This window comes from Bombina bombina, chromosome 8, assembly GCF_027579735.1.
Source record: "Bombina bombina isolate aBomBom1 chromosome 8, aBomBom1.pri, whole genome shotgun sequence".
In the NCBI taxonomy this organism is placed as follows: Eukaryota; Metazoa; Chordata; class Amphibia; order Anura; family Bombinatoridae; genus Bombina; species Bombina bombina.
Genome location: NC_069506.1, coordinates 28,261,872 through 28,406,050, shown reverse-complemented (window position 1 = coordinate 28,406,050; position 144,179 = coordinate 28,261,872). Strand labels below are relative to the sequence as shown.

Genomic DNA, 144,179 nt, shown 5'->3' with positions numbered 1-144,179 from the left:
AGACACCAATGCCTCGAGATCCTCTGGCAGCAACTTCGTCTTTAATTGCATCAGAGAGCCCATGAAAGAAGGCGGCAACAAGGGCTTCATTGTTCCAACCTACCTCTGCGGCAAACGTACGGAACTCAATAGCATACTGAGCAACAGATCTTGTACCTTGCTGAATGGACATGAGTCGTTTAGCAGCAGAGGAGGAGCGAGCCAGAACATCAAATACCCTTCGAAAGGAGGCCACAAATTCAGGGTAATTTGAAATCACAGGTTTATTAGTCTCCCACAAGGGATTAGCCCAGGCAAGAGCTGTGTCAGAGAGTAAAGAGATGAGATATCCCACCTTAGCTCTGTCAGAGGGAAACGCCTGAGGTAACATCTCAAAGTAAATGCCCACCTGGTTCAAAAACCCTCTGCTCTGGGGACGTGTCTAGGCAGCGGCCATGTTAGGTCGCAATATCTGCAGCTCTGAGTATGATCTCTCTAATCTGCCGATTACAGAGCCCATCCTGCAAGATACTTAGAAATTACCCTCAGACTTACACGACTCATGAATCACTGAGTCGATTTATATAAAATAAGCAGGATTTATTATTATTACCGGATCCAGATCTGGACCGTTGAGACCTCTGGCGGCGGCCTCACCATGAGGATTCAACACCCCCCCCCCCCCAGTATAAGGGGTATAGCAGTCACGCTTGGACTGCTCCTACTTAACCCTTAGAGGGGAACCATTAACTCTAATAAGGTACTAATCCAACAGATAACCTTATTACAGAAACAACGCCATATCCATAGAGTGCAAATGGAGGCTGTTACCAGATGGGAGGCAGAGGTTCACCGTCTCCTGCAGGATCATTTCCGAAAACTAGAGAGAGACCTGTGCAGCATCATGTTTGGTGAGCGGCCTCGGATACAGCAGACATCACCTGATGGCAATATGGGAGATCAGGACCGCGACCTCAGTAAAGCTGGAAGATGGTCAGTCCTTGACTAATAGCGCCCCTGCACTAGCAGACCCTGAGACTCCCAGCGACCTGCTCGGCAGCGTGGAACTCCCGGCTCCGATTCAGTCTATGCCTGCTCCGAGACGGTTTGAGGAAGCTACTGCGGACATGACAGAGCTTGAAGTGCCACATACTGTGAGTCGCCCCCCCCCATGTGCAGCAATACTTAAGAACAGGAGCTTGAGCCACCCACAGGAACTAGATGGTTTTGCTGATAGCGCCGCCTTGGCTTCCCTGGAGGATACTAAAGACGCTCCTCTAGAATCCAGGCTACCGGTGTCTGTCACAGCCAGCTCTCCACATGTATACCAATCATTAGTCATGGAGAATTACATATACGCTCCCTTAAGAGGGACCATCTCACTCACCCAGTTTGAAGATACCGTTGTGGAGCGATCAATGTTCTTGGAGGAAGATGAAGGTGGCACAGCTCTGCCGGATCAGAGATACAAAGGATCCCAGTGTGAATCTGCCACAGTTAAGCACACTAGTAATATTGCTGAATATAAAAAAACAGCCAGATTATGTTGCTATCAACCGCATCAAAGAGGAACTGCTTTCCCTTAAAAATCATGATATGCGGCTAAATACCTCTAAAGCAGGTTTAAAGGTCCTATTCTTGTGCCCATCGGTCCTGTACAGATGTGACAGGTTGCAGCTATGCAATGCTCTAAGGGGACTTAAGCAATAGAGAGCAGGTGTGGGGTAAGACAGTACTTTTACAGTGTCCATACAAACTCTTAAAAACTGCCCGCTAAGATTTACTACGATGAATCTCTACTTGATGAAACTTTTTATGAGGGCCATGCGGTCTGAAGCCTCAAGTTCACTGTCTAATTAGGGATCTAAAGCCTAAAATGTCTGTTACCGACTAGATACCTCTATCACTTTTCCCAGTTACAATCATTGCTGGCATCTCCTACTGCAATCCGGCTGACTCTTTTTATTTTGCCAGAACCCTTCTTAACATATATTAAGGTTACTTTATTTTGGTATAGTTAGATTATGTTTAATATTTGATATGTTATGCTTTTATCCTTTTGTCCACATGTCTTATAGAGTAAGCTGTAGATATCCATATCCTATTGCAGGTGGGTTCATACTACTTCTGTATAATGCTCTACTGATATAAGTCCTAATGATAGTTCCTGACTTAATGCCTTTACTCACTGGTGTTTGACCTCATTCAATAATGCATATCTTACCATAGGCTCATGCCTCTATTACAACTAATCTTACTGAGACACTCCGGCAAGGCTTGACCGTATCCACCTTAATATGTTTGTTCATTGAGCGACATGATTATGCTTACTTAATGTTCCTTCCCTCTTTCAGCAACACTAGCCTAATATCTGTTTAATAAGTCCCCAAAAGCTCCCAGAGGTAAGTGGAAAATTGAGAGGTATTTAATTTAGAAGCCCTACTGTGCTAAGCCCCTAGGGTCCAAGACACTCACAATTTAATTATCTCTCCCAAACTCCCTCATAATAGGATGCTGGCTTCCCCAACTCTGTTAGGACATAGTCTTAAGAGAAAAAACAATATCAGTTGGGCTACTAGGCAGAAATCCCACATAATTTTTAGGTTTTGCCTCTAGCAGCCGAAGAGGTGAGACTATATGATCTGATTAAACTAACTGACCAGGTAGCCCCTACTAATTTTATGCTAACTATATAGCTGGGAGAGTTTCCTCTTTACAGCCACTAAAACTATAGATATTTGAGGACAGATGCTTATGTTAAAATATATACAGTACTAATCTGTCTGAGACAAGGGATATACCAGAAGGCAATTTACACTACAGGAAAAATGCACAGCCAGGACAACCTTAAGCGTACACACTACACTTATATTTCTGCTTTGGCGTGCTCATTATACCTTTGCATATGACTTCATGTGATTATATACATAATATTCTATATATGGCTCTATATCTAGGACCTACCTGCTACAATATGCTGGCTCCAATTATTTTAAATTAGTTAGAAGTATATGCTTACTAAAAGTATGCTGCAGTTAGCGTAAGCCCAAATAGACCCCAGTGTGTAATTTTGTATGTTTATCAGTTTGTGCCAATACGGTTCCAGTTTTAGAGTTTACTACCTATAGTATTTAAATAAAAAAAAAGAGGTTCATGGGGGCGGAGCCGGAAGCTGCCATGAGAGCAGTGTAATGCCAGAGCTCCGTAAATTAAGCCCAGCGCATAGCAGAATATTCCGCTGATATATCTCAAATACCGGTAATGGAGTGCAAATATAGCCGTCTGAACTCCTGCTGATGCGAATGAGACCTTATACTTCACAGTAAGACCGGCTGATTGGCACCTATCACGATTGATTCCGCGCTCCCTAAACAACTGCGCCACAGCCACCACCGGAAGTGGAACAGAAGTGCCGCCGCCATGCAATAACCAGAGTCAGCAGTAGAGATACCACGGAGGATATAAAGAAGCCAAGCTTGGTAAAATATCAACCGCACAACAGCCAAGCCTTATCGGACATTAGTAGAGGTCGGGCAATTGACAGCGACAACGGAGCAAGGTGAGACCATATCAATGGGCAAGTGAATTATAACTATTGTTATATGTGAGATACCCCTCAGATGGACTAGCAAAACCAAGCAGTTGTTCTATTAAGGGGAACTAATACCGGAGCAGTTAAACACAACTGGGGACAAGTTTGACCATAATAAAGTGCTAATACTGTGTATCTGACTCAATTGCTCCTAATTAACAACTGAGTAGCGCAATTTACACAGCTTCATATGTAAGAAAAGGGAAAAAAGACAAGTAATATTCATATAAGCCATTACACTGTATAATCCTCCATGCTCCTGTAAAGATCTCAAAGCGGACAAAATATATTTCCATCAAGCAAACTCCTATTAAAACACTCACTATGACCTCATTTCTGCATACTGCTGACTCAGTAGAAACACCTCAAATTGAAGCTAGCCAAGGAGAACAGTCTCCAAAAACAAATACGCAGCTCAATATGGCGCCACCAACCCCAGAGTCGCAACTCCCTGCATCCTTACTGAGTAACCTACCATCTAAGCAAGATATAGCGGACATAGTCCGCACCTGCATAAGGGAAGAACTGGCAGCAAAGTCACAAGACATCCATACATTGGGGTTCCAGGTGGAATCACTTGAAAGCAACAATGATCAGCTTAAAGAAGAGGTTACTACCCTGACTGAACAAGTTTCAACACAACAAGATGTTATCAACGGCCTCCAGGAAAAGCTGGAGGATTTAGAAAATCGCAGTAGGCGGAAGAATTTGACAATCAGGGGGGTGCCTGAAGATGTCCTGCCACGTGATTTCCCAGTTTATTTACAGGCCTTATTTCAGCATGTAAAAGAAACGTTGCATACAATGGATATACAGTGGGTGAGAGCGCACAGAGCCCTTCGCCCGAAACCCCCTGACAATGCTCCACCTAGAGACATTATCATTAGATTCAAGAACTTTCTGGAAAAAGAAATGATTTTGAACCAATCCCGCAAGAGCCAGCGTATAAGATTTAGGGGAACTGTATTTCAATTTTATCAGGACCTATCTTATGAAACCTGCCAGAGGCGAAAAGAATTCTCGCCATTGACAACAGCACTCAGGAACAAAAAGATCCCCTACAGATGGGGTTTTCCAGCACAAATTTGGGTCCTTAGGAATAATACCAGATTGATATGCAGAACCCCGGAGGACATTCCTGATTTTTGTTCAACCTTGGGACTTGATCCTATAGAATCAACACCAATAACTGGCTCTACCCAACTATCCATTAAAAGACCAGGTGGAGGGACGTCGAATTGGCGCCTTGCCACTTCCAAAAAGTGAAAAGCTGCTGTCACATCACCAGCAAGGCCAAATACTCCTAACCAGGCTAACTCCGCTACCATAACCTAAGTTATGGGACGCCACTTCAAGCATCGGACTCACGACTTTATTGCAAGTTGTTTTTTTTATATCTGTTATATACGGTTTATGGTTTAATTTGTATAGTATAAGCCAGTCTAACTTTACTAGTCTATCTTGAATTTGGGAAATTATTTCCACCAATTTAGATTTATGGTTTTGATATAAGATGCCCCTCTAATTATGTCAATATATGTTACAGGCGATTAACACTAGCACTCTTTTTTTACCTTCAGTATACCAACTCAAAATGTTATTTATAGTCTCATTAGACCATTTTAATCACTAAATCTATTTACCGGAATAGATGATCTCCTAAAAGAAATACTTTTTGGGCTTGCAGCTCACATCTCCAACAGTTACTCTCAATATGTCCTATATTAGGATGAGAGACTTGTATCTTCATTTCCATATAGATATTTTACCATATCTTATTAGTTGTAACTTGTTAATATTTACTGTTTACACTGTTTGCATTGTTGATATTTTATTTTATAGGAAGTGGATTTTGCAACATGATAATTTCGAGACCTTGTACCAGGTACCAAGCTGTATTCCTATTCGCTCCTGCATACCAGTAGGTAGAAATGATGCAATCCAAACATAACCACATGCGACATTTGACCCCGTTGACACAAAACACCAAGGGCTTAAATTCACCAGTCAAATGTTCTAAAGCAATGTTAGATCTTGTAAAGAGACAGGCAGATAGTGTTTCTGCAAGAGACACATTTTCAATATAAAAAGGAACCTAAGTATTATGGGAAAACATACACTTTACACTTTCATAGCTCAGGTCCTAGTAAGAAGGCTAGGGTTAGCATATTAATTAAAAAAGACCTCCCTTTTTCATTAACTCGTGCAGAAAGGGATAGAGAAGGTAGATTTTTAGGACTAACAGGACTTTTGTATGGTCGCCCCATAACTTTAGTGAACGCATATGATCCAAATAGTGACCAGATCCCTTTTTTTCGAAACGTATTCAAAAGAATACTTGACTTAGCTGTAGGCCCTATATATTTTGCTGGCGATCTCATTTTTCCGCTGCAACCCACAAAAGATAGCTCTAATCCCCAAATTTCAGTATCAAAAAAGACTTCCACATATTTATGGAAAAATTTAAGAGATCTCAACTTTTACGACATATGGCGCTTAATACATAGTGCTAAAAGAGACTACACTTTTTTCTCCCACCCTAACAAAGCATATAGCAGGCTTGATTACATATTCACTAATCAGAAAGGCCTCCCTTATATACATAAATGTGAAATTTCACCCACGTCATGGTCTGACCATTCAGCAGTAATAAAATTCTCATGGCCTGAAGTACCGACAGAGCCATTCACATGGAAATTAGATGAAACCCTTTTGAATGATCCAAAACATGCAACTACCCTTCCCACACTCATATCTGAATATTTCACATTTAATACCAACTCTATAGCAGATAATTATAAGATATGGGAAGCACATAAATGCACCCTCCGGGGAGAATTCATAAAAATGAAAGCTCAAGTGCGACAGCACGCCCGGCTACAATATAAGGATCTATCTGAAACCTTCTCGCGATTGGATCATGCATTAAAAATGAATCCGACTGATTCCATAATAGCGCAAGAATATAAATCAGCACGCACAGCTCTAGATACATTTTTAGATATAAAGTACCAAACACTTCGCAAAAAAACGAATAGCTTATTTCACTATGAAAGCAATAGAACAGGTAAACTTCTGGCTCGCGCATTAAAATAGAAGTGATTCAAGTCATTCATTTATGAAATCCAACACCCACATCACAAAACAACGGTAGTTACAACTAAAGAAATCCTACATACTTTTCATGAGTATTATACTAATCTCTATAACATAGCTAAAACTCATCCTTCTGAGGAACACCTCTCAAACCTCACTTCTTATATTACGGCATGTCAGGTTCCTAGAATCACACAAGAACAATTAAAAGACTTAAAAAAAACAATCTCAATACAAGAACTAAAGTTTGCAATCACCTCCTTATCTAATGGAAAAAGCCCAGGCCCGGGTGGCTTATCAGCAAAATATTATAAAACCTTCTCCACGATCCTAACTCCAGTCCTCACTTCTCTTTTTAATGAAATCTCTGAAAGCAACCCATTCCCTCCTTCAATGTTAGAAGCTAGAAAGTTCAAGCTGCAGCAGCACTGAATAAAAAGATTTTTATTTTTGCCAAAAAGTTAATACAACGTTTCGGACCAACTGTCCTTAATCATATACATGTTTTTATTCAGTGCTGCTGCAGCTTGAACTTTCTACTTATTTTTGGGTTTTTTGGTATGGACCCTTGCAGCCTGCACGGATAAATAACCTCAAAAACAGAGTGCTGAACAGTAACTTGCTGTTGGAATCAATGTTAGAAGCTCAGATTTCTATAATTCCCAAACCGGGTAAACCACCAATCACACCGGCAAATTTTAGGCCGATCTCTCTACTCAATGTAGATATCAAACTGTATGTCAAAATTATTGCGACCCGAATCAATACACTCCTCCCTTCTATAGTCCACATAAACCAAGCCGGCTTCATACCCACGCGCGAAACTAGAGACACCACCTCCAAAATATTAACCCTTATGGAATATGCACATAGACAGCAGGTCCCCTCCGCATTCATATCAATGGATGCGGAGGCCTTTGACAGGCTAGATTGGCCCTTTTTGAAGCAAACCTTATATAAATTTGACTTTGATCATGACCTGATAGGGAAGATTTTTGCACTTTATAATACGCCACAAGCTAGAATTAAACTAAATGATTCCATCTCCGAAACATTCCAAATCTCAAATGGGACCAGGCAGGGCTGCCCACTTTCATCGCTACTTTTTGTGCTCTCAATGGAAATATTAGCTTCATATGTGAGAAATAATATAGGTATTACGGGCCATATAATCGGGAAAACCGAATACAAAATAACACTCTATGCGGATGACATATTTGTTACCCTTACAAACCCTGACTTATCTATCCTCACTTTCATGCAGCAATTACAAACATATGGTCATTATTCAAACCTAAGAATAAATGTCACAAAATCAGAATTATTGAGTATTCACTTAACGCCTATAGCTATAAACAATATACACCAACGGTTTAACTTTAGAATTCAAGAAAAGGCAATCAAATATTTAGGAGTCTACTTGTCCCCACTCACACAAGAAATGTTAACATTGAACTATAAAGCTCTTTCAACACTTATTGCTTCATTACTTAGAAACTGAAGTGATACATTTTTATCCTGGCTTGGCAAACTTAATGCAATCAAAATGATAATTTTGCCTAAAATATTGTATCTCCTACAGACTTTGCCGATACCTCTTTCTGACCGAATGACATTTCAGCTTCAGAAAATGTTAAACTCCTTTATATGGTCACATAAACGCCCACGCCCCAAATATACAACATTATAGATTTGCAACCTTCCTAGCTAGAGTAGTGGATTGGTGCAAACACACTGCCAGTAAGGAATGGGTTCAGCTGGAACCCCAGTTAACCAATGACACTACCTTAGGTGGACAATGTTGGCTTCCACCCAATCAAAGAACACTATTACATACGACCCCTACAACCACAAGAGAAACCTATCAAATTTGGGATTTGATTATAAAGAAGCACATGCATATCTCGACAACATATTCGCCCTTAACACCAATGATAGGGAACCTCTCATGCCCACTACAACTCAGGATTCGCGGTCAGGATTCCGCAGGGATTAATGAGGCCTTAACGGCTTATAACTTTTTTCAAGATGGGAAAGTTAAAACACAGTCAGATATTATTTCCAGTTGTGGGTATATATTTCAAAATTGGTTAACATACGCACAACAAAACCACTTTCTAACTACACACCCTTTTAAAGCACATTTGAAACATGTTCCCACTCCTTTTGAAAACGTATGCATAGTACCGCTGCCTAGTAGAGGCATACTTTCTATCGCACATAAACAGATAGTTGCATTTTACTCTAACACCATGCCTACTTATGTCACCAGATGGGAAAGGGAGGTAGAAGAAACACTACCTACACAAACATGGCTAGCTATATTCTCACATATGAGTAAGTCATCCTCTTCTATAGCCACATTAGAAATGAATCTGAAGTTAATGTGCAGATGGTATTATCCCCTTGTATGTCTGCACCAACTTTTTCCTAACACCCCAGCAAGATGCTGGAGAGGCTGCCAAGAAACAGGAACTCAGTTCCACATATGGTGGCAATGCCCTATAGCGAAGAACTATTGGGAATCTATAAAGAAAGAAATTGAACAAACGTTAAACATCTCCTTATCCTATAATATCTGAATCTTCCTCTTTAACCATTTCCCTAAAATTAAATGTAAGTTTAGACTTGCATTGTTGACATTGATGGTTAACTCAGCTAAAAAGCTGATACCTCTCAATTGGAAAAAAAGGGAACTTCCAGCGATCACAACATGGAAAGATACAGTAACACATAACTTACAATTAGAAAAATATCACTACGGACAAACTCACCGACAAGACGATTATTCTTCCATCTTGTTTTTATGGGAAGAATACTTGAACACTGGACTAACTATGCCTAAGGTGATGTAGGAAGACAGACTAGGCCGAGACGGTATTATTGGTAACCCTGATTTGGGTCATAGGGTCTCCTTGATTCTCCTACTCCTTAGATTTCTTAGCCTTCAGTGAGGAATACTAGACATCAAGGTAACCATTCTTTCATATCAGTTGGTACACTGGTACATTAACTAATTGCTTTGCTACTTACATATCTACTTCTGTAGTTATTTTATTATTTATTTATTTATTACCCTGTAGAAAAGAGCACCATAACACGTTTATTTGATTGTTTGATTCTTTGTTTGTGGAGAAATCACAAAATTACAAGTTCAAAGAAGAGCACTTTACTTGACCACAACAAGGAAAAGACTCTGAAAAATTGTCCTCAATTTAAAGAGGCGAGTGCCTTCTACTTCTATATAATTGTGCTCTTTATGTAAAGTGACACTGTGTCTCTGTATCTGAATTTGCAAGGATTGTGGTAATTTGCAATCATACCTATGCTCTGTATTTTCTTTATTTCCTTAATAAAGCTTGTTTTGAAAAATAAAAAAAATAAAAAAGAGGTTCATCATTTGAGGCTGAAGAGTCGTCTCCTTTTGCCTGAGACTACCTCCTGTAGACTGGTATTTTGTATATTACTAGGAGGTCCATGAGTGGCTTCATATCTCAGATAGGTATCCAGATGAAGTAGGCAAGTTATATACATTCCTATATCTATATAATATGTCTGACAATATTGTACTGTATATTCTCTTTTCTATTGTTTATAAGCCATGTTATAATTTGTTTATGTATCCTGTAATGACATAGATTTACATGTATGTCTCAAAAAGAACTTCAATAAAAATGATTAAAAAAAAACAAAAAAAAACCCTCTGCACTGAATAGGATCGCCTCCATATCGCTGAGGTAGAGGTGCAGAACTGGACATGCTCCTGGTAGGCATAGGTGCAGCAGCGGAAACAGGAGCAGCCATAACCTGCAGGACACTTTGGTCCAAATGTGCAGTGCGAGTCAGCAGGGTTTGCAGGGCTAGTGCAAATTGATCCAAGCGGTGATCCTGTTCATCCATCCTGGAAATTATGGCAGGTAAAGGTGGATTATTAGCACCATCAGGATTCATGGCCTTTGCGTAATGTCACGGTGCCAGGAATCAGACTGAGACGAGAAGTGCAAAATTAATCACACCTTTATTAATAGCAACAAATAATAAAAAGTCCACAAGTCAAATAACAAGCCAGGAGTCAAAACCAGAGCTGGTAGTCAGACCAGCCAAGTCAGGAGCCAAAGCGAATAGTCAGACGAGCCGGAATCAGGAACAAGGAAAACAGCAGAGTCAGGAACAAGCCAGGGATCAGGAACCAGGAAGGATGTCAGGCAGCCAGGTAATACACAGGAACTCTCTCAAACAGGTCTGAGACAACGCAAAGGCAAAGCATACTGAACAGAGGCCCTTTAAATAATAAGTGATAACATCACAATTCTGAGACTGCATCCTGTCTCACATGGATGATGCACGCCAGTCTGGCTATAAAAGGAAGTGCAGGAAATGAGCAGCATCCCCCACAATGCACCAACGTCAGGAAGAGAGGTGAGTAAAATGGCTGCCAGCAGCACATGGCAAACACAACAGGGAAAAAACCCTGACACAAATACAGTGACATAAACAACACACACACAGCCACCACACTCACAGACAGCAAATATAGGGGTCGATCACAATCATTTAGAAAAATGTATCTAATAACTTTCAACAGAAAAAAAATATATGGGGGTTTTCGTAGATAATTTTTTTGAAAAGTTTTTATAAATAATTGTGATCAACCCCATAATGACATAAACCAAACACAATGCACATAGTTTACATAAACAGTAGAAGCCACGGTTCACATACATTATATACTACTAGTACTAAAGCCCGTGTACACGGGCCATTGTTTGCAGTACAGCGGTCCCACCCCTGGCTCTCTCCCCCCTCTCTTTTGCTTTCTCTCCCCCTCTCCTTTGCGCTCTCTCTCCCCTCTTTTGCTCTCTCTCTCCCCTCTTTGGCTCTCTCCCCCCTTTATTTTGCTCTCTCTGCCCCCTCTTTTGTTCTCTCCCCCCTTTATTTTGCTCTCTCTGCCCCCTCTTTTGTTCTCTCCCCCCTCTTTGGCTGTCTCCCCACCTCTTTGGCTCTCTCTCCCCCCTCTTTGGCTCTCTCCCCCCCTCTTTGGCGCTCTCTCTCCCCCCTCTTTGGCTCTCTCTCTCCCCCCTCTTTGGCTCTCTCTCCCCCCTTTTTGGCTCTCTCTCCCCCCTCTTTTGCTCTCTCTCCCCCCTCTTTTGCTCTCTCTCCCCCCTCTTTGGCTCTCTCTCCCCCCTCTTTGGCTCTCTCTCCCCCCTCTTTGGCTCTCTCTCCTCTTTCCTCTTTGGCTCTGTTTCCTCTTTTGCGCTCTCCTCTTTGGCTGCTTTCCTCTTTTGCTCTCTCTCTTCCCCCTCTTTGGCTCTCTCCCCCCCCCTTTGGCTCTCTCCCCCCTCTATTTGGCTCCCTCCCCCCCTCTCTTGCTCCCTCTCTGGCTGTGTCTTTCAAACCCTTTGCCTCTTTGGCCATGCCCCCATCGCGGCACCCCGCCCCGGCCACACACAGCCATACAACAAATATAGATACCACACACACACACACACTGCACATACATTATATACTATTACACATTTATTTTACACACCCATACAACAAATATAGATACCACACACACTGCACACACATTATATACTATTACACATTTATTTCACACAGCCATACAACAAATATAGATACCACACACACACACACACACACACTGCACATACATTATATACTATTACACATTTATTTTACACACCCATACAACAAATATAGATACCACACACACACTGCACATACATTATATACTATTACACATTTATTTTACACAGCCATACAACAAATATAGATACCACACACACTGCACATACATTATATACTAATACACATTTATTTCACACACCCATACAACAAATATAGATACCACACACACACACTGCACATACATTATATACTATTACACATTAATACAAAAATAAGGCCAGATTACGAGTTTTGCGTTATGAACGGCTCAGTAATAACTTGCAAGTTATTTCCACCGCTCACCTTTAATAGCGCTGCTATTACAGGTTTGCAAAAACCCGGCGTTAGCGGGCAATATGGCAGTGTTGAGCTCCATACCGCACACAAATACCAGCGCTGCTTTGATCTGGTTTTACGTGCTCGTGCACGATTTCCCCATAGCCATCAATGGCCTACAATAAACTGCCAATGACCCTTAAAAGGGCCTTTTGCAGGGCATTGCCCCAAAGAAATCAGCTCTTTTACCTATAATAAAAAAATACAAACAACCCCCCAACAGTAAAACCCACCACCCACACAATCAACCCCCCCAAAAAAAACTACCTAAAAAACCTAAGCTTCCCATTGCCCTGAAAAGAGCATTTGGATGGGCATTGCCCTTAAAAGGGCATTTAGCGCTTTTACATTGCCCAAAGTCCCTAATATAAAAATAAAACCCACCCAATAAACCCTTAAAAAAAACTAACACTAACCCCCGAAGATCCACTTACAGTTTTTGAAGACCGGACATCCATCCTCAGCGAAGCCGGGAGAAGTCTTCATCCAAGCGGCAAGAAGTCCATTCTTTCGATGGTTCTTGAACAATGAAGGTTCCTTTAAATTACGTCATACAAGAATTCTATCAGCCAATCGGAATTCAAGGGACGCCATCTTGGATGACGTCATTTAAAGGCACCTTCATTGTTCAAGAATCATCGAAAGAAGAGGATGCTCCGCGCCGGATGTCTTGAAGAAGGAGCCGCTCCGCGTCGGAAGGATGAAGATAGACGATGCCGTCTGGATGAAGACTTCTACCACACACACACACACACTGCACATACATTATATACTATTACACATGTATTTCACACACCCATACAACAAATATAGATACCACACACACTGCACATACATTATATACTATTACACATTTAATTCACACACCCATACAACAAATATAGATACCACACACACACTGCACATACATTATATACTATTACACATTTATGAAAGAAATGAATTTATCAGGTAAGTTCTTACATAAATTATGTTTTCGTCCATGTAATTGGCAAGAATCCATGAGCTAGTGACATATGGGATAGAAATACCCAAGATGTGGAAGACCACAGAAGGAGTCACTACAAAGGGAGGGATAAAATAAAAACAGCTAATTCCGTTGAAATAAATTAAATCCACAAAAAAATAAGTCTTTCTAATAAATTTCAAGGAAAAAACTTAAATCATAAGGAGAAGAATCAAACTGAAACAGCTGCCTGAAGAATTTTTCTACTAAAGACTGCTTCAGAAGAAGCAAATACATCAAAATGGTAAAATTTAGTGAATATATGCAAAGAAAACCAAGTTGCTGCTTTGCAAATCTGATCAACTGAAGCTTCATTCTTAAAAGCCCAAGAAATGGCGACTGATCTAGTAGAATGAGCTGCAATTCTCTGAGGTGGAGACTGCCCCGCCTCCAAAGAAGCCTTGTGAATCAAAAGCTTTAACCAAGATGCCAAAGAAATGGCAGAGGCTTTCTGACCTTTCCTAGGACCAGAAAAAAACAACAAATATCTTTAGTAGCTTCAACATAATATTTCAAAGCTCTTACAACATCCGAAGAATGTAAAGATCTTTCAAGAGTATTCTTAGGATTAGGACACAAGGAAGGAACAACAATTTCTCTACTAATGTTGTTAGAATTCACAACCTTAGGAAGAAATTTAAACTAAGTCCATAAAACAGACAATTCAGAAACTCTTCTAGCTGAAGACATAGCCAAAAGGAACAATACTTTCCAAGAAAGTAGTTTAATATCCAAAGAATGCATAGGCTCAAATGGAGGAGCCTGCAAAGCCTTTAAAACCAAATTAAGACCCCAAAAAAGGAGAAATTGATTTAATAACAGACTTAATACGAACCAAAGCCTGAACAAAACAGTGAATGTCAGGAAGATTAGAAATCTTTCTATGAAATAAAACAGAAAGAGCAGAGATTTGTCCCTTCAAAGTACTTGCAGACAAACCTTTATCCAAACCAACCTGAAGAAACTGTAAAATTCTAGGAATTCTAAAAGAATGCCAAGAGAATTTATGAGAAGAACACCATGAAATATAGGTTTTCCAAACCCGATAATAAATCTTCCTAGAAACAGACTTACGAGCCTGTAGCATAGTATTAATCACTGTGTCAGAGAAACCTCTATGACTGAGCACTAAGCGTTCAATTACCTTACATTCAAATTTAGCGATTTGAGATCCTGATGGAAAAACGGCCCTTGAGACAGAAGTTCTGGCCTTATAGGAAGTGGCCAAGGTTGGCAACTGGACATCCGAACAAGATCTGCATACCAAAACCTGTGAGGCCATGCTGGTGCTATCAGAAGCACATGTGATTGTTCCATTATGATCTTGGAGATCACCCTTGGTAGAAGAACCAGAGGCGGAAAAATGTAAGCAGGTTGGTAAAACCAAGGGACTGCTAACGCATCCACCATCTCCGCCTGAGGATCCCTGGACCTGTAAAGGTACCTGGGAAGCTTCTTGTTTAGATGGGAAGCCATCAGATCTATTTCAGGAAGACCCCACATCTGTACTATCTGACAAAATACATCTGGATGGAGAGACCACTCCTCCGGATGTAAAGACTGACGACTGAGATAATCCGCTTCCCAATTGTCTACACCTGGGATATGTATCGCAGAAATTAGACAGGAGTTGGATTCCGCCCAAAACAGTATCCGATATACTTCTTTCATCGCTAAAGGACTGCGAGTACCACCCTTATGATTGACATATGCCACAGTTGTGACATTGTCCGTCTGAAAACAAATGAATGATTCTCTCTTTAATAGAGGCCAAGCCGGAAGAGCCCTGAAAATAGCACAGAGTTCTAAAATATTGACTGGTAACCTCGCCTCTTGAGGATTCCAATCTCCTTGTGCTGTCAGAGACCCCCAAACAGCTCCCCAACCTGTGAGACTTGCATCTGTTGAAATCACAGTCCAGGAAGGACGAACCAAAGAGGCTCGTTGAATAATCCGACGATGGTCTAACCACCAAGTCAGATAGAGTTGAGTGTTGGGATCTAAGGGTATCAATTGTAATATCCGAGTATAATCCCTGCACCATTGATTCAGCATGCAAAGCTGAAGAGGTCTCATATGAAAATGATCAAAGGGGATCGCGTCCGATGCTGCAGTCATGAGACCTAAAACTTCCATGCACATAGCCACTGAAGGGAATGATCGAGACTGAAGGTTTTGACAGGCAGAAACCAATTTCATTCATCTCTTGTCTGTTAAAGACAGAGTCATGGACACTGAATCTATCTGTAAACCTAAAAAGGTGACCCTTGTCTGAGGAATCAAGAAACTCTTTGGTAAAATTATCCTCCAACCATGTCTTTGAAGAAACAACACAAGTTGATTTGTGTGAGATTCTGCTAAAAGAAAAGATTGAGCCAGTACCAAGATATCCTCCAAATAAGGAAACACCGCAATACCCTGTTCTCTGATTACAGATAGAAGGGCACCTAGAACCTTCAAAAATTATTTGAGCTGTCGCTAGGCCAAATGGAAGAGCAACAATTTGGTAATGCTTGCCTAGAAATGAGAATCTCAGAAACCGATAGTGGTCTGGATGAATCGGAATGTGAAGATATGCATCCTGTAAGTTTATTGAGGACATGTAATGACCTTGCTGAACAAAAGGCAGAATAGTCTTTATAGTCACCATCTTGAAAGTTGGGACCCTTACAAATTGATTCAAAAACTTCAGATCCAGAACTGGTCTGAATGAATTTTCCTTCTTCGGGACAATGAATAGATTTGAATAAAAACCTAGACCCTGTTCCAGAAGTGGAACTGGTACAATTACCCCTGAAAGCTCCAGATCTGAAACACACCTCAGAAAGGCATGAGCTTTCACAGGATTTGATGGAATGTGAGAGCGAAAAAAATCTCCTCACAGGAGGTCTTATTCTGAAACCTATTCGATACCCCTGAGAAACAGAATTCTGAATCCAAGGATTCTGAACGGAACCTTACCAAATGTCTTGAAATAATTTCAATCTGCCCTCCACCAGTAGAACTGGATTGAGGGTTGCACCTTCATGCAGTCTTGGGGGCTGGCTTTTGCTTCTTATAAGGCTTGGATTTATTCCAACTCGAAGATGGCTTCCAATTGGAGCCAGAGTCCTTAGAGGAAGGAGTGTTTTTTTTTTTGTTCTCTATTCTAACGAAAGGAACGAAACCGATTAGAAGCTTTGGATTTACCCTTAGACTTTTTATCTTGGGGCAAAAAAACTCCCTTCCCTCCAGTAATAGTGGAAATAATAGAATCCAATTGGGAACCAAATAAATTATTACCCTGGAATGATAGAGATAGCAACCTAGATTTAGATACCATGTCAGCATTCCATGATTTGAGCCATAAAGCTCTTCTAGCTAAAATAGCCAAAGACATAGATTTAACATCAATCTTGATGATATCAAAAATAGCATCACAGATAAAATGATTAGCATGTTGAAGCAAAAGAACAATGCTATGCAAATCAGAATCTTTTTCCCGTTGTGCTAAGCTATCCAACCAAAACGTCATAGAAATGGCAGGTCTGAGAATATAGCCAGAATGTAAATAAGCTTAAGATTCAATTTTCCTATCTAAAGGATCCTTAAAAGAAGTACTATCTTCCATAGGATTAGTAGTGTGTTTCACTTTCTATTTATTTAAATCCAACACAAAAAAAACAAATATGCATAAAAATATAAACACAAAACAAATATATAGAATCTTCTAACTTCAGCGTGTGATAACTCAAAAAAAGAAGCTATGTCCAACAACATGGCATCTAGACAATCAAATAATAGTACCTGAAATCACACATTTTTCTTTTTTTTCCCCCATTGATTATTATCTTAAATTCTCAATCAAAATATAATACAATTTCAAACAACACAAAAAAAAGGGTTAAATTTGTTTCGTTTCCCCCTTTCCCACCTCACAAACAATCCAGTACAACTCTTAGTAGGATTAGTAGTGCGTTTAGAAAGAGTAGAAATAGCCCCATCAACCTTAGGGACTTTTCCCCAAAACTCTAATTTAGCTACTGGCAAAGGATACAACTTTTTAAACCTTGAAGAAGGAACAAAAGAAGAACCAAGTTTAGTCCATTCCTTAACAATCACATCAGAAATAGGAAAAATATCAGGAGTAGACACAGGAGGTTTATAGACAGAATTTAAATGTTTACTGGATTTATTAACAAGAGGACCAGACTCATCAATATCCACAGTTATCAACACTTCTTTTAACAAAGAACGAATATACTCAATCTTAAAAATATAAGATGATTTATCAGTGTCAATGTCTGAAGTAGGATCTTCTGAATCAAAGAGATCCTCATCAGAGGAGGATATATCAGTATGTTGTCGATCATTACAAATTTCATCAGTAGTATGAGAAGTTTTAAAAGACCTTTTATGTTTATTTAAAGGCGGAATAGAAGACATAGTCTTCTGTATCGCATCAGCAATATAATTTGTTATATCAACAGGGATATCATGTACTTTAGATGCTTAAGGAACAACAGGTACTGTACTAGCACTAATAGAAACCTTTTCTGCATGCAAAAGCGTATCATGCCAACTGTTACATACTACAGCTGGAGATTTAATCTCCACTAGCTTACTACAGATACACTTAGCTTTGGTAGAACTGTGTTTAGGCAGCATAGTTCCTACAGCAGCTTCTGAGACAGGATCAGATTGGGACATCTTGTAAAATGTAAAAGAAAAAATAACATTTGTACAAAAATATCTTATATTCCACATATAGCAGTTTTTAATGGGAAAAAATGCAAATGCTAAAATTGACAAAAAAGCAAATAGCATAGCCCTCTGAGCATAAAGAAGGGACGGAGCATATAGGAAGTGAGGTAAAATAAACTATTTTTTTTGGCGCCAAGTATGACGCACAACGCAAAAGGAAGTTGATTTTTTAGCGCCAACAAACATCCGGAAATGAAGCAATTCGCATCATAAACACAATTTCGCACCAAACAACCTGGCGTCAATTAAGATGCAGGAAATGATGAACTTGCGTCATTATAGATGCATATTCACGCCCAAAAAAGAATGACGCAATAAATAACAGCATTTTGCGCCCTCGCAAGCCTAATTGCCCGCAAATTTTTCAAAAGAAAAAACAAGTCAAATTGGAAAAAAGACTATACCCCAGGTAAGTCAAACTTCCTAAAACATGATTCCCATAATGAATCTGCCAGACTGCAAAGGGAAATACACATATACCTGACTCATGGCAAATATAAGTAAAATACATATATATAAAACTTTATATTAATACATAAAGCGCCAAACCATAGCTGTGAGTGTCTTAACTAATGATACATACTTACCTAAAGACACCAATCCACATATAGCAGATAGCCAAACCAGTACTGAAAACTAACAGCAGAAGTAATGCTAAATAAGAGTATATCGTTGATCTGAAAAGGGAGGTAGGAGATGAATCCCTACGACCGATAACAGAGAAGCCTTGAAAAGATTTCCCACGATAGGCGATACTCTCTTCACATCCCTCTGACAAACACTGTACTCTGAGAGGAATTGGGCTTCAGAATGTTTAGAAGCGCTTATCATAGAAAAAATCATTTTGAGGTTTGGGAAACTTTGCCCCTCCTGGTAGGATTGTATATCCCATACGTCACAAGCTCATGGACTCTTGCCAATTACATGAAAGAAAGGTTAGTTTTCAAACTAACAGGAAGTGCAATACTGGTCAGTTAGAATCTCACATGCTAATAAGCAGAACTCTATGATTTTCATTGGTGGACAGTGACAAGCCCCACAAACATAAAAGTAACAGGAACATCCATTGAAACCCAATTAGAATGTATAGTATATTTTAAATGGCCATGCTTTAGATAAAACAAAAGAAAAAATAATGCCCCTTTAAAGGGACAGTAAAGTCATAATTAGACATTCATGATTAAGATAGAGAATACAATTTTAAACACATTTCCAATTTACTTCTATTATTTGATTTGCTTCCTTCTCTTGTTATTCTTTGCTGAAAGGTTTATCTAGGAAAGCTCAGGAGCAGCAAATAACCTAGGTTCTAGCTGCTGATTGGTGGCTGAGTATATACCGATTGTTATTGGCTCACCCATGTGTTCAGTTAGAAACCATTAGTGCATTGCTGCTCCTTCAACAAATTATACCAAGAGATTTAAGCAAATTTGATAATAGAAGTAAACTGGAAAGTTGTTTAAAATTGTATGTTCTACCCAAGTCATGAAAGAAAAAATTTGTGTTTCATGTCCCTTTAAGTGAAACCAACCCCTCATCTGTCTCTCTTCATTGCGCCAACCCCTCATCTGTCTCCTTTTATGATACATTTGTCTCCTTCATAGCCTAACCCACTTAGTTTCTGTTGATTAGCGCGTTGTTTCTAAGGTTATAACACATGAGATATGCCAGGAATGTATTTGTTCTGCAATACTCGTGTGTACAAAGCAGTTAGCAGACACTTTATGTTAAGAGAAAAATTAAAGTCCAAGTCATGAGTAGCTAACTATAAGCACACAATGAAAAAACTTATCAATTTACTATTCATTGAATTTGATTTCTTTCTCTTAGTATATTTTGCTAAAACATAGCTTCTTTCTATGAGAGCATATTTAGATATTAGTTTGCAAGTGTGTGTTAAAGGTAAGGTAAAGTTAAGCAAACTCCTTTACACCATCTTAAACTTAATTGAAAATTAGCACAAGTTTAATTCATGTTTTTTTTTTTTTTTTAAAATATTGAGAAATAACTTAATTTTTTACCGTTTAATTACCCGCCGTTCGGATTGTTTCCTCCCCCCTACATTTTATGCAACTTGATTGACATGCTACCTCTATATCAGCATCCAATAGTCATTTTCCCCCCGGGGTGGTCAGCCCTACCATTTAAACGTCACTACATTACTATGCGCATGCTTTGAACGTGAATAATCCTATTTCCTGAGGGTGCTCGTTCATGAGACGCACATGCTCTGTTTGACTCTGATATCGCAGGCAGTATAGTATTCAATGAAGAATGGTACTTAATTGAATACTATGTATCGAGTATAAATCACGCATGCGCAGAACAAAATTTGATGTGAATGCACTTTTAGACCGCTCTCTGTGTGGAAACAGTGAAACACGGAAGTAGCTGCTGGGAGGAGTCGGATAGGAAATGGCAATTACATTTAAAATTATATATTATATATAAATATTACAGAAATAGTGAAAAAAAAGTTAGCAACTGCTTTATAATAGTTAAGAAGGTTTGAGGGTAATAGCAACCCAAAAAAATTACCTTCACTTTAAGTATATGGTGGCCCACGAGCGTTTTATAGGCAGAATCATAAAAGGTGGGATGGTGTTGCAGGCATGTAGTGGGTGGAGCTGATGTAAAATGGGAGGGACCAGAGTCTGGGTGAAGCAAGGACAGCCAGCAGAAAGCAGACAGACCTCCCTACCCCTGAGAATACCCCAGGATCTGAGATGCTTGGGAGGTCTCCTTAAATTGATGGTAAACTCTCCCCTTTTTAAAATCAGATCCGGAATCTTAGTGATATGTTAGATGGAGTTGTATTTATCCGTTGTAATGAAGATGCGCTATAACTTACTTTTCAATATAGATATGAAATTCTAATGTCCTGCGCTCAACCGCCCACTTCATAAGTCAATTTTTCTGTGAGCTAATATTGTGAATTGTTCTCCAATCAGAGCTCTAGCTACAACAAAAGGTGCCCAAAGGGGAGAGCGCTGATTGGAAAACAATTCAAACCGTTAGGTCACAGAAAAATTGACTTTTAAAGTTGGAGGTGGAGCGCAGGGTATTAGAATTTCATATCTATATTGAAAAGTAAGTAAAAGTTCATCTTCATCACAACTGATGAATTAAACTCCATCTAAAATATTACCAACATTCTGGACCTGATGAGTGAGATATAGTAGACAGCGCCAGAAAAAACAAACAAACTCACTATCCAGATCACCTAACCGGATCTAATGAGAGAAATGACAATGAAAGAAAGAATAGGAGCGCCAACAAGGCTAAAGTTTGTATGCAGGCAATTAAAAAGTATTTAGACAGGCAATTTAAAAAAGGTGATGCATATGCTGCTAATTTAAACAGAATCAATGAATAACATTTATTACAAGATATAATACAAGACAATAAAAACAGTGAGCGATTCGCAAAAAAAAAAAAAAATTTGGAAAAAAATATAAATATAAAAGTAAGGGAGGAAAAAAATGTTGCTAGCAAGTGGAAGGTGTAAAGTCTCCAGATGCTGAGAAGTGGTAATCCTTAGTGATAAGTCTATTGAGTGTGTACCAAAAAATATATATAAACAATAATAGTTCTCAGTTTAAAACAATAATTCGTTGTGACAAACAAATGCAAAAATTATAAATTGAAATAAAAATGAGAAGTGGATATACATTGATGAGGGGTGTAATCCGTGCTTCTATGGTGAATCCTAAATAAATATATCCTTATGTGAAAAAAACCTGAAAAGAAAAATAACAATGTGCAAAATCTCCCAAAATGTATCTAACAATTGGAGAGTTGCTTAACTTTCAGAGAAAACTCGAGCCTTAGGGGTCAATTTATTATAGTGCGAGCGGACATGATACGATGTAGCATAGCATATCCGCTGCACAACGATAAATGCCGACAGCATACACTGTCGGCAGTTATCATTGCACAAGCAGTTCTTGTGAACTGCTGGTGCAATACTGCCCCCTGCAGATTCAAGGCCAATTAGCAGGGGGTGTCAATCAACCCAATCGTATTCGATCGGGTTGATTTCTGTCTGCCGCCTCAGAGCAAGCGGACAGGTTATGGAGGAGCGGTCTTTAGACCGCTGCTTCATAACTTCTGTTTCCAGGCTCGCCGGAAACACGGGGCATCAAGCTCCGTACGGAGCTTGATAAATTGACCCCATTGTCTTAGGGAATTATCAACACGTTTCGACCCTACTTGGGGCCTTTTTCAAGACATACTTTGGCTCTGAGTGAATGGACTTATATGGAAATGGTTTACCCGCCTAAAAAAGAGAACACTTCCGTCTTTTGTATAGCACCATATCCGCATCCGGAATAGCGACGTCATTTCTGGTGGGTATATTTCTTGTGGATCTGTATAGTATCTAGTTCCAAAATGTGGAAACTCAATGTTGCAATTTTGATTATGGACAAAATATGTTTATATTTATAAAAGAAAAGGAGTAGGTTCTCATATTAACATGCAAAATAAGAAAAATATAAAAGGTATAAAATTGTTAAAAAAGGGAAACTTGCAAAATAAATCTGCATTAATGGCTCAATTAGAGACCTGGATAGTAGCTAATATAAAAACAAAAAAATAATACGTATTTCATTTTAATTTTAAAATATATATATAGTTTAAACCACTATTAGTAAAAATTGTATCCTCGAGTTTTCTTTCATTATTTTAGGAGATCTATACATGTATCGTCAAACAGTCTCCAAATAACATTTGAAATTTTGTCTCACGGTGGTGTGTAGGCTATACCTCCGCAAGACACTACTATGTAGCAAAGATGTGTAGGTTAAATAGTCTGTTAATCTAAAGGACAATGTGATGCACAATAGTATCCATAAAGGATATATGGAAAAGATTAGTAAATAATTTAAGTAGTTAATTTAAAATAGGAGCATGTAGGAAGTGAATGTAAATGACAATATTATGGTTACATAAATATCTATTGGGGGGAAATAAAGTATATATTATTATTATTATTATTCTTTATTTATAAAGCGCCAACAGATTCCGCAGCACTGTCCATGGGTAACAAAGGTAAAAGGACAGTACAATATGAGACACCAGACAAAATTTAAGAAACAAATGCAGGGGGAATTGGGAGCCCTGTTCCCGTGGGAACTTACAATCTAAATGGGAAGGAGGGTGAGAAACAGGAGGTGGTATAATTACCAGATTCTTAATATTATCTACATATGTCAGAAATAGAAACTGTTGCCATATATTGTATGTATACATATAATAAATTACCAAATGTATAACTAAATTATTTGTAGTACAATAGTAGAAATAATCCTAATAGTTAGTACGTTGAATACATACATTTGTAAAAATACTCCTTACTTCGGACTTCTATGATGTCTTTGTTTTCATTTTATTGTGTAATGAAAGGGACAATGAGGTCTGTGTTTTCAATGTTTGCATCTTTCAGCTTATATGAGAGCATGGCATCCCTGTCCATATCGACCACCAATTTAATGGTGGTGTTGATGTGTGTTTCTTTGTAACCCCTTTCTAGGAATTTCTTTTTTTAAATGGCTGATTGGAACCCCCAACTCGTATTGTTGGAGCAGTTTTTCCTGATTTGAATAAATTGGCCCTTGGGAATATTAGATATCCATCTTTCGTGGTGACAACTATTTCTCCAACATAGGTGTGTCCGGTCCACGGCGTCATCCTTACTTGTGGGATATTCTCTTCCCCAACAGGAAATGGCAAAGAGCCCAGCAAAGCTGGTCACATGATCCCTCCTAGGCTCCGCCTTCCCCAGTCATTCTCTTTGCCGTTGTACAGGCAACATCTCCACGGAGATGGCTTAGAGTTTTTTAGTGTTTAACTGTAGTTTTTATTATTCAATCAAGAGTTTGTTATTTTAAAATAGTGCTGGTATGTACTATTTACTCTGAAACAGAAAAGAGATGAAGATTTCTGTTTGTAAGAGGAAAATGATTTTAGCAACCGTTACTAAAATCGATGGCTGTTTCCACACAGGACTGTTGAGAGGAATTAACTTCAGTTGGGGGAACAGTGAGCAGACTTTTGCTGCTTGAGGTATGACACATTCTAACAAGACGATGTAATGCTGGAAGCTGTCATTTTCCCTATGGGATCCGGTAAGCCATTTTTATTACAGAAAGAAAAAAAGGGCTTCACAAGGGCTTTTAAGACTGTAGACATTTTCTGGGCTAAATCGATTTATATATAAGCATATTTTATACTCCATAGCCTTGAGGAATTATTTTAATCTTGGGAATTATGTAAAATAACCGGCAGGCACTGTATTGGACACCTTATTCTCTAGGGGCTTTCCCTAATCATAGGCAGAGTCTCATTTTCGCGCCTCTATTGCGCACTTGTTTTTGGGAAGCATGACATGCAGATGCATGTGTGAGGAGCTCTGATACATAGAAAAGACTTTCTGAAGGCGTCATTTGGTATCGTATTCCCCTTTGGGCTTGGTTGGGTCTCAGCAAAGCAGATACCAGGGACTGTAAAGGGGTTAAATACAAAAACGGCTCCGGTTCCGTTATTTTAAGGGTTAAAGCTTCCAAATTTGGTGTGCAATACTTTTAAGGCTTTAAGACACTGTGGTGAAATTTTGGTGAATTTTGAACAATTCCTTCATACTTTTTCACAATTGCAGTAATAAAGTGTGTTCAGTTTAAAATTTAAAGTGACAGTAACGGTTTATTTTAAAACGTTTTTTGTACTTTGTTATCAAGTTTATGCCTGTTTAACATGTCTGAACTACCAGATAGACTGTGTTCTGAATGTGGGGAAGCCAAGGTTCCTTCTCATTTAAATAGATGTGATTTATGTGACACAAAATTTAGAGAAAATGATGCCCAAGATGATTCCTCAAGTGAGGGGAGTAAGCATGGTACTGCATCATCCCCTCCTTCGTCTACACCAGTCTTGCCCACACAGGAGGCCCCTAGTACATCTAGTGCGCCAATACTCCTTACTATGCAACAATTAACGGCTGTAATGGATAATTCTATCAAAAACATTTTAGCCAAAATGCCCACTTATCAGCGAAAGCGCGACTGCTCTGTTTTAGAAAATACTGAAGAGCATGAGGACGCTGATGATATTGGTTCTGAAGTGCCCCTACACCAGTCTGAGGGGGCCAGGGAGGTTTTGTCTGAGGGAGAAATTTCAGATTCAGGGAAAATTTCTCAACAAGCAGAACCTGATGTGATTACATTTAAATTTAAATTGGAACATCTCCGCGCTCTGCTTAAGGAGGTGTTATCTACTCTGGATGATTGTGAGAATTTGGTCATTCCAGAGAAATTATGTAAAATGGACAAGTTCTTAGAGGTCCCGGGGCCCCCCGAAGCTTTTCCTATACCCAAGCGGGTGGCGGACATTGTAAATAAAGAATGGGACAGGCCCGGTATACCTTTCGTCCCTCCCCCCATTTTTAAGAAATTGTTTCCTATGGTCGACCCCAGAAAGGACTTATGGCAGACAGTCCCCAAGGTCGAGGGGGCGGTTTCTACTCTAAACAAACGCACCACTATACCCATAGAAGATAGTTGTGCTTTCAAAGATCCTATGGATAAAAAATTAGAGGGTTTGCTTAAAAAGATGTTTGTTTAGCAAGGTTACCTTCTACAACCAATTTCATGCATTGTTCCTGTCACTACAGCAGCGTGTTTCTGGTTCGATGAACTAGAAAAGGCGCTCAATAATAATTCTTCTTATGAGGAGATTATGGACAGAATTCATGCTCTCAAATTGGCTAATTCTTTCACCCTAGACGCCACTTTGCAATTGGCTAGGTTAGCGGCGAAAAATTCTGGTTTTGCTATTGTGGCGCGCAGAGCGCTTTGGCTAAAATCTTGGTCAGCGGATGCGTCTTCCAAGAACAAATTGCTTAACATTCCTTTCAAGGGGAAAACGCTGTTTGGCCCTGACTTGAAAGAGATTATTTCTGATATCACTGGGGGCAAGGGCCACGCCCTTCCTCAGGATAGGTCTTTCAAGACCAAAAATAAACCTAATTTTCGTCCCTTTCGCAGAAACGGACCAGCCCCAAGTGCTACGTCCTCTAAGCAAGAGGGTAATACTTCTCAAGCCAAGCCAGCCTGGAGGCCAATGCAAGGCTGGAACAAAGGAAAGCAGGCCAAGAAACCTGCCACTGCTACCAAGACAGCATGAGATGTTGGCCCCCGATCCGGGACCGGATCTGGTGGGGGGCAGACTCTCTCTCTTCGCTCAGGCTTGGGCAAGAGATGTTCTGGATCCTTGGGCGCTAGAAATAGTCTCCCAAGGTTATCTTCTGGAATTCAAGGGGCTTCCCCCAAGGGGGAGGTTCCACAGGTCTCAATTGTCTTCAGACCACATAAAAAGACAGGCATTCTTACATTGTGTAGAAGACCTGTTAAAAATGGGAGTGATTCATCCTGTTCCATTAGGAGAACAAGGGATGGGGTTCTACTCCAATCTGTTCGTAGTTCCCAAAAAAGAGGGAACCTTCAGACCAATCTTAGATCTCAAGATCCTAAACAAGTTTCTCAAGGTTCCATCGTTCAAAATGGAAACCATTCGAACAATTCTTCCTTCCATCCAGGAAGGTCAATTCATGACCACGGTGGATTTAAAGGATGCGTATCTACATATTCCTATCCACAAGGAACATCATCGGTTCCTAAGGTTCGCATTCCTGGACAAGCATTACCAGTTTGTGGCACTTCCGTTCGGATTAGCCACTGCTCCAAGAATTTTCACAAAGGTACTAGGGTCCCTTCTAGCGGTGCTAAGACCAAGGGGCATTGCAGTAGTACCTTACTTGGACGACATTCTGATTCAAGCGTCGTCCCTTCCACAAGCAAAGGCCCACACGGACATTGTCCTGGCCTTTCTCAGATCTCACGGGTGGAAAGTGAACGTAGAAAAAAGTTCTCTATCTCCGTCAACAAGGGTTCCCTTCTTGGGAACAATAATAGACTCTTTAGAAATGAGGATTTTTCTGACAGAGGCCAGAAAATCAAAACTTCTAAACTCTTGTCAAATACTTCATTCTGTTCCTCTTCCTTCCATAGCGCAGTGCATGGAAGTAATAGGTTTGATGGTAGCGGCAATGGACATAGTTCCTTTTGCGCGAATTCATCTAAGACCATTACAACTGTGCATGCTCAGTCAGTGGAATGGGGACTATACAGACTTGTCTCCGACGATACAAGTAGATCAGAGGACCAGAGATTCACTCAGTTGGTGGCTGTCCCTGGACAACCTGTCACAGGGGATGAGCTTCCGCAGACCAGAGTGGGTCATTGTCACGACCGACGCCAGTCTAGTGGGCTGGGGCGCGGTCTGGGGACCCCTGAAAGCGCAGGGTCTTTGGTCTCGGGAAGAATCTACTCTCCCGATAAATATTCTGGAACTGAGAGCGATTTTCAATGCTCTCAAGGCTTGGCCTCAGCTAGCAAAGACCAAGTTCATACGGTTTCAATCAGACAACATGACGACTGTTGCGTACATCAACCATCAGGGGGGAACAAGGAGTTCCCTGGCGATGGAAGAAGTGACCAAAATCATTCAATGGGCGGAGACTCACTCCTGCCACTTGTCTGCAATCCACATTCCAGGAGTGGAAAACTGGGAAGCGGATTTTCTGAGTCGTCAGACATTTCATCCGGGGGAGTGGGAACTCCATCCGAAAATTTTTGCCCAAATCACTCAACTGTGGGGCATTCCAGACATGGATCTGATGGCCTCTCGTCAGAACTTCAAGGTTCCTTGCTACTGGTCCAGATCCAGGGATCCCAAGGCGACTCTAGTAGATGCACTAGTAGCACCTTGGACCTTCAAACTAGCTTATGCATTCCCGCCGTTTCCTCTCATCCCCAGGCTGGTAGCCAGGATCAATCAGGAGAGGGCATCGGTGATCTTGATAGCTCCTGCGTGGCCACGCAGGACTTGGTATGCAGACCTGGTGAATATGTCATCGGCTCCACCATGGAAGCTACCTTTGAGACGAGACCTTCTTGTTCAAGGTCCGTTCGAACATCCGAATCTGGTCTCACTCCAACTGACTGCTTGGAGATTGAACGCTTGATCTTATCAAAGCGAGGGTTCTCAGATTCTGTCATTGATACTCTTGTTCAGGCCAGAAAGCCTGTAACTAGAAAAATCTACCACAAAATATGGAAAAAATATATCTATTGGTGTGAATCTAAAGGATTCCCTTGGGACAAGATAAAAATTCCTAAGATTCTATCCTTTCTTCAAGAGGGTTTGGAGAAAGGATTATCTGCAAGTTCTTTGAAAGGACAGATTTCTGCCTTGTCTGTGTTACTTCACAAAAAGCTGGCAGCTGTGCCAGATGTTCAAGCCTTTGTTCAGGCTCTGGTTAGAATCAAGCCTGTTTACAAACCTTTGACTCCTCCTTGGAGTCTCAATTTAGTTCTTTCAGTTCTTCAGGGGGTTCCGTTTGAACCCTTACATTCCGTTGATATTAAGTTATTATCTTGGAAAGTTTTGTTTTTGGTTGCAATTTCTTCTGCTAGAAGAGTTTCAGAATTATCTGCTCTGCAGTGTTCTCCTCCTTATCTGGTGTTCCATGCAGATAAGGTGGTTCTGCGTACTAAACCTGGTTTTCTTCCGAAAGTTGTTTCTAACAAAAACATTAACCAGGAGATAGTCGTGCCTTCTTTGTGTCCGAATCCAGTTTCAATGAAGGAACGTTTGTTGCACAATTTGGATGTTGTTCGTGCTCTAAAATTCTATTTAGATGCTACAAAGGATTTTAGACAAACATCTTCCTTGTTTGTTGTTTATTCTGGTAAAAGGAGAGGTCAAAAAGCAACTTCTACCTCTCTCTCTTTTTGGATTAAAAGCATCATCAGATTGGCTTACGAGACTGCCGGACGGCAGCCTCCTGAAAGAATCACAGCTCATTCCACTAGGGCTGTGGCTTCCACATGGGCCTTCAAGAACGAGGCTTCTGTTGATCAGATATGTAAGGCAGCGACTTGGTCTTCACTGCACACTTTTACAAAATTTTACAAGTTTGATACTTTTGCTTCTTCTGAGGCTATTTTTGGGAGAAAGGTTTTGCAAGCCGTGGTGCCTTCCATCTAGGTGACCTGATTTGCTCCCTCCCTTCATCCGTGTCCTAAAGCTTTGGTATTGGTTCCCACAAGTAAGGATGACGCCGTGGACCGGACACACCTATGTTGGAGAAAACAGAATTTATGTTTACCTGATAAATTACTTTCTCCAACGGTGTGTCGGGCCCACGGCCCGCCCTGGTTTTTTAATCAGGTCTGATAATTTATTTTCTTTAACTACAGTCACCACGGTATCATATGGTTTCTCCTATGCAAATATTCCTCCTTTACGTCGGTCGAATGACTGGGGAAGGCGGAGCCTAGGAGGGATCATGTGACCAGCTTTGCTGGGCTCTTTGCCATTTCCTGTTGGGGAAGAGAATATCCCACAAGTAAGGATGACGCCGTGGACCGGACACACCGTTGGAGAAAGTAATTTATCAGGTAAACATAAATTCTGTTTTTTATATATATATATATATATATATATTACAATCTACTTCTTTGAAGTAGTTTGAAGTTTCAATTTTGCAATCTTTTATACGGATATCTAGGTCTAAAAAAGGATGTGTTAACAACTGAATTCATAGGCGCGAACCTAGTAGCAATCGCTGTCCCAAAGAGTTGTCTATAGAATTTCCCTCCAAAGTTGAAATAATTGTGATGGAGGATGTACTCTATCCCAGTTAGGATAAAGTCCTTTTGATCTTGTGGCATTTCATCGTCTTTATCTAAAAAGTGTTCAACAGAGTCAATGCCCTCAGTATGGGGAATGCAGGTATAGAGGGATGTTACATCACAAGTTATCAGAATATAGTTATCCTCCCACACTATGTCATTAAGTATGTTTAATACCTCTGTTGAATCCCTCAAATATGATGACAATTTCCTTACAGATCTTTGTAGGTTCTTGTCTATATACTCGGACAAGTTACTAGAAAGCGATCCTATGCCTGAAATTATGGGCCTGCCTGGTGGGTTCGTAAGTGATTTGTGAACCTTTGGTAGATAGTAACACACTGGTATTTTAGAATGTTTAATTGACAGATACCTAAATTCCTTATCATTTTGGATTCCAATAGTTTTGGCATCTGACAAAGTCAAGTTGAGTTCCCTTTTATAAATATCTGTGGGATCAGATCTCAGAATTTCAAATGTTTGGGTATCTCCCAAAATTCTATTGGATTCTATAAGGCAGTGCTTTCTAAACTGTGTGTCGTGACACATTAGTGTGTCGGCAGCATTGTGTAGGTGTGTCCCTGCTTCAGCATAAATTTTTTATTTAACATTTTTTTTTTTTGGTTTCTGACTTTCTGCCTTCCTGCTACGCATATGATGCTAATATTCCACCAAATATTCAGAAACTGTAATAATCCCATCAACCTCATACATCCCATTAAAATAGTAAGTAGCTATTGGTGTTATTAAACTTTTTAAAATTCTTGCACATACATACTGTTACTTGTAAATACATTTCGTTATTATATAATTTATGTATGTGTCCGTAACTCTTAAAACAAGTTAGTTTAACCTCCTGTTTGCTAGTACAACTGAAATACTGTGTCGCGAAATGATGTAGGTCTAAAAAGTGTGTCGCCAACATGAAAGATTTGGAAAGCTCTGCTATAAGGTAATCCTCCTTATCTAGAATCACTATACCAACCCTTTGTGTGCAGGTTTAATAATGATATTTTTATTGTTTTCCAATTCCTTAAAGGGACAGTATACACCAATTTTCATATAACTGCATGTAATAGAGACTACTATAAAGAATAATATGCACAGATACTGATCTAAAAATCCAGTATCAAACCTTTTAAAAACTTACTTATAAGCTCCCAGTTTAGCTCTGTTTAAAAAGGTTACTGGAACACCCACTGCAAGTGGGAAATGGCAGACACTCCCCCACTCCCTTTGCATATGAAAAAGACCCTTTACAAAAACAGAAGCAAGCTGGAGTAGGTATACGTCTGTATTCTCCTAAAACTTTGGGGCTTGGTTAGGAGTCTGAAAATCAGAGCAATGTTATTTAAAAATAAGCAAAACTATCCATTATAAAAAAAATAATAACTGTATGGGCTATATAAATGGATCATCTACAAACCATTTTTGCAAAGATGAATCTAGTGTATAATGTCCCTTTAATGGTGTTGAATTGTGCTTTGGTCAAGTTACTTTTTGACCTATGTTTATAAGGTCTTAGTTTTTGGATATCATTACAAATCATAGTTTCAAACATCTCTATGGCAGGACCCTTATGAATAGTGGGGGAAAAAACGATGATTTGGGTCTTAAATTTGTATGTAGATATAGGTCTTTGTTGCCACTAGTCTTAGTATTGGTATTATATTCCATTGGGGACTTCATGACAAACCTTTTTAGTGTTAATTTTCTCACTAATTCTTTCGCATTGAAATAGGTCTGAAATCTATCGAAACTGCATAAGGGTCCATATGATAACCCTAACACTTGGGTCTCATTGGTGCTTAGTGTGGCTTTACTAAGATTAAAGATGCCCTTAGGGAGTTCATGTATGGGTTCGAGTCGTTCTGATGTGGGTTCCTCAATAGTCATCTCATTAGTCGTTGCAGTGTTTTCATTTTTATTTGTATTCATTCTATTTCTGAATCTGGCCCCTGCTCTTCTTCCTCTATGAATTTTTTTTTTTGGGGGGGGTCTATGTTCTCTAGTAGTAAGTTTTTTCTTTTTACTGCTGTCATGTTTTTCAGTTGTATTTTGGTTGTGCCCTCTCCTAAAAAATGGGAGGAAGAAGATGAAAAAGGGCCTAAATGTTTTAGAAGTGCGGATGATGCTCTATAGTCATCTGTATTCTTACTTGGTCTAGAATGTGTGTCGTTGGTGATTTTCAATGCGTTAAACTTGTTCGGGGCTTTTTTGTTTTCATCCCTTCATGTGTCATTATGGTTTGGATTCTCTATTTCGATGATAGTTTTTATTTGGGTTATTTTGCCTGTTATTGGAGTATTGATTGTAGTTGATAATGAGTCTAAATGATTCCCTATTATCATATTGGTTTCTGTAATGTTGATATCTCGGTGTGTATCTAAGTGTATGTGCATGTTAATAATGTCGGACGGATGGCTAAGTGGCATGTGTATATAGTCATGTGAGTGGTATTGATCACTTATCTCATCAATTGGCCTATTTTGAAATTGGTGCGTTCTAGACTGGTTATCATTTCTGATATAATTGTTGATAGTGTGGTCTGTGGGGGGATGGAATGTATGTATTCCTGAATTTCATATGATTTTGGTTTGTTGGAGTATAATTTATATAGATAGAAGTGGGTCTATTCTTATTATGTCTCCCCATATTATGTTGCTTTAAAGGGCCACTGTAAGTAAATATTTTCTATGCCTGTTACTAACTAACTACCCCAAATACGCTTTTTATCAATAGCATTTCATTAACATATCTCTACCGAATATCAGAAATCTTGTCTGCAAATTTAATTGTTTTCCAAACCCACTCCGTGGGTATCCTTTGCTCTGTACCAATCCATTTACAATACCTAGGTTTCAAAATGGCGCTTTAAACACAAAGTTTTTTGAACACTCAGTGCTGAAAATAGTGGGCAGGATAACGTGACATCATCGGCGAATAAAAGATATAACTTTTAGAACGTTATGAAACTTCGTTTTGGAGAAAATATAGGTCAGTAGGTTTTAATTAATGTTTATTAACTTTAATATGTTAGTTGTTTAGCTTAAAAATTATAACAGAAAGTAATCCTTTAACTTTTGTTTGTGAGTCACCGTGTTCCAGGGTGCCTTCTCTGGATCTATATTGTTGTCAGGTTCAATAATTGTTACCGTGTGATCATTTTGTTTAGATATTTCATAAGTAGAGACCTTTGATTTATTTAGGTTCCTATTTAGCTTTTTAGTTTTTTTGGCAATATCATCATCTTTTAGTTTATTGTTTCTGACATGTAGATTGTCATGTTTTTCTTTAAAGTTTTTAGAAACTTTAAATACTAGAATGTTCTGTTCCTCATTCTTTATATCTGTGTCAAGTGCAGCTAAGGATGACTCTCTATATTTAATAAGTCTCATTAGTTCCTGCGAATGGGGAATCCGAAATAAATATATCCTTATGTGAAAAAAAAATGAAAAAGAAGAAAAATATCAATGTTCAAAATCTCCCATAATGTATCTAACATTTGGAGAATTGCTTACAGTTCAGAGAAACTCAAGCCTAAGTCTTAGGGAATTATCAACGCGTTTTAGCCCTACTTTGGGCCTTTTTCAAGACATACTTTGGCTCTGAGTGAATGGACTTATAAATGGTATGTTGACCAATAAGGGTTCTCTTCCGGAAATTGTTTACCCGCCTTAAAAAAGAGCACTTCCGTCTTTTGTAAAGCACCATATCCGCATCCGGAATAGTGATGTCAACATACTATTTATAAATCCATTCACTCAGAGCCAAAGTATGTCTTGAAAAAGGCCCCAAGTAGGGCCGAAACACATTGGTAATGCCCTAAGACTAAGGCTCAAGTTTTCTCTAAACATTACAGGGACAGTCAACACCAGAATTTTTGTTGTTTAAAAAGAAAGATAATCCCTTTATTACCCATTCCCCTGTTTTGCATAACCAACACAGTTATATTAATATACTTTTTACCTATGTGATTACCTTGTATCTAAGCTTCTGCTGACTGCCCCCTTATTTCAGTTCTTTTGACAGACATGCAGTTTAGCCAATCAGTGCTCAGTCCTAGGTCACTTTACGAGCATGAGCTCAATGTTATCTATATGAAACATGTGAACTAATGCCCTCTAGTGGTCAAAATGTATTCAGATTAGAGGCAGTCTTCAAGGTCTAAGAAATTAGCATATGAACCTCCTAGTTTTAGCTTTCAACTAAGAATAACTCTCCAATTGTTAGATACATTTTGGGACATTTTGCACATTGCTATTTTTCTTTTCAGGTTTTTTTTTTCACATAAGGATATATTTATTTAGGATTCACCATAGAAGCACGGATTACACCCCTCATCAAGGTATATCCACTTCTCATTTCTCCAACATAGGTGTGTCCGGTCCACGGCGTCATCCTTACTTGTGGGATATTCTCTTCCCCAACAGGAAATGGCAAAGAGCCCAGCAAAGCTGGTCACATGATCCCTCCTAGGCTCCGCCTTCCCCAGTCATTCTCTTTGCCGTTGTACAGGCAACATCTCCACGGAGATGGCTTAGAGTTTTTTGGTGTTTAAATGTAGTTTTTATTCTTCAATCAAGAGTTTGTTATTTTAAAATAGTGCTGGTATGTACTATTTACTCTGAAACAGGAAAGAGATGAAGATTTCTGTTTGTAAGAGGAAAATGATTTTAGCAACCGTTACTAAAATCGATGGCTGTTTCCACACAGGACTGTTGAGAGGAATTAACTTCAGTTGGGGGAAACAGTGAGCAGACTTTTGCTGCTTGAGGTATGACACATTTCTAACAAGACTCGGTAATGCTGGAAGCTGTCATTTTCCCTATGGGAACCGGTAAGCCATTTTCTTTGTTTAAGTAAAAGAATAAAGGGCTTCATTAGGGCTTAAAAAACTGGTAGACATTTTTCTGGGCTAAAACGATTACTTTACTAAGTATATTTGGCAGATTATTACTTTTAATAGTTGTTAAATCTTGGGGATTGTTTTAATAAAAACGGCAGGCACTGTATTGGACACCTTTTTCACTGGGGGCCTTTTCTAATCATAGACAGAGCCTCATTTTCGCGCCTCTAATGCGCAGTTGTTTTTGGAAAGCATGGCATGCAGATGCATGTGTGAGGAGCTAAGAACCACTGAAAAAGCTTATAGAAGGCATCATTTGGTATCGTATTCCCCTCTGGGCTTGGTTGGGTCTCAGCAAAGCAGATACCTGGGACTGTATAGGGGTTAAATGTAAAAACGGCTCCGGTTCCGTTATTTTAAGGGTTAAAGCTTTCAAATTTGGTGTGCAATACTTTTAAGGCTTTAAGTTACTGTGGTGAAATTTTGGTGAAATTTGAACAATTCCTTCATACTTTTTCACATATTCAGTAATAAAGTGTGTTCAGTTTAAAATTTAAAGGGACAGTAACGGTTTTATTGTAAAACGTTTTTTGTGCTTTGTTAACAAGTTTAAGCCTGTTTAACATGTCTGAACCATCAGATAACGATGTTCTATATGTATGAAAGCCAATGTGTCTCCCCATTTAAATATATGTGATATATTTGTGTCATAATGTCCAAACAAAGTAGGGATAATAATGCCATAGATATGATATTGCCCAAGATGATTCCTCTAATGAGGGGAGTAAGCATGGTACTGCATCATCCCCTTCTGTGTCTACACCAGTTTTGCCCACACAAGAGGCCCCTAGTACATCTAGTGCGCCAATACTTATTACCATACAACAATTAATGGCTGTAATGGATAATTCTATTGCATGCATTTTTTTCCAAAATGCCTACTTATCAGAGAAAGCGTGATTGCTCTGTTTTAAACACTGAGGAGCAAGAGGACGCTGATGATATCTTTTCTGACATACCCTCACACCTATCTGAAGGGGCCAGGAGGGAGGTTTTGTCTGAGGGAGAAATTTCAGATTCAGGGAAAATTTCTCAACAAGCAGAACCTGATATTGTAACTTTTAAATTTAAATTTCAACATCTCCACGCACTACTTAAGGAGGTATTATCTACTCTGGATGATTGTGACAATTTGGTCATTCCAGAGAAATTAGGTAAGATGGACAAGTTCCTAGAGGTTCCGGTGCCCCCCAATGTTTTTCCTATACCCAAGCGGGTGGCGGACATAGTAAATAAGGAGTGGGAAAGGCCCGGCATACCCTTTGTCCTCCCCCTATATTTAAGAAATTAGTTTCCTATAGTCGACCCCAGAAAGGACTTATAGCATACAGTCCCCAAGGTCGAGGGGGCGGTTTCTACTCTAAACAAGCGCACTTCTATTCCTATAGAAGATAGTTGTGCTTTCAAGATCCTATGGATTAAAGGTTAGAGGGTTTGCTTAAAAAGATGTTTGTTCAGCAAGGTTACCTTCTACAACCAATTTCATGCATTGTTCCTGTCACTACAGCTGCGTGTTTCTGGTTCGAAGAACTAGAAAAGTCGCTTAATAAAGAATCTTCGTATGAGGAGGTTTTGGACAGAGTTCAAGCTCTTAAATTGGCTAACTCTTTTTTATTTTAGATGCCGCTTTGCAATTAGCTAGATTAGCGGCGAATAATTCAGGGTTTGCTATCGTGGCGCGCAGAGCGCTTTTGCTTAACATCCCTTTCAAGGGTAAAACACTGTTTGGCCCTGACTTGAAAGAGATTATTTCAGACATCACTGGGGGAAAGGGCCACGCCCTCCCACAGGATAGGTCTTTTAAGGCTAAAAATAAGCCAAATTTTCGTCCCTTTCGCAGAAACGGACCAGCCTCAAATTCTACACCCTCTAAGCAAGAGGGTAATACTTCTCAAACCAAGCCAGCCTGGAGGCCGATGCAAGGCTGGAACAAGGGTAAGCAGGCCAAGTCACCTGCCACTGCTACCAAAACAGCATGAAGTGTTGGCCCCCGATCTGGGAAGGATCTGGTGGGGGGCAGACTTTCTCTCTTTGCTCAGGTTGGGGCAAGAGATGTTCAGGATCCTTGGGCGCTAGAAATAGTTTCTCAAGGTTATCTCCTGGAATTCAGGGAACTACTCCCAAGGGGAAGGTTCCACGGGTCTCAATTATCTTCGAAAAGGCATTCTTACACTGTGTAGAAGACCTGTTAAGCATGGGAGTGATTCATCCTGTTCCATTAGGAGAACAAGGGATGGGTTTTTACTCCAACCTGTTCATAATTCCCAAATAAGAGGGAACATTCAGACCTATTTTAGATCTCAAGATTCTAAACAAGTTTCTAAGGGTTTCATCATTCAAAATGGAAACCATTCGAACGATCCTTTCTACCATCCAGGAAGGTCAATTCATGACCACGGTGGACTTAAAGGATGCGTACCTACGTATTCCTATCCACAAGGAACATTTTCGGTTCCTAAGGTTCGCCTTTCTGGACAAGCATTACCTGTGGCACTTCCGTTCGGATTAGCCACTGCTCCAAGGATTTTCACAAGGGTACTAGGGTCCCTTCTAGCGGTGCTAAGACCAAGGGGCATTGCAGTAGTACCTTACTTGGACGACATCCTGATTCAGGTGTCGTCTCTGTCAAAAGCAAGGGCTCATACGGACATTGTCCTAGCCTTTCTCAGATCTCACAGGTGGAAAGTGAACATAGAAAAAAAGTTCTCTGTCCCCGTCAACAAGAGTTCCCTTCTTGGGAACAATAATAGTTTCCTTAGAAATGAAGGTTTTTCTGACAGAGGCCAGAAAATCAAAACTTCTAAGCTCTTGTCAGGTACTTCATTCTGTTCTTATTCCTTCCATAGCGCAGTCCATGGAAGTAATAGGGTTGATGGTTGCGGCAATGGACATAGTTCCTTTTGCACGAATTCATCTAAGACCATTGCACCTGGGCATGCTCAGACAGTGGAATGGGGATTATACAGTCTTGTCTCCGACGATACAAGTAGATCAAATAACCAGAGATTCACTCCGTTGGTGGCTGACCCTGGACAACCTGTCACAGGGAATGAGCTTCCGCAGACCAGAATAGGTCATTGTCACGACCGACGCCAGTCTGGTGGGCTGGGGCGCGGTCTGGGAACCCCTGAAAACTCAGGGTCTATGGTTTCGGGAAGACTCTCTTCTCCCGATAAACATAATGGAACTGAGAGCGATATTCAATGCTCTCAAGGCTTGGCCTAGACTAGCAAAGGCCAAATTCATAAGGTTTCAATCAGTCATCATGACGAATGTTACATATATCAACCATCAGGGGGTAACAAGGAGTTCCCTGGCGATGGAGGAGCATCCGGGGGAGTGGGAACTCCATCTGGAAATCTTTGCCCAAATAACTCAATTATGGGGCATTCCAGACTTGGTTCTGATGGCCTCTCGTCAGAACTTCATGGTCCCTTGTTACGGGTCCAAATCCAGGGATCCCAAGGCGACTCTATTGGATACAATAGTAGCACCTTGGATCTTCAACCTAGCTTATGTATTCCCACCGTTTCCTCTCATTCCCAGGCTGGTAGCCAGGATCAATCTGGAGAGGGCTTCGGTGACCTTGATAGTTCCTGTGTGGCCACGCAGGACTTGGTATGCAGACCTGGTGAATGTGTCATCGGCTCCACCATGGAAGCTACCTTTGAGACAGGACCTTCTTATTCAGGGTCCATTTGAACATCCGAATCTGGTTTTCCTCCAACTGACTGCTTGGAGTTTGAACGCTTGATTTTATCAAAGCGTGGGTTTTCAGATTCTGTAGTAGATACTCTTATTCAGGCTAGAAAGCCTGTAACTAGAAAAATTTACCATAATATATGGAAAAAATATATCTGTTGGTGTGAATCTAAAGGATTCCCATGGAACAAGATAAAAATTCCTAAGATTCTTCCTTTCTACAAGAAGGTTTGGAGAAAGGATTTTCTGCGAGTTCTCTGAAGGGACAGATCTCTGCTTTATCTGTTTTACTTCACAAAAGGCTGGCAGCTGTGCCAGACGTTTAAGCATTTGTTCAGGCTCTGGTTACAATCAAGCCTGTTTACAGACCTTTGACTCTTCCCTGGAGTCTTAATCTAGTTCTTTCAGTTCTTCAAGGGGTTCCGTTTGAACCCTTACATTCCATAGATATTAAGTTATTATCTTGGAAAGTTTTGTTTTAGGTTGCAATTTCTTCTGCTAGAAGAGTTTCTGAGTTATCTGCTCTGCAGTGTTCTCCGCCCTATCTGGTCCATGCAGATAAGGTGGTTTTTACGTACTGAGCCTGGTTTTCTTCCGAAGGTTGTTTCCAACAAAAATATTAACCAGGAGATAGTTGTACCTTCTTTGTGTCCGAATCCAGTTTCATAGAAGGAACGTTTGTTACACAATTTGGACGTTGTCCGTGCTCTAAAATTCTATTTAGATGCTACAAAGGATTTCAGACAAACATCTTCCTTGTTTGTTGTTTATTCTGGTAAAAGGAGAGGTCAAAAAGCAACTTCTACCTCTCTATCTTTTTGGCTTAAAAGCATCATCAGATTGGCTTATGAGACTGCCGGACGGCAGCCTCCTGAAAGAATCACAGCTCATTCCACTAGGGCCGTGGCTTCCACATGGGCCTTTAAGAACGAGGCTTCTGTTGATCAGATATGTAAGGCAGCGACTTGGTCTTCACTGCACACTTTTACCAAATTTTACAAATTTGATACTTTTGCTTCTTCTGAGGCTATTTTTGGGAGAAAGGTTTTGCAAACCGTGGTGCCTTCCATCTAGGTGACCTGATTTGCTCCCTCCCATCATCCGTGTCCTAAAGCTTTGGTATTGGTTCCCACAAGTAAGGATGACGCCGTGGACCGGACACACCTATGTTGGAGAAAACAGAATTTATGTTTACCTGATAAATTACTTTCTCCAACGGTGTGTCCGGTCCACGGCCCGCCCTGGTTTTTTAATCAGGTCTGATGATTTATTTTCTTTAACTACAGTCACCACGGTATCATATGATTTCTCCTATGCAAATATTCCTCCTTTACGTCGGTCGAATGACTGGGGAAGGCGGAGCCTAGGAGGGATCATGTGACCAGCTTTGCTGGGCTCTTTGCCATTTCCTGTTGGGGAAGAGAATATCCCACAAGTAAGGATGACGCCGTGGACCGGACACACCGTTGGAGAAAGTAATTTATCAGGTAAACATAAATTCTGTTTTTTATTTCAACTTACCATTTTTGCCAAAACGGATTATTGTTTTAAACTGAGAACTATTATTGTTTATATATATATTTTTTGGGACACACTCAATAGACTTATCACTAAACAGTGGCGTCACTAGGGTTGGTGTCACCCGGTACAGTGAGTTATGGTGTCACCCCCCCGAAAGCAGACACACACAAAAATACAGGCACACACACATACAAACACTCAGACACACTTAAAAACACACTCAGATGCACACATAAACACTCAGACACACACACAAACACTCAGGCACACACACAAACACACTCAGACACACACACACATACAAAATATGTAAACTGCACTGCATTAATTATAAAGCTTATGCCTAGAGCTGCTCCCTGGCTCAGCAGAGCATCAAATGAAAGATAAACAGAGCACTCTAAAATAAATCACTGAAGAAAAGGTTTAGACACAAACTATGAAAATTCTGCTCTCTGACTCTGGTCCAAGTCTGTCAGTCCACAGCCCCGGGCCTCGTGCCTCCCGCTTCTTATGGCCGATCACCTCTGCAGTCTGCCCACCCCCAGAACCCCGCCCTCCCTCCCCTCCTACCTCTTCAGTGTGCACTTAGTGTACCGTAACCATACCGGTCTGGTGGGCATCATACGTGGCTCCTTCACTTGAGAGACAGTGTCAGACAGTCATGCGGTCAGGTGCCAGGCATCCCCCTCAGGATTTCTCAGTTTTCGTTTAGAGAGACAGCACAGCAGTGAGTGACTCCACTGCTCCACACGTCACTGAGCACAGATAGGCAGGTTTAGGCTAGCAGCGCAGCTTCGCAAGCCCCACGGCACGCCCACAACATTCATAGTGAAATTGGGCAGGGGAGGAGCAAAGTACAAGCAAGCAAAAGCAGCCGGGAAAACTATTTGTTGAAATTGCAGCGCTGGCTCAAGGGTCAAAAAAATTATGTGTGTACAACTTCCCCAGTCCCACTAATGTTCACAAATGCCGGCCCCTCTAATAAAAAAATCTATGCATCTCTACATTATATTTCTTTGAATTTCAATAAAAAAAAATGTTTGTGGTGTCACCCCCTGGAGGGTGTCACCCAGGTGCGGCCCGCACACCCCCCTAGTGACGCCACTGTCACTAAGGATTACCACTTCTCAGCATTTGGAGACTTTACACCTTCCACTAGCTAGCAACATATTTTCCTCCCTTATTTTTATATTTATTTGTCCTATTTTTTCCCCAGCTAGGGATATTCCTTTACTCTATTGGAGAATCGCTCACTGTTTTTATTGTCTCACATTATATCTTGCAATAAATGTTATTCATTTATTCTGTTTAAATTAGTAGCATATGCATCACCTTTATTTAATTTGCCTGTATAAATACTTTTTAATTGCCTGCATACAAACTTAACCCTTGTTGGCGCTCCTATTCTTTCTTTCATCAGCATTCCAGACCCGTTTTTATAATGTGGAGTGTTTACCATCACTTAAAGCACTATATGGCAGCATTTTTTTTTTAAATAACATTATCCAGATAGTTCTAAGACACATGCACACTTCTCACCCTATTTAGATATGCTCTCACGAATAGGAACTACGTTTCAACAATGTATTCAATGAGAAAAAGGGAAACCTAAAAGTAAATTGGATTTTTTTAGGTTCTATCTAAATCATTAAAGATTCAATTTTGTACTTATCTTAAAATTTGCATAAGTGTCCAGTATAAAGTACCGCAGTGTTTCAGTGGTGCAATTCCCCTTTCTCAAGTGCTACATTTAAATAATAGTTTGCATATTTACATATCTGTTTTTAACAGGGCTTTTATTTTTGTGTTGCAGTTTAGTAACTGAAAACTTCATTGTAAGTAGGTTAGAACACACACTATGCACCACTCTAACAGCACATACACAGTATCTACAGTGATGCACATTCACCAGAATACCAGCCTACAGTGCCAATGACACACACCACATACATTTAAATTGAATAAAAAATAATCCAGGGACATTTTGTAGAACAATCAAGTAAATAGGTCACCAAGGTATTGACCACGCCCACTGATATTTTACAAAGTCCCACCCACTTTGTTTTGTCCCCAAGGTACCCAATATAAATTGCATGCACTTACATAAAATTTGAAATATATTATTTCTCTTTCTATATAATATTTTATATTAGATATATTTTATTGTTTTCGTGTTGCATATACAAAAAGAGAGATGCACTCAACCAGGGAACGAACAATAGCGTAACAGCTTGTTCTATGACTAGTTACTACCCCAGAAGTAGTCTTTTTTGCCTAGCATGTGCCTTTCACAGATTACTTCTCTTTTTTTGTGTATCCTGTTAGTGTGTCCCAAGGCCATCATCAGGGGATTAAAGGGGTAACTAGCATCAGGTTGTGCGCTATTCTAGTGCTCTGGGCCCTCTTTATTTTAACTAGAAAGCATGGGCATAGGAACGGGGGGGGTTTAAAGTGGGAAAATCAGTAGCCATGGGAGGGAATATTATCAGCAAGCTATATTATATATTCCAGTAACTTGCCCTTCATGGGTGTGTCAGTGTATGTCTGTTTCTGTATGCGTTTTTGTGTGTGTGTGTGTGTGTGTGGTGCTCAAACCCTTGCACACATACACACTGACACTGATCACATCACACAAATACCACACAGTGTACAGACATACTGACACACACACGCAGTGATCACTTATCACACACATATACACTGTATATGGTACAGACCTACTGATACACGTACACACAGACACTGATCACATCACACAAACACGACATACAGTGTACAGACATACTGATACACATGCACCTACACACACACAGGCAGTGATCATTTATCACACACCACATACAGTGTACTAACATACTGATACACATGCACCTACACACACACACAGGCAGTGATAATTTATCACACACATAGCACATACAATGTACAGACATACTGATACACATGCACCTACACACACACAGGCAGTGATCATTTATCACACACATATAGCACATACAGTGTACAGACATACTGATACACATGCACCTACACACACACAGGCAGTGATCATTTATCACACACATATAGCACATACAGTGTACAGACATACTGATACACATGCACCTACACACACACACACATACACAGGCAGTGATCATTTATCACACACACACCACATACAGTGTACAGACATACTGATACACATGTACACACACACAGGCAGTGATAATTTATCACACACATATAGCACATACAGTGTACAGACATACTGATACACATGCACAGGCAGTGATCATTTATCACACACATAGCACATACAGTGTACAGACATACTGATACACATGCACCTACACACACAGGCAGTGATCATTTATCACACACAGCACATACAGTGTACAGACATACTGATACACATGCACCTACACACACACACACAGGCAGTGATCATTTATCACACACATATAGCACATACAGTGTACAGACATACTGATACACATGCACCTACACACACACAGGCAGTGATCATTTATCACACACATATAGCACATACAGTGTACAGACATACTGATACACATGCACCTACACACACACAGGCAGTGATCATTTATCACACACATATAGCACATACAGTGTACAGACATACTGATACACATGCACCTACACACACAGGCAGTGATCATTTATCACACATATATAGCACATACAGTGTACAGACATACTGATACATCACTTATCTCACACATACAGTGTACAAAATGTTTGTTTAAAAAAAAGATAGACAATCCCTTTATTACCCATTCCCCAGTTTTGCATAACCTACACACTTATATTAATACTTTTTACCTCTGATTAGCTTTTTCTGAGCCTCTGCAGACTGTCCCCTTATCTCAGTTCTTTTGACAGACTTGCATTTTAGTTAATCAGTGCTGACTCAAACAACTCCACAGGAGTGAGCACAATGTTATCTATATGACACACATGAATAAGCAGTGTCTAACTATGAAAAACTATCAAAATGCACTGAGATGAGGCGGCCTTCAACTGCTTAGAAACCAGTTTGAGCCTACCTAAGGTTTAGTTTTCAACAAAGAATACCAAGAAAACAAATCAAATTTGATGAAAAGTTTAATTTTGACTAGACTGTCCCTTTAAGTAAAAAACTTACCTAAACTGAAGCAATAATCCACCCCTGTGTAAAACTTCTTTGTTTTTTTAATTCAGTGATGTGTGGACAGTACAGCAACATGCATTGTAAAGGATTCCCTATGGAGAAACGTGTACTGTGCATGCACGTAACAGCCATGGGAGTGTGCCAATATTAAAAGCAACAAAGTGTGGTACAACTTTTCATTGGCTGTACGGCTTGTATATCGCTATTGAATGTTTCTCCATACATTATATATAACGTACTGCTAATGTAATTAGGGTCCATATCATTTGTGTCAGTAGATAGGTTAAGGCTAATCACATCCTAATGTTACACGTTCCAAGACTGAGATATTTCCTTGTAATATATAACCTCATCTAATGACATCTATATTTTATTTTCCCTGTACGAATAAGCCTAAATAAGTGATGACCTGATTTACTTACCAAGTCTTAATCTCTATGGTAGCTGCTACTTCTAAGAACATTTTTATCTTTTTCAGTGCTAAATTTAATAAACCATGACGGCAATAACATTTGGATTGTAATAAAAAAAAACAACTTTTTTTTTCACCAAAAAAAGTGTATTTTATTAGTTATTTAAATATACACTTATGAAACATCCAGTATTTTAGCTGTGGCCCTCTGACAAGCAATACAAGGCCAATTGCTCATTAAAAGGTTCTATGCAACTGAGCATCTAGTAGAGAAAAGGCACAAAATACATCCAGCAACCCAGGGCATTCCCAAACCTTATAAGCTTCTAAACAGCGAACAGTGCAACACTGCCCTAAGATTGTGTTGCAACGGTTGTGTACCAACAGCCTCATGCACAGCATTAAATATACTCAACTTTGTTCATTTGGAAACACACGGGGCATTAACACATGAGACCAAAAAATTCAAGTTTTCTAGGGTGAAATTCTGCTCCTAAATTTAAACCCTACCTTAGGGCCTCTGGGAATTCTAGGCTTTACACAATCCGTATATTCTTGGTGATAAAACAGAGTGTCATACTTTAATAGTTACAGCAATCTGACAACCTTGGTATAAGTACAGGTTTTGGTATCAAATGTTTTGTGAGAAAGCAATGGTTAGCTTTATAGCAAACACTTTAGAAAGATACTGGAAAATTACAGTGTGAATCAGCACTAAACTATGGGACAATAGAGAAATGTACTTAGATGGTGCTATCCAAATTAGCCCCTCAGCATGTTTTAGTTCATTGTAACAAGGGCTCAAGTATTTATTTCTATAATAGTTATAGCAGAGTAGGACATTAGTTTTTCTTAGTCTGTTTTATGTATCTGTATTTAACCACGTCAGGGTCTCTATTAATTTAACCATAAGTCAGTGTTTCTGTATTTAACCATAAGTCAGTGTTTCTGTATTTAACCATAAGTCAGTGTTTCTGTATTTAACCATAAGTCAGTGTTTCTGTATTTAACCATAAGTCAGTGTTTCTGTATTTAACCATAAGTCAGTGTTTCTGTATTTAACCATAAGTCAGTGTTTCTGTATTTAACCATAAGTCAGTGTTTCTGTATTTATTTTAACCATAAGTCAGTGTTTCTGTATTTATTTTAACCATAAGTCAGTGTTTCTGTATTTATTTTAACCATAAGTCAGTGTTTCTGTATTTATTTTAACCATAAGTCAGTGTTTCTGTATTTATTTTAACCATAAGTCAGTGTTTCTGTATTTATTTTAACCATAAGTCAGTGTTTCTGTATTTATTTTAACCATAAGTCAGTGTTTCTGTATTTATTTTAACCATAAGTCAGTGTTTCTGTATTTATTTTAACCATAAGTCAGTGTTTCTGTATTTATTTTAACCATAAGTCAGTGTTTCTGTATTTATTTTAACCATAAGTCAGTGTTTCTGTATTTATTTTAACCATAAGTCAGTGTTTCTGTATTTATTTTAACCATAAGTCAGTGTTTCTGTATTTATTTTAAACCATAAGTCAGTGTTTCTGTATTTATTTTAAACCATAAGTCAGTGTTTCTGTATTTATTTTAAACCATAAGTCAGTGTTTCTGTATTTATTTTAAACCATAAGTCAGTGTTTCTGTATTTATTTTAAACCATAAGTCAGTGTTTCTGTATTTATTTTAAACCATAAGTCAGTGTTTCTGTATTTAACCGTCAGTGTTTCTGTATTTAATTTAACCATAAGTCAGTGTTTCTGTATTTAACCATGTTAGTGTTTCTGTATTTAATTTAACCATAAGTCAGTGTTTCTGTATTTATTTTAAACCATAAGTCAGTGTTTCTGTATTTATTTTAAACCATAAGTCAGTGTTTCTGTATTTAACCGTCAGTGTTTCTGTATTTAATTTAACCATAAGTCAGTGTTTCTGTATTTAACCATGTTAGTGTTTCTGTATTTAATTTAACCATAAGTCAGTGTTTCTGTATTTATTTTAAACCATAAGTCAGTGTTTCTGTATTTATTTTAAACCATAAGTCAGTGTTTCTGTATTTAACCGTCAGTGTTTCTGTATTTAATTTAACCATAAGTCAGTGTTTCTGTATTTAACCATGTTAGTGTTTCTGTATTTAATTTAACCATAAGTCAGTGTTTCTGTACCGCTCTACAGAATATGATAACACTTTACAAATTAATGATAATAAAATGGGATCGAAATGGAGCAAATCAGTTCAGAGGACTTAGCACACACCTGTGTTTTTAGTTCCTTGTTGATTTCCAATACTGAATATTAAAACGGGACGGAGAGAAGTACATATATTTTTTATTTTAATCCCTTGAAATGCATCACTACTATTTATAAATGCACAAACTGTTTTTTTTTTTTTTTTTTAATAATGGAAAAAAGGCAGCACAAAGAAACATGGCTTCTCCCCAACAAATTAAATCATGATTGGAAACAAATCCCTCATTTACAGTTATAATGCAGATGCACATTTATAGAGATGATTAAAAACGTTTTCTCAGGACCAATAATGTTCCAGAATAACAACTGTAGAGAGGGGTAATAAAAAATAAAACAATTCAGAGGGACGAGGGTTACATAAAAACCTAAAAAGTTTCCTTTCATGATTCAGACAGAAAATACTTTTTTAAACAACTTTCCAATTTACGTCTTATCAATTTTGCGTTATTCTCTTTTTATCTTTTATTGAAGCCATGGCATTGCACTCGTGGGAGCTAGCTGAACACATTTGTAAGCCAATCAAAATGGGCATACAAGATCAGCCACTACTCAGCAGCTAGATCAAAGCTCCTGGGCCTATCTAGATAACAAATGATACCAGGAAAATTAAGCAAATTATATAATATAAGTAAATTGGAAAGTTGTTTAAAATTGTATGTTCTCTCTCACTGGTATTCAAAGCAGTCCTCAGACCTCCATAACAGGCCACATTGAGGATTTCTGAACTGGAGCACAGGTGAAATAATCAGATGATTAGTAAACATGTATATTTTACCTGAAAACCTGTCCTGTTGGGGAGGCCTCAGGACAAGTATGAAAACCAGTGCACTCTCTGAATCATGAAAGAAATTTTGGGTTACATGTCCCTTTATATTTAAAAGGATGGATAGGGAGAGCTAAACTGCATACATTTCACGACCAGTAACCATATCTGTAGTCAGATTATTGCAGAACTCATCTCCTGGTAAGAGGTACCTTAACGAAAATATGCAAAGTGAATTTAAATTTTACAGTGATAATAAAAATACCAAAGTATCACAAAACAAAAAAATGTGAAATAAATGTGATAATAATGAAAGTATAAGAATGTATATTAAGTTCACATAAGGATATGTAGGTTCTTCCTTAGAATCTTCAATCTTCTGATCTTTCTTGTTTCATTCTCATAGAAAGGAAACAAAATTGTGCCACATAGCGTAACTCTGTCACAATGTCCAAAAAATGCAAGATACTTGTATACAAATGGTTACTCACATGGGTTGGAGCTATAACCAAGCTCAGGTGAATGCCCGTTCTAAGGTTTTATATTTCGAGACAAATGTGTACTGACCTCTCTCGGGACCATATGCCCATTTCCAAAATGGAGGACGACATACCGGATATCCAGTTTAACGGATCCTAAGGATTTAGAAGGACAGTTTGAAATGCACACACCATTTCCTTGATAAAGCTTACTAGCGAAACGTACATCGGATATACTACTTCTCCACTGCGTCTGTTCAAGTATCTGCACGCCTAAAGGAAGAGCAACCTATGCTGGTCACTAAGTGGAAGGTTTTGTGGTTAAGTTTCTGCACTCCTATCCACTGACCTTCAGCACTGTGTTTAGCTCACTAGAGCAATAACTGAGACTTTATTGCCTGATCCTTCTATGTATGGTGTATATGCAGTTCTTGTGACGCTTTTTATATTTATATTTGTGTTTTAATAAATTCTTTTATTCCAATATCCTGTGAAAGCAACTGTTTACCCAACAGTATAAAGTGGGTATGCGCATTCACCTGAGCTTGGTTATAGCTCCAACCCATGTGAGTAACCATTTGTATACACGTATCTTGCATTTTTTGGACATTGTTACAGAGTTACGCTATGTGGCACAATTTAGTTTCCTTTTTATGAGAATGAAACAAGAAAGATCAGAAGATTGAAGATTCTAAGGAAGAACCTACATATCCTTATGTGAACTTTATATACATTCTTATACTTAAATTTTACAGTAATGTTCTATGTGTGGTGCATGAATCACTGCGTCAGCAAAGAAAGATTTGGATCTGAAAATGTCCATTTATGGTAATGACCATGACAACAAAGACTGTGACCATTTATTCCTTCTCACATGGTCTTACAATCACATATGGCTATATCCCTTTATCGGCACAGCCAAACATTTCACAAATGAAAACCCTGAGGCTGAGAGTACAAAGATACAGTTTCAGCTAACAATGTAGTTAATGAATATACAGTGATAACAGGAGACTATATGTACAATGAATATATGATGCAGAAGACAATTTAAATCTAGACACTCACCCCCACCTTGCAAAGTCTTCAATGGGTACCAAGAGGTTGGCTGATGTGTTAAAATGTTGTATAAAACATGAAAAATTCCCTGACCAGATACAATATCACAATGCACGGTCTTTAAATTCAAACTTTAATAACTTACTTTTTTAGGCATTATTTTATATGAACTTGCAGAGACAAATAAAATTTCAGAGTTTTTAAAGGAAAAAAAAAAATAAGATTTCTGAAAAATACCAAGATGGAAACATCTTGAGAATGTCCACACCCATCAAAACTTCAAGTACTTTAGAGATGTAGGTGGCTTAACACCCACCTTACAACAAAAGGAGCTAATGCCAGCAACGTTCAGTGTCAAAAGGTGGTTACAAAGCAGACACAAATACATATGATAAAAATATGTAAACAAGATTTGGTTTTAAGTTGTTGAAAAATCTACATGTTGTGGTCTCCCCTAAATGCTCTGTCCAGTTAAGGTAAACAATTCAAATATTATTAATTAACCGGAGAAAAGAAAATCAAAATTAAGCTAAAATTAAAGTTTTTTTTCTCTCTTCAAAACAGGATTAAAATGGTGTCTCAAAAAAGGCACCTGTTTAGTTAATATGCTCTAAACCTTTCCGTGTTAGAGGGCCAGCTAATTTCTTGTGGAGCTCACAACTCTGCCCTGATTACTAGATTTCAGAAGCAATATTTATACCTTTAAAAAGAAATTAAAAAATTAATAGGGAAATAGTGCATTCTCTATGGAGAAGAGACAAGAATTCTTTATAATTATACAGCCCCATAGCTCAAATGCTTTCTCTCTTCACCAATGTAAAAACAATAGTAGCTTAAGGAAGTCAGCGGTACTGAAAACTGATTTACACAAACAACTTAAGATTTTGAAGCACCTATTTTTGTTTTTGAGAGCAGGACATTCATAGCCGACATTCTGTCACTGGTCTACTGGGACATAGATTCAAACCTCTGCTCTGTTAAATTATTCATAAAGCGAGCAGTTTGTGGGAGGAGTCATGTTGTACACCAAAGCAAAGCATTAACCCCTTTGCTGACATACAAGTTTGCAATGGACTGCTACACAAAGGGGGTGACAAACTTTTTAGCAACCAGGTTGGTTCAAAAGGACCCAGAAAGCCTCACCAGACAGGACAGAGCAATCTCAAAAAGGTGATTCTTCATTCCTTATTGGTAACAAATATCAGTTATGTAGGGACAATAATGTTCTTTGCTAGCAAACTAAGAAGAGCTAATTCTGCATCGCCGTCAGCTCTTTCCAGTGCATGAATGGCATCCTGCAAAGTAAACCCAGCATTTACAATCCATTCTACAGCAGATGCAGGAAACATAGGAGCTGAATGGTTAGAATGAGAGTCCGCTGCAGGTGCAGGGAGGTCACACTGTGGTCTCCCAGCATCAGGATGTATTTCAGGGATTGTCTCATCACACCCAGGGTCTTTCTCAGGTACTACAGAGGGATCGGTAACAGCTTTTGGATTTTTGTCAGAGTTGCTGATGACAGGACAATCCCTGTGTGAGAGAGGAGGTCCCACAGCTTCAGCAGAGTCTAAAGAATAATCTCCACGTGCTTCAGAAGGACAAACAACATCAGAAAACTCTGAAACATCTGATTTACTACAGTCTTCTTTGTAAGGCAAATATTCTGGATGGGCTTGACCTTGGTCAGCGCTTCTAGTGTCACATACGGTTTGGCTAAATAAAAATGAAATTTCCCCCTCACTGACAACATGACCCGAGTCTGAAGCATCTTCAGAACTCTGGCTACATGATTGGTTATTTAAAATTCCATTGTGACAAGGCTCTAACAAATGATCATCCTTGTCCTCAGGATTAGTGTCAGTATTATGAGATTTTCCCATTGGCTGTGTTCTACATGATTCTTGATTACTTATAACCAAAAGCTTATGAAGTTCTTTCAGTGCTGTAGCCAAAGAGAAGCACTGTGGTTCATCCTGCACATAGGTATTGGGTGCATTTGTGCAATTATCCCCAGAAATACTGTCAGTTGATCCAGAGACCCCACTAGATACCTTGTCATTTTTAAACTGTACTCCATCTGCAAATGACATGTGGTCAGTTGCTGCACTTTGGGGAGGCGCACCATGTCCCTGCAATTTGGTACATTCATGGCTTTTACACACATCACAGTGATTAACTTGTAATGATATATCCTCTTCAGACTGTGAGATCGTAGTAGTATCTATTTCCATTGGGGATTCATTGACAGAATGCATGCTATCGCCCAGCCCTTCTTCTGAGCCCTGCCCTAAAATACCAGTATGGGACAAACTAGCAGTGGTTGGAACAACATCAGATTGCAAATTGCACTCAAACTCATTGCCATGATTATGTATGCCAAGTGGAGCCAGTGGTTGTTTAACTTCACAGGTCTTATTACAAGTATCCAACAGCTGCTGTGAGTCTGATAAGCCTTCAAGCCCCGGATCTGATGCCAGTTGATCTAATATCAATATTCTCTCTGTAGATGGATCAGCACCGGATCTTGGAGATGGACCTGATAATACTGTCTCTTTGCAAAGATCAAGGCTTTCAGAGTCAGAATTTTGTTTTTCAATTGGTGTTAAAATCGGAGGAAGATTCCCAGCCTGAATGTCATCCTTTGTGGGAGAAACCTCGCTCTTGACTTTAAAGTCTTCTGCTTTGAACAAGTCAGTTAGTGCCTCTGTACTCTCAGCCACCATAGAAGGGTGCGAATGGATGGTTGTAGGAACAGAGACTGAAGGAGCAAGAGAATTAGAAGCTGTGCCTGAAGTGCGGGCAGGGTTGTGGCGTCCTTCAGTTGGTGGCACCAGCGATGGATCGTTTAGTGAGGTAGTTTCCTTACCTAGAAACAAAGACATTAAAATATATATATTTAAAAAAATACATGTAGGATTGTGATAGTTTCAGGGGAGTGTTTATACACCCTATATAAAAAAAGGACAGTTGAGTCAAAATGAAACTTTCATGATTCAGATAAGACATGCAATTTTAAACAACTTTCCAATTTACTCTTATTAAATTTGCTTTGTTCTCTTTGTATTTTGTTGAAAGCTAAACCTAGGTAGGCTCATATGCTAATTTCTAAGCCCTTGAACGCCACCTCTTATCTCAGTGTATTTTGACCGTTTTCTAACAGCTAGTCAGTTCATGTGTATCATAGAGATAAAAATTGTGCTTACTCCCGTGAAGTTATTTATGAGTCAGCACCGATTGGCTGAAATGCATGTCTTTCAAAATAACTAAAATAAGGGGGCAGTCGGCAGAGGCTTAAATACAAGTTAATCACAGAGGTAAAAAGTGTATTAATATAACTGCGTGGATTATGCACAACTGGGGAATGGGTAATAAAGGGATTATCTATCTTTGTTAAAAAGGAAATAATACAATTGTCTAAATTGTTAGAGGATTTTATTACCAAATTAATTTTCATTGCTAATTATGGGGCAGTTTATATTCCAGTTGGATTTGCTAACTGGTAGTAACTTAAATAATCTCCATAAACATTGGATACTAAATTGGTGTAAAAAGGAGGGATATGTTCAGTCCCACATTTAGCTGAATTAACAACCAAAATCAGATACCAACTTATAGCTGTAACTTTTCTTTCATAAAGTACACTCCAAAAATATCTACCTCTCCTAAAACTGATACTACATAACCCAAGAGGGTAAATACCATTCTGTATTAGGACACAAAATGCTGAAGAAGTTAAAGCGACATGATACAATGTTATTCATTTGCAAGAGCACTAGAGGGCAGCACTATTTCCTGCCATGTAGTGCTCCAGACACCTAAGTAGGTATCTCTATAACAAAGAATAGCATAAGAATGAAGTAAATCTGATAATAGACAACGTGTTTTGGAAACTTGTATTAAAATGCATATGCTCTGTCTGTATCGCAAAAGATACAATTGGGGTTTCATATCCCTTTAATACTAGTCCTGTGCATTCGTCAGCTAACAAAGCGGAAAATGGTGGCCTCTCAGTCTTCAGGCTCTTTTTGGAGCTGGGTTTCTTCTTGTGAAAATGTAACACACTAAGCTCTGTGCAAATACAGATCTTAGTGTTTCACTTTGCTGAGATCAAACTCAAGACATTTTATAAATAAAGACGTTTCCTGCGCTCCAGATTTGATTTTACATTTTGTGACTATTCCCTGTTACAATTAGGGAACAAGAGACGGAGCAACAAGATATTAAAAGCATGCTAGATACTCCGTGTACAAGAAACAAAAATTGCTAGAGATGTCTATATTTTGACCATCTCATTCCTGCCTCACTTCTGTGTCTTCCTAATAATTAAAAAATGATTGTAGCTGGTAACCGACTATTTACCAAAACCCCCCCACAAAAAAAACAACTAAAAAAGCTGCAGAAGAAACAAGGTAGAATTTACTTTATATATATATATTTATTTATAAGTATATTTATTTATTATATTTATTTATTTATTTATAAGTATATTTATTTATAAGTATATTTATTATATTTATTTATAATTATATTTATTATATTTATTTATAATTATATTTATTTATAAGTATATATATATATATATATATATATATATTATATTAAAAAAAAAGCTGCAGAAGAAACAAGGTAGAATTTACTAATATATATATATATATATATATATATATATATATATATATATATATATATATATATATATATATATATATATATATATATATATATATATATTAGTAAATTCTACCTTGTTTCTTCTGCAGCTTTTTTTTTTAATATAATATATATATATATAATATTTATTTATAATTATATTTATTATATATATTATTTTATATATATATATTAAATATAATAAATATACTTATAAATAAATATAATAAATAAATATAATAAATATATATATTTATTATATTTATTTATAATTATATTTATTTATAATTATATTTATTTATAAATATATTTATTATATTTATTTAATATATATATATATATATATATATATATATATATATATATATATATAGATATATATATATATATATATATATAAAACAAACAAAAAAAGCTGCAGAAGAAACAAGGTAGAATTTACTAAAATATATATATATCTAAAAAAATAATTATTTAGGAGGAAAGACAGAAAGCTCTTAGGGTAAAACCCTTCAAGCTAACCCTACAGCGCTCCTGAGGTTTAGAGACACGTATTTATAATTCTTAAATACCCTTATATATGTAATGAAATCCCTTTAAGGCTCCCACTATCAGCCTGTCCCCCAAAAAGTCGGAGCAGTTCCTAAAATCTCCCAAAGAAATATACAAACACAAGATGTATAGGGATGGCGCAGTGGGAGCAAGGTGATAAGAATAGTTGCCTACTTACAGGCTATAAACATGTAAATCAATATAAAAGAACCTATGTTCAAACAGTAAATGCAACAGTAGTATTGTACATAAATATGAATGGTAGAAATGTAATAATATAGGACACAGTTAAGGAAATACACCGGGGTGTAACCTAAAAGTTCATAAGGTAATCAAAGAATCCCTTATAGTGTCCCAAAGTGGCAGGTGTATGCAAGAATTCAGATATCAGCTTCTTCAAATCTTCTATATAACCCCCTAAGGGTGTGCACTTACATTAAAAACCCTCAATCAAATGAGGTAAGGATGATTCAGAAATGCTGGACTAGGATGTCACCTCTAGGATGTACCGTCACTGGTAGCTGAAACTTTCTTTTCGTGCTGTATAGGGTACTAGTGCCCTTCTTGGTATCCTGGTATATGGAAACTTTCGATTCTCAATCACCGTATCATGTAAGAAAGCTCACTCCTGACTTTCTGCCCCTCCTCCTTCTTTTATATTGATTTACATGTTTATAGCCTGTAAGTAGGCAACTATTCTTATCACCTTGCTCCCACTGCGCCATCCCTATACATCTTGTGTTTGTGTATATATATATATATATATATATATATATATATATATAAATAAACAAAAAAACAAACAAAACAACTTTACTTTCGTGTCCCTTCACATTCCTGAAACATACATTTCGGACATGGCTTTCTTATTAAAATGTAATACAAAAGGCCAACTGATAAATACCTGATGTGAGGCCTCTCCTGCTTCAGATAACACACACACATGCATCAAGGCTTCTGCTGGTCTGTGAGGATTAGGAAATATAAAAAACAGCAAACCAATGTTAACACAGCAAGCAACATGCAGTCAGCATGCAGTGCAGAACGCGATCCAAAGTGGGTCTTGGCTGAACGTTAATATTTACATCAAACGTCATCTGGATCAGTGCAAAAAAATGATATAGTGTAACACTGTGCACGAAACCAATGTCAAAAAGATGCTCAGTCTTTAGAACACCTGAGGAATGCCCAGGAGATACGCAATCACGTCCCGAGGAGAGGCGGACTTTAAGTACTATATACAGACTACAAATATGCTGCGTTTAGCAGACAAAAGCACCAAGTGTTGAGCTTTAGTACTATTAATTGGTTCTGTGCCTTTCATATTGTCAAAAAGAATCTAGTGATTGTGTTGTTTTTATGTATCTTATCTGAATAGATTGGATCCCGCTGCTACCATTTGAGTCTGTGTGAGCCCATATGTTAGAGCTCTTTGTTGCTCCAGCGATTCTCGCACCAAGCCTGTTAAGGTGAATGTAAACTTTCATGAATAAGTGCCCAGTTTTTAAAAATACTATTAAAAATAGGGGCACTTTCATTCATGAAACTTTACATTGCAGCGTTGTTTTTTAAAAAAAAAAAAATGTTTGTCTGCAGCAAACCCGGATCGGCGATCCCCTACCCACAGCTCCTCTGTACTTACGTCAGCAATGACGAAACCGGCTTCCTCCAATCATGATGTGCATCCCGGAGCGTCCATCTCGTGAGGCCATGCCATGATTGGAGTTAGCCGGTTTCATCATTGCTGTGCTAAGTACAACATGAGAAGCGGATGGGGGATCGGCGCTCCGGCTTTGCTGCAGAAAAAGATAAATATTTTAACAAAACTGCAGCAATGTAAAGTTTAATGAATGCAAGTACCCCTGTTTTTAATAGTATTTTAAAAAATTGGGCACAGATTCATGAACGTTTACATTCAATTTAATTTACAGTATTAGGTTATGGATTGTTTTGTTCTTTTTTTAGTTCATTAAATAAGAATTTGTCTCCAAATTACCTTTAAGTGTTCTAAAGTCTGAGAATCTTTTTAATAGCCGTTTGCACGGTGTTACACTATATCTTTTTTTTGCACATGTAATATTTTTGTATGGTATAAAATGGTTAGCAATATATTGTTTATATTAATATTCACTCATCTTAATCAAAACTGTCCAATTGTGTTGTATAAACAAACACACACACACACGTAACAGGAGTTATTAAAGATAAAAAAATAAAAAACAAAATTGTAGTACAACAGTTAAAGTGGTAGGTCTCCTTTAAAAATGGTTTATGTATATGCTACTCAAAGTAACCTTATTTGTTAAGCATGCAGTTCACTTGTTACATTACTATGGGTATTTAGCCTTTTTGGCACACTACAAAATGAGCTTGGCAGACGTTCTGACACGTCAAGACACGCAAGCGCGTAATCCAGCCATGCAAGGTCTAGCTGCTGGTGCTCCCCTCCTGGAATGCATACCTGCTTCATCAGCGGATTTCTGTAATACTTCTGCCAGTTCGCGATCTGCGATCTCCTCTGGGTGCATGTCCTCCCGACCTGGGCCATATGCTAGTCTAGCGCACTCCGGTAGCTCCCCCTCAGGCAAGAAGCTTGTGCGGGTGCCCGTTGTGCCAATTACCAGGACATTCTTTTCCAAGTCAATAGAGCACTAGAAAAAATAGAGACTGTTAAAGGGGCAGTCTAATGTAAAATGACAATCTAAATACCTAGCTTAGTATTACTATGTGTTTACTCAAAAGTAACTTTGCCTGTGTTTAACCCCTTTGCGAAGGTCAAACACAGCCTTGCAACATGCTGTTACAAAGTAAAGCATGCAATTTTAGCTTTAGAATGTCCCTTTAATACTACAAGCTTTTACTGCAATGACAATTTAAAAAACATTAAACTAAATATTTAACAGCTAAAATGCTTCATAATTGAAAGTAGGACATTTTTGCAATATACATTCATTGTTTATTTTGCTGCCTTTTGCAGCAGAATAGATCTGAAAACTGTGCTTGCTCTTAGGGAGAGTTTTGTTAATAATTTTATCTACTTTTCTATGAACTAGCGTTTTCCAACCCTTTCACTCACCTTCTCTCTCTAGTGATTTGCACTGTTAAAGGGGCATGAAACCCAAACATTTCCTTTTATGATTCAGATAGAGAATACAATTTTAAACAACTTTCCAATTTACTTCTTTTATTTAATTTGCTTCCTTCTCTTGTTATACTTTGCTGAAAAGTTTATCTAGGTAAGCTTAGGAGCAGCAAAGAACCTAGGTTCTAGCTGCTGATTGGTGGCTGCAGATATATAACAATTGTCATTGGCTCACCCATGTGTTCAGTTAGTAAACAGTAGTGCATTGCTGCTCATTTAACAAATGATACCAAGATGATGAAATTTAATAATAGAAGTAAATTAGAAAGTTGTTTAAAATTGTATGTTCTATCTGGATCATGAAAGAAAATTGTTGGGTTTAAGGATTATCAATTTTGCATCAAATCAAACAATAGAAATAGCAGTGGGTATACTTGTTAATTTAGCTGATTTTATATATATATATATATATATATATATATATATATATATATATATATATATATATATATATATATATATATATATATATATATATATATATATATATATATATATATATATGTGTGTCTATCTCTATATGTATATATTATATCTCTCTCCCCGAGGTGTGGATCGCCTACAAATAGCATGAGTGGGCTTCCACCCACTGAATTATTTTGGATACCTCTGTCACCTCTAAGGAACTTCTTGTTCCTCCCTGATGATTGCTGTAAGTCACAGAAGTTAAGTTGTCAGACTGGAACCTGATAAACTGGACAGAGGCTAACTGAGGCCAGGCCAAGAGAGCATTGAAGAACACTCTCAGCTCCAGAATGTTTATAGGACAAAGAGACTCCGACTGAGTCCGAACTCCCGAGCCTTTAAAGAATCCCAGACTGCTCCCCACCCTAGAAGGCAGGCGTCTGTAGTCACAATCACCTAAGATGGTCTGCGAAAGCAGGTTCTCTGAGAGAGATGATCTCAAGACAATCACCATTGAAGAGAATCCCTTGTCTCCCGCTTCCATAAGTATTTGAGGAGACAAGTCGGCATAATCACTGTTCCATTGCCTGAGCATGATTAACTGCAGAGGATTGAGATGGAACCGAGCAAATGGGATGATGTCCATTGCCGCCTCCATTAGCCCGATTACCTTCATGCACTAAGCCACTGACGGCCTAAGAGTGGACTGAAGGGCTAGACAAGTATAGAAAATCTTTGATTTCCTGACTCGTCAGAAAAATCATCATCATTGATAGGAAAGCTATTATGTTTCCTCAGAAAGTTACCCTTGTATTTTGTACTAAGGAAGTCCTTTCCCAAATTTTACCTTCCACTTGTGAATCACAGGAAAGATACCACCAAGTCCGTGTGGTATCTTGCTTGTTGTAAGGATGGCGCCTGGACTAGGATGTCGTCCCGATAGAGCGCCACTGAAATGCCCCATAACCAAAGCACCGCCAATAGCGATCCCAGAACCTTTGTGAAATTCTGGGAACTGTGGCAAGACCAAAGGGAATAACCACGAACTGAAAGTGTTTGCCCAGAAAGGCAAACCTTAGGAACATGTGATGAACCCTGTGAATAGGAATATGCAGGTACGCGTTGTCATAAATTGACCCTCTTGGATCAAAGGGAGAATGAAACAAATAGTTTCCATCATGAAAGACGGTAGTCTCAGAGTACACAATTTATTGACCTCAAAAGCCAAAGGGCTGTATCAACCCTGTCGGGATATGAACCTGTGACCCTTGGATCTTGAACAAGTTTTTTTAGTCAGGGCATTAACCAACTGATCTACATCACAGGCCTTCTAAAAGTGACCTGAAGGTTCTCTTCCTTCTTTGAGAACCACGCACAGATTGGAATGAATTCTCAGACCCTGTTCCTGAATCGGAACAGGAACAAACACTCCCAGGTCAAAGAGATCTCCTACACAGTGTAAGAACGTCTCTTTTTGTCTGGTCTGCATATAATCTTGAAAGCAGAACCTGCCTGTAGGAGGAAAACTTTTTAACTCTAGATTGTATCCCTGGGACACTATTTCTATTGCCCAGGAATTTTAAACATCTCGAACCCAAGACCAAGCGACAAAGGAAAGTCTGCCCCCTACAAGATCCGATCCCGGATCGGGGGCAGGCCCTTCATGTTGACTTTGATTTAATAGTAGACTTTTTGTATTTTCCCTTATTCCAAGACTGATTGGGTCTCCATGAAAGTTTAGAGTGTTCCTGTTTGGAGGTGGAAGAGAGAGAATTTCCCTCAAAAGTTTGAAAGGAACTAAAATTGCTCTGTCGTCCTTCTTTGCTCTGTCTTCTCTGATTGTTCCTCTCCTGGGGAATAAAATGACCCTATCCTCCCGAGATATCAGAGATAATCTCCGACAAACCAGGTCCAAATAAGGTCACTCCCTTGTAAGGAATAGCTAGAATCTTAGACATAGAGGATACATCCGCAGACCAAGGCAATAACCATAAGGCTCTGCGGGCTAGAAGGAAAACATCAGTACAAAGGGAAATTAGCCAATTTAAGAGCCGTTACCCTATTCTGGATCTCATCCAGAGGAGTGTCTGCCATAATAGTGTCAGACCACGCCTCAAGCCAATATGATGCCGCACTAGAGATGGTAGCGATGCACAAGCAGATTGACATTGTAAGCCTTGGTGTACAGACATAATTTTGAGGAACCCCTCTAAATTCTCTTATCCTGAGAGGGTATAGTAGTTCTAGAGGCAGAATCGTCAGGGGTAGCCCAAACCTCCTCAATAAACAAATGGAGGTTTTCCAGCTAAAAAGTGAAAGCGATCAACCTCAGGATCAGATAAAGATATCATTCCATCTGATTCTGAGAATTCACCCCTAGAGACTATCGAAGTATCTTCCCTTATATAGATTAGATTATAAGGAAGAAACGATCAGAATAGCACTACTGAACCAATCATCCTAAATGATTGAAAATATGTCCTCTAGTACTGTTTTCTACCCTGCAGGAAAAACATATAATGCATGAAATGCAGAGTAACTCCGGGTGGAGTGAAAAAAGGAAGCGCAGAGCACTGCATGTGGGCTATAATTCGATGCTATAGGAGAAATTGAAGCATAGCTTGACATTTGTCAATAAACTCCTGAACAGCAAGAGTCTTAGAAGGAATAGGCTCAGCAAAAAATGATTTTTTTTAAATAAAAATGAATACATCAAAAACGTTACTGTCTCTTTAAAATTTAAAAACTTTTATTTTTGTGTGAAACATGAAAATAAAACCGTACATAATCACTGTAGAACCTAGTTACCCCTCAGCTAAACCCTGCTGAGGTGCCCATCTGCCTCTTTAATACCCAAAACTATATTCTATTTGGGTGCATAATGGCAGTTAACAAAAAGCATTACTGCTTTAAAATAAAAAGAACGGAACGTATGCTACAACGAAATCGGGTCTGTGTTTAACAGTAACCCTTGCACATTATGTAATATAAGTCAATGTGAGTAACTCTTGTACTATTTATTGCTTATAGAACCGATGTACAAATGAGCTTTAAAAAGGTTATGCAGGTCCGCAGCGCAATGTAACGCTGCGCGGCCCCACTTTAGCAAAACACAACACTCTGTGTTAAACAGTCTCCGATACCGGAGCAGCATTAGAGAGAAAGTGCGCAGTCCAAAACTGGCGCCACATGAAGTACCGCCCATCGTGGGTGTAACAACCATGTAGCTCCCTGTCGCCATTACCATTGTTATAACAACTGCGCCACTGGGAGCTAACTGAGCCTTCATAACCTGGGGACAAATGTGGCTACTGCTTCCCGATCGTAGCTTAGCCCAAATACTGTGAAAAACAATATCACCTCCCACTGAGTCCTTTAACTCTCAGCCCAAGGATAAGTCCCCCAAGTAAAAGAGCAATCTCCTTAGCCCCAGTGCCTGCAAATAAGTTGCTGTCACAGAATGTCCCTCCTTTTAAATATAGCAGTTCTTTCTCAGATAATTAAAGTGCTCCACTCCTCTGAGATCTATATTATTGACCCAAATAAAAAAGTCAGCACTTACCTTGAACTCTGCCCGACAGCAGGGCAGCCCAGCAGGTTTAAGAGGTCCTCTCCCTCCCATAGCCCTGTGGATAAAGATAACGCCCGAGTCATTTTACTTAGGCTATCAGGATTAGGGCAGCATCAATGTATGGGAGGCGCAGTGAGAATTATGCCCCACAAATTCCCATTGCTCTAAACCCACCATTGCTCTACTGAAGAGACTGATTAGGACTATGGCTACACCCTAGGACAAAGCAGCACAATCTTGCACTACTTTAAAAATAATAAACTCTTGATTGAAGAATCTATACTAACACCTCACTTTACCTCTTCCTCTCACTAACGTAGGCAAAGAGAATGACTGGGGTGGGAGGGAAGGGAGGAGATATTTAACAGCTCTGTTGTGGTGCTCTTTACCTCCTCCTGCTGACCAGGAGGTTAATATCCCATTAGTAATTAAGATGATCCGTGGACTCATTGTGTCATAAAAAAGAAATAAAGTTTCCCAGTGGTCGGGAATTGCTTTCAAGTATAGAGTAAGCAACTTCTTTTCAACAGAGAAACATTGTTTTCCTTGCCCACAGCCCACAGCTTACAAATTAATAGCTTTTTCATCAGTCTGGCAAGGAAAAGCAACTTTACTATGTAAATGACTCCCACTCTTATGGGTCATACACTGCACTAATAAGAGACAACAATAACTAAAGCTTCTTAGAAAATAAATTTAAAAAGGGACATGGCCATGGCTCTTGCTAATGTATAGCATTGTTGCAAAACCTCTGCCATATAGTAGTGCTGCAGACACATGCACACTCCTGACCTTACCTTCCTGCTTTCCAACAAAGGATTAGAAAATGAAAAAAATTAGATAATATAGTAAATTGGAAAGTTATTTCAAATGGTATGTTTTATCTGAATCATTGAAGATTTTTTGGGGGGTTCGCATCCCATTTCATACTTTCAGGATTCAGGTAGCGCACATAATTTTAAAATAATTTCCAATTTATTTCCATTATTAAAATTGTGCATGTTTATATGCACACGGAGGCACTAGCTCCTACTTAGCATGTGCAAAAGTTCAGTGTATACATGAGTGTGATTGACTGATGGCTGTCACATGACACAAGGGGCTGGCAAATTGAAGTAAATTTAGAAATATCTACTACTTATTTAAACTTCAAACTTTCATGATTTAGAAAGAGCAAGTGCTATTGTATTGCCTTATTATGCACTTGTTGGTTAAAGGGATAGTCTAGTCAAAATTAAACTCATGATTCAGATAGAGCATGCATTTTTAAAAGGGACAGTCTACACTAGAAATTGTTATTGTTTTATAAGATAGAGAATTATTACCCAGTTATATTAAAGGATTCCAAAAGTTTCAATTTTTGCATATAAATAAATCATCACAAACGAATCTACACAATTCAAATATCAAAACTTACCCACTTTGACCTTAAAACGAGCGTTATAATCATTATAAAACTATATATATTATTTTAGCAAAAACGTAATCAAAGCCAAACCCCCTTTTATGCTGCCTTCAATACAAAATTATGTCTCCAATCACAATGCATTTTCGTGCATATAATTATCGCATTGTTTCGTCACCCATTGGTTCGTGCATGCGCAGATAGCCGCTTTGATTCCTCAGTAAAGCAAATGAACTACTGGCACAACGCATGCGCTATACAAAATCCTAGCGATTGAATAGCTATTCATTCACACAGGATACGGCTTGTTGTAGAGGATGACATGTAAGATAGATCGCGCATGCGCAGTACGGACAAAGTCGGCCATCTTGATAACTCAGGTTATCATGAATTATTCGTTCTTCAAACCAAAGCTTATAACGGTGGGTTTGGAATTCAATTTATTTTTGAAGCAGAATATAGAGAGAATGGTAATAATATGACAAGCAAAGCCAATTACAAATATTAATATCAAAGATTGATAGAGGGATTTAAGATAAGTTTTTTCAATCGTTTAGTGTCCCTTTAATAAACTTTTTACATCTGTGATTATCTTGTATCTAAGCTTACGCAAACTGCCCCCTTATTGCAGTTCTTTTGACAGACTTGCATTTTAGCCAATCAGTGCCGACTCCTAGGTAACTCCATGTGTGAGAACAATATAATCTATATGACACACATGAACTAATGCCATCTAGTGGGGAAAAACTGTCAAAATGCATTCAGATAAGAGTCAGCCTTCAGGTCTAAGAAATTAGCATATGAACCTCCTAGGTTTAGCTTTCAACTAAGAATACCAAAGGAACAAAGTAAAATTGGCGATAAAAGTAAATTGGAAAGTTGTTTGAAATGACATGCCCTCTCTGAATCATGAAAGTTTATTTTGGACTAGACTGTACCTTTAAGCAACTTTCTAATTTACTCATTATCAATTTTTCTTCGTTCTCTTGGTATCTTTATTTGAATGTAAGCTTAGGAGCCGGCCCCTTTTTGGTTCAGCACCTGAGTAGTGCTTGCTGATTGGTGTCTAAATGTAGCCACCAATCAGAAAGTCTTACCCAAATGGGCCGGCTCCTATGCTTACATTCCTGCCTTTTCAAATAAAGATACAAAGAGAACAAATAAAAATGTATAATAGGAGTAAATAAGAAAGTTGCTTAAAATTGCATGCTCTATCTGAATCATGAAAGTTTCATTTTGACTAGACTATGCCTTTAAGTAATTATACTGTATTTAATGGGCCTTTATCTAAATCGCTTTTGAACCACACAAAAAAACATCCTAGCTCAACTCCGATTTGCTGGCGATAAACTGAATCATTGGGCAATGTAGCATGGAACACAAACCTGATGTCTCTTTAACATGTCAAGCCCAAGCAGCATGTCCATCGGCTGCTCTTCCAGGATGGAGAAAGAACACGGTAGAAAGTCCCCTTCAATTTGTACCTGAGCTGGGAACCAAAAGCACAGATATCACCATCTCTTTGTAATGTTGCAGGGAGTAGGAACGATACAGGACTATCAAACATACAATACAGACACTGAAATATTAACCGAAACCGGACCATATTAATTATTAAAGAAGGAGCTTATAGGCGAGACAAAAGATGTGCAGTGCCTAGAAGAGAGCCAGCTGGAAGTTAAAGGGACACTGTACTATAACGTTAGTTTCCCCTAATGCATCCCAAATTACTTGTTATTCCTCCAAAATATTACATGTATGGGAAATTGCTACTTAGTATTTATTTTTGTAAATTTAGATTGATTGTTTTGATGAGCAAAACCAACTCTCATTGTTCTCAATGACATGCCCATATAAATGAGCTGAGCCTGCAGGTAATGCAGACCTGCACGTTATGTTATCTCTATACACACTAGGGATGTGCATTCGGATCCGAATGCAGAAGCAGCCACTCGTTCCCTTCAGATATTTTTCATAGCCGGATTAATTCCTGTAAAAGATCCCCAACTCTAAGATCTGTGCAAATCGATATCTTAGAGCAGGGATCTTTTACAGGAATCAATCTGGCTACGAAAAAAGTCAGAAGGAAACGAGCGGCTGCTTACTTCTGCATTCGGATCCTGACAAATTATTCAAATACACATACCTAATAGTTAGGTATTAAATGATAATGGAGATTCAATGGGTAGAACAGCTATTTCAGATACAAAAATCGATCTGCTACCCCACTCAGGGATGTTAATTAATGCTATGCCCTTCTGTTTACAAAGCTTTTCTACAGATAACACACCTGTGTTTATATTTTCATTATAGGTGACAGTTGCAGTTTTAATATCAGCCATTTTAAAAGTCAAAATAAAATTAACAGCTTCCAAACAAATACAATCCAGCAAGTAAAATACACCATTGGGAACACATTAAAAACAGGAGAAAATTGTACATTTTCCCTTTAAAAGAGACACATTTCTTGCACCTACCTCTAATCATGGGTGCTGCCATTATGGAACCAAGTTATACTGCAAGTATCTGAAGGAGAGTTACTGCACATGTGCAAACATGTCAGCACTGGAATGTAGTGAAAGGCAGAATTCAACACGGCAGCAGCCATAACTAGAGGGAGGTGGGGAATAACCTCAATACTATACTTATGTATTTAGTGTTAATGCCCTTAAGTTTGCTGGGGTATGGTGACAAAGCACTTTTAGTAGGATAGATGGCAACATCCCCTTAACAGGTATTTTGTTAAAGATAGCTTGGCACTTTAAAATGTGAGAGACCTGACGGGAGTAAGGCAGAAGGGGGGGAGGTCTATAACCAAGCCCTGAAAACATAATGAAACGTGTCAGATGGATAGTAGTAACCATGTAAAAATATATATTTGCATGGGACTTGTAGGATGTGATTGAATTGAGTGTGTTACACAGATCTATCCCAGTACGTTTTTCCCAATTTGATGCAGTAGTATTTTTTGGTCTTAGAACGGAGAGGTGCAGCATGACCATAGTCTTAAATGGAGGAAGGAGAAGAAAGAAACAAACATAAATTGAAAATGAAAATTTGGGGAGTATCTGGAAACGAGTGTAGGACTATACTTGAATTTAAGATTGAGATTTTTACATTTATTGTTTTTAATTTAAAGCTGTGAGCTAATAAAGGTTTTGTTGGCATCCTGGGCCAGGGGTGAGTATAGCGTCAATTTGAGAATGTTAGAGATATGAGTGGTGGTATTTGGCACATTAGTATGGGGTTGGAGTCACATGACCTGGGATGAAGCGATGACTACACACTCCTACTAATGAGATCTGGTGTGGGACTGGTAATTATTAAATTAAGGAGTAGATGGAAATAGCAGAGAAACAGTTAGATTACATAATTAAATTATTAAGCAAGTTAAGAGAGCAATGATAGAAGACAAATATGGGTGTCATAATTAGGTTATAAGATTTCCAGGGGAAGAGGTATAGATGAGGGCTCTATTTGTTAGTGCCACAAGTCTCAGCAAGAGTGTCCGTGAATCGGCGTCAACATAAAACAAAAACAGACAGAAAAAAAAAAGAACCAGGAGACCCTTCTAGTCTACTTCTTATTTGATTCAAGCGCAGCCTTAATTGTCAGGTATTGCATGATGCATATACCAGGCACTCTCTCTTCTAGCTATTACATATTTACATTCATTATTATGGTGTTGTTTGCATAAGAAAGTGAAAAATCGACTGTTTCCGTACATATTTAGGAAATGGACTGGAAAAAAAAAAAAAAAAAAAAAAAAAGTATATACCCACTTCTGTGATCACTCATGAACAAGTAAAAGCTGTAGCGGTAAGGCACATTAGATTTGTTTAAATGAAGCTTACCCAGATGCACCCTGCCGATTATTTTCTGTGTGCCCACACCCTTGGCAATACCTGCCCACCGCCTGTCCACCAGCCTCATGATGTGGCACCTTTCTGCACAGGCTTGACTCATGATTGTCATCTGGGCACCTGTGGCAAAAGTCAAATATATTCAGTAGACCAAGGGACACAACTTTACTTGCAAGCAATTTCCAGTTTCTCTCCAAGATAGGGGGCCTCTTACCAGAGTCAACAAAAGCTTTCACAGGGTACCCATTCACTTTGCAGTTGATGTAGAGCATCACCACCTGACCAAAGCTCTCTGGTGCCTCTTCCATAGCAATGGTCATATTTTCTTCTATGTTCTGCTGCCTGTAATTTGTAGAGGGCAACATAATGATAAATAGACACCATCAACAAAATGCAACTTAAAAGGATATAAATGTAAAAATTAAAAACATTCATGGTTTGAAATGAAAGGTGCATTTGAATATGAAATGGAAACATTTTTACAATATACTTCTATTAGCAAAAATGCATTTAATAAAAAGTTAGTGTTTTTCTGCAGCATATGCACATATCCTGTGAAGGCTGTACACCAATATTCAGACACCATGCATGCTCAGAGAGCTGGCGACCGTATGTATTGCTTCTGTGAAGACATCATTTGTGCCATACACGCCACTACCGACTCTCTGAGAAGGTGCAGTGTTTGAATACTGGTGTACGGCTCTCACAGCATATGTGTGTATGCCACTGGAAAAACTACTAACCTTTACTACAAACATTTTTTTCTAATACAACTATATTGCAAAAATGCTTCTATTTCATATTGAAATGCAGCCATGGACATTTCAATTTTGACCTATCCCTTTAATAGAAGTAAACTGAAGTTACTTTCTTCCCTTGGTATCCTTTGTTAAAGCATATCTAGATAGGATTGGGAGCAGCAATGCACTACTGGGAGCTAGCTGGTGATTACACAAATAAGCTTCCTGTCATTGGCTCAACAGATGTGTTCAGCTAACTCCCAGTAGTGCATTGCTGCTCTTTATTCCCTGCAAATGAGTTAAAAACAAAGTAAAGTAAGTGTGTGTGTGTGTGTGTATCTATCTATCAATTCTTATTGAATGAAGGGCACTCTCAGGGTTTTTAGTATTTGCAAAACAAAGATATTTATTCCTAATTTCAACAAATCTTCATAGTTGACGTTTCGGCTTTCACAGAAGCCTTCCTCAAGACAAACAACATCTCATGTCGGAATATAGCCGTGCTCACCAAACAGGAAACAGCGTGTCATACTAAAAACCCTGAGAGTGCCCTTCATTCAATAAGAATTGATCTATATGTTCCTTTAAGGACTGCACCCAGGTGTGTGAGAATAAACCAAGGTTGGAGTGTATATATATATATATATATATATATATATATATATATATATATATATATATATACACACTCCAACCTTGGTTTATTCTCACACACCTGGGTGCAGTCCTTAAAGGAACATATAGATCAATTCTTATTGAATGAAGGGCACTCTCAGGGTTTTTAGTATGACACGCTGTTTCCTGTTTGGTGAGCACGGCTATATTCCGACATGAGATGTTGTTTGTCTTGAGGAAGGCTTCTGTGAATGGCACTGTTGTTAAAATAAAATCAGAGCACTTCATTTTTGCATTAGCGTGTTTCTTTAAAACAGTGGTAGGGAATCGAAGCCTCTACGGCAACCCAGAGAATAGGCTTGTAAAAAACAGAGCAATCGCAAATGTCCAGCAGTAACACATACATGTGGTATATATAAGCAATTATATGCAACTCCCTATAAGACAGGCAAATAGGGTTACCAGGTGACAGTCCAGTATTTCAACTGTCCGCCCAGTCAAATATAAGTATAAACACTGAACACTTAAAGTGAAAGTCAATCCTAGCATTTTACAAACGCTAATATTGACTATTGAAACAAATAAAGGGGACTTTTATTCATGAAGTATAAGATACATCCTGTAGAAAGCTCCTTTATTTATTTCAATCGATCGCCGTTCTTAGCTGCTACATAAGCCCATGGCTAAAAAAAATTTGCCAAGAGGTGACATTTTCACCTCTTAGCGAACAGCCGTGCGGTAAATCAAGGTTGGCGCCCTTGGGAGCCGGATTTAACGCACGGCTATTGGCTAAGAGGTGAAAACGTCACCTCTTAGCAAAAATTTTTGTAGCAGCTAAAAACGGCGATCGATTGAAACACATAAAGGAGCTTTCTACATTAGGTATTTTATACTTCATGAATTAAAGTCCCCTTTATTTGTTTCAATAGTCAATTCTAGCATTTGTAAAACACTAGGATTGACTTTTACCTTAAAGGGATACTAAACCCAATTTTTTTATTTCATGATTTAGTTAGAGCATGAGATTTTAAGCACCTTTCTAATTTACTCCTATTATCAATTTTTCTTTGTTCTCATGCTATCTTGATTTGAAAAAGCAGTACTGTAAGCTTTAGAACCAGACCATTTTTTGTTCAGCACATGGGTAGCACTTGCTGATTTGTGGCTAAATGTAGCAAACCAATCAGCAGCTCTACCAAGGTGCTGAACTAAAAAATGGGCCGGCTCCTAACCTTTTATTACTGCTTTTTCAAATCAAGATAACATGAGAACAAAAAATAATTGATAATAGGAGTAAATTAGAAAGTTGCTTAAAATCGCATGCTCTGTCTGAATCATGAAAGAAAAAATGAGGAGTTAGTATCCCTTTAAGAGATCATTACAGTGACATGAAACCCAATTTTTTTTTTTTTTTTTTTTTTTTTTAGGATTCAGATAGAGAAAACAATTTTAAACAACATTCCAATTTACTTCTATTATCAAATTTGCTTAATTCCCTTGAAATCCTTTTCTGAAGCAGCAGCAATGCTACCTGCGCACATCTAATCAGTCAATCACAAGACACCATTTACCAGTTAGCTCTCCCTAGTGATAATATGTACATATTTTTCAACAATGGAGGCCAAGACAACAAAGTACATTTGAAAATAGAAGTGAATTTAAGTGTCTTAAAATTACATGCTCTGATTCTTGCAAGTTAAAATTGTGACTTTCTTATCCCTTTAAGCACAGTTAAAGTGCATAATCAACGCATGCACAATAATTACAGACTTGCTGTGAACTCTTGCACATGCTCAGTAGCAGATAGTGCCTTGGAAAGTTTATATAAAAATACGGTGCATAATTTGATAATGGAAGTAAATTACAGGCTGTAGGTCTCATATTATTTCCAAAAGCTGTATTAATCCTAGCACCATGCTAACATTTAAAAGTATCATTAACCTTTTAATGCTGTTATGGTGTTCTATTCCGTCCTAACCGTGCTGGGCTTTAGCGCCGTTAGGGCAGAATAGAACATCCATTTGGCTGTTCTGAAGCCAATGGCGCTTCCTGGACGCAATTGTTGCCTTGAGGGCGTGCCTAGCTTCATAGGGACGCCCCCTGACCCGATTCCATAACTGAAATCTCACGACCGTATGCACGATCGTGGGATTTCAAATTTGTCAACATCGGAAAGTTGTTTCAATGTAGACAAATTTACCCTGCCATGAAAGGGTTAATTAAAGTAGAAGTGCATAATCAACACATTCATAATAAAAAGACAATGCAACAGCCCTTCAATATGCCGGCCCCCTGTATCATGTGACAGCCATGAGCCAATCACAGACTCATACCTATACAGTGAATTCTGAGGCACCTGCACCTACTGAGCTTGTTCCAAAGTGTGTGTATATATATATATATATATATATATATATATATATATATATATATATATAAAGACTGTGCACAGTTTGATAATAGAAGTAAATTGGAAAGTCTCTTAAAAATGACTTTCTCCATCTAAATCATGAAAGCTGAATTTTGACTTTAGTGTCCCTTTAAGGATTCTGCAACAACATGTCTAATTCTATATATCGATATTTCTCACCTTATATCTTCCTCTATTTTAGCCTGCGCTTCCAAGTCAAAAGGGTCAGCAGCGAAGAGTCTAATTCTTTCCTGCTCCCGCCGTGCTCTCTCTTGCTGCTGCTCCAGAAGCACCTTTGTAAACTTCTCTGTGAGATAAAGCAAGACAATTCTGTGATTGCCCTGGTTATACACAACACACAGCTGGCAAAAATATTGGTGCTATTTTTTGTATATAAAAACATAAGAAGGTGCTTAGCGGTATCCATACATAGGTAACTAGTTTGTAAGACATTAACTCACTGGATGCTAGAGGGGCTTTAGCAAGTATTCCCTGGCTTCCAAGGGGTTAAACGATCACGTTATGTAAAGGCATGGAGTTGTAACAAGCCACTTTAAAGGGGCATGATTCACCTAGCATAGAAAAGAATGACCTCTCATGGGTCTCATGCTGCATTAACACCATAGGGCTCAGGAAGCCATTATATAAAGAGGAGTAGGACACTTTTAGAGCCCCAATCTCTTCTCAAGAATTAGACAAGAGGGACATTAGACTTTGTTTTAGAAAGAGGAGAACACTCTTTTTCCCCCCAATGAGAAGTCTCGTGCCCCTGTAGGAGGGTGTAAAGGTCACCTCTCACTGATTAGAATTTATGGTTTAATTGTTTATTGCGGATTATATTCTGCATAAAGATCAAGATAGTGGGAAAAAATGAACCGATTTAAACTTAATTAACTTGTTTGTGCCCCACTGCTCACCGGCTGAAAAGGACAAATCTCACAGCTCTATTTCTAAGTCATGACAAAAGCGTAAAGGGATATAGTTTTTTCAGCACAGTAAAAATACTTTTCAAAAAGCAAAATACTTTAATATTCGCTATTAGATGTAACCAAGGGAAAATAATAATTTCCCTTTAACTATCATTGTTTAAGCCCGAAAAACTCAAATCTGGCCCTGCTAATAGCATTTCAGGCCCGACATTGCAGATTCACGTAAAAGTCTATAGTACAGTCACTATTCCACAGTGTTGCTCACCCAAGTCCCCACTCAGCAAAGCCTCAGCCAGAGGTGGATTTCGCTCCTTTAGAAGCGACAACTCATGCGGATTCGCTAGCAGCATCTCTCTTAGTAAAGTTGGGTTATCCAGGCCTTGAGGGATAGACGTGGAATCCGGAGGAGGAGGAGGAGGAGGAGCTCTGGGCTGCGCAAGAGGAGGCTGATTGGATGTACCAGGCACTGCAATCCTACTGAAATCAATCCTTGGTAAACCTGAAACATACAAAGTGCATTTAAGAAGGAACATTAATGTAATAATATCCACATGTATAGAAAAGAAAAGAGTAAATTGAAGGGACATGAAAATTAAACGGGACATAAAAGTACAAAAGGAAAATGCCATGCAACAATAAGAATTTGCCCTAAAACAGATTAAACACACATAATGCTGTAGAGCTGCAATGACCTACTGAGAGCAAGCTGAACACATGTGCAGAGTCAATGACAAGATGCATTTATGTGCAGTCACTAATCAGCAGCTAGCTCCCAGTAGTGCATTATTGCTCATGCACCTACCTATGCATGCTTTTCAACAAAGGAAACCAAGAGAGTGAAGCAAATTAGATAACAGAAGCAACCCTTAACAAAATTGAGAACGTGGTGTGGAGACAGGAGTACAGCTGGCTCACCATTGATGTGGTCTCGCTGTACTCCAGCATCCCCCATCGTTTTGGCTTAAGGGCCATTGAGTATTTTCTTGACCTATATACAGATCTGACGGACGATCTTAAACATTACATTGTAGAAATAGTGAATTTCCTTTTGGAACACAATTTCTTCATGTTTCAGGCGCAGTATTATCTCCAGAGATGTGGAACCGCTACGGGTACAAAACTTGCCCCATCTTACGCCAACCTCTTCATGGGGTGGTGGGAGCGGTTCCACGTCTATGGAGATAAAACCTTTATCCCCCAGATTATAAATTATGTAAGATTTATTGACGATATCTTGGTCGTCTGATCTGGTGATCAAGACTCAGCTGGAACCTTTGTCCATTATTTTAACAACAATGATGTGGAGATTAGTTTCACATATGAATGGAATAAAAAGACTATACATTTCTTGGATATAACTTTTATATCTGACGAAACCCAGACAAGAGTTATCTCCACTCTCTATAGGAAATCCATCACAGGTAATTCCCTTTTGTATGCCAAAAGCAGTCACCCCAGACATGTTTGGGGGCATAGCAAAAGGCCAATTTATGCAAATCAAACAGTATTGTACCGTAGAGGGGGATTTCCTTAGAGAGAGTGGTGATTTGACAAGACGGTTACACCAGAGGGGTTATCCTAGGCGCCTAGTGAGGGGGGCTTTTGCCAAAGTACAGAGGATGGACAGAGGCAGTCTAGTAAAGGGTAGAGAGTTGGATTGTTTGACACGTGCAAAACAAGGACAGAGCAACAAGAAGGGTCCCACCATTGTAACAGCCTTCTCTAAACAATACAAGGAGGTGTGTTCTATCATAAATAGAAATCTGCCTATATTAATGGGGGACACCCAGTTGAGGCAATATGTAGAGAACGGCTGTAGGTTTGTATACAGGAAAAATCTGTCATTCGGCAACCTCCTGTCTCCTAGTCTAATGAAAGAGGATAATTCAGCCTGCTCTTGGTTACGTCACAAAGGTACCTTTAAGTGTGGCAAAAGATCCTGTAGCTCTTGTGACCATGTAGCTGTGACTGATAAATTCTATTCAGCAGATCGTCTGGTGGAGTATGAGACAAGAGGCTGCATCAATTGCACTAGCAGGTGTGTGGTCTATCTGATCTTCTGTACTATTTGCAACAGGCAATACGTAGGTAGAACAACCCGGGGGATGGGTACCAGAATAAGAGAGCACCTCTCATACATCTCCAGTGAAAGACCATGCTCGGCCCTATCTAAACACTTTATTGAGATACATTGTGGCAATGTTGGGTCCTTTAGGTGGCAGGCTATAGAACAGATAGTGAGACCACCACGAGGTGGAGATAAAATGAAGATTCTTAATAGACAGGAGTTTTTTTGGATTCACAAACTGGGTAGCCTGCTACCTAAAGGATTCAATTTCGAGTTTGATATCATCAATTATTGGTAGAGGTGATATAAGGGGTTGTAGGGAGGTCTAGTGTCCCAGTTCCGGAGCCTCTCTGAGAATGTTTGTGACACTTTGATCTTTGTATGTATTGATCAAAAGAACTTGGCAATTTCTCCAAGTATAAGCTCCCCCTCCCTTCTATTGGTAGCCGCTATACTGTGGCCTGTTACGGCCGGAGCCAGGGACAAGACTAATGTATCTTTGCTGTCCCTGGGATTTGGTTATGGCTCCGTTTTTTGAACATGGCGGCCTGTTATAAAGGGACTAGGACCTCTCCATTCCATACTCAAAATACTCTTGCTACACATACATGGGGCTAACTAAACATTATAATGGGGGCTACATATATGGCTATATATGTTGGGTACATACTTTATATACATTGGCTTGCTCTACAATAGGATGATATACTATTATCTGATTTCTGGCATGTGTGATAGTAAGTATTCATGTGTAAGTATTCATAAGTGGTTTGGCTCGAATATGCTTTATGATATGGACTACATACATATGATTAAAATGCATTTATAAGACAATGATGGTGTGCACATCACGGATGAACATGATACAGCATTTATTGATTTATATGTATGACCAATAGGTATCTACCTCCACATGATGTTGAAATTGAATATACAATTCTTTTAGCAGGTTGTATTATATAGCTGTATATATCACTGAACAAATGAGGTCAGCAAATAGTGCCAGCTAGGGTTAGTTTAGTTTAACTTATCATATTTAGTCTATATATATTAAACTCCCAGGAGACACTGTGTAATTTGGCTATCCATAAAGTTTCTTTGGTTCTATATGTATAATATATACACCACATATGTAACGTTTGTTTCTGATCTAGATACAAGTTCCTATGTCCATAATTATAATATGAGTTTAACATAAAATTCCTCCACACGCATATAGCCAATAGTAGGTATATTTGGTATGTTAGGAGTTAACTTATATCCAATTAATTCACAGCCAATGAGAATGTGTTTATAATCCTTTTTAAACACTGCTTACCTGCACAGAGTTATGTCTATGATTACGGTCATCGCGGCCGAAACTGGTCAGACCTCTTTTTTTCCCCCATGTCTGGATGCTTTGCTAAGCTCTGAGACCAGCACCTACTTTGTGTTGCCTTATCGTTTTTAACTGAATTTGAGGAATAAAAGTTTTATTTATTAACCTACTACGGTGTGTGGTTGAACTGTTCCTTGAGTGCATATCCTTTCGTTGTTTAACCTGAAAAGTTGTTTAAAATTGCATGTGCTATCTGAATCATGAAAGTTTCATTTTGACTTTAAACGTCCCTTTAAATACATTCACAACTGATATAAAACTGTAATGGCAGATTCTCACTGGGGAAGTGAGCATTATCAGCCTGTTGGTAGAGGGCATTTTCTCAGGTGCAAGATGGGATACTCAGAGAATCAGTAAAATATTCCAATACCCAGAATAATCAGTAACAATATCACATTCCCCATATTATGAGAGTTCATTTCCTGTGTGTTACACTATTACATTCCTCTATCTGTTACTACTCTGATATTCAGATTTACTGCACCCCATTATTAGTTCCCCTCAGCGTGTATTTTCCTTATCAAGAACGTCTCTCCACCGGGCATGTAATTGCCTGAACCAGCAACGCCTTACCGGGCGTTACAGCCAATCACAAAGTATCCCATGTGGGATCTGCAAAAATGCCAGTAGTGGGGCAGAGACGAGACATAAGAACGCTCACTCCTTCCACGGAGCAGGGCCAAGTACTTTCTCTAGCACCGGTGCATATTATCTAAGCACTGCTAGTGTTCTCTGTATTAACATCGGCTTGAAAGATATAATGTATTACATTTAAGTTCTTTAGCTGCGTGCTGGGGGTTCAAGGCTTCTACACTTGTAAAACATTTTAAAGAGAAATAATGATCTGGCTGTCAGTTAAACAGCTATAGGGGAGCCCACAATACAGGGAGTGTGCAGTATCATGTATGCTAAGGTTTGTTTACACAAACACATTTACCTTTAGGAAATTCAGTGAGTCAGCATAGCTACCTACCAGGAAATGCAGCAGGAGCAGCAGCAGGCCGCGGCTCAGCAGGACTTCTCTGACGTAGAACTACCACATCACCATCTTTCAGTCCATAAGAAGACAAAGAGCGCTGGTTGTCAGTCAGTGGTCTTTCTGCATAGACAATCTGAAACATATATGTAAAAGGATCAAGGTCAGCGTCTACCACAGGCACGTGCCAGTTTACATAGAATTTGTCATTTTTATTAGGAAATCTAGGTAGGGTCAATGGGCGTATGGTTCTTATCTGTCGTCACACTTTGTTTCTACCCTTATTGTAAAAAAACAAAACAAAAAAAACCCCACAAAAATAAAAACGTCCTAATGTTAAATATACAATCAATAGTGCAATAATCAAACAATCAATCTAACCATGTGTTTAACCCCTGTAAATGGTTAACACATAGGTTGTCAACTCTAGAACAGCAATGGAATAATGGGAGCTAGCTGACCACATCTGGGGACCCAATCACAAGAGGAATGTGTGTGGTCACCAATCACACAAGTTAGCTCCCAGTTGTGCATTGCTGCACCTGAGCTTACCTAGGTAAGCTTTTCAACAAATTATTTCAAGAGAACAGAGCAAATTTGATAACAGAAGTTACATTTAAAAATCCCTTAAAACTGCATGTTTTGTCTGAATTATGAAAATTTAATTTTGACTTTGTTTCAAATCAGCAATACACTAATGATCCTAAGATGAACAAGGTCAATGATGAGGGGGGGGGGGGGGCACAGAGCTTTATAGGATTTTATTATTGTCCTATTGTGTCCATTTAAACAAAACTGTTTTATGTGAAAATGATTAATGTGAAGTATAATAAAATGTGTAGCTGCTATAAACACACAGATGCTCAGTCTCCTGCTGGTGTGAGTACTCTTGTGAGGATGCATTATGCACACATACACCGAGACATTATTCTAAGCGTTATTTAATTTATGAGTTCCTGTAATAAATCTGCTGTGTTCTAACCTAACATGACCGTGTACCAACAATGTGTTTTGTTTAAAGTTTGAAAAACACATAACATTATAATAATAATACAATGACCAAACATCAGATTGGACTCCTGGCCTTCAGACAGTATTTGATCTACATATCCACTTCAGGTCAGACCCTTGGCCATATAGAACCTATGTCATCCTATAGCTGTATTAGGCCAAGTCTAAGTCACCTGGTCCTAAAGTTCCTCTGTCAGCCCCTAACCTTAATTTCTGCCAAGTCTCCCCAGTTGCAGTCTGTAGCATGTGCATGCATGGGGGAGAGTGACGAGGAATGGCTGCCCCCCCCCAATATGGCAGTTACAAGGGCGGAACCAAAGGCTCAGTGCACCACTCCACGTTCCATTAAAATGACTCAGACACGCTCGGCACATGTGCGATAGGCTGCTGACCACTGCCCTAATTCATTCAAATGTGCAATTGTTTTTTTACTATATCGGTTTAACCCCTTTGTGGGAGGGTTAAAGATCTACTCAGTGGCTACAACTTTGCAGCTCCCAAGCAAAAGAAATGTCTGGAGCTTGGTGAGTTTGTGCAACTGCCGCTCCTGATTGGCTGACCAGCTACATTCTGCATGGGAGCTGCAGTGCTTGTGGCTCCAAAGCTGGAATCTACCAATTTCATGTATATGAATGTATTGTGCAATAGCATGCAGTAGGTAGCAGTTCCTATGTTCACATGGGAGCTACAATTCCCACCATGGCATTTATCTTATCTCCATGTAATGCATGCACCACATGCAGCTAGGGCTGCCACCTCGACCATGATTTCCTGCACACTTATGAGTTACACATGTTGCAGGGTGTGCAGAGGGGAACCTGAATTGTGCACCTAAACACCACACGAATAGTGACCCTAGATGCATTATGCATGTTCCTACCTGCACACATGCCGAGGTGGCAACCCTACATCCAGCAGGCATTATTAATCTTCACTTACAGCAGCTCAGTTAATGTCTGTTCATAAATATGATAGTGGCGTTGAGGCAAACAATCACCTACTGTAGGGACCACAGACAACAATACTGCTATCTATTTGGCCCTTGGCAGGTCATTCATACTAGAGGGAACATGTCCCATCCACACGCCAGAAAAAAAAAGGAATTGCTCCTAGATTTTAAACAATATTGGTCAAGCCTCGGGCCAACAGATTCACGTGGCAAGCCTCGCGCCAACAGATTCACGTGGCAAGCCTCACGCCAACAGATTCACGTGGCAAGCCTCACGCCAACAGATTCACGTGGCAAGCCTCGCGCCAACAGATTCACGTGGCAAGCCTCGCGCCAACAGATTCACGTAATTTACATAACATTTTTCACTGACACAAAGTATATAGCATACTGCCCAGATGGACTTTGATTGCTCTAATAAACCACGCAGATAAATGGTTTCAATTTGTTTGTGTGCTCTCTGTTCCATGTTCCCTAATGCCTACAGGGTTAATCCGATTGGTGACCCCTCCCCACCTCTGAGCCCCTCAATTTCTTCTCCTCTGACACCTTTGTTTATAAACACCCTGTGAGAAGTATTTGTAGTTTCTAGAGCTCTAAATGTTGCTAATTTAGAATAGTGCAAAATTACAACTGGAAATGTTTACTTTTCATCAAAATTCAAATTTATAAATTGTCAATTTACTGTATTTTACTGAGGCTTTATTTGTACGAAAAAGACAGTTAAAAAAAACAAAAAACAGCTAATAGAATTGAAAGCATCTGATGCGAAAAAGTGCTAACCAGACATTGAACAATTATATCAAGTTCTGAATTTCAGCTGCTAATCTTAATTCTAATTAATCTCTTGCAGCTGCTTAGGCAGAGCTTTAAAAGGGACGTTGTACTCAAATATTTTCTCTGGTACGTACAAAAAAAAAAAAAGTAAAACACATTTTTGCATTAAAATGTTAGATTACAAAAAGAGAAAATATCTCCTTATGTTTTCAAATAAATGTACCCAAATAAATTAAAAAATTATATAAAAAAAATAAAAATAAACTGCTCATACCCCACTTATGTTGCTGTCATCCATAGCATACGTAACAGATTTACTCAAGCGTTTATATATTGTTATACACTGTCCAATGTTACAAAATGCCAATTTAAATAAGTTTATTAATAGTTGAAATTAATAGTGAAACAGCATCCCTTGCTGGATATTACTAATTAAGTACTGAAACCAGGTTAACATTCTAATTTTTTTTATAAAAATGTGTCAGATTACAGCTATCTAAAGCAATTGGCAGAAAAATAACGCTTTTGAATGACTGATACTACTGTTTTAATTCTCACTGATAGAGCACCACCTATAACGGTCTCTACTGGGGGAGTAGGAAAACTACACTCCAGACAATCATTTGCAATACAATTTTCCCCAAAGATTAAACAAACTTTATGTATAAAAAAACGTAGCTTTTATTTAAACAAGAAAAAGCAAAAAAATGAGATTGCAGCTCACACACTGTATTGCTGTGCCCTCTTATTTCACTTTTTTCTTTCTTTCAATAAAAGCAACAATTTATACATTAATTAGCAATACAATGTTCCAGCAGAGAGGAAACAAAGTTTTTGTCTGTGTAACAAAGTTTTTGAGTGTAGGATTGTCCCACTCCCCCAGTAGAGACAGTTATGGTTGGTGCTCTATCAGTGAGTGGCTAAGGAGCCAGCCCATCTTTGGTTCAGTACCTGGGTAGCTCTTTCCGATTGGTGGCTAAATTTAGCCACCAATCAGCAAAGGCTACCCAGGTGCTGAACCAAAGATGGGCCGGCTCTTAAGTCTACATACCTGCTTTTTCAAATAAAGATAGCAAGAGAACAAAGGATAATTGATAATAGGAGTAAATTAGAAAGGTACTTAAAATTGCATGCTCTATCTGAATCATGAAAGAAAAATATTGGGTTCAGTGCACCACACGGCTGATTTCGCTGACCACCCGGCTAAAATATTTAAACAAAAATGAGCTAATATTTAAAAATGTTCAATGGTTTATTGCTCAATTTATCATTAAATACATTTATGTTAAATTATGCAATTAATTTGTGCTTTGGATTACAGAAAATGTTATATTAGAAACTATTATATACTGCCCCCACACGGCTACTTTTTAATGCCACCTGCTGGCAACATTTTCTGCGGAGAACACCGGCATTAGAGACATTAGCGTTTTTCAGTGGCATACGCACATATGCTGTGAGGGTCGTGCACCAGCATTCAAGCACCACACCTTCTCAGAGAGTCAACAGTAGCTTGTATGCCACTGATTAAATCTCCACTGATGCAATACACACTACTGCCAGCTCTCTCAATAAGCATGGTGTTTGACTCCTGATCTCCTAGCCAGATGTTGCATATATATATATATATATATATATATATATATATATATATATATATATGCTGCTGAAATGGTGATACCTTTTCCTAATAACATTGTTTGATAATGAAAGTAATATGTTTCAAAAATTATTCTGTTTAAAATTGAAATGCAACCATTTTAATTGTGACCTCTCTATCCCTTTAAAGGGGACTTACGCTACAGAGGCTTATACTGTGCTCAGCAGTTGTCTGACCAGATGCACTTTACACAAATACAAATCCAGTTACGTGCCTTCTAAATCGGGAGCCATGCAATCTGTCTGGCTGCAAGTGTTCCCCCTGTTTACCTGATAGTTCAGCACGCAATACCACGTGTCATTTCCATTAGCCGGGACATGAAGAGTATAAGCACATTTATATTCTATTTAAATGAGATTGGCTCAGATACCCAGACTACTCTACTGAAACAGAAAAAATCAAATGTACAGCAGAATGTTGAATCAAGCCCAAATTACTTCTGCTTATGGTACAATACTTAAAGGGACACTAAATCCAAATTTTATCTTTCATGATTCAGATAGAGCAACAATTTTAAGCAACTTTCTAATTTACTCCTATTATCAATTTTTCTTCGTTCTCTTGCTATCTTGATTTGAAAAAGAAAACATCTAAGCTAAGGAGCCAGACAATTTTTGGTTCAGATCCTGGACACCACTTGTTTATTGGTGCTGTCCAATCAGCAAGCACAACCCAAGTTGTGAACCAAAAATGGGCCGGCTTCTAAACTTACATTCTTGCTTTTCAAATTAAGATAGCAAGAGAATGAAGACAAATTGATAATAGGAGTACATTAGAAAGGAGCTTAAAATGGCATGCTCAATCTAAAAATTTGGGTTGAGTGACCCTTTAAAGGGATATTCAAGTCACTAGTGTATGCTAGGGGTGTGTGCAGCCCAATCATACTATAAATTAAATGTTAAAGGGTTGCTTTAGCTGTTATATAAGTTTGTATTTTTTAGATCAGTGATGATCGTATCTGACCAGAAGGTATCACAGGTAGGTGCCTATGTTAGCACGGAGATCAGCAACACAAGTGCACAAGGTACTAATTTTGGCATAAAACACAGCATTTTTAGCATTGCATTATAGCATACTACAAATGTTTATATCCCTTTAAAGACATATCACTTAAAAGGGACATAAACCCAAAATATTTATTTCATGATTCAGAGAGAACATGCAATTTTAGACAACTTTCCAAATAAAACTTCTAACTTTGTTTCCTTGTTATCCTTTGTTGAAAAGCAGGAAGGTACGTTCCAGAGTGTGCAATATGACAGCAGCGCAATATGACAGCGCAATATGACAGCACTATATCCTGTCATTTAGTGCTTCAAACACGTGCACACTACCTATCTAGATAGCCCGCCAACGAATAACATGAGAATGACGCACATTTGATAATAAACGTTAATTGAAAACTTTTTTTTTTTAAATCGTATGCTCTGACTCATGAAAAAAAAATGCTGGGTTTCATGTCCCTTTAAAGCGGAGCATAGCAAAATATTATAGGTACAGTAAGTCCCACATTGTCTGTTCTTCTACACATGAGCATTTGTTATAGCCTGTGCACGAGGCCTTCAGCTGTTTTCGGTGCCGGATTTCTTTCACCCAAAAGAATCCGGCTCTGAAAAGAGCCAAAGGCCTCAGGCAGCAGCCACATTCGGCACTCGTGCACAGACAACAACAATACACGTGTGTCGTTTCTTCCTTAAATACTCTGTATATCACACCTGCGCTTGTGACTCAGTAATGATTTAAAAACCAGTTAAGCAAGGGCGCCTTTCAGGAGAAGTTGGAAAACATTCCACAGCTTTATTGTCCAAACAACAAAAAAATGAACAGTAGTAACAAAAAGAAGAAGCTACGAGTCAACTTTATCGTCAGACCCTAATCACACAACATTAAAGGACCACCCAATGCAGTAGAATTGCATAATAAACAAGTGCATAATAAAAAGACAATGCAATAACACCTACTCTGCATCTCAAATAAGCAGTAGATTTTTTTTCTGACAAATTATTTTTTTCTCCTATTTTCCAGCCCCCTGTATCATGTGACAGACATCAACCAATCACAGACTAGTATACGTATACCCTGTAAGCTTGTGCACATGCTCAGTAGGATCTTGTTCCCCAGAAAGTGTGCATATAAAAAGACAAACATTTTATAATGGAAGAAAATTGGAAAGTGTTTTAAAACGGCTGCTCTATCTGAATCATAAAAGTTTATTTTGCCTTAAAGGGACACTAAACACAATTTTTTCTGTCGCGAATCAGATAGAGCATGCAATTTTAAGCAACTTTCTAATTTACTCCTATTAGCATTTTTTCTTCGTTCTCTTGCTATCTTTATTTGAAAAAGAAGGCATCTAAGCTTTTTTTTGGTTCAGACTGTGGACAGCTCTTTTTTATTGGTGGGTGAATTTATCCACCAATCAGCAAGGACAACCCAGGTTGTTCACCAAAAATGGGCCGGCATCTAAACTTACATTCTTGCATTTCAAATAAAGATACCAAGAGAATAAAGAAAATTTGATAATAGGAGTAAATTAGAAAGTTGCTTATAATTTTATACTCTGAATCGCGAAAGAAAATGTTTTGGTTCAGTGTCACTTTAAAGGATTACTTTCTGTTATAATTTTTAAGCTAAACATCTAACATATTAAAGTTAATAAACATTAATTAAAACCTACTGACCTATATTTTCTCCAAAACGAAGTTTCAGAACGTTATAAAAGTTACATCTTTTATTCCCCGATGATGTCACGTTATCTTGCCCACTATTTTCAGCACTGTGTGTTCAAAATACTTAAACCAATGAAATTGTGTTTAAAGCGCCATTTTGAAACCTTGGTATTGTAAACGGATTGGTACAGAGCAAAGGATACCCACGGAGTGGGTTTGGAAAACAATTAAATTTGCAGACAAGATTTCTGATATACGGTAGAGATATGTTAATGAAATGCTATTGATAAAAAGCGTATTTGGGGTAGTTCGTTAGTAACAGGCATAGAAAATATTTACTTACAGTGGCCCTTTAAGCAAGAAGCTTACATACAGATTTATGGCTGAATATTGGCCAATATTTTTCTGGAGCAGTAAAATATGTGTAAGTATACATGTTATAATAATTCCACTGTTTTAATAAAGAAATATGTAACTACTTTTTACAAATTCTGTTCTTAAGTGCACTATTTATTTATTTTTTTTACTTTTTGTGGGTGTGATAAAACCCTATATTCTTGTGCGATATTATACTGGCAAACCTGCTTCGTTTAAAGTTCCCTGATAGCAAATCATCAGGGTGATCGCCCTCCTCCTACATTTTTGTGATTGGTTGCCTGTCTGTTACTATGTAGCTTTTCTGTTTATTTAGCACCAAGCCCAAAACTGTTGCCCTAGTGATTGAACTTTCCAGGCCAAAGGTGCTTAGAGTTTAATGAGTTAGGGGCTACTTGTTTGTGATTTACAACCATCTCTCTCTGTTTGCCCGCTTACCTCAAACCCAGTCAAGTCTCTCACATCTACCCCTTCATGCCCTCTCCCGTCTCAAGCAATAAGACCATGACTCTCTCCACCCCTACCCTCATGTCCAATTTCTTCATCTCCTGCTCAAGCTGTCTCTCTCCAGTGTTTCCTCCAGGCCTGGTCTCTCTCACAACCTTACTCTAAAGCAGGCACTGTTTATCACAGGTTCTCCTTCAAATAAAAACCCTGTCTCTTTTTATCGCTTACATAAGGTCTCAGCCCTCTCCATCCTCTTCCTGCCCCCCATCCTCTCTCATCTCACTCCGTCCTCTCTCTCCCCTTCTCCGACCCAGTCTCTCTTTCTCTCCTCTCCGACACAGTCTCTCTTTCTCTCCTCTCCGACACAGTCTCTCTTTCTCTCCTCTCCGACACAGTCTCTCTTTCTCTCCTCTCCGACACAGTCTCTCTTCTCTCCTCTCCGACACAGTCTCTCTTTCTCTCCTCTCCGACACAGTCTCTCTTTCTCTCCTCTCCGACACAGTCTCTCTTTCTCTCCTCTCCGACACAGTCTCTCTTTCTCTCCTCTCCGACACAGTCTCTCTTTCTCTCCTCTCCGACACAGTCTCTCTTTCTCTCCTCTCCGACACAGTCTCTCTTTCTCTCCTCTCCGACACAGTCTCTCTTTCTCTCCTCTCCGACACAGTCTCTCTTTCTCTCCTCTCCGACACAGTCTCTCTTTCTCTCCTCTCCGACACAGTCTCTCTTTCTCTCCTCTCCGACACAGTCTCTCTTTCTCTCCTCTCCGACACAGTCTCTCTTTCTCTCCTCTCCGACACAGTCTCTCTTTCTCTCCTCTCCGACACAGTCTCTCTTTCTCTCCTCTCCGACACAGTCTCTCTTTCTCTCCTCTCCGACACAGTCTCTCTTTCTCTCCTCTCCGACACAGTCTCTCTTTCTCTCCTCTCCGACACAGTCTCTCTTTCTCTCCTCACCGACACAGTCTCTCTTTCTCTCCTCTCCGACACAGTCTCTCTTTCTCTCCTCTCCGACACAGTCTCTCTTTCTCTCCTCTCCGACACAGTCTCTCTTTCTCTCCTCTCAGACCCAGTCTCTCTTTCTCTCCTCTCAGACCCAGTCTCTCTTTCTCTCCTCTCAGACCCAGTCTCTCTTTCTCTCCTCTCAGACCCAGTCTCTCTTTCTCTCCTCTCAGACCCAGTCTCTCTTTCTCTCCTCTCAGACCCAGTCTCTCTTTCTCTCCTCTCCGACCCAGTCTCTCTTTCTCTCCTCTCCGACCCAGTCTCTCTTTCTCTCCTCTCCGACCCAGTCTCTCTTTCGCCCCCCCCCCCATCAGACCCTGTCTCTCTCAATCTGCCCCCCTTTTCAGGCCCTGTCTCTCTCATTCTGCCCCCCTTTTCAGGCCCTGTCTCTCTCATTCTGCGCCCCCCTTTTCAGGCCCTGTCTCTCTCATTCTGCGCCCCCCTTTTCAGGCCCTGTCTCTCTCATTCTTCCCCCCTTCAGGCCCTGTCTCTTTCATTCTGCCCCCCCCCTTCAGACCCTGTCTCTTTCATTCTGCCCCCCCTTCAGACCCTGTCTCTCTCATTCTGCCCCCCCTTCAGACCCTGTCTCTCTCATTCTGCCCCCCCTTCAGACCCTGTCTCTCTCATTCTGCCCCCCCTTCAGACCCTGTCTCTCTCATTCTGCCCCTACCCACTTCAGTCCCTGTCTCTCTCAGTCTGAACCTCTTCAGGTACTGTATCTATCCTTTAGAGCCTGTGATTGGCCTCACCTCACTCTGTGCCGCGGGGATGCCGCTCTCCAGTTCACACAGCGCCCTGAAGTTCTCAAGCTCAAAATCACTGTCCACTTCTAGTGAGAATGTGACCTCGGTAAGGTCCTGGCGCACACAGTACACGGTGAGCAGCATGGCGACCCCGGCTCTCCTCTTGTTGTTGTTCTTCTGTACCGGCAGTGTAGCACAGACACCGGAAGCTGTAGGCAGCCGGAGGGGCGATGGATATTGCGCATGCGCGATGGGGTGGAACCCCGTTGGCAGCCTGACAGCATGCCACTCAACGTAATTCGCCCCGCCCCGTCAACTTCCTGTGACTGTAGGCACAACTTGTCACTCAGTGTGATTAGCATGATTAGCCACGCCTCATTACCTGGCGTTCTGGTATTAGCCCCGCCCGTAAAATGCTGGAATTTAGCACAGGGCACGTGACCAAGCCAAGCTCAGCCGCAGAAGCTCCACATGTACAGACAGTGTATAAGGAAGGAGCTGCCACATAATTATGGTTTTATTTTATGTCCTCACCTTGTCATACACTAATTTATATCCCAGCCCAGAGCTTCTACCCAAATATAGACACACGTGTCCAGTTTCTATAAATCTTCCTATGTATTGATAAGATATGTCAGAAAGGGTTTAAATCACTGTTTTGTGTAAGTTACTGTAATTAGTTTACCCTGTATGAGTTTCTGGATATCAAAACACTGCATTGCAGCTTATTGCAAGCCAAGGGGTTAAAAGTACTGTTACTGAAAACCACCTGACATGACATCATTGCTTTGTGTGCATTACTTGCATTAAATGCAATTTGCAATTTTTAACAACTTTCTAATTTATTCCTATAATCAAATTTTCGTTGTTTTCTCTTGCTATCATTATTTTAAAAGCAGGATTGTAAAGCTGGGTTACGCTTGCTTATTGGTTGGCTGAATGTAGTAACCAATAAGCAAGCACTTGCAAAATTCTGAATTCTAATTAGACATTGTAAAAAAATATATAAAAAATATTTTGAGTGTGTGTTTCCTACAAGTACATGCACAAAACATGTAAGGATCTTTGCTGCCTCCATGTACCTTGTTTTTAACTTTTGTTCTTAAAAGTTACTTTTTAACTTTATCTGCAGTCTGCAGCCGTTTTCTCTTTCAATCTATGTGTATAATTTAGCTATTACTGGCTCTAGCTTATGGGTTTATCACACATATAGCTGTTAAACACATAGGTAATGACCTTCGGAGATGTAAATATTTTAGCTCCTGAGCAAGACACAGCTACTGATTGGTGCCTAAGTTGAATACCACTCTTTATTGGCTCACTGGTCAGGGCCTCTAGCTGCAACATTTGCGCCTCCCTAACTGGAATTGACCTAACCTCTGCAAAGTTTCCATTGATGTTTTAAACTGGTGGTAGGCAGTACCTCCATTAAATGAAAGTCAAAGAAACTAATTCCTGACGGAGGTGCGCCCAGGGTAGTGATAATGGAGGTCTGTCCAAATTATCCAATAGAAGGCCGCTCTTCTGTTACGTGTGTCCACGGTGGAAGAATCTGTAGTAGGGAAAAGGAAGGCACCAATAGGGTAATAACGCTAATACCCAGATAAAAATATAGAAATGGATGGGACCAATACTCGCAAACAGAACGGCACTATGGCGTGCCTAAAAAAGCAGACCGGGACCTCAACGTCGCCCGGAAGACAGACAAAGGCAGCAGCTAATCCTTAAGCCGGACCGGGTTCCGTATGGCCAATCAGGATTTCAGAATGGTAACACACCTTCCTCCTTGTGTGCCGGGGATCTGTACACTTTGCGGAGGAAAAGGCGAGTGGCGGTAGACAGTGTTTAAAGCTCCGGTTTGCTAACACTTGCACAGTCCACACATGGAAAGAGGGGAGAACAAACTCCAGCAGGGTAAAGTTAAACAATTTTATTAAAATGTTTTAAAATCAAAGCAACGCGTTTCTCGGCTACACAGAGCCGTTTCATCAGGCTGTTATACATGTTCTCAAAAGCCTGCTGCTTAAAAACCTCCTCTAACCAATCATATCGCTTAAAAATTTACACACCCCTAACAAGGCAGCTTGCGTCTCAAATCACAGCTGACTGTGTGTGGTCTGTGCAAGTGTTAGCAAACCGGAGCTTTAAACACCGTCTACCGCCACTTGCCTTTTCCTCCACAAAGTGTACAGATCCCCGGCACACAAGGAGGAAGGTGTGTTACCATTCGGAGATCCTGATTGGCCATACGGAACCCGGTCCGGCTCGAGGATTAGCTGCTGCCTTTGTCTTCCGGGCGACGTTGAGGTCCTGGTCTGCTTTTTTAGGCACGCCATAGTGCCGTTCTGTTTGTGAGCATTGGTCCCATCCATTTCTATATTTTTATCTGGGTATTATTGTTATTACCCTATTGGCGCCTTCCTTTTCCCTACTACAGTACCTCCATTAACCTTTTAATGCCGTTATATTCCGTCACAACTGCACTGGGCTTTAAAGCCGTTATGACGGAATACAACGTCATCGCAAACGGCTGTCCTGAAGCCTACTAGGCTTGCAGAATTTGATCGCGGTCTGAAGGGCGTTCCTAGCGTCTTAGGGACGCCTCCCAGACCCAATCCCATAATTGAAATCTCGCGATCTTTTGCACAATCGCGTGATTTCAATTTGTCTACTGTTCCGATGTAGACTTCTTAGCCCGGTCATAAAAGGGTTAAAGTCTATTGAGATGTTTTATTTTAGCAACAGTTTACAACAGCAATGGAAACTAAGCCATAGTTAGCTAGGATAATTTAAAGCATAGTTTCTTCAAGTACCCCCAACAGGCCAGATTTTCATTATAGCTGAACTAGCGCACAGGTGAAATTATCAGATGATGGTGAAAGCAGGTCAGTAACCATGGTTACTGATCAGCTGCTTATTTCACCTGTGCTCAAGTTCAGCTATAATGAAAACCTGGCCTGTTGGGGGTTCATGAGGACTGCAGTTGATAAACACCGATTTAACCCTTTCTTGCCAGGGCTAAAGTGTCTACATCGGAACAACTGTTCCGACGTAGACAAATTGAAACCACACCATCTCGAGATTTCAAATATTGGATCGTGTCTGGGGGGCATCCCTACAACCCTAGGAACGCCCTCCAGACCCTGATTAAATCCAGGAAGCACAGAAGGCTTCAGGACAGCCGTTGGGTATGACGTTCTATTCCGTCATAACGGCTCTAAAGCCCAGTGTAATTATGACGGAATTGAACGGCATTAAAAGGCTAAAGGACCACTAAATGCACTAAAACGTATTAACTGACAAATACACAATAAAAAAAGACAATGCAATAGCACTTGCTTTGAATTTGAAATGAGCAGAACATTCTCCAGCAAATTTCAAAATGAATCCAATTTTAACTTTAGTGGCACATTAAAGGTTCTTTTCTATAGCAGAAATGGTATACTCTACCTTTGTAAATTGAATAGTTTAGTCGAGTAGTATTGTTTTCTAGATTCCGGATTCTGGATTGAGATATCATATTCAGGGTGTTTGAGATATATAACAGTCAAAAATAGCCCCCATACTTTGCTCAAGTAGAGTAGAAAGATTGTAGCAGTATAATAAACATTAGTTTATATCCAGTATTAAACACAGGGAGAACGAAACTGTCAAAGATTCAGGATATAGCTGACCATACCTTTAAAGGGACACTGTACCAAAAAAAATTCTTTTGTGATTCAGATAGAGCATGCAATTTTAAGCAACTTTCTAATGTACTCCTATTATCAATTTTTCTTCATTCTCTTGGTATGTTTATTTGAAAAGCAAGAATTTAAGTTTAGATGCCGGCCCATTTTTGGTGAACAACCTGGGTTGTCCTTGCCGATTGGACAGCGCCAATAAACAAATGCTGTCCATGGTTCTGAACCACAAATTTGCTGGCTCCTTAGCTTAGATGCCTTCTTATTCAAATAAAGATATCAAGAGAACAAAGAAAAATTGATAACAGAAGTAAATTAGAAAGTTGCTTAAAATTGCATGCTCTATACGAATCATGAAAGAAAAAAATTTGGGTTCAGTATCCCTTTAAGTATTTAGCCTCCTGTATTCACTCCACAACGTGTTTCTCCCGGTCTTCTTACAGCTGACTCCGCTGTTCCTTTCCACTTCCCTTAGAACTGCCTCAGATAACCTGCAGCTATGCTACGGAAAAAGCCGGTCAGGCTCCACCTCCTCCTGTCAACCTCCAGTCATGGAGCCCTGCAAACCGCTCACAGACCTTCCTATGGTCTGTATAACAAGCAATACTTCACCACAAAAGAAGAATAAAGCGCGGCAGGGAGCAGAAGAAAATTTAAAACATAGCGTTTATTGAATTCGTAAAATCCTTTGTCGTCGGTAAGAACAATAAAAAAAAAGAAGTACCAGAGCAGCAGCGGTCTTACCGACGACGAAGGATTTTACGAATTCAATAAATGCTATGTTTTAAATTTTCTTCTGCTCCCTGCCGCGCTTTATTCTTTTATACTAGTTTGTATCGTATATTATTGTAAATCAGATGCAGTAACTGGGTGAAAGTGTCCATGTTAACAAATCTTTTATAAATAAATAAAAGTATTGTAAGATGGTTAACACCATGCCGTATTCTGCAGTCTGTGGTATTATTTTTTCCTGCATTGTACTTGAGAAGTGCACACACATTAAAGGGACACTGAACCCAACCTTTTTCTTTTATGATTCAGATAGAGCATGCAATTTTAAGCAACTTTCTAATTTACTCCTATTATCATTTTTTCTTAGTTCTCTTGCTATCTTTAATTTAAAAGCAGGAATGTAAATCTTAGCAGCCAGCCCATTTTAGGTTCAGCACCATGGATAGCGCTTGCTTATTGGAGGCTTACATTTACCCACCAATAAGCAAGCATAACCCAGGTTCTCAACCAAAAATGGTCTGGCTCCTATGCATCACATTCTTGCTTTTTTAAATAAAGATAGCAAGAGAACGCAGAAACATTGATAATAGGAGTAAATGAGAAAGTTGCTTAAAATTGCTGCTATATCTGAATCATGAAAGAAAAAAAAAATTGGGTTTAGTGTCCCTTTAAGCAATGTCTCTTACCAGACAAGAGGAAGAAGGCAGTTAGATTAGCAACATTTTACGTGCCATTTTCACCTGTATACTTAGGTGTCTAACGGTACAACACTTAAACCCCTTCACTACCAGGACTTTCAGAGAAGAACTTGCCCAAAATAACGTTGAATTTTAAGCATTTTTGCTATCACTCCATTTAAACAGAAATAGAGCCTTGTTTTTTTTTCTATTTACCTGTCAAAACTTTATATATTTTAAGTAAACAACCCAAGGTATTGATCTAGGCCCATTTTGGTATATTTAATTCCGCCATTTCACTGCCAGATGCGATCATATAAAAAAAAAAGTTAACCTTTTCACAAACTTTGGGTTTCTCACTGAAATGATATACATACCGCTTGTGCAATCATGACACAAATGGTTGGAAAAGCTTCTCTGTGATCCCAATTGTTTAGAAATAGCAGACATACTTGGCTTTGCCATTGCCTTTTGGTAATTAGAAGGCTGCCAATTGTAGCTGCGCACAACACGCCTGAAATTCCTAGCAGTGAATGGGGTTTATCAGGTAGCTTGTAAGGTTAATTTTAGCTTTAGTGTAGTGATTACCATTGTACCTGACACTTCCCACCCCTGATCCCTCCTCAACCCCTACTGGTCACCACCATCTTAAATACTGGCAGTCAGTCTGCCAATATGAAGATTTTAAGGACCAGTAAATACATTAGATTTGCATAATCAACAAATGCATGAGAACAAGACAATACAATAGCACTTAGAGTGAACTTCAAATGAGTACTAAAATACATTTCTGACACATTTTAAAGTTATGTCTATTTCCACTCCTCCTGTATCATGTGACAACCATCAGCCAATCACAAATGCATATACATATATTCTGTGTATTTTTACACATGCCCAGTAGGAGCTGGTGACTCAAAAAGTGTAAATATAAAAATACTGTGTGCTTTTGACAGACTTGCATCTTAGCCAGTCAGTGCTTACTCCTAGGTAACTTCACGTGCATTAGCTCAATGTTATCTATATAAAACACATGAACTAGCCCCCTCTAGTGGTGAAAACTGTCAAAATGCATTCAGATTAGAGGCGGCCTTCAAGGTCTAAGAAATTAGCATATGAATCTCCTAGCTTTAGCTAGCAACGAAGAATACTAATAGAATAAAGCAAAAATTGGCGATACAAGTAAATTGGAAAGTTGTTTAAAAGGACATTGCCTATTTGAATCATGATAGTTTTTTTTTGGACTTAAATGTCCCATTAATTTTGACTTGTGTCCCTTTGAGGCATTTTTTCTATTTTCTGCATCCAACTTTTTTCTGTAGTGTATCGTACCATCCTTCCCTCCCACTCCTTACGCTGCTGGACCGCCCACCCGCCTCCCGGATTCCCTCCCACACCTCCTGCCAGCAACAGCAGAAGATTGTAACAAACTGACACACAGCGCATCACCCTCTGTAACAATCTGGCATCTACCTTCATATTCACCAATCGTGCTCCGGTTCCATATGCAGGCAGATGTCTGGAGCTCAGGAACTCCAGCTCTCGGCTGTACTGCTGGAGCTTCCTGCAGTTCTGATTATATATATATATATATATATATATATATATATATATATATATATATATATTATATATATATATATATATATATATATATATATATATATATATATACACGTTGTGCGGTACGATAAGCAAAGTACCGCACAACATATATATGTCATAATGGGTTAAAGGGACAAGACAGAACATTAAATTTTAAACAACTTTCCAATGTACTTCTATTATCTAATTTGCTTTATTCTCTTGGTATCCTTTGACGAAGGAGCAGTAATGCACTACTGGAAGCTATATAAAAGCCAATGAGAAATATGTGCAGCCACCAATCAACAGCTTCTGATCCTACCTAGGTATACTTAAAGGATACAAAGAACAAAAATTAAATAATATAAATAAATTGGAAAGTTATGTAAAAATTGCATGTTCTATCCTAATGAAAGAAAAACCAATTGGGTTTCTTGTCCCCTTTAAACAGGATACTGAAGATTTAAAAACAAAACAAGCCAGGGGAACACACACTTTTATTTTTTTCTTACAAACGGTCAAAAATATTCTTCAAGTGCCCATCACAGTTCAAAAACAAAATTACATCCATAGTTACACAAAAAAAAAAAAAATAAAGAACGATGTTAAAAGATGTTGGCGGAGAGGATGCGATTGCTACAGTTTTTTGGTTTGTTTTTCTCATATATGTGTCCCCCTTTTAGAAATGAGCCTCTCCTGTATTACAGCATAAAGCAACGCTTTACACCCTCCAGATTTATCACCAAAATGGAATTTTATTTTCACCAAACTATCCCAAATCAAAGTGACATCCTCCTTTTCAAGTAGTGAAAGATGAACCCAGTCCAGATGCAGCTCCCCACATGGAACGATCCAATCAGGCCATGATGTTAATGCTAAAGGAGATCCCAGCTCCTCAGTCAGACTTCTCCTTCTCCCGCATGTGCAGGAAAACGATGCTGAAGATAAAGAGTCCGGCCATCATAGAGAACGCGCTGGCATAGTATGGGAATGCAGAAGGAATGAAACGTTCGTACTGGGTGTGCTCGAGAGGACGTACTGACACCTGCAGGTAGGAATTTATAACAAAAATACAATTTAAACTGTATTTAAAAAATATTGTAAACATTGTTGTAAGATTAAAAACCATCATGCGTTGCCATTCATTTAGTGGAGCAAAGGAAACTACACATAGAATTTTAAAGGTGATAATTTATATGCATACATTGTAATACATTGTATATAAATATCAGACTCATACAGAAAATGAACATATGTATGTATGGTATGTTTAAGGAGTCAAAATGGGAAATAGAGCCATGGACTGATTAGTGTGTCAGGGTGGTCTTTTGCTTATTGCCCTCACCTGTGTGGCGGAATAAAGGTGCGTGTACCCCAATCTATTGTAATCCACCTTGAACTGGAACACACCGTACACGTCAGGAAGCTTAAATTGGACGCTGTACTTTCCTCCTACAAGGAAAAATGTACATTAGCTATAAGTATAATGTAATAATGGTAAAAACATAAGATAGAACCACAGAACACAGGAGGTGTGTACCAACAGAATCTGAACAAAATTATAAAGAACAAGAGTAAAAGTAACTATGAAAAAAAAGCATGACTGTCAAGTGTAAAATCCTGAAACGTCGCTATTTATGTGCATGAAACACCTTTGGTCCATTTTAAAGAAAGTGGTGCTGTTGCATTTGTACTTTATACAACGTTTTAGGGTGAGCAGGACCCAGAAACAACTTGCACACAACAAGAAATACTGAAAGCGGAGTGCTATGCTCACTATTGTGGTTTTGGATAATAAAGGAGGACTGATTAATATGGGTTAAAAGGAATATATATAAACTTAGCAAACAAACTTAAAGTGTATAAAATACATAAGAATTTATTACCTCTAATGAAGAACTTTTCTGTTAATCTGAGCTACTTAGAGTTTGTTTTCTAGCATAGAATAAATGCATTGGGGAGCGATATAATATATAAAGTATTTGCAACAACATAATGCTTATTTTAGGAATATTACATTATTGTAGTAAACTTATACCAACACAATGACAAGGCAGAAGTACACACAGAATAAATTACCATTTTTCTTCAGGAACGTCCGTACAAAGGGATCAATACGGACAAACTCCAGCTGGATGTCATCTCCATCAAAGGGAACCCACTTGCCCTCAGAAAGCTGTTCAATCACAATGCTGTACTCCTGAGAGGGAAAAACACAAAGAAACAAGTTCTACTGAGAACAAATTTGTCATCAAAATGAATTATCCACTTCAGACTTAGCACACTTGTGGCCACAACAGACTAACCACCATGAACCTGATGTCAGTGCATCCAATAGCAGGGGGCTCAGTTACAAAGCATAGGAATATTTAAAAGGAAAATAGAATGCTCTATAAAAATGGATTATGAAACCCATTTTTTTTTCGTTCCCGATTCAGATGGACAGTACAATTTTAAACAACTTTTCAATTTTTTTTTTATTTTTTTTTTATTTTTTTTTATCTAATTTTTTTAGTTCTCTATGTATACTTTGTTGAAAAACACACCAAGGTAGGCTCAGGAGCAGGGAGCTATCTGATGATTGGTGAATGCACATATATGCCACTTGTTATTAGCTTACCATTGTGTTCAGCTATTTCCCAGTAGTGCAGTGCTCTTTCTTCAATAAAGGATACCAAGAGTATGAAGCCAAATTGATAATAGAAGTAAATTGGAAAGATGTTTACAATTGTATGTTCTATCTGAATCATGGAAAGGGTTTGATATCCCTTTAAAAACACACAGACTCCTGAGCCTACCCAGGTATGCTTTTTCAACAAAGAATAGAAAGAAGAGAGAAAAACAATTGTTAATAAAAGCAACTTAATATTTAAAAAAAAACGTGCTCTGTCTAAACCATGAAAGTTCAGACTTTGGAAAGTGAAGATTTATGGAAAAATGAAGTAGCTCCAGGCTTGTGGTACCCTGTAAACGTATTACTTACCACTAGGTCAGTAATAGTGTAAGCACTTGGAGGGGACGTTTCTCCTACACGGTGGTGAGTGACTGCTCCAACTCTCAGAACTCCTTCCTCCTTAAACACCCAACGGGACAGGGCCTCCGCCAGCTCATAGTTGCCAGTCTTTGAGAACCTAAAATAAGTAAAAATGTCCCCCATTCTAATTAATGGTCCATCTCACACAGGGTCATAACACATCTGAACTATTCAAAAGAAGGAAGACGGTTTTGCTATCACCTGAATTCTCTGGGTACTTAAAGGGACAGTCTTGTCCAAAATTGTTATTGTTCCCCAGTTTTGCATAACCAACGCAGTAATATTAAATATACTTTTTACCTCTGTGATTACCTTGTATCCAAGCCTCTGCAGACTGCCCCCTTATTGCAGTGCTTTTGACAGACTTGCATTTTAGCCAATCAGTGCTGACTCCTAGGTAACTCCACGTGTGTAAGCACAATGTTATCTACATGGCCCACATGAACTAACACCCTCTAACTGTGAAAAACTGTCAAAATGCCCTGAGATAAGAGGCGGCCTTCAAGGGCTTAGAAATTAGTATATGAGCCTGCTTAGGTGTAGCCTTCAACAAAGAATATCAAGAGAACAAGAAAAAATGGTGATAAAAGTAAATTGGAAAGCTGTTTAAATATTACATGCCCTACCTGAATCAGTTTAATTTCCACTACATCGTCTTTTTAAAACAACCAAACACACACAGAGTGAAAATAACTTGTGCACACATAACAAAAGATGCTCATTACATGCCCCCTGGGAGGGTGACATACCTTGTAGAGCCTGGAGCTGCTTTCTGCACAGCCGAGTTAAAGAAAGCATCACTAAAGAAATCCAGAGAACCACTGAACACAACACGAGCATTGTTTCTGGCCTGCAAGCCTGCAATCAGCAGAGTGTTCTTCCCTACTGCATGTGGGTACTGGTGGGACACAAAAACACAAGATAATTGAGGTTAGTTATAGTAGAAGCCAAAAGCAGAGTAACTGAACTTCATAGCTGTGAACATATAAAATGCAATAACAGACAATTAATGGTAAGTCATGGACTTTACCTAGAAGCCTCGGTTAATGTCCTGTCTCAAAATGGATTGTATGCAGGAGAATAGGCCAATGCTAGCTTATAGATTTGGGGAGTGATCTAACCTACCAGATGTCCCTATATGTATTTGTTTCTATGGCAACGTACCTGTGTTACTGGTTTATCAGGGAAAAAGGAATAGGAGGTAGATGAACCAGTCAGAATGTCCAGAACGAGAGGGTTATCAGGATCAGCCACCATACTGAAATGACAAAAAGATTAGGAAATAAGAGGAACATAGGGACAAATATAAAGCACATACATATGTATGTTTTATTTATATAGGACAGAAAGCAAACAAGCAAATTAAAAGCAATACAACAGTCTTAGCTATAAAAGCAAAATGCACATACCCAACTCCCCTGAAGAGGATGGGGTTCAATTCTTTCTTTCCCACAATAGTTGGGGCTTTCAGAAGATTCTCTGGATCAGCTACTATAAGTGTATGCTGAGGGAACAGAATAAAATTAAAAAAAAAAAAAAAAAAAGTGTCATCAAATGTTGTAGTTAAAAGAACAGTGTACTGTAAAACTAGATTCCCTTTAATGCGTTTCCAATAACTTGTTATTTCAGCTGAAGAGTATAAAAATGTGTGAGAAATTGCTCTTTAAAAAGGGAAAGTCAACTACAAAAAAACACACACACACACCTTTCATGATTCAAATAGGGCATGTAATTTTAAACAACTGTACGATTTACTTTTATCACCAATTTTGCTTTGTTCTCTTAGTATTCTTAGTTGAAAGCTAAACCTAATTTCTTTGACCTTGAAGGCCGCCTCTACATTTGACAGTTTTTCACCACTAGAAGGCGTTGGTTCATGTGTTTCATATAGATAACATTGAGTTCATGCACGTAAATTTACAGAGGAGTGAGCACCGATTGGCTAAAATGCAAGTGTCAAAAGAACTGAAATAAGGGGGCAGTCTGCAGAGGTTTAGATACAAGGTTATCAGAGAGGTAAAAAAAAATGTATTATATCTGTGTTGGTTATATAAAACTGGAGAATTAGTAATTAAGGGATTATCTTTTAAAACAACAAGAATTCTGGTGTTGACTGTCCTTTTAAGTTCATTTTTAAATATGAATTAGCTAGTCTTGCTCTTTGAAACCACAACCCATTAAAATAAATTGAGCTTGCAGGGAGATCAATTATCCTTACATTATCACTCTTTATACACACACACACACAGACAAAGCCTCCTTATATCTGTTTACTTGGAGAGTATTTTTTTCCTCCTGGTTATGTTTACATAGCTTTTCTATAGTGAATTATTAAAGGGATAGTAAAGTCCAAATGAAACTTATGATTAAGATAGGACATGTCATTTTAAACAACTTTCTAATTTACTTTTATAATCACATCTGCTTTGTTCTCTTAGTAGTATTAGTTGAAAGCTAAAATCTAAGTAGGCTCATATGCTAATTTCTAAGCCCATAAAGGGACACTGAACCCAGATTTTTTTTTTTTCGTGATTCAGATAGAGCATGCAATTTTAGGCAACGTTCTAATTTACTCCTATTATCAAATGTTCTTCATTCTCTTGGTATGTTTATTTGAAAAGCAAGAATGTAAGTTTAGATGCTGGCCCATTTTTGGTGAACAAACTGGGTTGTCCTTGTTGATTGGACAACACCAATAAACAAGTGTTGTCCATGGTTTTGAACCAAAAATTTGCTGGCTCCTTAGCTTAGATTCCTTCTTTCAAATAAAGATAGCAAGAGAACGAAGAAAAATTAATAGGAGTAAATTAGAAGGTTGCTTAAAATTGCAGGTTCTATCTAAACCATTAAAGAAAAAATTTGGGTTCAATGTCCCTTTAAAGGCCGACTTCTAATCTGAATGCATTTGACAGTTTTTCACAGCTAGAGGGTGTTAGTTCATGTGTTTCATTTAGATAACATTGTGCTCATGCACAAGGAGTTATTTAAGAGTCAGCACTAATAGCCTGTCAAAATCACCAAGATAAGGAGGCAATCTGCAGAGGTTTAGATACAAGGTAATAAGAGGTAAAAAGTATATTTCCATAACAGTGTTGGTTATGCAAAACTGGGGAATGGATAATAAAAGGGATTATCTATCTTTTTAAACAATACATTTTTTGGTGTTTACTATCCCTTTAAGTATTAACATTTTCAGTATAGGAAGTAGATACAAGCACATTTTTGAATGACAAAATAAAGGTAAAGGAGCGATTTGTAATCAACTTAAAGGGACACTCAAGTCAAAATTAAACTTTCATTATTCAGATAGAGCATACCATTTTAACCCCTTAGTGACCAGAGCACTTTTCCATTTTCTGTCCGTTTGGGACCAAGGCTATTTTTACATTTCTGCGGTGTTTGTGTTTAGCTGAAATTTTCCTCTTACTCATTTACTGTACCCACACATATTATATACCGTTTTTCTCGCCATTAAATGGACTTTCTAAAAATACCATTATTTTCATCATATCTTATCATTTACTATAAAAAAAATTATAAAATATGAGGAAAAATGGAAAAAAACACACTTTTTCTAACTTTGAACCCCAAAATCTGTTACATATCTACAACCACCAAAAAACACCCATGCTAAATTGTTTCTAAATTTTGTCCTGAGTTTAGAAATACCCAATGTTTACATGTTCTTTGCTTTTTTTGTAACTTATAGGGCAATAAGTACAAGTAGCACTTTGCTATTTTCAAACCATTTTTTTTCAAAATTAACGCTAGTTACATTAGAACACTAATATCTTTCAGGAATGTCTGAATATCCATTGACATGTATATATTTTTTTTAGAAGACATCCCAAATTATTGATCTAGGCCCATTTTGGTATATTTCATGCCACCATTTCACCGCCAAATGCGATCAAATACAAAAAATTGTTCACTTTTTCACAAATTTTTTCACAAACTTTCAGTTTCTCACTGAAATTATTTACATACTGCTTGTGCAATTATGGCATAAATGGTTGTAAATTCTTCTCTGGGATCCCCTTTGTTCAGAAATAGCAGACATATATGGCTTTGGCATTGCTTTTTGGTAATTAGAAGGCCGCTAAATGCCACTGCGCACCACACGTGTATTATGCCCAGCAGTGAAGGGGTTAATTAGGGAGCATGTAAGGAGCTTTTTGGGGTAATTTTAGCTTTAGTGTAGTGTAGTAGACAACCCCAAGTATTGATCTAGGCCCATTTTGGTATATTTCATGCCACCATTTCACCGCCAAATGCGATCAAATTAAAAAAAAAACGTAAAATTTTTCACAATTTTAGGTTTCTCACTGAAATAATTTACAAACAGCTTGTGCAATTATGGCACAAATGGTTGTAAATGCTTCTCTGGGATCCCCTTTGTTCAGAAATAGCAGACATATATGACTTTGGAGTTGCTTTTTGGTAATTAGAATGCTGCTAAATGGCGCTGCGCATCACACGTGTATTATGGCTAGCAGTGAAGGGGTTAATTAGGTAGCTTGTAGGGAGCTTGCAGGGTTAATTTTAGCTTTAGTGTAAAGATCAGCCTCCCACCTGAAACATCAGACCCCCTGATCCCTCCCAAACATCTCTCTTCCCTCCCCTACCCCACAAATGTCCCCGCCATCTTAAGTACTGGCAGAAACTCTGCCAGTACTAAAATAAAAGGTATATTTGGGCTTTTTTGTGCATTTTTTGTTAGCATATTTACATATGCTTCTGTGTAGGGATCCCCCTTAGCCCCCAACCTCACTGATCCCCCACTAAACAGCTCTCTAACCCTCCCCCTCTGACTTAATGTGCGCCATCTTGGGTACTGGCAGCTGTCTGCCAGTACCCAGTTTAGTGAAAAAAAAATGCTTTTTTTTTTAATAAAATATGTCCCTTTTCTGTAGTGTAGCTTTCCCCCCCCCCCCCCAAGACCAACCCCCCACCCCTTCCAGATCCCTTAGATGGTTTTAAAAAAAAGTTTTTTTGTTTTTTTTTTTACTTTTCCTTTTCTACTTTTCTGTAGTGTAGCGGTTCCCACCCGCTCCCGCCCCGTGCACGCGCCCGCGCCCGTGCGCGCCCCCGACGATCCCGATCCCGCCCCCCGTGACGTCACGCGCAACACCGATGGCCGCCCACCCGCCTCCCAATTCGTCTCCCACCCACCGATACCGGCCATCGATGTCCGGTGCAGAGAGGGCCACAGAGTGGCTCTCTCTGCATCGGATGGCCATGTATGGTTATTGCAGGATGCCTCCATATCGAGGCATCACTGCAATAACCGGAAAGCAGCTGGAAGCGAGCAGGATCGCTTCCAGCTGCTTTCCACACCGAGGACGTGCAGGGTACGTCCTCAGGCGTTAACTGCCTTTTTTTTGAGGACGTACCCTGCACGTCCTCGGTCATTAAGGGGTTAAACAACTTTCCAATTTACTTCCATAAACAAAATGTGCAGTCTTTTTATATTTAAACTTTTTGAGTCACCAGCTACTGAGCATGTGCAAGAATTCACAGCATAAACGTATTTGTGATTGGCTGATGGCTGTCACATGGTACGTGTATGCATTTGTGATTGGCTGATGGCTGTCACATGGTACGTGTATGCATTTGTGATTGGCTGATGGCTGTCACATGGTAGAGGGGGAGTGGAAATAGACATAACTTAAAATTGTCAGAAAAAAAAAAAAATCTACACATTTGAAGTTCAGACAAAGTGCTATTGCATTGTCTTGTAACTTATGCAAATCTACTGTGTTGACTGGTCCTTTAATACACTCCCATCAGGTATAATATATATTTGGGAACACATTAAAGGGGAGAACAGTTTACAGTATACTGTCCCTTTAATGACTCCAAGGATGACCTGGGAGTCCATGAGTAGATAAAGTCATAGATGTGTAAATATACTGTGCAAATGATCTAAAGTTTATGTTTTACAGAATCTCTGAATATTCCATATATAGAGCTCTATAATTGCTAAATATTTATGAAACATGTTATCTACTGTTTATGGCTTACATTGTAAGGACTTGCAGGTAAAAGGATCAATCCACTGATCACTTTTACGTCAATGATAATTGTATGGCCTTTTTTGACCTTTAAGATTAAGGGGTCAATTTATCAAAGGCTTCGCAAAGCCTTTCAAAATACTACGGCTGCAGGTTCTCACAAGAGAACCTGCACACCGTATTTAGTAAGCAGCGGTCATCAGACCTCTAAGGTGGCGAAATTCAATTTTCTCGATCTTGTCCGACTTATTCTTCTTTCAGATAATACTGTAGTTCCTACACTCAGCTTCTTGTAACTTAAATGTTATGTTTCTAGTTTATTTTGACCAGTTTGCAAAATCTGATGTTGAAACCATTTCATATTGTAAAACCCGTTTATTAAAAACAAAAAAAGACAATGATCGCAACTAGCTAACCTCAGATAATACTGAACTTGTCATAATAGGAAAACAATCTTAGATTTTCCCTTGTGAATCATACCTGGCCGGGGTCAGAGATGTCGTAGTTGTGATGATCCATAACGGCAGTTTTCTCTTCATCAAACTCGATACCACACTCACTGCCCAATTCCCGCAGTGGGTCCCCTAAAAGGACACAAAACAGGGATGACGTGCTAATAGATTTAAAGTCTGAGTACACAAAGCTACTGCTGCAGACTATAATTAACCCCTTCCTGACGGTACTTATTTGTAAATAAGTAAAACATTGAAATCATGTGATTTCAATGATGGGATCGGGTCAGGGGGAGTGCCTACGAAGCTAGGCACGCTCTACAGCCCGCAATCCCAGATAGGAAGTTGTTATGGCTTCAGGACAGCAGAATGGCTAGGACGTTCCATGCCGTCCTAATGGCACTGAAGCCCAGCGTGGTTAGGACGGCATGGAATGTCCTAACGGCGGGAAGGGGTTAAGGGAGACTTCATAACAGAATTTTGTTTTGAGACAGACATGGCATATAATTGGACTCTGCATATCATTTCTGATGTTGAGTTCTGTTTTGGAGTTAATAACCCAAAGACTATAAATTATAAAGTGGTCTACATAAAGCTGCTAGAAAACTTCAGCTTGGGGTGGGAGGGATCATTTAAGACATTCTGCCAAATGAATTGTTAATAGATTTGATAGAAGAAAAAAAAAAAAAATAAGGACAAACTACGGTCTCCTAGATTGTTATAGTCCTATTGATTTCTGTATGTTTGCAAACCTCAATAAAAAACTTTTAACCACCACAAAGGGTTTAAACACATAGTTAGACTTATGCTCATGAGAGACAATGTTTTGGTGCTCCTGAGCGATAAATGCATGTAGGAGTAAAACTCTGTTGCCAGCAAACATTCATGCAATTTATATGGAATCAGATTTACCAATATCAGAGCCTGCAGCCACGAGTACACTGCCACCGCCATCAATGAAAGAAGTGATTGTGTCAATATTGATATTTCCACCAAAATCTGAAAAATAAAGAAACACTTAAAGCATTTACTTATTATAATCCAGACCTGTAAAGGAAACAACGATTACAAATTGCAATTGATCAAAAATGCATACAAAATAGTTTAATAAGCCTGATTCAGTGCTTGTGGACAAAATGTGTTATAAAAACAACAAACATCTCTATGTAAGCATTGAACATAGTTTGTTTTCTCATGATACTGTGTACAATATCCTATGTTGGATTACTAAATACAGCCCACAAATGTGACATAAATCTACTTGTTTTTTTGCTTTTTGTTTTATAGAAAGTAATAAAATGCTAAACAGCCCTTATGTGCCAAATAATTAAATATATTTATAAAAGCACAAACTCTAATGCCACAGAAAAAAAGGTTTTATACTTCAGTGTATGATGTTACATCATCACCTTATAAAGTGCTTGTTAAAAGTAACATAAGTAAAGTACTGCAACCCAAATACCATGTTAAATGAACATACCTTCAACTGAGGGGGAAAAGATAATCAAATTGTCATACAAAAACTCTCCATACTTAATGAGAGACAAGCTTGGATCATCAGCTGTTTTGAAAGAAAGTTCAAACCCTCTATCTGAAAGACAAACAACCAGTAAGAATATTAAAAAAATATAAGTTAATGCACTAACATACATTTATATAGGCTGCAAAAGTTTTGAATGTTAAAATGAAGGTAAATTTTCAATACCATCAAGACATGAAAACATTTTTTACTATTACCCCAACTTAATCGCTAACTTTCTGGCTGATTTTTTAATTTTATTTCTGCATTATCTATATTTCGAACTCCCTACCGTTGCGCTGCGTGACTCCTCCCACATACCTTTTTCTCCTTTCCTTGTCTTTGACGTATAGAGCGGTCCCACCCGCTTTCTAAGTATGCCTAAAGCGCGTTCACTAGGCTACGTGAAACAGCGCATGCAACATTCAGTGATCTCACTGTCTTCTGCGCACGCGCATATTACAAACCCTATCCCAACCGCGCATGCGTTAAATTAAATTCTAAACGTCTAATGGGTATTCAGAAATATTGAGAATACGCATGCGCAAAACGTGAGCGGGCGTAGATGCCGAGAAGAAGCTTAAAACAATGGCGCTTGCGCACAGGATAGAGTGAGCTGATGACGTGCACTGACGGCCGCCTAACGGCCAGAATTTCAGTTGGCTGATCCAGCCAAAAAAAAAAAAAACGGGTTGCATTTGTGAACATTCACAAATGAATTAATAACGGCGATAACTTGATTTATAATGTTATTTATAAAGAATGATGAATGAAACTCATATTTATTTTTTTAAAAGGAATGATATCCTGGATTGACATTAGGGTAAGTTTACTTTCACTTTAATGTTGCATATTGCAAATTAACATTGCTACTGTTTAAAGCATTGTCCTTTTACAATACACTGCCTTAACTTTTAAAACAACTGCAATCTTTGGTTGTACCATTGCTAAAGGTTACGCCCACTACTGCCAATACAATGGTAGGCATCATATAAGCACAACATCCAGCTGTGCATGCATGCAGTCTATCACTGTATCAGAAACAGGTTGCATGCACTTTAAAATGCACATATACCACTGATAAAGTGCAAAAGCAAGTCTACTACACATGCTTCTTATTGGTTATGAAAGGCAGTACCTTTCAAATTCAAGCTTTATGCCCCTTTAAAAAGAGACTTAGTCAAAATAGTATTTTCGAAATACAGTTGTATTAGCAAAACTGCAATATCACCGTTTTATTAATAGCTTATACTCTGATGGTGCACATTGAGCATAAGTTTATTGTACCCACATTAGTGTTCTCCGCAGGACCTTTTTAATGGTGATCCCACCTGGCTGATTTTAATGACCACCAGGCTAAAATTTAAGCTAGTATTACGCTACAAATTATAAATCAATTTGTGTTAAATTATGCAATTAATTTGTGCTTTGGATAGCTTAAGTCACCTTTATAAATAACAGAAAACGTCACAACATTGCAAAGTGTAAGACTGCCTCCACCCATTTCATAATGCCACGTGTGGCACAAAAATTTGTGGGGAAAAATGCCACATTGCTGTGCCTGTTCAGAGAGCTGGCAGTGCCATGTATTGCATTAATTAACACAATATGCATCATTGCTGACACATTACAAGCCGCCCCTAGATCTCAATGCAGACCCAGCATTTCTGTGCTGTTTCAGTGATATATTTTACTACAAGCATGAAAAGTATTGCAAATAAAAAAAATAAAAAATCTATTTAAAACTACAATGCAGTTGTGTACATTTCAGTTTCGACTGTTCTGTGGTTCTGTAGAACTATTATACAGTAGCACAGTCTATACAAGCATGCAGGTTGCCTCCTATATGCTCTAGCAAAACTAGAGACTGTTTAAATAAAAGGATACTCCCTTTTTCAACTAGATTTTCCTTTTATTCTAGAAATGACACAACAGTCAAACACATATTTCTTTTTCTTATAACCAAATCCAATATGAAATGTCATATGTCCTGATGTAGTAAATAAGATGAGCTTCAGTCCTATCTTGTCCAGAACCTCCATATTTTCACTTGCCCTACTTATTCCTGGAGTCATGCTCACCTCTCCCCTGTCGCTCATACTCCAGGATCCTCAGAACAGATTTTCTTTGCACATCTCACAACCAGCCAAGATCTCTCTCCCTGTAACACTCGTGGTCACCTGTCACCCTCTGACCCCTATCCTAGAACCCCTTAAACCCCAGCTAGAACCCTTCACCCTGTCTCCCTACTCCTCAAACACAGACCTAACGAACTAACCACAATCCCACCCAATTCCCAGAACCCTATAATACACAAGCCTAGGCCACCACACTGTCATTGAAACACAACAGCCCCCATGACAAGTTAACCTCAACATCACTATCCTGACCCCGTCACCCCCAGACATGCGCCTCCTCCCCCATTCAACCGAGCAGGCTCCCCTCTCCGTCTCACGCCCTGCTAAGTACCCCCCAGACTGTCACTCCCAGGCCTCCCATCACTCTTCTCTCCTTACCAGCCAGGCTACGGAAGAAAAGCGAATGCGTCTCCCGCAGGTTGATATTTTCCAGCAAAACCAGGGTACGGGGAGCCGCGCGAGCACCGGTGCAGCACAGCAGACACAAGGCGAGGAGGACCAGCGCACAACGGTGGAGAGCAGCCATCTTTCCTTACTCACCGGGGCAGCCAGACCACGTCACCGGAAGTTTTCAGCCAACCAATAACACAATTCCACCTCCTGTCACTGGCCAGCCAATGGCCGCAGACTATAGACACCGGGCGTCAGCCATGTTTTTTTTTTTTTTTTGGGACAACGGTGTTCTTCCTTCCAATATTTTAGATTATATTTATAGTTTGCCAGATTTACGTAATACCCACAACAAGGCAAGTGGGATTATATGTCAGGTAAAGACACGCGAATTGTCTTTATTCTAAAATTTGAAGGAAGAAAAAAAAAATCAGCTTCCAGTTTCAAAGATGGCGAATAAAGACCCTGGAAAGATGGATGGACTCAAGACTAGCAGCCAATCAGAGAAGGACAACTACACCGTCACGTGACATCACGGGTGAGCGGGAAATTGAAGAGCTGGCTAGTTCGGTTTGTTGTTCACAATCATGACGACATTGACAAATCTGTCAGGTGTGTGTTGTGACTGTGTACAGGGACAGTCTAATGAGCTACTGTAATGAAACCCTGTAGATGTGCATGGAGACTATTAGCAAACACAATGTAGAGAGGACTGTACTAAAAAATAAATCCGTGATAGTTACATATGAAAGAGGCAGCATCTATTAGACTTGTAGAAGTATTTTTCATTTACAAATAAGTTACTTGAAAGCTGTTTTTAAATTGATACTAATACAGTGCATCCTTCTAATCGTCACTGGCTGGTAAAGGGTTACTGCCTCAGTTTTACATCTCTAGAAGTGTGACAAGAAATCAGTGATTTGTTTGTTCAGCATATGAGCATTTGTTTAAAAAAATACAGAATATTAGAGGAAACCAAGAAACTCAAAGTTGACTAAAATGTTCATTCAACCCCTTAAAGGAACATTAAACCCCAATTTTTTCTTTCATGATTTAGATAGAGCATACTATTTTAAACAACTTTCTAATTTACTTCTATTATCTAATTTGCTTCATTCTCTTGATATTATTTCCTGAAAAGCATATCTAGATAGGCTCAGTAGCTGCTGATTGGTGGCTGCACATAGATGCCCCATGTGATTGGCTCACCCGTGTGCATTGTTATTTCTTTAACTAAAGATATCTAAAGAATGAAGCAAATTAAATAATAGAAGTAAATTGGAATGTTGTTTAAAATTGTATTCTCTGTCTGAATTATTAAAGACATTTTTTGGGTTTAATGTCCCTTTAAGGACCAGAGCACTTTTCCATTTTCTAACAGTTTGGGACCAGGGTTATTTTTACTTTTCTGCAGTGTTTGTGTTTAGCTGTAATTCTCCTCTTACTCATTTACTGTACCCACACATATTATATACCGATTTTCTCGCCATCAAATGGACTTTCTAAAGATACCATTATTTTCATCATCTCATATAATTTACTATAAAATATGAGGAAAAAATGGCAAAAACACACACTTTTTCTAACTTTGACCCCCAAAATCTGTTACACATCTACAACCACCAAAAAACACCCATGCTAAATAGTTTCTAAATTTTGTCCTGAGTTTAGAAATACCCAATGTTTACATGTTCTTTTTTGCAAGTTATAGGGCAATAAGTACAAGTAGCACTTTGCTATTTCCAAACTATTTATTTTTTAAATTAGCCATAGTTACATTGTAACACTGATATCTGTAAGGAATCCCTGAATATCCCTTCACGTGTAGATAATTTTTTTAGTAGACAGCCCAAAGTATTGATCTAGGCCCATTTTGGTATATTTCATGCCACTATTTCACCGCCAAATGCGATCAAATAAAAAAATAGTTCATTTTTTCACAAACTTTAGGTTTCTCACTGAAATTATTTACAAACAGCTTGTGCAATTATGGCACACATAGTTGTAAATGCTTCTCTGGGATCCCCTTTGTTCAGTAAGAGACATATATGGCTTTGGCATTGCTTTTTTGTAATTAGAAAGCCGCTAAATGCCATTGCACACCACATGTGTATTATGTCCAGCAGTGAAGGGGTTCATTAGGGAGCTTGTAGGGTTCATTTTAGCTTTAGTGTAGTAGACAACCCAAAGTATTGATCTAGGGCCATTTTGGTATATTTCATGCCACCATTTCACCACCAAATGCGATCAAATAAAAAAAAAAAAAATCGCTAACTTTTTCACAATTTTAGGTTTCTCATTGAAATTATTTACAAACAGCTTGTGCAATCATGGCACAAATGGTTGTAAATACTTCTCTGGGAACCCCTTTGTTCAGAAATAGCAGACATATGGCTTTGGCGTTGCTTTTTGGCAATTAGGCCGCTAAATGCCGCTGCGCACCACACTTGCATTATGCCCAGCAGTGGAGGGGTTAATTAGGGAGCTTGTAGGGTTAATTTTTAGCTTTAGTGTAGAGATCAACCTCCCACCTGATACATCGCACCCCCTGATCCCTCCCAAACAGCTCTCTTCCCTCCCCAACCCCACAATTGTCCCCGCCATCTTAAGTACTGGCAGAAAGTCTGCCAGTACTAAAATAAAAAGCATTTTTTTATTATTATATTTATTCTGCAGTGTTGGATACCCCCTTAGCCTCCAGCCTCCCTGATCCCCCCATACAGCTTTCTAACCCTCCTCCCTCTACCCACTTGCCTCCATCTTGGGTACTGGCAGCTGTCTGCCAGTACCCAGTTTGCCCCAAAAAATGATTTTTTATATTCAAAATAAAGTATTTTCTGTAGTGTAGCTGCCCCCCTCAATGCCCTCCCCCCTCCCCCCCTAGATCCCTTGGCCAATATTTATTATTACCCCCTCCCTCTCCCTCCTTCATATCCATTCATGATTTTTCTATGTAAATGTGGCGCGTGCGCGCCCCACATCCACCCCGCCGCAGTCCCGAGTGAACACGCACACATCAGTGTACAGGAACCTGATCCAACCATTGATGGGCCGCCTCCCTGCTGCTGCTCACACCCACCAATGATCGGCACCATCAGGCCTTCTCTGCATCAGTGGTTTAAAAAGGGTATTGCAGTGATGCCTCAATATCGAGGCATCACTACAATACCATGGAAGCGATCACGATCGCTTCAAACCCCAGAGGACATGCCAGGCACGTCCTTAGTCATTAAGTGTAGTTTTTTTGTAGGCCGTACCTGGCACGTCCTTGGTCGTTAAAGGGATACTAAACCCAATTTCCTTTTGTTCATTATTCGGATAGAGCAGTCATTTTAAGCAACTTTCTAATTTACTCTTATCAAATTTTACTCGTTCTTGTTGTAATAGCTTAATTTGAAAAAGCAGGAATGTAAGCTAAGGCCGGCCTTTTTTGGTTCAGACCCTGGATAATGCTTGCTGATTGGTATCTAATTTACTTAGTTCTCTTGGTATCCATGCTGAAAAGGATACCTAGTTAGGCTAAGGAGCTGGGAGCTAGGTGCTGATTGGTGGCTACACATATTTGTCTACTGTGATTGGTTTACTGATGTGTTCAGCTGTCTCACAGTAGTGCATTGCTGCTCCTTCAATAAAGGATACAATGAGAATGAAGAATTGATAATAGAAGTAAATTAGAAAGTTGTTTAAAAATGTATGATCTAACTTAGTCATAAAAGAATACTTTTGGGTTTCATGTCCCTTTAAAGGAGAGTGACTCATAAAAGTGTTATATGATCTGCATCTTCTTCCGGATTGACAGCCAACTCCACAGTTGCATAGAGAAACCCAAGACAAAATCATATGTTGCTGAGGGCTCCTCTAGTGTTTTGTTTTATGAGTGCCATATTTAAAGAGAGTTGGAAGAGAATTACTTTTTTTTTTTAATTATTTTTTTAATAATACACTTTTTCATTAACACAATAAAAATAGTAGGAAAATAAATCTACACATATTTTAAAAAACAAACAAACAACATTTTTTATTGAGCAGCTCCTTATTAAAACAGAGAATACCTGCTTTGTAGAAGGACATTGTTTGAACCATATTAAGAACTGTATTAGGAAAGAAACTCACACTTCAATTCTTTTACTACAGAATTTCACCAACCTCTATACAGTGAGGGAAAAACATATTTGATCCCCTGCTGATTTTGTTTGTTTGCCCACTGACAAATAAATGATCAGTCTATAATTTTATTGGTATGTTTATTTGAACAGTGAGAGACAGAACAACAACAACAAAAATCCAGAAAAACTGATTTAAAAAAAGTTCAAAATTGATTTGCATTTTAATGAGTGAAATAAGTATTTGATCCCCTATCAATTAGCAAGATTTCTGGCTCCCAGGTGTTTTTTATACAGGCAAGAAGCTGAGATTAGGAGCACTCTTTTAAAAGGAGTGCTCGTAATCTCAGCTTGTTACCTGTATAAAAGACACTTGTCCACAGAAGCAATCAATCAATCAGATTCTAAACTTTCCACCATGGCCAAGACCAAAGAGTTGTCCAAGGATGTCAGGGACAAGATTGCAGACCTACACAAGGCTGGAATGGACTACAAGACCATCGCCAAGCAGCTTGGTGAGAAGGTGACAACCGTTGGTGAGATTATTCGCAAATGGAAGAAACACACAATATATGCAACATACTCTGTTCTATGCACTGTGTTGGAACCCACACAATATATGCAGCATACTCTGTTCTATGCACTGTGTTGGAACCCACACAATATATGCAGCATACTCTGTTCTATGCACTGTGTTGGAACCCACACAATATATGCAGCATACTCTGTTCTATGCACTGTGTTGGAACCCACACAATATATGCAGCATACTCTGTTCTATGCACTGTGTTGGAACCCACACAATATATGCAGCATACTCTGTTCTATGCACTGTGTTGGAACCCACACAATATATGCAGCATACTCTGTTCTATGCACTGTGTTGGAACCCACACAATATATGCAGCATACTCTGTTCTATGCATTGTGTTGGAACCCACACAATATATGCAGCATACTCTGTTCTATGCACCATGTTGTATATATTTGTCTTAGTTTTTCATATATAAGACTGATTATCCATAAATATGATATGGGTAAGAAATAGATGTAACACTGCATTGTGTGTCAGAAGGAAACCTAGCAAAGCATATTATATGTTTTCCAGGACCAGTTATTACAGTGGTATGTTTTTGTATGCAAAACTATCAAGTATTTTGGATGAGAAAAAAAGACAGTCTGACAGCAAAAGGAAAACTGAAATAAGTGACTTTGACAAACGATAAAACGACACAGTGACTTTGAAGAATGACACAGTGACTCTGACGAACGACAGTGACTTTGACAAACAAAATAGCATGATACTAATTCAATTTTAAAAAAAAATGGATGATTAAAAAAAAATAAAAAAAATTTACCAGACAGCTGGCTAATTGTCAGGATCCTTACCGGGTTTGGAAGACTCAGTTTCCCCGGGCAGCGAGTGTCCAGCGCTCCGTCTCAGCGTCTCTCCACGTGGGACTGCGAAACCTGCCTGCTTCAACTGCACCTGGAATTTACTAATTGTGTGCAGCCGCGCGTCGATGAAACTTAAAAGGCCAAAGCACTGATTACAGGAACTCCCACCTGGAGGACTCAGGTGTGGGAGTCCCTATAAAACCCAGTTAACCTTCATTCTGCACTGAGTTCTTCCCTATTCATTGTTTCCCTTTCTGGCTCATAAGACCAAGCATCTCTGCTATGATACCTGTGTATGCTTACCCTGTTCCTGAGACTTAGCATCTTTGCATATGCCTAACTTGCTCCTGAAGCCAAGCATCTCTGCTGTGATACCTGAGTATGCCTAACTTGCTCCTGAAGCCAAGCATCTCTGCTGTGATACCTGAGTATGCCTAGCTTGCTCCTGAAACTAATCATCTCTGACGTGATTCCTGTTTATGTCTATCTGAATCCTTAAAGCCGAACCCTTACCAACAGTACCCGCTGGGTAGTCTGTGCTTTTTGAGAGGCTTGTACCTAATATAAATTGGGTATTCTATTCCATTTTCCCCTACTCCAGAAATTGTTGTTTATAATTTTGCTTCAGTAAATTATTCACAAGAAAATACTTTCTTTGTCCTGTGTCTCTATTCCTGCATACAGAGTTCCACACAACTCCCTTCACTAATATACAGGATCTGGAAAACCTAGTAAATAAAAGCATATATGTTTTCAAGGAACAGTTATTACAGTGGTATTTTTTTGTATTCAAACTATCAAGTATTTTGGATGAGAAAAAAGGCACTCTGACAGCAACAGTGACCTCTGTTGGTCACAGACATAAGCACAAGGCATTTTTTTTGTAAGGAAAACAGAAATGCTGACTCTGACAACGAAAGTTTGTTGGTCACGGTCAGAGTCACATTGCATTTTGATGAAGCTGAAATGCCAAGTGACTTTGACAGCGACAATGACCTTTGATGGTCACGGTCAGAGTCACAAGGCATTTTTGATCAAGCGGAAATGCCAAGTGACTATGACAGCAACAGCGACAATGACCTTTGGTCACGGTCAGAGTCACATGGCTTTTTTTATTTTATTTATTAAGGAAATTTCACATACAGTATATCAATCGTAAAACATATGTCATTTGTCAGTAGTATGAAATTGTACAAAGACTGATCAAAACACATACCAATGTTTACAGATACTTTCCTATCTTTGTATTTTACATCACAAGGTAAGACTAACTTAACAACATTAACCATGTTCTCTCTTACATTAAAAGAGCAAATGTCCGTGTGTCCGTATATGTTAAAGTTCCTTCCATGGAGCTATGAGTTAAGAGCATTGTGGCATCATGAGGCAGGAATATACAGACCATTCCCGAAGAGTAAACATTATGCCTCCCTTAGGAGGTTCAAGTATGGGCAACCTTTAATGCGGAAAGAGATCATCAGGGGGAACATACCCAGATAGAGAAAGAACAAAAAGGATACCTAGGAGATGGAAGGGGATAGGAGGGAGAGGAAAGGGATAGTTAGGGAGGAGGAGGGAGGTCGCTCTTTGTTGGTGTTGTAAGATAGAGTAATATGCTAGGAGGCATGTATTGATTCTTCCCATAGAAATTTGATTTCTGGAAAAGAAGTGAAGGCATTATATTATAAATAGCCATATTCTTCCAGATCTAAAAGTTCAGATACTCTGTCTATCCAGGCTGTTTTAGAGGGTGTCAATGAGGACTTCCAGTGCCTAGCTATTAGTGATTTAGCTGCATTCAGACATATTTGCATGAGGCGAAGGCGTAACCTGCGATTCTTGGAGTTAGAACTACATCACGTGAAATATGTGACTCTATTACTTGCCATAATGGGGTGATTTGGGGGCATTGCCACCAAATGTGTAACAGGGAACCGTGATCTCCACAGCCTCTCCAGCAAAGCCGGGAGTCTCCCGGGTAAATGAAGTGTAACCTTGTAGGGGTTAGGTACCACCTCATCAGTACTTTGTAGTCTAGTTCCAATATTTGTGGGGAAGTTGAGGATTTGCGTGTATTACGGAAACATTTTGCCCACTCCGAATTGTAGATAATTAAGTGTAGGTCATGCTGCCATTGGTCAGTATATTTCGGAAGAGATAAGGAGTCTGAGGCTTGTAGTAATTTGCGGGCTGTTGAGAAGGGTTGTTGGATTGGAGTGTTGTTTAAACATAATTTTTCAAAGGGGGTTGTGGGTCTTAATAAGTCAGTTTTGTGAGGGCATGAGAATAGATAATGTGAAAGTTGTGCATGTCGCAGCCAGTTCCCTGGTCGTCCCTCATAGAGAGTGCTAAATCTGTCTCTGTCTACTAATTTCCCATGTTCTGTGAATCTAGCTAGTGGCAGGGTGTGGTCCCATTCACGAGATCTGCAAAATTTGTTGTCCAGCCCACCCACCAAATCCGCATTCAGCGGAATCGGAAAGAGGGGTGAACAAATGTGAGTAATATTATTTTTTGCAGAAACAATCGTGTTCCAAGTGTGGAAAAAGTGTCTGTGTATTTCTAATGTGCATTGGGGTGGCCTCAAATCGCTAGGAACCCAACAAACCGCACCCACCTCTGGGATCCGCAGTAGGTGAGAGTCCAGTGAAACCCATGCTTTGGTATCAGCTGATGAATGCCAGTCCAAAACTCTTTGAAGAGTAACTGCAAAGTAATAGTCTTTTATGTTAGGAAGGCCCAATCCGCCGCTATATGTAGATCTATAAAACTTACTTTTATTTATACGTGGCTTGTATTTACCCCAAATAAAGTGGTTTATAATCGCTTGTATTTGAGATAAATACCATCTAGGAAGGGATATTGGGATGGCTTGTAAAATATAGAGAATTTTTTGGGAGTGTGGTCATTTTAATAGACTGAATCCTGTCCCACCAGGATAACGGTTTAGAGGACCAGTTTGTTAGTTCCTTTTGCGTATTGTGTAATAGGAGTTTGTAATTTCTATCAAAGAGTATAGAAGGGTCGGGCGAAAGGTTGTTACCCAAGTATCTGATTCTTTCTGCAGTTAAAGGGGGCTAATTTTGTCTAATTGCTGGAAGTCAGAGGGGGTCATAGAGACGTTTAGAATTTCTGGAGATTGATCGAAAAATTTGAATAATTGCCAAATGTTTGGAGGACCTCTAAAAGAATTGGAATTGTATTAGTTGGAGAAGTTATTGAGAAGAGGAGATCATCCGCATACAAAGCGATTTTGAAATTATGAGGGCCAATTGATATTCCTTTAATGTTTTGGTTCATTCGAATGTAAGAGGCAGAACCTCCATAGATAAGATAAATAAGAGTGGAGATAATGGGCAGCCCTGGCGCGTACCGTTGGTAATTTGGAAGGGGTTGAAAAGGATTGTCAGTATATTTATGAAAATCTTAGCAGTGCTATCCAAATAATATATATAAGTTTATGGCAGGGTTATGAACACAATACAAAGAAATAGAAACCCTTATCAACCATGCACCTACTAGACCATACAATTAATATAAATACCTGAATTCTTTTATTTAGTTAATATCCATGAACATATTGAACTATATTTGCAATAAAAGGAAACTAAATAAAAGTTTATATGCGTTAAAACCAACTCTTAAGATATGCTATCCTTCTTACAAAACCCAGAAAAATATACCTTCACAATTCAGCCTTTTATTTATTTAACACAATGGGACTAAAAACCTTTAACATCTAAGCAATACAATTCTAAACAGTGTTTATAAAACAATAGGATAATATATATATTCTGCTATTTAACTGCAATTTATCCTAATACAAAATTAACTGACAATATCAGAACTTGCATAGATGAGTTACTTGGTCACTCAGACGCAGATTTAAACAATATATGTATATAGGCTGTGAAATGCTAACTTGAGAAAAACACACTGCTTCTTTAAATCTATTAAATACAAATTAACTATGCATATAACTTATCTTACAAAACCTTGAATACGTTACCAAAGTAAAAAGCAGTCGATATCCGATATTCCTTGGTAGGAATTATTTTACCTCAGATCACCAATAAGTGTATATCGCAATCAATGAGAAGGGTAGATTAGCTTTGCTCAAGTAAAGTGGTATCTCACCCCAGCGGGAACCAGTTACAAGTTTTAGCTTCAGCAGAAAATCTGTCTCTTTCTCTCCATTGCATTCACTTTTTATTTGGTTTTCCCATCACTGGTAAATTGTGGGTGGCCCTGCGGGAGCTGACCTTCCCATTGGTTATCTGGGAAGTCTAAATCGGATTGGCCCTTGGAAATTTCATTTTTAACAGCCAGAGAGAACCTTCTGGCTGTAGTTCTCGCAACATAACACCAGGTGGCAGCACAAACAGACACAGCAACATTTGAAACAACTTAAGTCAGTATTTCTATGAAATGGTTATTAATTTTATCATAATTTACTGCGACAACTATTCATAATATTTGTTTTGGATAAGTTATATCTCAATGAATTTTCTGATCATTTTGATATGAAACATCACATATCTAACATTATATTAAAATAACTTATATTTCATAGTTATATCACATCAAATATATATCTCATAGTCATATCACATCAAAGTAACTTCCATATTTTCATCTCACTATATTTTAAAAGATGTATGTGAAACTTTATAAACATTTATTTGTATGTTTATATGATATGACTTAATTCATTTCATGCGGCATTCCGTCTCTTTCTAAGATTGATGCTCATGACCAATGGTTGTCTGCAATAAAAATAGAAATAATTATTAGAGATGATCCAATCATTAATATGTGTATGGTCCATAAGTATTTATTTATATTCTTAAAAACACAGAGGCTAAGTAAGATCTTTTGTGTTTTCAAAACATATATATCATTTCTATGTATATCTGAATTTATCTGTCTGAAAAATATAAGCAAAACAGAGGTTATTACACATTTTTGACTGACTAAAACAGTTACCTCCCAAGCTTAGCAAATATCCATGTAATAATAATATAGAATTAGACAATTTCCTAAATTTCTATATTTAATACATTCTGGGGCATGTATTTAAACAGAGAGAGAAAAAAAAAAAATGTTTATTTGCTGTCTGCTTACGTGGACTTCCAGAGTCACACCTTAGCATTTGTCTGTGTTTCCCAAGGCCTTTATTGCTCCACATGGGGTCAATCCATGAGGAATTGTAAAAGTCTTTAAAACAGCATATTTCCTGTTTAGCCAGCAGTGCAGATGTGTATTTGATAATTAACACCCATGTGCCTAAAAGCTGCCTCTCCATGATTTTGATCAGTTCCAAAAGGGTAATTCAGACATTTCGTCTCCATATATTTGCCTGTATCCTGAAACTATGTTATATTTTAGTTCCTTGCTAAATTATACAATTGCATAATTTAACATATTGAGTGTGTGAGATCTCCCAGAGATAATCCTTTGTTCTCCTTTCAGCCAAGAATGTCTCCTGTGCAATTGGAGTGGGGGAGATCTAATCCTTTGTCCTACAGACCATGTTCATATCCACAGATCTATCAAATAAAGACAAATATACCTCTATATATTATTTAATAATATTTCAAATACCTTGACATAAATCCCCCTTTCCAATTCAAAAACATGTAGGACACATGTATTTGAATTGGATCAAAGTTAGTGGTATTTGGTGAGGATGTTGACCGTACACATCATGGACAGTCTTCTATGTAGATAGTCTGTCAATTTCGAGCCTTCATGTTCATCAGCTGGTCATCTTTAAACTACAGTATGTCTTTAGTTCATTTGGGGATATGACACTTCATTCTCCCTCTATGACTCGTAGTTGGGATCTGGGATGACACGCTCGCAATTGATTGATATGGACCCATTTATCTATGAAACTTTCATTTTTGGGGATCTGTATTTTATAGGCCACTGGAGATATTTTGTCAGTAATGACGAAAGGACCTTTCCATGAGGGAAGAAATTTCTTCTCCCTAACCTGATCTCTTCCAAAGTTATAAGGATAAACTTTATCATTTATTTCATATTCCTTTTTGGACGTTTTGAGATCATAATAGGTTTTAGTGGCAGTTGCGGCTCTTTCTAAATTCCTTTGAGCAAATGCAAAGGCATGTTGCAGGTGTTTCCTTAGGTTTTCCACATATTGATGTGTATTGGCAGCATTTATCAAGTTTTGGTCTGATGTACGGTACAGTAGATGCTGAGGTAGAACCATTCTTCTACCAGTCATCAGTTCAAAAGGTGATATCTTGGTAGCACTACTTGGAGTTGCTCTTAATGCCATTAAGACTAGAGGTAGTTTTACATCCCAGTCTTTACCTGTTTCACTCACAAACTTTTTGAGGATTTTAACAATGGATTGGTTGTAACGCTCTACACCACCACTTGAGGCAGCTCTATAAGCAATATGGAGCTTTCTTTTAACCCCTAGTATTTTCCACATTTTTGTCATCACTTCGCTAGTGAAGTGGGTCCCCCGATCTGACTCGATTCTTTGGGGCAGACCAAATCTGGAAAATATATGGTTGATGAGCAATGCTGCACATGTTTCAGCACTATTGTTAGGTGCACTAATGCACTCTACCCATTTAGTGAACAGGCATGTCACTGTTAACATGTACTTGTTACCTCTTGATGATCTTGTTACTGGGCCAATAAAATCAATTTGTATATCGGACCATGGCATTACCATCCCCCTTTTCTGCAATGGCGCTCTATGCGTTGGTGCAGTGGGTTGGAACTGTGGACAGATTAAACACCCTTGACAGTAGGTTTGAACATCTTTCAACATGTGTGGCCAAAAAGCATAATCACGTAATATTTCATACGTGAGTTTGGCACCACGATGACCAGATGTGGGAGCATCATGGGCATGTTGAAGCATTAGACCTCTGAACTTGGTGGGTACTACCCACTGCTGGATGCCAGTTTTGGAGGTTCTAATTACCAAACCATCCTGTAACTTGAATTGTGATCTAGATTTCATTAAGATTCTAAGATCTTCTTTGCCAATGCAATCATCTTTTGAGATGGGGTTGCTTTCAGGATCTTCTATGTGTTTATAGAAGATGCCTACAATGGGGTCTTCTTTTTGACTAGTGATCAGGTCCTCACTAGGAGAATCCTGACTCCATTGTACCAAATTAGGCTCACTCTGTTGTTTTGCCTGGTTTCTGGTAATGGCTTCTACCTGAATTGCACCCATTAAATGGTCAATATTAAGGAGTTCTCCAGTTATGGCTCCTTGTTTGGCTAATGAATCTGCAAGGTCATTGCCTTCCTTATCAGGACCTAAAACTCTGGAATGACCCTTGGTCTTTTTCCAGTGTATGGTTAAATCATTGGATACTACCAGATTATCAATCTCGCAGAACAATTTGCCATGCTTGACTGGTTTGTTATTGCTTTTCTGCATGCCATTTCTTTTCCAAGTTGGCAGGTATTCAACAAAACTGTCACGCACATAATTTGAGTCAGTTATGATCACAAATTCATGAATACCATGTTCAATAGCCATTTCAATGGTTTTGAAAACAGCAGTTAGTTCAGCAACTTGACTGGATCTTGGTCCAATGTTGAAACCTATAGATAAATTTGGGAATCCATTTGCCCCAGTTATACCAATGCCAGCGACTAATCTGCGCTCATTATCAATAGTGGCATGGTAAGAACAACCATCAACATACACCCAAGGTAGTGTTTGGCAATGGTCCTCATTGTACATTTTATATGGGGAAAGCAATTGTTCCTCCAGAAAATCATCTTCTGATAATTCTTCCCCAGGATCTCTATCAGTACAGTCGTGGAGCTCAGCAAGTCCTTGTGCGACTGGATTCTTTTTATTCTGCTTGTAGCGAATTTCTAATGGCCAGCCTTGCAAGGAAAGAGTCCACGCTGTTATGCGGCTATTAGACAAATTCCCATCTCTTATTCTCTCACTTTGCAAATATAGCAAAGGCTGGTGGGCCGTTTCTACAATAATTTTCTCGCCCTGTATATAGCTGCGGAAATTTTGTAGAGCCCATACAGTAGATAAGAGGGCTTTTTCGCAATCGTTAAACTTTATTTCTACTGGGGATAGATTTTTGCTCGCATAAGCAATGGCTTTGTTCAAATTATCATGCTTTTGGTATAACACAGCACTCATGCTTACATCTGTGTACCCTGTTTCTAAGTAGAAAGGTTTACCACCTTCAGGGTACGCTAAGCAAGGTGCTTGAGTGAGTTTTCTCTTCAGCTCTCTGATGGCTGTCTCTTGAGACTCACTCCAGTGCCATTTCACATCCTTCTTTAGAAGAAGTAGTAGTGGTTTAGCTAATTCCGCATAATTATCAATGAATTTGCGAGAATAATTCGTCATACCCAGGAATGATCTCAATTCCTTTAAGTTAGTTGGGTTTTTAGAATTCACTATAGCTTCCACCTTTTTCTTCTGGGGATTTAATCCGTCAGAGGTAACTTCATGCCCCAAGAAGTTTACACGAGTGCGGCACCATTGAGCTTTTTGCAGGGATAATTTGACACCTGCCCTTTTAAGTTGGCTGAGGACGTGTTTAAGTTCTGTGATGTGTTTTTCAAAGTCTGTGCTTTTGATTAAAACATCATCAACATAAGATAAGGTCAGGCATAGCCTTATGCATGAATACAGCAAATTCATGTCCAGAATTTATGTATCCAAATGGAAGTCTCTGGAATGCATATTGGACCTTTTGGAAGGAGAATGCTAGCTTATATTGGTCCTCTTCATGTACCTTTATGGTCCAATATCCCTGTGCACAATCAATGGCAGTGAATATTTTGGATCCTTGCATTTGTGCTAGGCACTGGTCAATGTATGGTACAGGCCAGCCAGACATGTATACTCGTTTGTTTAGCTGTCTTAAGTCAGCACACAAACGCCATTGTCCATTGGGCTTAAGGACACCTAGAATAGGATTATTATAAGAGCTGTGCACCTGTCTGATAATACCTCTTTCTTCCAAATTCCTTATGATCTCTGCAAGAGAATCATATGAGGCTAAGGGAAGTCTGTATTGTTTGACAAATACAGGTGGCGCATTAGGATCTGTTTGTATTCTTGCAATGTGCAAGTCTGTAGTACCACAGTCATAAGAATCCTTAGCGAAAATATCCTTGTATTCCATTAGGAGTTCTCGCAGCTGTTGGCGTTCATCATCGCTGGAACAGCCATTAGCTAAGGATATTTGCTCTTCGGCTATTTGCTGAAATCCTGGAAAGATTTCAGGTTGTCCTATTTCATAGGCTTCTTCCAATCTAGAGGTGAGATCCCCTTGATTATAGTTTACATTGCTCCCATGACTCTGGGTATTGGGGTAATCTTGCTGTTTGATTGGCTGATCAAACACTAGAGAGGCTTCTTCAATTTTACAGATGCCTTCCTCTGAGCTGAAGGGATAAATAGACTGAATATTAAATAGACCCTCTGGCATAGATGTAAAGGATTGTTCTATTAATTGTTCTTCAGTTAGGTATCCTTCAGGTATTAGCCCAATTACATTATTCTGGAATCCAAAAGTGTAATAACTTGATTCCAGTGCATATCCTATGGTAGTTCCCTTGGATAATGTTATATCCTGTGGGGTCATGTTATGCACAATAATATTTATTGGAACAGTTCCAATATTCACCATAGGAGTGTAGGTTACTGAGACACCCAGATTTTGTATTCTATGGGAGAGGCAAATCAGTGTTTCAGAAGTTTTTAATTTCTGACCTCTCTTTACCTGTAAGGGTAAAAGAAATTTATCAGCCCCAGCAGGAATTATAACATCGCTAGATACCTGCATATTCACAGCATATGGCAATTGCTGGTTTGATTTCAGGGCTGCATTTTCATCCTGAAATACTTCAGTGTCCCTCTTTAACCTGCTCCAGAGGCAAGAATTAATCAAATCTATTTGTATGGCATATCTATGTAAGATATCATTGCCAATGTATATTTGATTATGGGGAGTATTTAAAACTAAAAACAGGTGCTTCACTGACTTATTACCAATAGAGATAGATAATAAGCACTTAGCTGTGATGTTATAGCTTTCAGACCTGTCATCCAGGCCGTTGACACAGTGGTCTTGGGGAGAAAGATATTTAATCACTTTAGGTTCAGCTATTTGCGGTAATAAACCTTCGCTTATATAGCTAGCTTCCTGTTTTAAATTTATTTTAGCATACTTGGTTTTACCAAGGTCATGCACTTGTATAGGGATTAACTCTCTCAATCCCTGTGAGGTATTGAGCATGGTCTCCCCCTTTAGGGATTTTAGGATCCCCCTTGTGGAGTGATATGGTTAATATATCGCCATCTAGGGAGATATTCGCTATTTTTCCGGGCGAAATTTTAAAAGTATTACCATCAGAGCCACTAAAAGGAGTTTGATCATCTATTTGTAGAATAGTGATTTCAGGTACAGAGTTATTCCTGAAATGAATCTCCACAGCATCTGGTTTCTCTTCCACCACGTGACAGCTATGTCGGGTGCGAGATATACCAGATTTTTCATAATTGATAGGCCGTTTAACTTGTGACCAAATTACATTATTTATGCAATCAATTATGGTGCTTAATCGTTTCAGGAGATCACTACCAATAATTAAACGATCAGTTGGCAGATCCACTATAATGACAGGGTGTCTTATGACCCTGTTCCCCAATTTAAATTTTAACCAGGCAGTACCGTAAACTTTTAGGGAGTCACCCCCAACACCTATTAGAGAACCGTCAAATTCTTTTATTTTAGGTTTGTAGGGTGTTAGCTCATTTAGCTGTGTGTAGTACCTGTGGGATAAGATAGTTGCCTGTGACCCAGTGTCAATTAGTCCCCTGATAGGGTTGGAGACTGAATCTTGCAGCTCAACTAGTACATAATATCTTCCTGCAGTTTCTATCATTTCACACATAAAATTTGCATTCTTGTACATCTGTGGGCTTCGCCACGTTTTACCTGAATTCGCTGTGTCATTCGATGCAGAGGAACCTTCATACCTACCTGTTTCCTCTATGACAGGGTTGGTTGGATTCTTTTGTACTGCATCTGTGGAGATAAGGTTAGGAGAGAGCTGCAAGGGAAGAGATTTGTTAACTTTTCCCGGATGAGGTTGCTTGTCATCACGGCCAAATCGTCCGTTTCCGGTCTGTGGGGAGATAACATGATTAGTATCATTGATATTTATTATTACAGTTTGTATATCTCTACCCTCCCCTTCAGGTGATACTGCAGTATTTATGACTGTGCCTGTGGTCCACTGCTGACCACTGGCTGTACCCCTAAAAAAGTATTGTTCGGTTGCTGAGCCGTAGATTTTTGACTCATATTAGCGATTTGTTCGCTCAACCGATTTAATTGGGTAAACAGCATATCTACCTGATTGTACAAGTTACCTCTACCCCTGGGCCTATCTCTTGGTGCCCCATTGTACTGATTCCTGGACCATTGGGTTCCCTCAGAATCAGGGCCACTATTTCTATTCTGGCGTGGTTGCCCCTGGGGTTCAGCTTGTTCAGTATTAATATTTTGGGGAGCATTATATACCTGGGGTGTCTGGTTACCCTGAGAATATCTTCGCCGTTTATTGTATCTACCCTTGCGCGGATACCAATTATTTGCTGAGTATTCTCTTTGTGAGTAATTATTCACCTGATTATGTCCCCCACTTTGGTTATAGTCTCCCTGCGCCTCAACCTGTGTAGGGGGAGGGGCAGAATTAAACCTCTGTGGAGATGGCCTGTTTTGACTGGCCACCTCTGCATAAGTCCTCTTGTTAGACTCCAAATTGAGGGGGCTAGGTGACACCCTAGTTTCTGCCACAATTTTGGGTTTTGACTCCTTTTTAACCCCCTGCTCACTGGACTGCTGAATAGAGTATAACTTCGTACTCTCTTTGATCAGCCATTCCAATGAGCAGTCCTCATCAAAATCTCTAGCTAAGTTGATTTTGATGGGTGTAGGCAATGCTTCAAAAAATAAATTTACAAATTCTGAGCCATCAAATCTGGGATTATCTTCAGCCATACTGTACGCATTTTTCAATACAGAAAGGAATTCGACTGGACTCTGATTCGCACGACACTTTAAACCATATACCGCTATTTTCGCGGCAGTTTTAGTGCGATATTGCCCGAATTCTTTTCTGCATTGTTGTTTTACCCCATTCCAGGAATGAATATTCATATCCTTTAGTGAAGCAAAGAATTTGTGATGCTTACTGTCAAATACCCAAGGCAGAAATTCAATTTTCAATTTCTCACTTGTAACATTCATTATAGCTAACGCATTTTCAAAAGCCTGTAAATGATCAATTACAGATGTTGTTCCCTTATTGGAGAATATAGGTACTGCGCGTTGTACGAAGGTGATTATTTTATGGGAATCATAGACTTTATCAGACTTATTTTGGGATTCTCTGTTAGAGTTTCCCTCCCCCGCATCAGCTGCGCTACAGCTGTCCTCTGGATTTACATCCTGAGGGGATTGTCTATTTGGGAAATCTACTTCTGACCCGTTAGGGGTCATTTGTCTATGTTGTTCTATATATTTTCGTACCTCGTCCCTGACGCGTTCGCTAAAGGAGTTAGCATTATCTGTATTATTCTCATTGCTAATATAGGGGTTTTCATTATGGCGATATGACCTTTTTAAATCGCTTAGTTCTCTCTGGCTTTGCGCAAGCTGTTTATTTAAATCTTGTATCTGCGCGATTAAGTCCATATTGTGCTTATCTAAGGTGGCTAGGTTTTGGGCAAATTCATCCATTTTATTTTTGGCTATTTTTAAACCCTCTTCGCGTCTGCGCGAGGAACGAATACTATTTTCTAGCTCCTGTATTTGCAATCGTTTGTCTGTGACACAAAACGACATTTCGTCAATTATGCATATTAAAAGGGGCCAGGACTTTAGTATTAGTTCATCTCGCTTTTTGGGAGCTTCGCATTGATTAATCATTAATAATTCCTGGAAGAATTCATTCTCTTCATTCCACATATTATTATTAACGGTAATATTTTTAGCCCTAGTTTCAAGCATATCCATAAAATCATTTAATTCACCCGCAATATTAAACTTCCCTTTAAGGTAACTTAAGATATCTTTCTTAAGGACCTGACCTTTAGTAATAGGTATGGTTATGGGACCAATTTCATTGCTATGTATAGAATTAAATGAGTCACTTCTGGCTACAGACATTATTATATTGGTTTAGTACTTAGTTAAACTAAAACGCTAATACAATTTTTGCCAATAAAAAGAGAGAAGGAAAAATTTTATATTTCAAAAAAAAAATATTATTAATTTTGAAATATGAAAAATTAATATTCCGAAATATGAAAAATTACTATTTTTGATTAACTTTGAAAATATGAAAAATCAATATTTTTGATTAATTTTGAAATATGAAAAATTAATATTTTTATTAATTTTTCAAAATCAATCTTTAATAATATTTCAAGATATTAATACAATCTCGAAATATGAAAATTAATATTTCAACTTTTCAAAAAAATTTATATCTTCAAAATATTAATATCGAAATATGATTTTTTTTTTTTTTTTTTTTTTTTTCTTCTCTTTTATAATAATTTCTATTTACTTACAAATATATTATATCAATTATGATGGAATATTAATAAATCTCAGAAAAAGTGCCTCCAATTATTATGTCAGTATATTTATGAAAATCTTAGCAGTGCTATCCAAATAATATATATAAGTTTATGGCAGGGTTATAAACACAATACAAAGAAATAGAAACCCTTATCAACCATGCACCTACTAGACCATACAATTAATATAAATACCTGAATTCTTTTATTTAGTTAATATCCATGAACATATTGAACTATATTTGCAATAAAAGGAAACTAAATAAAAGTTTATATGCGTTAAAACCAACTCTTAAGATATGCTATCCTTCTTACAAAACCCAGAAAAATATACCTTCACAATTCAGCCTTTTATTTATTTAACACAATGGGACTAAAAACCTTTAACATCTAAGCAATACAATTCTAAACAGTGTTTATAAAACAATAGGATAATATATATATTCTGCTATTTAACTGCAATTTATCCTAATACAAAATTAACTGACAATATCAGAACTTGCATAGATGAGTTACTTGGTCACTCAGACGCAGATTTAAACAATATATGTATATAGGCTGTGAAATGCTAACTTGAGAAAAACACACTGCTTCTTTAAATCTATTAAATACAAATTAACTATGCATATAACTTATCTTACAAAACCTTGAATACGTTACCAAAGTAAAAAGCAGTCGATATCCGATATTCCTTGGTAGGAATTATTTTACCTCAGATCACCAATAAGTGTATATCGCAATCAATGAGAAGGGTAGATTAGCTTTGCTCAAGTAAAGTGGTATCTCACCCCAGCGGGAACCAGTTACAAGTTTTAGCTTCAGCAGAAAATCTGTCTCTTTCTCTCCATTGCATTCACTTTTTATTTGGTTTTCCCATCACTGGTAAATTGTGGGTGGCCCTGCGGGAGCTGACCTTCCCATTGGTTATCTGGGAAGTCTAAATCGGATTGGCCCTTGGAAATTTCATTTTTAACAGCTTGAGAGAACCTTCTGGCTGTAGTTCTCGCAACATAACACCAGGTGGCAGCACAAACAGACACAGCAACATTTGAAACAACTTAAGTCAGTATTTCTATGAAATGGTTATTAATTTTATCATAATTTACTGCGACAACTATTCATAATATTTGTTTTGGATAAGTTATATCTCAATGAATTTTCTGATCATTTTGATATGAAACATCACATATCTAACATTATATTAAAATAACTTATATTTCATAGTTATATCACATCAAATATATATCTCATAGTCATATCACATCAAAGTAACTTCCATATTTTCATCTCACTATATTTTAAAAGATGTATGTGAAACTTTATAAACATTTATTTGTATGTTTATATGATATGACTTAATTCATTTCATGCGGCATTCCGTCTCTTTCTAAGATTGATGCTCATGACCAATGGTTGTCTGCAATAAAAATAGAAATAATTATTAGAGATGATCCAATCATTAATATGTGTATGGTCCATAAGTATTTATTTATATTCTTAAAAACACAGAGGCTAAGTAAGATCTTTTGTGTTTTCAAAACATATATATCATTTCTATGTATATCTGAATTTATCTGTCTGAAAAATATAAGCAAAACAGAGGTTATTACACATTTTTGACTGACTAAAACAGTTACCTCCCAAGCTTAGCAAATATCCATGTAATAATAATATAGAATTAGACAATTTCCTAAATTTCTATATTTAATACATTCTGGGGCATGTATTTAAACAGAGAGAGAAAAAAAAAAAAAATGTTTATTTGCTGTCTGCTTACGTGGACTTCCAGAGTCACACCTTAGCATTTGTCTGTTTCCCAAGGCCTTTATTGCTCCACATGGGGTCAATCCATGAGGAATTGTAAAAGTCTTTAAAACAGCATATTTCCTGTTTAGCCAGCAGTGCAGATGTGTATTTGATAATTAACACCCATGTGCCTAAAAGCTGCCTCTCCATGATTTTGATCAGTTCCAAAAGGGTAATTCAGACATTTCGTCTCCATATATTTGCCTGTATCCTGAAACTATGTTATATTTTAGTTCCTTGCTAAATTATACAATTGCATAATTTAACATATTGAGTGTGTGAGATCTCCCAGAGATAATCCTTTGTTCTCCTTTCAGCCAAGAATGTCTCCTGTGCAATTGGAGTGGGGGAGATCTAATCCTTTGTCCTACAGACCATGTTCATATCCACAGATCTATCAAATAAAGACAAATATACCTCTATATATTATTTAATAATATTTCAAATACCTTGACAGGATGTTATTGACTTTGACGCGGGCAGAGGGAGAGGAGTAAAGGCCAAACATTCTGGATATCATTTTCTCGCCAAAGCCAAACGACTCCAGTGTAGCTCTGAGAAAGTTCCAATTTATGCGGTCAAAAGCTTTCTCTGCGTCAACTGTGATAAATACTGCCAGGATTTTATGGAGTTTGGCATACGATGCCAATTGTAGGGCTCTTATGGTATTATCCCACGCCTCACGACGCAGAACAAAACCAACTTGGTCAGTATGGATTAGATCTTGGATTACCGAATTCACTCTCTTGGACAGGATTTTCCCCAATATTTTCAGGTCGGAATTAAGTAGTGAAATTGGCCTGTAACTGCCAGTGTCCTCTGGGTTCTTATCGGGCTTTAAGATTACCGCTATATGTGCTTCCTGCATCGTGGGGAACAACAAAAGGTTATCATCCACACAATGAAAGAGTTTTAATAAGTGAGGGGCAAATAGGGTCTTGTATTGTTTGTAGTATCCATTAGTAAAACCGTCTGGGCCAGGGCTTTTCCCTTGAGGAAGGTCATTAATGGCATGTAAAATGTCTGTCAGGGATATTGGTTCTTCCAATTTATTTTTTTGTGAGGTACTTAGAATATTTAACTGCGCCCCTTTGATATAATCTTCCATTTGTGTCATGTGTAGGAGACGCATCTTTGGAAAGGTTATAAAGTTGCTTATAAAAATTACTAAATTGGTCCGCTATTTGTTTGCTATTGTGTGTTAGTGTTCCATCGCTTTTCTTTAGTTTATAAATATGTGTTTTGACTCTTTTCTCTCTGAGAGCTCTCGCCAGGAAAGAGCCTGCAAGATTTCCTTCATGAAAATATACTTTTTTTTAAGTATTGGTGTTTTTTTCTGGGCTTCTTTCGTGAGAAGGGAATTTAGTTCCCTCCTAGCTTGGAGAATCCTTCTCAATCTAGCTCTTTGCTGAATGTATTCCCCTCTAATTACAGTTTTGTGTGCATCCCAGAGGGTTAAAGGAGATATGTCCGGTAAGGTATTGTGTTGAAAGTATTCTTGGATGGTTTGGAGGATTTTATGATGTGTATACGCGTGTTTCAATAAAGATTTGTCCAATCTCCATATGAAGGGAGTTAGGGGTCCCTCCAATCAATACATAGATAAAGTGATAAGTGAGTGGTCCGACCACGCGGTTGAGCTGATATCGGAGTCCCTCACCTGACACATGCTAAATTGGTCTATGAAGAAGTAATCAATGCGAGTGTATTGGGACCAGGGATTAGAATAGAATGAGTAGTTGCGTTGTGTGGGGTGTTGAATTCTCCAAATGTCGACCACACCTGGCCACTTGATAAAGTCGTACACAATATTTGGGGGTCTAGAGAATGTGTTTAACTTAGTGAATGTGGAGTCCAGTTTAGGGTCTAGTATAATATTAAAATCCCCCCTATGATCAAGGATCCCTTTCTATGTTTCGCAACCACGGATATCAATGTCAGTATTAGAATTCTGTTACTTTATTATGCAACTGGAATATTATGTCCTTATGAATCAAAATCCCCACACCATTCTTTTTTTTGTTGTTGTTGAATTGAAGTACCCAATAGAAAGAGTTTTAGAGGTAAATTTGGGTTCTGCCAATTTTAAAAAATGGGTCTCTTGAACAAAGACTATGGAATTATTGTGGCTTTCAAAACATTTTAAGGCTATATACCATTCCATAGGGGAGTTTTATCCTTTAGTGTTTTGGGAAAGAAAATTCAGTGTTTTATGTGTCATTTTTGGGGTGAAATGGAGAGTATATGTTACATTGAGGTCTTTTACTCACATACTTCAAGTCGAGGGAATACAGCGATCTCCCTCCTCCAGGGAAAGATAGGGATGGGAAGTAGAGGGGAGATGATAGTCGTAGCACATGAAGCACAGCGCACAATCTGAGTGAACAAAAGCATATTAGAACAATACAAACAAATAAGAATACATTTAATAACAACAATTCATGTCCTGCTAAGGAAAATTTAGAGTTACAGGGGAAGAACATCAAATGATGTTTCTACTACTGAGTAGTTATGAACTAATAATTAAATAAAACTGGGAGATTGAGTTGCAGAGGATAATGAGATCTGCAAGATTGCAATCTTCAAAGAGTTAAACATTTAACAAGGTAAATGCGATTCTACATTACAGTTTATGCTGTTACAGACAATTGTCCCTCTCATGGAGGCTTGTTTCTACTTCAGAAAGAAGTTGCTTTAGAGGACAGCTGGACTTTTCTTTTCCTGGAGATAGTGGACCATTCAGGTTGTTGTGGTTTGGGCTTTTGCTTATCAATCGGAGTTGTGTCTTCTGACAAGGAGGGTAGTGAAGGCAAGGGTATGTCAAGACTTGAACAAAAATCCTCTGTCTTCTGGGTCTTTATAGGTGTAGGTTTTATTGTCCTTGACCACTTTTAAAGGAAAAGGGAAGCCCCAACGGTTTGGGAATACCAAGATCCTTGATGTAATGTCAGATATCTGGCTTTTTTTCTTTTGAGGAGCGTTGTTGGGCTGAGATCTGCATATACCTGTATTTCTTGTTCTTCAAAGGTGATGGGAGACATTTTCCTGGATGCAGACAGAATTGATTCTTTATCTGAGTACTTGTGGAATTTTATTAGAACGTCTCTCAGTGGGTCCTTCTGGGATGGTTGTGGTCTAAGAGCTCTGTGGGCTCTGTCTAGTAGGATAGACCTAGGTTCTTTATTTTTAAGTATGTGGTCAAAAAGTTGTTGAAGATAGATGTTTAGCTTTGCAGGTGAGATGCGCTCAGGGACACCTCTGATACGAAGATTTTGTATTCTGTTCCTGTTATCCAGATCCTCCAACTGGGCTTGCATCTGGAGGATGGTTGCATTTTATTGTTTTATCGTGCAGTCTTGGAGCCTTTTCCCTCCTATGATTCATGAGATACACATTAGAGCGCTATCTAACTGCCCCTGTAGGCCTCCACCTGCATGTCTTTTCAGTTGACGTTTATTGTTTAGGCTTAGAGGACCCGCTGATGGTTGTGTTGTGTGTTTTAGGGTGAGTGCTCGTTTTCCAACCGAATAATTATTCTTTGGTGCCTTTACTTGTTAAAGGTGATAATTAGGCTATAGGAGGCCCCAAAGGCAATGTTTATAGAAGCTGCGGTAATGGCACTTCACTACCTGCACATGGCGCTTCAGAAAGCCAGTGATGCACTGTTCATTAAAAGTGTCCCTGTTATTAACTGTAGGTTGCCGCTAATATGCATCAGCTTTTTACTCACTGTAGCTGCATCTCACTCGTATCTCTGAGCTGTAATGGCGGCGTGTAGGATGTGCGCCTTCCACCTAGGCCGCACTGGAAGTATTGCTCCTCTGCAAAGTGATCCTGGACACGATCACTCAATCCGGACAGCTGGGTGATCCTTGACTTGTCACATTTGGGCTCAAAATGAGAGGTTTCGACTCCCGTTTTTTGTCAATCGCAGAAGTGTATTACGGAGCTCTATCTTTTTGCAACCATCTCCGTTCACGGCCGGCTCTACCCCCCCGTCACATGGCATTTTGATCAAGCTGAAATGCCAAGTAACTATGACATGAACAGCGACAATGACTTTTGATGGTCACGGTCAGAGTCACATGACATTTTGATCAAGCTGAAATGCCAAGTGACTATGACAGCAACAGCGACTAGGACCTTTCATTTGTCAGAAATCAAAGTGTTTGTCAGAGTCATGTGGAAATTTGCACTAAATATGCTATGTGACTATGACATTTGACAATGTCCTAAACTGGACACTGTACAGGAGTATATGACAGCCCTTGACAAAACCTCACAAGTCAGGGAACCACAGCTTTTCAAATTTTGAGATACGACTCCTTATGTTTGAGATTTTATACCAAAGCCTTAGCTTTGCTTCTAAAAAAACGTGGTTGGCTCAGAAGCTTGAATTCTATTTGTAAAGCCTTGAACTATGAACAACAATATTGACACTGAGTATGTTTTGTTAGTTAATTAATCTTGTTTTCATTCTGTTTTGTACTTTGTATTTTCTTAGGTCGTTTACAATGAAACATGTTTGATATCCAGGGCTTCACAGACTTTAAATGGAACTTATTATCCAGTCAGAGTATTGACTACTGTGAAAAATTAATACTGAAAAAAAAGAATAAAACAAAAAAAAATACTGGGGATTCCAAGCAGTACTTTAAATGGACAGTACAGTCAAAATTAAACTTGTTATTCAGAAAGAGCATGCAATTAATAATAAATAATAATAAAAAAAAAGCTTTCCTATTTACTTTCATTTTCAAATTGTGTACAAACTTTTTATATGCACAATATCTTAGGCACCAGGTCATACTAATTAGATGCAAGAGTTCACAGTATACAGGGAGTGCAGAATTATTAGGCAAGTTGTATTTTTGAGGATTAATTTTATTATTGAACAACAACCATGTTCTCAATGAACCCAAAAAACTCATTAATATCAAAGCTGAATAGTTTTGGAAGTAGTTTTTAGTTTGTTTTTAGTTATAGCTATTTTAGGGGGATATCTGTGTGTGCAGGTGACTATTACTGTGCATAATTATTAGGCAACTTAACAAAAAACAAATATATACCCATTTCAATTATTTATTTTTACCAGTGAAACCAATATAACATCTCAACATTCACAAATATACATTTCTGACATTCAAAAACAAAACAAAAACAAATCAGTGACCAAAATAGCCACCTTTCTTTGCAAGGACACTCAAAAGCCTGCCATCCATGGATTCTGTCAGTGTTTTGATCTGTTCACCATCAACATTGCGTGCAGCAGCAACCACAGCCTCCCAGACACTGTTCAGAGAGGTGTACTGTTTTCCCTCCTTGTAAATCTCACATTTGATGATGGACCACAGGTTCTCAATGGGGTTCAGATCAGGTGAACAAGGAGGCCATGTCATTAGATTTTCTTCTTTTATACCCTTTCTTGCCAGCCACGCTGTGGAGTACTTGGACGCGTGTGATGGAGCATTGTCCTGCATGAAAATCATGTTTTTCTTGAAGGATGCAGACTTCTTCCTGTACCACTGCTTGAAGAAGGTGTCTTCCAGAAACTGGCAGTAGGACTGGGAGTTGAGCTTGACTCCATCCTCAACCCGAAAAGGCCCCACAAGCTCATCTTTGATGATACCAGCCCAAACCAGTACTCCACCTCCACCTTGCTGGCGTCTGAGTCGGACTGGAGCTCTCTGCCCTTTACCAATCCAGCCACGGGCCCATCCATCTGGCCCATCAAGACTCGCTCTCATTTCATCAGTCCATAAAACCTTAGAAAAATCAGTCTTGAGATATTTCTTGGCCCAGTCTTGACGTTTCAGCTTGTGTGTCTTGTTCAGTGGTGGTCGTCTTTCAGCCTTTCTTACCTTGGCCATGTCTCTGAGTATTGCACACCTTGTGCTTTTGGGCACTCCAGTGATGTTGCAGCTCTGAAATATGGCCAAACTGGTGGCAAGTGGCATCTTGGCAGCTGCACGCTTGACTTTTCTCAGTTCATGGGCAGTTATTTTGCGCCTTGGTTTTTCCACACGCTTCTTGCGACCCTGTTGACTATTTTGAATGAAACGCTTGATTGTTCGATGATCGCGCTTCAGAAGCTTTGCAATTTTAAGAGTGCTGCATCCCTCTGCAAGATATCTCACTATTTTTGACTTTTCTGAGCCTGTCAAGTCCTTCTTTTGACCCATTTTGCCAAAGGAAAGGAAGTTGCCTAATAATTATGCACACCTGATATAGGGTGTTGATGTAATTAGACCACACCCCTTCTCATTACAGAGATGCACATCACCTAATATGCTTAATTGGTAGTAGGCTTTCGAGCCTATACAGCTTGGAGTAAGACAACATGCATAAAGAGGATGATGTGGTCAAAATACTCATTTGCCTAATAATTCTGCACTCCCTGTATACTTAAATATGTTTTGTGATTGGCTGATGGGTATTGCATGATACAAGGGCAGGGAAAATGGCAATAACTTTAACATTTCTCAGAAAAAAAGTCTACAACTTTTGAAATTCAATCTGTGTTATTGATTTGTCTTTTTATCACGCATTTGTTGATTTTACAATTCTACTGTATTTTATAGTCCTTTAAAATATAGAGCATATCATTTTTACACTAAAATTTACATTTAAAGAGAGGGTGCCCACTCCGGGTACAGCTTCTTTTAGCCCACTTGTATGATTCATAAAGGAGACCTTTCCTGCTGCATAGCAGTCTGGGCACCATCTCATAGATCTATGTTTGTTGCCAGGTAAGTTCTTCTCCATTTTTGTCTTGCCTATATGCAAATGCCCTTAAGCTTACCCTGAGGGTAATAGGGGCAACCAGTCATTGACCCATTGTTCGTTGTATATTAGCAGAATTGAGCTGCACCTTCATAGATGGCCCATATAGACAGAAAGGTAGAAATAACCTCATTCAGTGGAAAAGACTAGGATATTAGAACTAGACTCTCTATTGTCAGGTAAGTAGTCTTCTCTTGTTGATTTATATGGAGATACATCAGGGTGGGATAATGGGAACTGCTCAGATGAAACCTAAACAGCCATGGTTGTATTGTATTGTATGATGTAGATGGAAGAGAACTTTTAATTAAGTAAATAATTTAAAAAAATGTTTATTACTGGAAGATTTCCATAATAAAGCACTCCACAAAAATGTGAAGTAATTACAACAAACATGACTGTCTATTGTCATGCTCATAGGAACGGGTTCAGGAGTTTGTAGCTCATGTGTGGAGGTTGTCAGGGAACCAGGAATCAGACAGAGACGTGAAATGCTAAATTAATCACACCTTTATTAAAAAAATAACAAAAAAATAATGAGTGCAAAAGCCAAATGACAAGCCAGCTGTCAAAGCCAGTGCGGATAGCCAGGCGAGCCGGGTTAGGAACCAAAGCAAGTAGTCAGGCGAGCCGGGGTCAGGAACACGAAAATCAGCAAAGTCAGGAACAAGCCAGCGATCAGGAACCAGAAGGGACGTCAAACAAGCCAGGTTATACACAGAGTCAGGAACTCTTAGAGAAGTCAGAGACGACACAAAGGCAAACAGGACTGAGGCAGTTAAATAGGGCATGATGACATAATCAATCTGGGACTGCAACCTGTCTCTCTCTGATGTTCTCCAGTTTGGCCATAACAGGGAGCCTGGAATAATGAGCAGCATTACACACTCTGCTACAAGCAAGGGGAGAAGACAGGTGAATCTAATATGGCAGCCAAGATAAAAAGCAGCAAATAACTATAAAAGTCAGGGAGAAACCCTGACAGAGGTGTCTGACTTAGGGCTGTGTTGTGCACTAAAAGGGGTCAGTGAGAAGGACTTTTTAATAGAACTTCCTTTTTTAGGCAAAGGTGAAAAAACAGACAGACAATGCAAGTTTATTGTATAGAACACTGAAGAATCGGATACTGGAAGCAGGATAGGTAAGAAGGTGTGCCCACTCTAGAGCTGGAATCTGAGGTAATGCCCACGATAGGGCCAGGGCCAGGAATGCATACTTGAGGCTGAAGACTGGAACAGGATTCAGAAGCTGGTTGGACACCCACTGCAGAGTTTGAGTATAATAGTTGGATACTGGTATGTGGCAGATACTCTAGAGCTAGGGTACAGGAACTAGATGCAGGAACTTGACAGACACCCTCTGCAGAGCATGGGTGCAGTAGCTGGAGACTGGCACTTGGCAGATACCCTCTGTAGAGCTAGGTCACAGGAACTTGACAGACAGCCTCTGCAGAGCTTGGATACAGGAACTGGATATAGGAACTTGGCATGCCCCCTCTGCAGGACTTGGGTATAGGAGCAGGATACCAGAGAAGACAGGATGTTGACACAGGATAACAGGTAGCAGTGACAGGCTGGTGATAAGAAAATAGCCAGGAGACAAGCCGAGAGTCAGATAACTGAGAGCAGTATGATGTCACCAAATATAGGGAGAATCCGTTAGAGTAATCAGGAGACAAGGCCAAGTTCGGTTTACCAGAATAGCAGTCCAATCTTTTATCAAACAAAAGGGAAATCCAAGAGAGTAGTCAGGAGGCATGCCAAATTCAGGAACCAGAGGAAAAACCAAACAGGAACTCAGGCAAGGTCAGAGGCACTAACAGACTGGAAGAACCAAAATGTCAGGGCATGGAGTGGTCTGTGGGCTGCCTTTTATTGCAGCTCTGACGAAGTAACTGCCTGCAGCTGGCAGCCACGTGGAGCTAAAGAGCACAACCAGTGCAGGTAACAGGTCTCCCGAAATATCAGCACAAGCTAAAGCCCCCTGGTGGCTCAGAGACAAGGCTACAGGCTGTGAGTCAAGAGTCTCAGGTTCAATCCCAGGCATGGGTGTGACAGCAATGCAGATTGTGCCAAGTAAACTGCTGCCACACACACGTGTCTTATACATGCTCATTTTGTATGGGGAACGCTTGCTGTGAAACCAAATTATGTAACACATGGCAGAGTTGTTCTATGCCCCGTTAGACACATATCATCATATCTTATTACTGTAGTCTTCATGGTAGGAGGGGTGTGTGGTAAGGGGAATAATTTAAATATTTTGTATTAAAATTGTATATTTAAAACTTTTTTTTTTTTAAACTTCATTTGAAAGATCGATGCAATTCATAAATATCATCAAATACTTACTATTATAATTTCTCCATAATTTTCTTAAAATTCCACTGTGGGACTTATTATAGGAGTCCTATCACCGTGGTCTACCTGGGTAGGGGCTTGGTGTGTGTACCCGCCGATGCGCATGCCTGATTGTAGCAGTCTATGTCACAAAGAAACCTAATGATGGCCACAGTGGAACAAAAAAGCTTTATCGTTGCCTTCAATGTGTGTAGTGTGCATGCAATTACATCTTGCTTCAAGTGCCCATGGGGTCGGGAGCGCACCAGGATAATAAATATTCAGATTAGCATAGGGGTCGCACCTCAGAATTGACCGCTTCGATTTCTGCTAGAACAGACTTTTTTTGTGGGCTGTTGCTTGGCAAAATTTCTTAACAAACAAAATATCATTTTTATATGTTGAAAAGCTTAATTTTGGAAAGCGTAAGTGCATTGTATTTGTTATATCATGACATATCATATACAGTTGTCTTTATTGTACAGTTCTATAAACCTTTAAAGGGACATGAAGCCCAAATTTTTTCTTTTATGCTTCAGATAGAGAATACAATTTTAACTGTTTCAAATGAACTTCTATTATCCAATGTTCTTTCGTACTCCTGTTATTCTTTGTTGAAGAGATATCTAGATAGGTAGCATGCACGTGTCTGGAGCACTACATGACAGGAAAAACTGCTGCCATATAGTGCTAAAGACACATGCACACTCCTGAGCTTACCTCCCTGCTTTTCCTTGAAAATTTGCTTAAAATTGTATGTTCTATCTGAATCATGAAAGCCATTTTTTGGGTTTTATGTCCCTTTAAGTAAATTGAGGCAGTGTTTATTATAATTTCCTAGCTAACAGATTGTTTTATATTAGCAAATAACCAGAATTTCCCTTTAAGAAATGTGATTGGTTGTTCCTATCAGCCAATGAACATTAGTAGGAAGTATCTATCAGCCAATGATTATTAGGAGGAACACAACTGATACTGCTGTGTTAGTTGCAAATCAGATTTTTTTTTTTTTTAAATAACAACAGCTTTATTGTAGTAAAAACCAGTTACAGCATGTATACAAGATATAGTAAGTTTCGATACATGGTATAGGCAAGTTGTACACGCTAGATTCTGTCGTCTTACTTTATACATGTGAGAACATGAAACAAAAATGAAATCATAAATTTATAACTAATAACAAAAAGTATATATATAAATAAATAAGGTTGTCAGAATGATACCATTACATCTCCTTTCAGTTACTATATAGATAAACAACAATAACTTGTTTAGCCCACCAGATCTCCCATTAAAGCATGGCATATACCCCTAAAGACAAAGCAAATATTACATTATTGTGTTTATGTACGATTCCCACAATACCTTCATCTGGATGTACGTGTCCCCCCTCTTGTTTTTAATGTATGCGTACTCCTCCAAATCTAGCAATTGGCAAAATGTAGCCTTCTATTGTACTAAAGTGGGGACTTCTTTGTTCTTCCAGTTTTTTGCAATCAGGGTTTTTAGGCTATTACTGGCTATAAATAATAAATTCCTCTTGTGCCCCGGTAATTTGCGGGGGGTAACATTCAATAACCAAACAACCGGGTCTGGTAGCAATATCACTTCCAGCATGTTCGAGGTCTCTTTTATGATCATCTCCCATATCTTTGCCAGCATGGGACAAGTCCACCAGATGTGCGCCATGTCACCTTGGGACGTGCCACATCTCCAGCTCCTCTAGCTACTGGTTAGATAGATTTTATGTATTTTGGATGGGGTGAGGTACCACCTTTGCGCGGTTTTGAGGTTCATTTCAATTAATCTACTAGAAGCTGAGACCTTAGTTATGTTGGAGTACATGTGTGTTCTATCCATATGTGTCAGTTCTATATTAATTTTATTTTCCCAGCTATCTATATAGTGTGGGATGTTTGTTGTCGCTTGTAAGATGGAATAGGTAAGTGCAAGGGTCTTCCTAATGGGGGTTGAGGCTTTACATAAAATTTCGAATGGCGTTAGTGGTCGTAGGAGATTCTTCCTGTCACTGTGTTTTTGAATATAAGAGTGGCACTGTCTTAAGATAAACCAGTCCTTGAACATGGGTAGCCCGCTATCAACCAATTCCTTTGGGGAGTAGAGTTTTTGGTCGTTTCCCAAATGAAACACCATCAGAGCCCGTGGTTGTTTAGGGACTGGACTGGGAATCTCTTAGTAGCTTAGCCCCTGGAGCAAAGTCAACGTTGTCAAACAAAGGAGTCATAGGGGAAAATCTAGAGCACACGTGTGGATATTCGATAAGAACTCTGTCCCATGTCTTGATTGTCTCAGATATAACTGCATTTTGTGCTATGTTTATGGGTAACTCGGTTTGTCTTTGCCAACACAGCATCCCCAGATGCCTCCTATCGGATATATTGTGTTCCAATTTTACCCAAGCTTTTTGTTCGTAACTAGTGAACCAATCCACCACCCTCTGCATAAAAATCGCTTGCCTGTATTTTGTGAAATTAGGTACCACCAACCCGCCGTTTTTTATATGTAAGCACATGAGTTTTTTGTTAATTCTAGCTTTGCGCTTGTCCTAGATAAAATCAAATATATTGTTTTATAAGTTAGATAATAAAAGTCTGAGGGAGTGGGATGGGTAGTGTTTGGAGTACATATAGTATGCGTGGAAGTATATTCATCTTAACTGTATTTATTTTCCCTAACCATGTAATGTGTTGGGAGCGCCAGGAGGACATATCTGTTACAATAGACTTCTGGAGCGTTTTATAATTGAGCAAGAACATTTCCTGGTTTGTAGGGGCTAGCATGATCCCCAAATATTTAAGATTATTCTTTTGTAATCGAAAAGGACATATGTCTTGTATCTGTGTTGTGAAATGTGCGTCACATTGTAGAGCTAGCATTTCAGACGTCTGTTTATTAACTAGGAAATTTGAGACAACTTGAAAGTGGTCCAATTCTTTTAAAAGTTGTGGGGCAGAGGTTAGTGGAAGTGTTAAACAGAAAAGAATATTCTCTGCGTATAGCAGTGTCTTGTGTTCAGTATTTTTGACAGTAATGCCCATGTTTGCCCTTATCTTTGTTGCTAGCGCCTCTACTACACACGCAAACAAAAGGGGTAACAAGGGACACCCCTGTCTGGTCCCGTTGGATATTCGAAAAGTGTCTGATAGAATACCATTCACTCTAACTTTGGCTGTTGGAATTGTATATAGAGCCATAACTTTGGTTATAAATGGGTCCATTCCGAGTTTCCTAAGCGTTTGAAGTAGGAGTACCCAACTGACGCGGTAAAACGATTTTTCCGTGTCAGTTGAAATCACAACCGCAGGTATTCGATGTGTCTGTATGTAATTTATTAGATGAATAGCCCTACCGTGTTGTCTTTGGCCTCCTGTGCATGAATAAACCCTACTTGGTCATTACAGATGATTGAAGGTAGTACTGAACTGAGTCTGTTCGCTAGAACCTTCAAATTAAGTACATTTTTAAGTCTGCGTTTAAGAGGGAAATAGGTTGGAAATTTTCGGGCCTATTCGGAGGTTTCCCCTGTTTTGGTAGAACCGTTATATGGGCTTCTAGATTTAATTCAGTGAAGGGAGAGACTACCAATATGTCATTAAAGAGAGTTAGCATATGGGGAGTCAGACTATCCTTATATTTTTTAAAATATTAATTAGTAAATCCGTCCGGCCCGGGAGCCTTATTTGCTGGTAGTTGAGTTATTACCTTTTTGATCTAAGTTATGGGTTCATTAAGGGTATTTTTTTGATCTAGAGACAATTAGGAAAGGTTAATGCCTTCTAAATAGGCTTGAATGTAGTTATAGTTGTCTTTGGTGTGATCTAATGTACCGTTTAAATAATAAAGTTGTTCATAATATGTCCTAAAAGCTTCTGCTATCTGTTCAGATGTGTTTATCTCTTTATTCTGTCTATCATGAAGTGTCAAAATATAATTCCTATTAATTTTCCTTTTTAGTTTCCTAGCTAATATAGGGCCACTTTTGTTATCCCCTCAAAGTACTTTTGACGTAGTCTATAGGCGTGTTTTTTATGGTCTTTCCCCATCAATGAATTGATCTGTACCCTAGTTTCAGCTATTTTCTGTAGGAGATCTGGATCTGATGGAAGCCCCCTAAGACGGCCCTCTAGGACTGTAACTCATTGAGAATTGCATTGGTTTGTTTGACTTGATGTGAATGTATACTGATGAGCTCACCTCTAATAACCGCCTTGTGGGCATTCCATATTATTCTAATATGTGCCTTAGGATGTGTATACAGGTTGATACTGAAGTATTCTGTTATAGCCTTTTCAATAAGCTGAAAATGGACTGGGTCATCTAAGATGCCTTCCTCCATTCTCCAGACATATTGTCGTACAGGGATATGTGGCCAGTGAAATTTGCAGCTGACTATTGGGTGATCAGCACTCGTTTCCCCTGAATTAGCATGGTGGTGTGGGAATTAAATCATATACGGTTTAAAATAAAAACTTTATTACAATTCATTAAAAATGGGTACTTAAAATTGCTTGCAGATATAAGATGTGTACAGTGCTCAAAAAGAGCTTGATGTCTGATAGGCACGTTATGTGAATTAATTCATCAGTTTGGTCAGAAGTGAGGGGCACTTTTGTAAATATCCCTCATTCAGTCATTGTAAAAAGGTCATAAATCTTACTCTGACTTGTTACTCTTAAAATAGTCCCTAATGCAATACAAGGGAGTAAATAAAAAAACAGGCTTGTTTGTTGTATCAGTATTGGGATAAGTTATAAAATAATTTGTACAATAATTCCCAAATGTGAACACCCTTGTAAAGCAAATTTGCTTCTTCAAGCTCATATGATTTAGACTGTTGTACATTGCAACACTTTAAAAGATATTAGTATTTATTATTCAGCTTCTGTAAATAATAAGTTAGGTTGCACTTATATTATTGAACACTAGAGGGTAGTGTTGTATAACTAATTGTAAAGGAGAAGAGAACAGAAATTTGTATCTCTTTGTAACGATCACTTGGAATTTTTAGAAGCAAGATTGTTTAGATTGGTTCATTGTAAATAGTGTAAGTCTATATCTCTTAATAACAATCACTTGTTGGAATTATTGGAAACAAGATTGTTTAGATTGGTTCATTGTAAATAGTGTAAGTCTATATCTCTTAATAACAATCACTTGTTGGAATTATTGGAAACAAGATTGTTTAGATTAGTTCACTGTACATAGTGTACCATTTTGTTATAACTTATCCAGAGTCTCTGATGGTTATATCGTCAAAACACTCACCCCTCAATAGCTGCCAACCTCCACTGTTGTGTGGCTATATATCTGTTATAATAGTTGTGTGCAGAGGTGAGCAATTAAGTGTATAAGCTTAACATATGCACTTGGTGTAGTCACCGTAAATGTCTAAATATCCAATAGCATTAAACACTCACCCCCAGTAGTTATTCATCTTCACTATAACAACATACATTTTAGGTAAAAAGACATCTAGAGATCAAGTGTGATAATGTATTAGTAATCAGTAAGGGACTGTAGTATATCTAGAGAGTATAGTTCTAAGTGTCAATTATACAACTAGGTACACGGAATTACTGAATCTGACAGTTTCTGTCCGTTAGTTGTATATTGTTTGCGGTTTTTCCTAACAAAGGGCTCCATGTACTAAGCAGTCAGCGAGCTACCCGCAACAAATCTCGCGTCAAAACTCGCAAACTGATATGTACAAAGCCGTCAACTATATTCAAACTCGCATCTTTAAAATTGCGAGCGTACTTATCCGCCAAACCTCGCTACATCTCCATTTTTCACTGACCACCAACTCGCCAAAAACGAATGTACTAAAAAATCTATTTGTCCGCTTGCGACAATTTCCGCTCCCACCTTTTAGGTGGCGGGCAAGGTACAAAACAATAGGAAAGTCACTCTAGATGCCAGTCTAGACATATATAAAAGGCAGTAATATCAGCATTGTACTTACAGCATAACTGGCGTCTAATTTGTCTCTCATTTCCATGTACATAAATTGCGCCCAATTTGTCGACTGTAATTAAAGAGTAATCTGTATATTTTAAATTTGTATTGTATAGTTGTCAATCTTTATAATTATTTTTATATTAATATTTATATTTATTATATCATCTATTAGGAGATGGAGGCTACTCATATACAGAATGGCTGTTGACTCCCTATAACAACCCACAGACCAGAAGTCAAGTACGTTTCAATGAAGCTCACCGATCTACCAGGGGGATAATTGCTGATGCGAAAAGTGAGGATTCTTGGATTTTGAAGTGGTTTCAGATCCAGATGAATCCATATCCAAATTGTAAATAAATATTACAAAAATAACGCTCGGTAATCACTCTTCAAAAAATTTTGAACAATAATAAAGTTGTTTAGATAAGTTGAACTTTTATAGGAGCAAAATTCTATTCCCGCGACTACTATGATGTTCGTGACACCTTGCATGTCACGTGTTAATAATTGGCCAGACAATTCAACTGAAAGTTAAGTACATCAGCTTAGTCGCGGCGAGCGAGGCGTCAAATTTATCAATAATCCGCCACTGCTCGCGGCGGGCTAGACGTGTCTATTTATTGGGGGATTATTAGTACATAGCGACAGCGGACACCATTTCGCCTGCGGCGAGTAACGGCGAGTTTATCCGCATCTACAATGACGGATGAATTGACGGCTTAGTACATGGAGCCCAAAGTCTGAGTATTAAGTGTCAGCTCAGACATCAACAATTATTAGACTTATACTGCAATGAGAACATTAAAAATGAAGGGTCCCAAGAGACCTTTCCCCTACATGTTTCGCCGGCAACTCCGGCTTTTTCAAATCTTGCTTCTAAAAATTCCAACAAGTGATCGTTACAATGAGATACAAATTTCTGTTCTCTTCTCCTTTACAATTAGTTATACAACACTACCCTCTAGTGTTCAATAATATAAGTGCAACTTTACTTATTATTTACAGAAGCTGAATAATAAATACTAATATATTTTAAAGTGTTGCCATATACAATAGTATAAATATATAAAATAGGTGCAACCTAACTTACTATTTACAGAAGCTGAATAATAAATACTAATATCTTTTAAAGTGTTGCAATATACAATAGTATAAATATATAAAATAGGTGCAACCTTACTTATTATTTACAGAAGCTGAATAATAAATACTAATATCTTTTAAAGTGTTGCAATATACAATAGTATAAATATATAAAATAGGTGCAACCTAACTTACTATTTACAGAAGCTGAATAATAAATACTAATATCTTTTAACCCTTTAAGGACACAGCTTTCAGTTTGCTCAATTGTTTTATGACGGAAAAATTCCGTCATATGTCCTTAAGAGGTTAAAGTGTTGCAATATACAACAGTCTAAATCATATGAGCTTGGGAGAATATATACAATTATAAATTCACAGAGGTCCCATATAAATACTATTGAGCTTAACTTATAGGTTTGGGAATATATATACAACCCAATCACAAACTCATAGAGGTTTTATACAAACAGTATCAATACATTTACTATTATGTATACTATGTGACTTTTAACAATATACATAGAAGAAGCAAATTTGCTTTACAAGGGTGTTCACATTTGGGAATTATTGTACAAATTATTTTATAACTTATCCCAATACTAATACAACAAACAAGCCCGGTTTTTTATTTACTCCCTTGTATTGCATTAGGGACTATTTTAAGAGTAACAAGTCAGAGTAAGATTTATGACCTTTTTACAATGACTGAATGAGGGATATTTACAAAAGTGCCCCTCAGTTCTGACCAAACTGATGAATTAATTCACCTAACGTGCCTATCAGACATCAAGCTCTTTTTGAGCACTGTACACATCTTATATCTGCAAGCAATTTTAAGTACCCATTTTTAATGAATTCTAATAAAGTTTTTATTTTTAACCGTTTATGATTTAATTCCCACACCACCATGCTAATTCAGGGGAATAGAGTGCTATAATGTGTATTCTTATTTACAACAATCTTTTTCAGTTTCTGCTCATACACAGTACCTATGGGCTTTCTCTAAATTATATAAGGCCACATCTAATATCACTACAGGCCCTTCTCCATTACTTAATATTAGTAGAACCATCTC

The 144,179-nt window shown here is 38.6% G+C and overlaps 2 protein-coding genes across 3 annotated transcripts; both read right to left on the bottom strand.

Moving 5' to 3' along the window:
* Positions 1–49,531: 49,531 nt before the first annotated feature.
* On the bottom strand, positions 49,532–85,968 carry LOC128638334 (protein DDI1 homolog 2). 2 transcript variants are annotated; one of them, XM_053690243.1, is made up of 10 exons: positions 85,755–85,968; positions 76,117–76,255; positions 71,963–72,196; positions 70,949–71,075; positions 67,218–67,345; positions 66,995–67,123; positions 64,526–64,629; positions 57,079–57,268; positions 55,522–55,582; positions 52,144–52,281 (listed from the first exon to the last, which is right to left on the bottom strand). In XM_053690243.1, the coding sequence occupies exons 1-9, from the start codon at positions 85,890–85,892 to the stop codon at positions 55,566–55,568; spliced, it is 1,206 nt and encodes a 401-aa protein (XP_053546218.1). In that variant the 5' UTR covers positions 85,893–85,968; the 3' UTR covers positions 52,144–52,281; positions 55,522–55,565. The 2 variants fall into 2 exon arrangements, with proteins under 2 accessions (XP_053546217.1, XP_053546218.1); XM_053690242.1 differs by lacking the exon at positions 55,522–55,582 and having other exon boundaries at positions 49,532–52,281.
* A 6,935-nt stretch (positions 85,969–92,903) lies between these two features.
* Positions 92,904–106,141, bottom strand: DDOST (dolichyl-diphosphooligosaccharide--protein glycosyltransferase non-catalytic subunit). The gene is made up of 11 exons (XM_053690241.1): positions 105,960–106,141; positions 103,405–103,515; positions 102,837–102,923; positions 101,953–102,056; positions 96,868–96,962; positions 96,623–96,716; positions 96,208–96,356; positions 95,408–95,555; positions 94,504–94,624; positions 93,770–93,876; positions 92,904–93,469 (listed from the first exon to the last, which is right to left on the bottom strand). Exons 1-11 carry the CDS (start codon positions 106,105–106,107, stop codon positions 93,320–93,322), a joined length of 1,314 nt encoding a protein of 437 aa, XP_053546216.1. The 5' UTR covers positions 106,108–106,141; the 3' UTR covers positions 92,904–93,319.
* Positions 106,142–144,179: the final 38,038 nt, after the last annotated feature.

What these genes read in the sequence shown, in the direction of transcription:
- LOC128638334 (XM_053690242.1), bottom strand. Translation starts at nt 85,892, where the DNA reads ATGCTGCTCACCGTGTACTGTGTGCGCCAGGACCTTACCGAGGTCACA. An exon ending in TGCTCCTGCTGCATTTCCTG is followed by an intron (nt 72,197 to 76,116) that starts GTAGGTAGCTAT and finishes TGTATGTTTCAG; the next exon opens with GTTTACCAAGGATTGATTTC. An exon ending in GAAAGCTTTTGTTGACTCTG is followed by an intron (nt 67,124 to 67,217) that starts GTAAGAGGCCCC and finishes CTTTTGCCACAG; the next exon opens with GTGCCCAGATGACAATCATG.
- DDOST (XM_053690241.1), bottom strand. Translation starts at nt 106,107, where the DNA reads ATGGCTGCTCTCCACCGTTGTGCGCTGGTCCTCCTCGCCTTGTGTCTG. An exon ending in GGCTGCAGGCTCTGATATTG is followed by an intron (nt 102,057 to 102,836) that starts GTAAATCTGATT and finishes GTGTCCTTTTAG; the next exon opens with GGGACCCACTGCGGGAATTG. An exon ending in ACACTATTACTGACCTAGTG is followed by an intron (nt 94,625 to 95,407) that starts GTAAGTAATACG and finishes TTTCCCTCTCAG; the next exon opens with GAGTACAGCATTGTGATTGA.